Source organism: Coregonus lavaretus, assembly GCF_964263955.1.
Source record: "Coregonus lavaretus genome assembly, chromosome: 13".
Taxonomy (NCBI): domain Eukaryota; kingdom Metazoa; phylum Chordata; class Actinopteri; order Salmoniformes; family Salmonidae; genus Coregonus; species Coregonus lavaretus.
Genome location: NC_140000.1, coordinates 27,526,197 through 27,670,375, shown reverse-complemented (window position 1 = coordinate 27,670,375; position 144,179 = coordinate 27,526,197). Strand labels below are relative to the sequence as shown.

General features: G+C 44.7%; 3 protein-coding genes across 3 annotated transcripts in view; 2 read left to right on the top strand and 1 right to left on the bottom strand.

The window, feature by feature from the left end:
* Nucleotides 1-52,070, top strand: part of LOC311140007 (uncharacterized protein) — a gene marked incomplete at both ends in the record, with an annotated part of 63,525 nt that extends 11,455 nt beyond the window's left edge. Inside the window, 4 exons of the mRNA XM_084174981.1 lie at nucleotides 4,401-4,624; nucleotides 50,701-50,940; nucleotides 51,184-51,371; nucleotides 51,944-52,070. Of these exons, the coding sequence (XP_084031107.1) occupies nucleotides 4,401-4,624; nucleotides 50,701-50,940; nucleotides 51,184-51,371; nucleotides 51,944-52,070 (779 nt within the window). The remainder of the gene's footprint in view (nucleotides 1-4,400; nucleotides 4,625-50,700; nucleotides 50,941-51,183; nucleotides 51,372-51,943) is intronic.
* Nucleotides 52,071-81,124: 29,054 nt separating this feature from the next.
* Nucleotides 81,125-132,536, bottom strand: LOC311140754 (four and a half LIM domains protein 3-like). The gene is made up of 6 exons (XM_084175969.1): nucleotides 132,300-132,536; nucleotides 87,814-87,998; nucleotides 86,454-86,628; nucleotides 84,277-84,446; nucleotides 83,831-84,017; nucleotides 81,125-83,453 (listed from the first exon to the last, which is right to left on the bottom strand). Exons 1-6 carry the CDS (start codon nucleotides 132,376-132,378, stop codon nucleotides 83,296-83,298), a joined length of 954 nt encoding a protein of 317 aa, XP_084032095.1. The 5' UTR covers nucleotides 132,379-132,536; the 3' UTR covers nucleotides 81,125-83,295.
* A 7,414-nt stretch (nucleotides 132,537-139,950) lies between these two features.
* LOC311140753 (putative U3 small nucleolar RNA-associated protein 11) overlaps nucleotides 139,951-144,179 on the top strand; it is a 4,604-nt gene continuing 375 nt past the window's right edge. Inside the window, exons 1-8 of the mRNA XM_084175968.1 lie at nucleotides 139,951-140,130; nucleotides 140,371-140,432; nucleotides 140,570-140,672; nucleotides 141,082-141,204; nucleotides 141,540-141,633; nucleotides 142,170-142,300; nucleotides 142,593-142,703; nucleotides 143,104-144,179. The exon at nucleotides 143,104-144,179 is cut by the window's right edge and continues 375 nt beyond it. Coding sequence (XP_084032094.1) covers nucleotides 140,071-140,130; nucleotides 140,371-140,432; nucleotides 140,570-140,672; nucleotides 141,082-141,204; nucleotides 141,540-141,633; nucleotides 142,170-142,300; nucleotides 142,593-142,703; nucleotides 143,104-143,187 — 768 coding nt within the window. The 5' untranslated portion in view covers nucleotides 139,951-140,070 and the 3' untranslated portion in view covers nucleotides 143,188-144,179. The remainder of the gene's footprint in view (nucleotides 140,131-140,370; nucleotides 140,433-140,569; nucleotides 140,673-141,081; nucleotides 141,205-141,539; nucleotides 141,634-142,169; nucleotides 142,301-142,592; nucleotides 142,704-143,103) is intronic.

The following is a 144,179-nucleotide window of genomic DNA, read 5'->3' as shown; positions in this document are numbered from 1 at the left end:
TAAAGATTACAAAAGAACAGTTCAACACAACTGCAGAGTCAATAATATTGTGATTAGCACTCCCTGCTCTAAATAAGATTTTTTTTCTAGTCAATATTATAAATGTCCAAGGCAGTACACAACACTGCCTTGGACCTCAAAAGTGTTGGTTCAGTAAGGACACTGAGGCTCTGACTGGGAACCATGTAAACAAACAGTCCTAAAGAGCCAAACAGGCAAGGCAGATGGGAGGGTGCTATGCAGTGCACCGCGGTGTTGGACAACGATTAGAGCTGGAGTTGGACTGTTTGTTTTGAAGCCCAGCGAGGCGCGAGGTTTACACGGCTCTGACATATTTGCTCTAGCTCTTATCAGTCATCTGCCATCTTGTTTCAGAGCTGGCTAATGTTGCTAAGCTAGCAATCTGCCTGGTAACACTCAATTTGATAACAGCTTAATCATGCTCTCATTAGTAGTAGTTGGTATTGTAAGATGGAGTTTATTCAAGTAGTCGAGAAACCAAAAGGCCTCTCCTTTGGTCAGTAAGTTTTAATGAACTCTGCCTTATAAAATAAAATGGACCAGTCAAAACTTTATTGACCAGCATGGCTGGGATGCTTAGCTTTGTGATTGACCCAATAAAAAGGTAGAGAAAGGTTTGGAGTCGATTTGTTAATGTTGATTTGAAGTGAAAGGAGTTGTTTTGTATGGCTTGGATCGGCTGACAACGGTGGGCCTATTTGGCCGCTGTTTCTATTTCCTAGTTTTCCCACTGTAATTCCTGGTTTTAATCCACGTGAATATTTTATTTGGCAGCTAATTAATGTACATGTTGAATCAAAGTTGGAAGCGTCCATTTCTTTACAAGGACTTAGTGTGCAGTAAACAAGCACTATTCCCAAACTTTATGAGCGGGTGGTACGCTTATGGGATTTCAGGGCTGATACTATTTTGAGTAACAGCTTTCAACAAACGTCAGTTTACCCATTGTAAAGAATCAATGAAGAATCATGTCGGTTATGCAATATGTAACAGATGGAATGCCTAAAAATGCACACAGAAACAGCATTATACAACATTAGATGTAGAAATCCTTAGAGGGAGGATATATACGAGCTCTTGCTTGTAATTCTTCAGGGAGGAGTGGGCTTGCTTCACACTGGACAGGACCAGGACAGCACTGTTTGAGAAATAAGAGGCAAATTTACACTGCATGACGCCTGCATCCTGGAAAGAATTTCCACCATGGATTGAGAAGAGTGAAATATTATAAACTGCCCCATAAAAGTGTAGTGCCACATGCCAAATTTCTGAACTTAGCGAGCGCTGTTGTGAAAGGAGGGAAAATGAGGGCAAGGGATGCCGTGTTAGAACGACAGAGTGTGGTATGTCAGGACTCAGGAGTCACCCGTATCTTGAAGGAGATTGAGACGTATGATGTGACTCCAGTTGTGACTGACAGTTTGACATTGAGAGATGTTAGCCATTAGTGTCAACTTGTTTTCCTTATTCTGGTGTCAGAATACACTGTTGTGAAAATGAGTAAGGCTCTCCCGTCAAGGCGCATAACAAATTAATGTTCTTCTCATGTGAATTAACTCATAGGCGATGGGTATCATGACCTTGACTAAGCCCTTTTTCATGTACATAAAAAAACTTGCCATGTGCTAAATTAGCGTGGCCGCGAATCCATCTGCAAGACTTGGCCGACGGGGCCGCTGTAAAAAAACACAGGGGGCAGTGCTTGTATAACACCAGTGATTTACTGGTCTGCAGATCTCACGCTTTGTGTCGATTTGGCCACGCTCTCGCCTTTTCCTTCCTGTAGCTTTTTACAAATGGGCCCGCATGAAAACAGAATTTGCTAAATGCGTGATTGCCTTTGTCAGGCCACAGTTGTTTAGCTTGGATGGAGTGGAGCTGCAATCATGGCTGTCATAAATTGATGGAGTCCCCCTCCATTAGCGGGCTTGTCAGGGGTCTAATTAAGACCTTACACAGTGAGAGCATCAGCCCAGGTCCTGCTGTGCACACTCACACTATGTAGAACGGCCCTTACTGTAACGGCCCTTAGAACGGCCCTTACTCCAAAGGTTCACTGACTATAGCACATTACTCTAAACAGAAACGAATGTCTTCCAAATTCAAATTGTCTCCATTTTGTTTTCATTAGTGGTAGAAATGAATCTCCCAGCAATTGTTTATTTACTCAAGGCAGGCAACACACGCATACTTTACAAAGCTAGTAATCAAGTCTTGTCAACACTCCCCTAAGAAATGTGACACAGCCCCCAATGTCAGGAGCCAACTGGCCAATGGGGCCCTACAGTGACAGATGCTTTAATGACTTTGGCCCCTCGTGTCTCGAGAAAAGTAACAACTACTTCTAGTTAGTAGACTACTGTATTGGGTCTGCCTCTGCCTGTTTTCTACCGAACAAAGGGAAAGAAACTGCACACCTGTGCTCCTGCCAGGTCCTCATTAAATAAATGATAGGAATGCTTATAATAATAATAATAATAATAATAATAATAATAATAAAAATATGGCATTTAGCAGACGCTTTTATCCAAAGCGACTTACAGTCATGTGCGCATACATTTTTACGTATGGGTGGTCCCGGGGATCGAACCCACTACCCTGGCGTTACAAGCGCCATGCTCTACCAATTGAGCTACAGAGGACCACCTTATTGAAACTCATTAATTTTCAGGGGTCTCTTTATTCAAAATATGCGCCATTAAATACGTAAATGTTTTCAGGTCTACTACCAAATAGGGATTTTCATTGGTTTATACCGAGATACGTGTCTGGAGCAAATTTGAGTAATATCGAGGCTTTTTGTCTTTGCGTACTTTCAAATACACTCAAATAATAAACAAATGACTTAGAAAACAAGTTAACAAAGCACGTGGTGCAGAATGGAGGAAATAGGCGAAGGCCTATTACAACAATAGTTATATAATGTGTAATATAATTAAAGCAAACGAACAAGAATGCGCCATGAGCCTCCTGTTGTCAAACAGTTAGCTATAGCGAATGCTGTCCAGCCCCCTTAGTGAGTGTTTTGAGTCTCTGTTTCTAAGGAACATGGAGACTCAATACACAAGTTCATAGCAAACATCCCTCAGCCTAACTGGCCAGTTTCCTCTCATCGTGGGAGTACTCATCAGCCCAGTATAAACAACCACTGTCTGACACCTGACACAAACATCCATTCCCGTTTATGTGCGTGAAAGGTTGTTCACACCCACGCCTGCGCGAACACACGAGCAAGCCACATACACGCTATCATTAGAGCTGCAACATGTTAACCTCATTGTGGTGTAGTGGCGTAGCACAATTTACATCAACAATGTCAAGAGGATGTCAATGAGTGCTCGTATATTGAACAATCTATAGCTGTATGTACAGGACATGAAGGACTCTTGCACTCCACTTCAACAGTGTTGATTTACTTTAATTCCTCTGTTTTATCCTCTCCTGAACGTTTTTTTCCATCCCGAGTTCCTGGAAAGCTACTCTTAATGGATGTTTGTATTTAGGGAGCAATTATGCACTTAAAATGTGTGACAGGTGGGAGTCCAGACACAACAGCCTGCAGCGAGAGTGAGAGAAAGAGGAGGGGAAGACGAGGTAGAGTAGAGAGGCAAGGCAGACATTGAGAAACGTGCTCACCTCGACCGGTTCCCAACTGTTTACATGAACTATTATGTTCCATCAGCCATTGTCTCTGCGAGTGTTAAGACGTGTCCGGCTCGGAGTCGCGGCCGCACTCCTCACAAAGGATTATTGTTTTCCGGCCTGTCGTTATGGCGCTGCTGTGTGTTACCTGTCAGCCCGATGCAGCACTGTGTTGCGTCATGGTGGCATTTACGAATGGCTCTGGATCCTGAGCTGAGCCATGGGGCGGCGCACAATTGGCCCAGCGTCGTCCAGGGTAGGGGAGGGAATGGCCGGCAGGGATGTAGCTCAGTTGGTAGAACATGGCGTTTGCAACGCCAGGGTTGTGGGTTCGATTCCCACGGGGGGCCAGTATGAAAAATAAAAAATAATGTATGCACTCACTAACTGTAAGTCGCTCTGGATAAGAGCGTCTGCTAAATGACTAAAATGTAAAAAATGTAATGTCTGGGGCTTAGCGGTGATTAGCTAGTATTAAAAGGGCCTAATAGGAAGCCAGGAACTGGGGTATCCACACAATGCCCCTTGTCTTCCACTGTTGTGCCACTGAGCACCATGTTGTGAATATGGGCTAATGTCAAGGTCTACCAAGCTCATTCTGACTCTACTGTACTTAAAACACACACCAAAACCATCAAAGGCCTGTTTATAAAAGCTGAGACCAGCTATCCTGTTATTTTGGTGTCGTAGTCGTGTTATAATGCGTTTTAATCTGTTTTATTTCTCTCTCTATCCAGATGGGAATAAGAATAAGGGCGAGCGACGCGACCAGCAGAGGAGGCGAGACAAAGAAAACGTCCGAGGCCATGGCCACGAGGGCAAAGAGGGTGGCAAAGAGGGTGGCAAGAAGGGTGGCAAAGAGGGAGGAAAAGAAGGAGGCAGAGAGGGTGGCAAGGCAGGCGGCAGGAGGAAAAAGGGCCAAAACCAGGCCACCACCGCCCCTAGCCTTACCCCTAGCACTGTAATCTAGGCCTTACACACGTTGGGACTTGGTGGGGACAAGGAGGAACAAAAACTAGGCAACACCCACCTGCATTGGCCATTATTAAGAGACAGACAGTGGACAGAGGAGACCACAATATCAAACTGATGAAGAAAAGGATTAATGCTGCTATGCATTCTAGAATATGCTTTGAGAGAACTGGAGGATTGCTGCAATAAATGAGGAACAGGACTTGGACTTATCAAATTTGGAGGGAAGAGGGTGGTTGGAAGGTACTTTGAGAGACATGGAGGGTGCCATTGTAAGCCTTGCAGTAGGGTCAACATGTTTCATTTCACCACTCCCAAGTTTATCATGGACTTGGCAGATGGAGATCCCAGTGGCTGAACAGTGGAAGACACTGAATATGAATATGAGCATTTCAAGATGGAGGCTTCACAATGATCAAGGATCTCTTCAATCCATTAGAATCCCTGATGTGCTTTTTAAAATCTATTTTTCATTGTTGACTTGCCTCATGTTTTGTGAACGGTAGCAAGTAGATATTTCTAAGGAGATGTTGTTGTAAGTGATGTAGAGAAAATGAACAGTATTAAGACTCTTTATATTTTAATTATATTTTATGATGAAACTAAAGAAAGGCACTGGAACAAATTTGTGGTTTTGAAGGAAAATATATTTTAATGAATTTTTTTGGTTTGTAGAGAATCCGCTCCAAAACAAACCAGCAACAATATAGAGAAGGTTTATACGGCTTTAGTTCAAATCCTGATCTGATGTTAGACAACGGTTACCCATTTAATAGCTTAGTTCTTAATTTCAAATAGAATAATGTTTTGGTATCTTCAGCATAAAAAGTTTAGGATTGAAAACTGTGTGAGTTGTGTATGTGTGTTGTGAGTCTATGTGTGCGTGTGTCTGTATGTTTACAAAATTTAAACAAAATGTTTTTGTGAAGTAGTGATCACACAAGTGTATGTATATTTGTGTGGGTGTGGGTATATTGTATGTGTTTCTGCACGTAAGCTTAATGTGTGTGTGTGTGTGTGTGCGTGTACATATCAATCTGGTAGAATGGGAAATTTGATATAGATGATGAGAGAGACCATTGTAAAGGCACAGTTATATATCAACGCATCAATAATTCCATTATCATACGCCTCTGGTTACATGTAAACCATCTACAGCTGCTCAGTAATCATGTATGTTTGCAACAGGGTCCGACATATTGCACAGCCTCTGTGTTCCTTAATATAAACAGCTCTGTCAGTGGAAATAATCATTGCATTATACAACTACTGTCAGCCCGATATGACAGAGCAACTAAAGTTTTTGTACCGTTTGACACTCTTTGAGCAATCATTGTCAAGTTTTGTTTAGCTTTCCCTGGGTCTATTTGCTTTACACAAAAATATTAGCTTCATGAGAAGGTATACGTTAAATACGCGTTCATATTTTGGATAGTGGTACTGAAAATGTCAACATCAGTATATCATTGATCATAATGACAATTAGTATCATTATGATATCTTATTACTTCTGTGAAAGCTTGAATAAAATTCAGATGCAGTAAACATAGCAGACACACTAGCATGATCATTGTATATTTTACAGTAGTCGTTCTCCCCCTGTGCAATCAAATATTATATAATATAATATATGTTTTTCATTTCATTTTTGTTCTCCGTGGTCTCTCAATGGTTTTTCCTTGTCACACATACAGTAGTTGGCCTGTATATGCCATAGATATACAGTATGGTATCCTACAACTCTAACACAATGTTTTTTTTCTTCTGTCAAGAAGGAGACCCCCAACAAAATATCACTTAGGGCCCCCAAAAGGCTGGGGCCGGCTCTGACTGCATGTGTGGGTATGCAGCCCCTCATGATGAGTTCTGATTTTTTGTGGCCCTCATCCCCATCAAAGTTTCCCATCCCTGACATTGAGTATAATCATGCTGGGCCATGGAGGGCTGTGTTGGTGGTACATTCAGAGCTGGACTGTTAACATAGGCTGTATAAAATGGCTGTGAATGGCCATATGGAGACAATACTGTATTTCTTCCATTGAAGCATGGGAAAACTGCTTGAAATGTGGGGCAGGTTGGGGAATTTCAGTTAATCCAGGTGATGGCGGTTAGGGGCAACAGTGTGGGAAGCCAGCTTCCGCGCTGCATGCCGCTCGGAGCGACGGGAGGTGGCAAGGGAACTGCCCAGCTGGTGCAAGCAGGGCGGCATTCTCCGAGCGCTGGGCCAAATGCTGGCGCCTGGGCAGGGGCTGTAAAAGCAGGGACAGAAATAAAAACTAATGATGTGTCATAGCCAGGGGGATGGGTCTACTCCGGTCTACTCCACCAGGCCTTCGCCCTGTGCAACAAAAACAGCCGTTTCTCATTACAAGAGGGGAGGGCAGGGGAACGGTAGAGTTTGGACTGTAAATTACACTTTCATCCCTCTTCCTGACCATAAATTCTGAACACCGGCTCCATGGGACTGAGCTCTCCATCACATTCAAGCTCCCACTCTCTTTTTTCTCTCTCCCTCAGTCCTTTCCAGGGAGAGAAATTGATGGTAAGTCTCAAGAGTATATAGGTGCCCTCGCTTTGCCAGGATCATAAACACTTGATGATCTCATTACTTTTGCTTGGCTTTTAGGACACTATGTGTCTCTATGTGTGTGAAACACCTCATCGCCACATCTGTGCTTGCTCACTTTCCCTTGTTTGTACTGTACATGTCACCCCTATTAGGCCCTGCTAGCCAAGCCAACCCCCTGCAGATTATAGAGACGTGAATCCTTCATGTTGTCATTTTCATAATTCACTGAAAAATAGGCCCCGTGGCCCTGGTTAGTTCCCATAGACTGAAGCAAGAGACCGGGGGCCTTTCTGAGCCAATGCCGCCCCCCTCCCCCTATTGCGGCAACACATTCACCAGTGGGGGTGAATAAAGGGTTGGGGCCACATGAGGCCACTGCACTGCTAGAGTCACAGGCTCAGTCACAGCAGCAACACCAACAGCGGTGGATTACATTAGGGTTTACACTGTTATTACCAATTACCCATTGCTGACCTCCCTTCAAAGCCTCTCCCCAAATCCAGTGGAGCTAGCGGCTTCCATCCAGCTCTCCTAAGATGAACCCATTGAGACTTCCCCCCAGAGACTACACTGATCCATGGTTTCCATCTCTGGAGCACAGCAGTCTCTCTCTCATGGCTACAGATCTGAGAGGTAGACCAGTAGGGGCCAGAGGGAACGTTCAAAGGGAGGCCTCGATTACTCCAAGAGATATAGTGGGAAATGTGTCAAGCCAGAAAGAGACTGACAGGCCACACTTTTGATTTTGAGATAGCCATCCATCGATAGGGAATCCATGCCATTGGAGCTGAGGAACAGTATCACATAGAGAACATAATGTCTATGATCATTAAAGGACATCAATGCCAAAGCCCTACTCACAGCGAGTAGTCTCATTGATTGAAGAAACTGACTGACAACATTACATCGTACACATATGTATCTAATGTCAATTACAATTGAGACTACAAGGCCAGTTGGACTGTATCCTTGATGAGTCACTTATCCTAAGGGATGAAGACTGAAAACCCCAAAGTCTTGAATACATCCTCATTGCTTTATGTACTGTACTGCCCCCCTTTGGGGTAAACCAATATTGCATCAATATTGATACAGTAGACCATACTACAGGTAACTGCCAAAATAAAGGAAACACCAACATAAAGTGTCTTAATGGGGCGTTGGGCCACCATGAGCTGCCAGAACAGCTTCAATGCGCCTTGGCATAGAATCTACAAGTGTCTGGAACTCTATTGGAGGGATGCGACACCTTTCTTCCACGAGAAATTCCATAAATTGGTGTTTTGTTGATGGTCGTGGAAAACGCTGCTTTAGAATTGAAAGTGTTCAATTGGGTTGAGATCTGGTAACTGAGACACACACACACACACACACACACACTTTAAACCCTCTATGCCCCTTTGAGACCCCTCTTTCAAAGTCACTTTTGGTGGCCCCAAAAAATTGGAAACGTTTTATACATTAACCTATAGATGGTGGGCCGAAGCCTTAAAATCGATCCCCATTGAGGGAGTAGCTGATTTTCTGTATATAACAGTAAAACATTCTTATGATGACTATAAAATGTGTTGGCCCCTTCAGTTTTTGCAAATTTTCTCATAAAAAGTATATTTCAAAACCCAGCCGTTCAGGCAAACTTGCCAAACTACTACACTTGAAACCAATCAGAACTCCCGTACATACCCCTCGTGATGAAGGCAGCCAATGGCCTGCTTCTATCTTCGACATAAACACAGCCTCATAAAAACGCGAGCCGCTGTCTGATGAAGGGGAACAGATACAGCTAGCTAGCTCCCAGACTGAAATAAGATAAATATCTGTTTTCGAATTCACTTTAAATATGCATCATGCAAATACGAATTGTCTTGATCATATGAAGAGGTAACTCCATTGACCATTTACCCAATTTATTGAAAGCTAGCCAATGTTACAGACTAGCCTAGCCAGTTACTGTAAATCTCAGTTTGTGTTTCATTAGCCATCTCTGTCAGTGAATTCAATTGTTGAATCTTGTTTTGGCATGATTATGTGTCTCATTTAAAGTAACTAGCTGCAGGCTTAAAGAAACATTCAATCATATACAGTACCAGTCAAAAGTTTGGACACACCTACTCATACCAGTGTTTTTCTTTATTTGTATACTGTTTTCTACATTGTAGAATAATAGTGAAGACATCAAAACTATGAAATAACACATATGGAATCATGTAGTAACCAAAAAAGTGTTAAACAAATTGAGATTCTTCAAACAAATTGAGATTCTTCAAAGTAGCCATCCTTTGCTTTGATGACAGCGTTGCACACTCTTGGCATTCTCTCAACCAGCTTCATGAGGTACTTACCTGGAATGCATTTCAATTAACAGTTGTGCCTTGTTAAAAGTTTTTTAAAATGTTTTATCAGTGGCGCGTGTTTCATAATTTTCATTCAATTCGCAAGAAGCTGAATGTATCTCACAGGAGAAAGCATCCGAGCGAGCGAAACGGCGCCCCTCTGTCTCTCTATGTGTAGGCCATCTATCTGATGCTGTCTGGGCCAAATGAGTATGACATTGTTGCCGCCCGTAGCATTGAAGGCAAGGGAAGCCAGCGAGCATCTGGTCTCCCGTGACAAAAAAAGTATACAAAATTTGCCAATCAGCGTTGGCTAATCTAAGTGAGATCAACTGTGAATGGTCCTGGCGCACCAAAAAAAAAAGTGTCAAGGGAAGCCAGCATGGATTTGGCGTCACTCCTATCAAATCCCATTGAAAGCATACGTCATTGACAGAAAAACTTGAATTGTTGAATCTCACTGTGTTGTTGTCTTCCGGTGGCTAGCTAGCCAACTAGCGGAAATTGGCCCTTTCCTAAATTTGCCATGGATGGAGATAGCGATTTGGACTTGTGGTTTTTCTTAATTCTCCGTACTAGCCAATGATTATAACGGTGATTCTGATCCAACCATTAATTAATATATTGTTGTGCCCCTTGCCTGAGAGGATGGAAGTTCAATATGTACAGTGGCTTGCGAAAGGATTCACCCCCCTTGACATTTTTCCCATTTTGTTGCCTTACAACCTGGAATTAAAATTGATTTTAGGGGGGTTTGTATCATTTGATTTATACAACATGCCTACCACTTTGAAGATGCAAAATATTTTTTATTGTGAAACAAACAAGAAATAAGACAAAAAAACAGAAAACTTGAACGTGCATAACTATATGGAGGGAGGTGTTTAGTCCCAGGGTCCTTAGCTTAGTGATGAGCTTTGAGGGCACTATGGTGTTGAATGCTGAGCTGTAGTTCATGAATAGAATTATCACGTAGGTGTTCCTCTTGTCCAGGTGGGAAAGGGCAGTGTGGAGCGCAATAGAGATTGCATCATCTGTGGATCTGTTGGGGCGGTATGCAAGTTGAAGTGGGTCTAGGGTTTCTGGGATAATGGTGTTGATGTGAGCCATGACCAGCCTTTCAAAGCACTTCATGGCTACAGACGTGATTGCATCGGGTCGGTAGTCATTTAGGCAGGTTATCTTAGTGTTCTATTGTGGTCTGCTTGAAACATGTTGGTATTACAGACTCAGTCAGGGACATGTTGAAAATGTCAGTGAAGACACTTGCCAGTTGGTCAGCGCATGCTCAGAGTACACGTCCTGGTAATCCGTCTGGCCCTGCGGCCTTGTGAATGTTGACCTGCTTAAAAGTCTTACTCACATTGGCTACGGAGAGCGTGATCACATAGTCATCCGGAACAGTTGATGCTCTCATGCATGCTTCAGTGTTGCTTGCCTCGAAGCAAGCATAGAAGTGATTTAGGTCGTCTGGTATGCTTGTGTCACTGGGCAGCTCGCGGCTGTGCTTCCCTTTGTAGTCTGTAATAGTTTGCAAGCCCTGACACATCCGACGAGCGTCGGAGCCGGTGTAGTACGATTCAATCTTAGTCCTGTATTGACTCTTTTTTTCCCTTCTTTCTTTAGGGGGTAGATCAGCTTAATATTGCAGATAGATTGTAAATTCCATCAATGTAATTGTCTGCATCACTTCCAATCCCCCATGTTTATATATATATACATGTATATACATATACACATACACACACACACACATTCACGTACCTACATATACATACATACACTTTAAAAAAAAATATATTCCCCTTTATTACTTTCCAACCCCACCACCCTTTCCCTAATTGGAGTAAACTAGTGAACAACAATGCTTAGGCCTCTACTTCCAGCTTATACTTACTATATACATTTTATGGACACAGTCAATTTTACAATAATTATATTTTGTTTGTTTTTTCTCCTGAACTTCTTCTACTCTCACCCTCTCCGATCATTTTCATGATGTCCATCCGGTTTGCTTCTATATGCCATAGCTTTCTAGCTTTGGATAAAAGCGTCTGCTAAATGGCATATTATTATTATTATTATTTCACAAAAGCTCCCAACCTACAACCTATATACTTATTATGGACACAGTATGCTTACATGATTAGTTATCTTGTTATTAGTTGTTGTTATTAGTCCCATCCTTCAACTCCATTCAACACCACCCATCTATCTCTTAACACCATCCATATAGGATTTCTATTTGCCATATATTTTTCAACTGTACTGTGGTGTTTTACAAAAATTCTGAACCTTTCTATTCTCATTGTTTCTACAGATTGTAAATTGAAAATAAACATTTTTGCTAAAAGTATTATTATATTATTGATCGATTGACTATGACTTTTAAGATCACCCAGTAATGCTATCTGCAAGGTTAGCTCCAGGTAAATATTGCAATCCTTTAGCCATTCATGGACCTGTGTCCAAAAACAAGCTACAAATGGACAGTACCAAAACAAATGATCTAATGATTCTGTCTCTTCGCAGCAAAATCTGCAGAGCTGGGAAGATTGTATCCCCCATATAAATAACATTCTATTGGTAGCAAGAATTTAATATAATAATTTAAATTGAAAGATTCTACGTTTTGAATCCGGTGTCGTTTTGCGTATCAGTTCATAAACACTATGCCATGGGATCGGTACGTCAAAAATATTTTCCCAACTATTTTTCAATCTATATGGGACGGCTGTCAATCCTTTGGTCCATTGACTCTGTATTGACTCTTTGCCTGTTTGATGGTTCGTCGGAGGGCAGAGCGGGATTTCTTATAAGCGTCCGGGTTAGAGTCCTGCTCCTTGAAAGCGGCAGCTCTACCCTTTAGCTCAGTGCCGATGTTGGCTGTAATCCATGGCTTCTGGTTGGGGTACGTACGGTCACTGTGGGGACGACATCATCGATGCACTTATTGATGAAGCCAGTGACTGATGTGGTGTACTCCTCTATGCCATCGGAAGAATCCCGGAACATATTCCAGTCTGTGCTAGCAAAACAGTCATGTAGCTTAGCATCTGCTTCATCTGACCACTTCCTTATTAACCGAGTCACTGGTGCTTCCTGCTTTAGTTTTTGCTTATAAGCAGGAATCAGAAGGATAGAATTATGGTCTAGAGTTTTTTTTCCCTCTGGTTGCACATTTAACATGCTGGTAGAAATGAGGTAGAACGGATTTAAGTTTCCCTGCATTAATGTCCCCGGCCACTAGGAGCGCTGCCTCTGGATGAGCGTTTTCATTTGCTTATGGCCTTATACAGCTCATTGAGTGCAATCTTAGTGCCAGCATCGGTTTGTGGTGGTAAATAGACAGCTATGAAAAATATAAAAGAAAACTCTCTTGGTAAATAGTGTGGTCTACAGCTATAGTGTGGTGTACATCCTTAGTATTAGATTTTATGCACCAGCTGTTGTTTAGAAAAACACACAGACCGCCACCCCTTGTCTTACAGGAGTCAGCCATTATATCCTGCCGATGTAACATATATCCCGCCAGCTGTATGTTATCCATGTCGTCTTTCAGCCACGACTCGGTGAAACATAAGATATTACAGTTCTTAATGTCCCGTTGGTAGGATGTCCTTGATTTAGGTCGTCCATTTTGTTTTCAAATGATTATACGTTGGCTAATAGGATTGATGGAAGAGGCAGATTACTCGCTCGCTGTCGGATCCTTACAAGGCACCCCGACCTACGTCCACGATATCTCCGTCACTTTCTCATGCGAATGACAGGGATTTGGGCCTTGTCGGGTGTCTGTAGAATATCCTTTGCATCCGACTCGTTGAAGAAAAAATCTTCGTCCAATACGAGGTGAGTAATCGCTGTCCTGATATCCATAAGCTCTTTTTGGTCATAAGAGATGGTGGCAGAAACATTATGTACATAATAAATTACAAATAACGCGAAAAAACACACATAATAGCACAATTGGTTAGAGGGTCGTAAAACAGCAGCCACCCGGACTATTTGCACTGCCCCCACCCCATCTTTTTACGCTGCTGCTACTCTGTTAATTATTTATGCATAGTCACTTTAACTCTACCCACATGTACATATTACTTCAACAACCTCAACTAGCCGGTGCCCCCGCACATTGACTCTGCACCGGTACCCCCCTGTATATATAGCCTGCCTACTGTTATTTTATTTTACTTCTGCTCTTTTTTTCTCAACACTTTTTTTGTTTTATTCTACTTTTTTATTAAAAATAAATGCACTGTTGAGTAAGGGCTGTAAGTAAGCATTTCACTGTAATGTCTGCACCTGTTGTATTCGGCGCATGTGGCCAATAAAATTTTATTTGGATCTCCTCTGGAGATTTCACTGCCTATTCAAATGGTAAGGTCCCTTGCACCATAGGGACACTTGACCTCCACCACTGCTATGGTGCCACCAGACCATCCGGTGAGGCACCCAGGATCCCAGACCCCGTGACCCAAAGCCCTGACTCCTGCAGTTCCATGCCTGTAGCCATTTTGAATGCCTTGATGCCCTCCTCTTCGTTATCTGTGCCCCACTTTCCTGACAACACCCCATCCAACGACTGATCTGAGGATCCTTTTTGGCAGCGATGGAGTAACGCACTTGGCCCTAACCACTGCTCCATAATTACTGGCCGTCAACCTCCCTGTGTGCGCTGTCCAACTGTTGCCTGCCGTATAGCCTCCTGCTGCTCCACCGACAGCGCCACGCCAGCCAGGATGCCTGCATGCCCCAGGTGCCCTTGTCTTTTATCAACGTCCGGTAAAGTCAGGGATGGTAGCGGTTGTTCTGGCTCAATTTCAAGGAGACATGCCATTCCACTGAACCTGCCCCGTAGATGGTTCCTTAGCCACTGAAGATCCTCCTCTGTGGGCTCTCAGGACTGCAGATTGTAGTCTTTGGCCGGGTACAGGTCCTCCACTGACTGCACCTGGTTGGGCACGGCTGGTTTTCTCCACTCGCATTCCATATCCATATGGCCGATATTGTGAACCGCGAAAGTAGGCTGCATGGCTACAGTTATGAGCTCCATGGAGGCATTTACATGTGGTAGAGAGAATCCCCTTGTCACCTATAGAGACCTGCCAAGAGGAAGGATGTTAAGTGCCACATGCCTTTCAATGCATGACTTTGAACACCTTGAAATGCATTTATTGTAAGAAATGTGCTTTATAAAATGTGATTGATGACATTACATTTGTATAATATTTCATCAACTGTAATTTTCACAAGGACAAATTGCAGTTTTTCCATAAAAACTTTTAAATTGATAATTTGGGATTTCATCACTTGACATATCAATCATATAGTGGGAAGGATCCTATAAATCAAGACTGTGTGAATGCATGTACCACTCTGAATAAATAAATACTGTGCCTTTGAAGATTTGTCTCTGGTCATGCAACTACAGTACAGGATGGATGTCTAAACAAAGTCAATTTTGAATGTCAATAGATTTCTTGATTCATTCTCATACAAGGACAACATTCTAGAACTGAGTTATCACTCATCTAAATCTGGTATCTGTGGTAATCTGGTTATCTGATTATATAATTGATTAAGTGGCTCTTTCCTTGTAGAATGTTGACAGCGGTATAGAACACATTGTATTGCTAAGATGCTCAAACTTAACTTAATAGCTACAATCACAGACACAGGATAAACTGTATCCCTCATGCTGGCCCTGACCAAGCCAGTAAATTGCCCCTCACTATAGCTGCATGACCAGATTTCTAGTGGTCTTCTTCCCTTTTAATGTGCTTATGCTCATCCTTGAAAAATGCCATAAGGTCTGAAATAGGCACCAAAGTCGACATACTGTACAAACAATTATCTAGACTATTTTTTGATCTACAGCTCTGCTAACTAGCTAGCTAAAGTGTAGTCTGTGGCTAGCTAAAAACAGAAAGGGGACCGAATAAGTTCAACGCTATTCAATTAATTTCAATACAGTACATGGATTAATCATGGATTGGGCACAGGTCTCTGATCGCGCAGGTGAAACGTAGTTGACAGTGTCGGCTAGAGATGACGTGCAGGAGCGTCCTGCAGGAATTTGTAGTCTTACTGAGGACTTCTCTGTTGCTAATTAGCGTTTAGATTTTTTTTGAGTAAAATGAGGCAAATATATTGATAAAACTCACCTTGTCCGAGAGAGAATAACATGGTTATCGAAACGTCACGGTAAGGTAAGCCTTGCAATTGACATTGCCAACAAACGGAAATGTGTTCATAATAAATAAATATACACTATGTAAAAACCAGCTGCTCCATCGACAGGGATCGATTATTTAAAAATAAAAAATAAAGCCGATAGCTTGCGATGGCCCATCACCTACTAAGCATGAAGGGATGTTAATTGCTTAATTAACTCAGGAAGCACCGGCTTTCAACATACTTTGTATCCCTCATTTACTCAAGCATTTTCTTTATTTTGGCAGTTACCTGTATAAGAAGTAATGTTGGCCTCTCAAGTATGCATAGGAAACCCTATGATAGATACATAATCTGTCTACAGGCAAATATAGGCAAGCAAGTTATATTCAGAAAAACTAACAAGAAAACACACCCAATTGTATCACTTTGATGGCCTGGCATAAATTATTGAAATTACACAGGCCTATAGCACCCCCTGGGGAATAATCATTTACTTACATACAGAAGACTACATCACTGTGGCTTTGTTTATGTTTTGCTTTGTGCTTTACCGTGGCATTAGCCCTATACTTTCTCTGTAAATGTTTATGCATAGGCCTTGGCATAATTGCATTAATTATACAAAACGTCGGCATGCATTGCCTACTGTAGGCCTATTATCCGCGATATAGCCTTCCAGAGAGGAAGAGGCCCAATGCGTTTCTATAGGCTTATTTTGTACCTATGCTTGTCGAAGGTGTAACTGTGTTTTTTTTACTGTTTGAGCTATCAAATCGGTGAGCAGCTGCTCTTGATCATTGTCACGAAGCCACACCCGTCCCACTCTGTTAATAGTTCAGAACAAGAAAGTGTAGGCTATATTGAAATAATGACGCTTAAATTGAAATGTATTAAACAAAATAATAAAGATTTCTATCAGCCTAATTGAGGTGTTCCACATTCCAGTGTTCAAACTTGTAAACAAGGCTGCATGTGATTTCTCTGAAAGCCAGGCACAACAGGCTAAAATTTAATTTTTTCATGTATTTATCCATTTTGGTCTGTTAATTAGTAATTTCTAAAAATTAAAATACACATTTCAAAAAGTTGATGAACATTTTTATTTTAGTTAGTTTATCATACTGTAATGACCTGACTAGATCATAAAAGAACAACTGTCCAGACAGAGGATTGAGTTTACGAATGGACGGTTTATTAAACCAACTTTACACAGGCTACTGTTTGGCCGTAGCCCACGCCAAATAAATGAAAGATAACCCACAAGCCAATCGTGACCTTCTCTTGTGAAGCCCAGACGTAAAGAGAGAGAACAAAGGCTAAACCTGGTCTTAACTTCCAATGCTCCATCCCCCTGCCCAACCCCCCTCCACGCCACTCCGCCAACCGCCAGGATGCCCGGCATCAGAACATTCCAGGCATTCCCGTGATTGGCAGATAGCAGGTTGATTGACATGTCGGACCCCGCGAACACTGGGTACTGGTAGGTACAACACAACCATCTACTAGCCTAACACATAACACACAGCTGTCTGTGCGGGTCGCTACACAGCCCCCCCACCACAAAGTCCCTCGTCCCCGAGGGAACAAACAAAGTCTCTGAAGCGACCCGGAGGTCTCCTTTGCCTGCGTGGCTGTGATGGCCGCAGAGTGCCCCTCTGAGAACCAGGGGATGAAGGCAAGGACATGGGGGACAAGGAAGCGGGAACGGGTAATACAGTCCGTGGCTCTGGGGAACCACGCGGTGACACAGGGGGAGTGGGCTGTCTGGAGCCTTGTCTGCGGCACCTGGGGGTGGGTGCCTGGAGAATGTCATTGCCAGAGAGGGGAATTGTGGGGGTTCCTGGGGTTTGGGGAGAAGAGGCCCCTCTATATGGGGCTAACCTGTCCCGGTGCAGTGTCACCTTTCTCCCCCTGGGAGGAAGCTGCACCCGGTAAACAACCTCCCCTACCCTCTCCAGGACACTGCAGGGTCCCACCCAGTGACTGTCCAACTTGGGGCATCTGCCCTTTTTCCTTAGCGGGCTGTAGACCCAGACCAGCTCCCCAGCCACAAAGTGCCTTCCCCGGGTGTGCACGTCATAGTTCCTCTTCTGCCTCACACCTGCATTCAGCAGCTGCTCTCTGGCGAAGGTGTGGGCTGTCTCCAGGCGGTCCTGGAGTCTCCGGGCATACTCCGGCCCCGGGGAAACATGAGGGCTATCCAGGGGCCGACCAAACGCCATCTCCGCAGGGGTACGGATCTCTCTCCCCAGCATGAGGAGGGCAGGCGTGCAGGAGGTGGAGTCTTGGACAGCGGAGCGGCATGCCATGAGGACCATAGGCAGGTGCTTGTCCCAGTCACGCTGGTGTTTGGAAGAGACGATGGCCAGCTGCTGTCCAAGCGTTTTGTTGAAGCGCTCCACAAGGCCATCACTTTGAGGATGGAGAGGAGTAGTGTGGGTCTTGTGCATACCCAGCCTCTCACACATGGTGGCGAACACACGGGACTCAAAGTTTCTGCCTTGGTCGCTGTGGATGGACTCTGCAGCTCCAAACCTGCTGAACATCCCCGCTGTCAGGGCGTCGACGATGGTCTCTGCCTCCTGGTCAGGCAGAGCATAGGCCTCGGGCCATTTTGTGAAATAGTCCATGGCCGTGAGCACCCAGCGGTTTCCACTGTCTGTGGTGGGGAACGGCCCAACTACATCCACTCCCACCCTCTCCATGGGAGCCCCCACTGGGAACTGTTGGAGCTGAGCATGAGAGAGTCCTGGGGGGCCCTTTCTCGCTGTGCAGTTGTCACAGCGGCGGCAAAAGTCTTCCACATCCCTCTTGTGCTGCCCCCAGTAAAAGCCCTGACGGAGGCGGCGCAGTGTTTTTGTGACCCCAAAGTGTCCAGTCCCCACCCCCCCATGAGTACTCTGGAGCACAGCCTCCCGCAATGCTTTTGGGACCACCACCTGCCACCTCTCCTCCCCCGTAGCTGACTCCTTCCATGCCCGCTGTAACACGCCATCAGCCAGCCGCAGTCGCTCAAACAACCCTTTGGTCGCGAGTGAGAGCGCTGTCACCTCTTCCCATGGTGGCCTCACCTGCGCCTCTACCCACTGTAGCACTGGCTGTAGGTCTGTGTCCCGTCCCTGCTGCTGCCCCCATTCAGCCACGTCGACAGTCTGCAGCTCACAGCAGACAGGCCCGCTCGCCCGACACACTGTGGCACAGACCCCCTCCTCTGCACACAGCTCTCTCTCCCGTCCCTCTCTCCGTTCACAGTGGCGGCAGCCGTCTGCAGTACAGGGCCGACGGGACATGGTGTCAGCGTTGGAGTGGCGTGCCCCTGCCCTGTGCACCACCGTGAAGTCATACGGCTGAAGCTCCTCCAACCAGCGTGCCACCTGCCCCTCTGGCTCTCTGAAAGACATTAGCCACTGGAGAGCAGAGTGGTCAGTCCTTACAGTAAAGGGCAGACCACCCAGGTAGTACTTGAAGTGTTTGACGGAAGCCACAACAGCCAAGAGCTCCCGCCGGGTGACACAGTAGCGGCGCTCATGTTTGTCAAATGTTTTGCTGAAGTACGCCACGGCTCTCTCCCCCTCTGGCCCCACCTGGGCCAGCACCCCACCCATGCCCACATTGCTCGCGTCTGTGTCCAGGATAAAGGGCAATGTGAGGTCAGGGGGGCGAGCACGGGGGCCTCGATCAGTGTACGTTTGAGGGTGTTGAACGCCTCCTCACACTCCACTGTCCAAGTGAAAGCCTTGTCCTTCGGCAGCAGGCGGTTCAGTGGAGCAGCAACGCTTGAGAAGCCCCGTACAAACCTCCTGTAGTACGAGGCCAGGCCCAGGAAGCTCTTCAGCTGACGCTGGTCGGTGGGGGCGGGCCAGTCTCTGACAGCCGCTACCTTGTCCTCCATGGTGCTGATCCCCTCCTTCCCCACTCGGTGGCCCAAGAAGGACACCTCTCTCCTCATGAAGTGGCACTTCTCGGGGTGGAGCTTCAGACCTGCGGCAGCCACCCTCTCCAGCACACACCGTAGCGCCCCCAGGGCTGACTGGAAGGAGCTGCCATGGGCCAGGATGTCATCGAGGTATACCAGACACTGCTGTCGGGGGATGCCATCCAGCACCCTGTCCATCAAACGCTCAAAAGTAGCTGGAGCGTTGCACAGGCCAAAGCACAGGACCTTGAACTGCCAGTGTCCTCTATTAGTGGAGAACGCAGTTTTGGCTCTGGCCTCTGGGGAGAGGGGCACCTGCCAGTAGCCACTGCGGAGGTCTAGTGAGGAGAACCAGGAGGACCCCCTAACCAGGTCCAGCGACTCATCGATACGTGGTATGGGGTATGAGTCCTTCCTGGTTACCTCATTCAGCCGCCTGTAGTCCGCACAGAACCTCAGCTTGCCCCCCTTCTTCGGAACCATGACGACTGGCGCCGCCCAGGGGCTGTCTGAGGGCTCAATGAAGTCTGCCCGCTGCATCTCCAACACAGCCTTGTCTGCCGCCTCCTGGCGTGCCAGCGGGATACGGCGGGGACGCATCTTGATAGGTCGAGCATCACCTGTGTCGATCTCATGCTGCACCAGATGAGTCTGACCCACCTCTTCCTCACTCAGCGCAAAGCTGTCTCTGAATTCAAACAGCAACTGCCTCAACCGTTCCTGCTGCTCGGGGTCAAGACCAACACAGTTCCTCCCCCATATCTCCCTCACTGCAGACAGTGTCCTCTCCCCTCCCATCTGGGGTAGCTGGGCTGGGGGGGGCGCGGCCCGGGCTCACAGAGGGCTGTGTCGTGGAGGTAGCTGGGGGAATGTAACACAACGCCGTAGGTGACAGGGGAGCTGGGGAAAAGTCACACCCAGATGTGGGGGAGGGGGGGCAGCCATGAGTCTCTGCTGCGTTAACTGTTGGAGTAAAGGGTTTGTTGGGTTGAGTGAATGTGACATTAGGGGCCATGGTGACCTCCGGCCCTCCCTGGAAGCTCAGTGTGCCCCTATTTAGGTCTAACTGGCAGCCTGTGCTCCTAAGAAAGTCCAACCCCAGGATACAAGGGTCCTGCACAGCCGCCACCCACACAGGATGACGCACAGTCCTGCCCCCTACTGTCAGAGTCATTATTCCCTTCCCTTTCATGGGTGCCAGCTCACCTGTGACTGTGCGGAGCTGCACAGTTGTAGGCTCACACTGAGTCCAACCTGGCACAATATCTGGCCTCACCAGGGTTACTGTGGACCCAGTGTCCACCAGGGCGGAGCAGGGACAGGGACATGACAAAAGTCCCCAACACAGGTCCGGCCCACCACAACAACAGCCTCCGTCCGCTTGCCCTCGTCTGCTTCTGGGGGAAGTGGAGCCTTGCTTCCCCGTCTGTGCCGGTGGGCTCCTCCTGAAGAAGATGGTGGTTGGGATAGAAAGCCAGGGGTCCGCACTACCCGGTCTATGCGGACCCCGAGCCGTTTCCCTGAGCTCTGGGGGACATGGGGCAATCTCGGCGCAGATGGCCTGGCTGGCCACAACCCCAGCAGACCCTGGGACCAGGGCGTGTGTTTCGTGCCGCCTGTAGCGACACAGCACGAATGAGTTCTGTCATTTCAGCCACCCATGCAGGCTTTTCCGGCTCCGGGCTGCTCTGCCCCCCAGCTCGCACAGAGGGTCTGTCTCCCTGCACCCCCACCAAAGCCCCAGCTGAAGCCCCAGCCCACACCAGCTCCCTCTCCAAAGCCATCTCCAAGGCTACCTGCAATGACTCAGGATGAGCCAGCTGGGTCTGTATGCGCAGCTCCGTAGGAGAGAGCGCCTGTATGAACTGGTCCCGTGCTAGCTCGCTCTGCACGGAGGGGGGCATGTGAGCATATGCCCGCCGAGAGAGGCTCTCAATGTCATTAGCTAGCACCCGTAGAGGCTCTCCAGGCTGCCTGCGTCTATTACTCATTTCGGAGCGCAGTAGCCCGGGCTGTACACACTGTCCATAGCGCCTCCTCAGTGCTCCCACTAAAGCACCATAATCACGTCTGTCCTCAGGGCTAATCAATATCAAACAGGCCAGAGCTTCATCCGTGAGGCATAAAGCCAACTGCAGTGCCCTATCTTCATCCGACCACCCCCTAAAATGAGCTAACAGTTCAAACTGAGCATGAAAAGCTTCCCAATCCGCCTTACCGGAATACTTCGGGGTCTTAACGGATACGGACGCAGCCGGGAACTGGGCGCTGCCATGTTTGTTTACATCCTGAGCCCCAGATTCCTCATCCCGCCGCGTCGACGTCACCCCTTCGGTCCGCCCACCAGAATCCGCGCGAAACACAGTCGACGAAGCACTCATGCCCGCTTCAGCCGCCATCACTCTAACGTCCTCCCTCAAGCGGCCTCTGGGCTCCGATGCCCTGGCGATCTCCTCAGCCAGAACCCCCGACGTCCATGCACACGCACCTCCTTGGCCATAATCGTCCCCTACCTCCACCTTCACTTTCGGATTCCCTCTAAGCATCTTCAACCCCCGTTCTCACCTACGGTAGCTAGCCACAGAAGTCAGCTAGCTAGCTGGCTAACTTTTATCAACGTTTTTACTTCTGACACCAATGTAATGACCTGACTAGATCATAAAAGAACAACTGTCCAGACAGAGGATTGAGTTTACGAATGGACGGTTTATTAAACCAACTTTACACAGGCTACTGTTTGGCCGTAGCCCACGCCAAATAAATGAAAGATAACCCACAAGCCAATCGTGACCTTCTCTTGTGAAGCCCAGACGTAAAGAGAGAGAACAAAGGCTAAACCTGGTCTTAACTTCCAATGCTCCATCCCCCTGCCCAACCCCCCTCCACGCCACTCCGCCAACCGCCAGGATGCCCGGCATCAGAACATTCCAGGCATTCCCGTGATTGGCAGATAGCAGGTTGATTGACATGTCGGACTCCACGAACACTGGGTACTGGTAGGTACAACACAACCATCTACTAGCCTAACACATAACACACAGCTGTCTGTGCGGGTCGCTACAATACTATTGACATCAAAATATCATGAATTCTAACCACTTTTAAATGGACATACATAATTCAAAAGCCCATTTCATAGAGAATGTTACAAACTGGACTATTATGTAGTAAATTACTTTGAAGAGATCTAACTAAATAGGTGTTTGGCGTTTTGTGTCTAAATTCAGTGTACATTGGGGGGAAAAAGTTTTTAGTCAGCCACCAATTGTGCAAGTTCTCCCACTTAAAAAGAGGAGAGAGGCCTGTAATTTTCATCATAGGTACACGTCAACCATGACAGTCAAAATGAGAAAAAATATCTAGAAAATCAATGTAAGGTTACAAAATATAATGGATTTATTCTCCAGTCTAGTTGGTGGTGGTAATGCAACATATATTGGATGCCAACCGCCATTAAACCTCATTGAAGAAGAAGAATCTGCGCAACACGCTCAAAATAACGACGACCTTGAACGTGCCCACGTGTTGAACCTGACATCATGTGACACTCCACAAAGAACAGGGTAGAGAAGAAGGTTAGTGCGAAAGAAACAGTGTTGTAGACGAGACAAAAACATCAATACAGGAGAGAGAAAGTACGTTTTCCAAGCAATTTGTTTAGCTTTTTTGGATACATATTATGAGAACAGCGCCGGAAGAAGATGGCTGCCGTTTTACAGCCCTCTAACCAATTGTACTATTATGTGTGTTTTTCCGCGTTATTTGTAATTTATTTTGTACATAATGTTTCTGCCATCGTCTCTTATAACCAAAGAGAGCTTCTGGATATCAGGACAGCGATTACTCACCTCGCATTGGACGAAGACTTTTTCTTCAACGAGGCGTTCGCTAAGGATATTCTACAGACACCCAACAAGGCCCAGATCCCCGTCATTCGCGTGAGGAAGAGACAGAGATATCGTGGACGCAGATCCGGGTGCCTTGTAAGGATCCGACGGCGAGCGAGTAAACTGCCTCTCCCATCAATCCTATTAGCCAACGTTCAATCTTTTGAGAATAAAATTGACGATTTAAGATTACGGTTATCCTACCAACGGGACATTAAAAACTGTAATATCTTATGTTTCACGGAGTCGTGGCTGAACGACAACAATGACAACATTCAGCTAGCAGGCTATACGCTACATCGGCAGGACAGAACGTCTGACTCTGGTAAGACAAGGGGCGGCGGTCTGTGTATATTTGTAAACAACAGCTGGTGCACAAAATCAAATACTAAGGAAGTCTCGAGGTTTTGCTCGCCTGAGGTAGAGTATCTTATGATAAGCTGTAGACCACACTATTTACCAAGAGAGTTTTCATCTATATTTTTCATAGCTGTCTATTTACCACCACAATCCAATGCTGTCATTAAGATTGCACTGAATGAGTTGTACAAGGCCATTAATCAACAGGAAAACGCTCATCCAGATGCAGCGCTCCTAGTAGCCGGGGACTTTAATGCAGGGAAACTTAAATCCGTTCTACCTAATTTCTACCAGCATGTTAAATGTGCAACCAGAGGGGAAAAAACTCTAGACCACCTTTACTCCACACACAGAGACGCATACAAAGCTCTCCCTCGCCCTCCATTTGGCAAATCTGACCATAACTCTATCCTCCTGATTCCTGCTTATAAGCAAAAACTGAAGCAGGAAGCACCAGTGATTCGGTTAATAAAAAAGTGGTCAGATGACGCAGATGCTAAGCTACAGGACTGTTTTGCTAGCACAGACTGGAACATGTTCCGGGATTCTTCAGACAGCATTGAGGAGTACACCACATCAGTCACTGGCTTCATCAATAAGTGCATTGATGATGTCGTCCCCACAGTGACCGTACGTACATACCCCAACCAGAAGCCATGGATTACAGGAAACATCCGCACTGAGCTAAAGGGTAGAGCTGCCGCTTTCAAGGAACGGGACTCTAACCCGGACGCTTATAAGAAATCCCGCTATGACCTCCGACGAACCATCAAACAGGCAAAGAGTCAATATAGGTCTAAGATTGAATCATACTACACTGGCTCTGACGCTCGTCGGATGTGGCAACTATTACAGACTACAAAGGGAAGCACAGCCGCGAGCTGCCCAGTGACACAAGCCTACCAGACGAGCTAAACCACTTCTATGCTCGCTTCGAGGCAAGCAACACTGAAGCATGCATGAGAGCACCAGCTGCTCCGGACGACTATGTGATCACGCTCTCCGTAGCCGATGTGAGTAAGACTTTTAAGCAGGTCAACATTCACAAGGCCGCAGGGCCAGACGGATTACCAGGACGTGTACTCCGAGCATGTGCTGACCAACTGGCAAGTGTCTTCACTGACATTTTCAACATGTCCCTGACTGAGTCTGTAATACCAACATGTTTCAAGCAGACCACCATAGTCCCCGTGCCCAAGAACTCTAAGATAACCTGCCTAAATGACTACCGACCCGTAGCACTGACGTCTGTAGCCATGAAGTGCTTTGAAAGACTGGTCATGGCTCACATCAACAGCATAATCCCAGAAACCCTAGACCCACTCCAATTTGCATACCGCCCCAACAGATCCACAGATGATGCAATCTCTATCGCACTCCACACTGCCCTTTCCCACCTGGACAAGAGGAACACCTACGTGAGAATGCTATTCATTGACTACAGCTCAGCATTCAACACCATAGTGCCCTCTAAGCTCATCACTAAGCTAAGGATCCTGGGACTAAACACCTCCCTCTGCAACTGGATCCTGGACTTCCTGACGGGCCGCCCCCAGGTGGTAAGGGTAGGTAACAACACATCTGCCACACTGATCCTCAACACGGGGGCCCCTCAGGGGTGCGTGCTCAGTCCCCTCCTGTACTCTCTGTTCACCCATGACTGCATGGCCAGGCACGACTCCAACACCATCATTAAGTTTGCCGACGACACAACAGTGGTAGGCCTGATCACCGACAACGATGAGACAGCCTATAGGGAGGAGGTCAGAGATCTGGCCGTGTGGTGCCAGGACAACAACCTCTCCCTCAACGTGACCAAGACAAAGGAGATGATTGTGGACTACAGGAAAAAAAAGAGGACTGAGCACGCCCCCATTCTCATCGACGGGGCTGTAGTGGAACAGGTTGAGAGCTTCAAGTTCCTTGGTGTCCACATCACCAACGAACTATCATGGTCCAAACACACCAAGACAGTCGTGAAGAGGGCACGACAAAGCCTATTCCCCCTCAGGAGACTAAAAAGATTTGGCATGGGTCCTCAGATCCTCAAAAAATTCTACAGCTGCACCATCGAGAGCATCCTGACTGGTTGCATCACCGCCTGGTATGGCAACTGCTTGGCCTCTGACCGCAAGGCACTACAGAGGGTAGTGCGTACGGCCCAGTACATCACTGGGGCAAAGCTCCCTGCCATCCAGGACCTCTATACCAGGCGGTGTCAGAGGAAGGCCCTCAAAATTGTCAAAGACTCCAGCCACCCTAGTCATAGACTGTTCTCTCTGCTACCGCACGGCAAGCGGTACCGGAGTGCCAAGTCTAGGTCCAAAAGACTTCTCAACAGCTTCTACCCCCAAGCCATAAGACTCCTGAACAGCTAATCATGGCTACCCGGACTATTTGTACTGCCCCCCCACCCCATCCTTTTTACGCTGCTGCTACTCTGTTAAGTATTTATGCATAGTCACTTTAACTCTACCCACATGTACATATTACCTCAACTACCTCAACTAGCCGGTGCCCCCGCACATTGACTATGCAACGGTACCCCCCTGTATATATAGCCTCCCTACTGTCACTTTATTTTACTGTATATATAGCCTCCCTACTGTCACTTTATTTTACTTCTGCTCTTTTTTTCTCAACATAATAATAATAATAATAATAATTAGTCATTTAGCAGACGCTCTTATCCAGAGCGACTTACAGGAGCAATTAGGGTTAAGTGCCTTGCTCAAGGGCACATCGACAGATTTTTCACCTAGTCGTCTCGGGGATTAGAACCAGAGACCTTTCGGTTACTGGCACAACGCTCTTAACCACTAAGCTACCTGCCGCCTGACACTTTTTTGTTGTTGTTTTATTCTTACTTTTTTTGTTTAAAATAAATGCACTGTTGGTTAAGGGCTGTAAGTAAGCATTTCACTGTAATGTCTGCACCTGTTGTATTCGGCGCATGTGACCAATAAAATTTGATTTGATTTGATTTGAAATTCTGCTGGACGGGGGGATTGGAAGTGATGCAGACAATTACATTGATAGAAGTTACAATCTATCTGCAATATTAAAGCTGATCTACCGCCAAGAGAAAAAAATTAAATATATACAGTTGAAGTCGGAAGTTTACATACACCTTAGCCAAATACATTTAAACTCCGTTGTTCACAATTCCTGACATTTAATCCTAGTAAAAATGCCCTTTCTTAGGTCAGTTAGGATCACTACTTTATTTTAAGAATGTGAAATGTCAGAATAATAATAGAGAATGATTTATTTCAGTTTTTATTTCTTTCATCACATTCCCAGTGGGTTAGAAGTTTACATACGCTAAATTAGTATTTGGTAGCATTGCCTTTAAATTGTTTAAGTTGGGTCAAACGTTTCGGGTAGCCTTCCACAATCTTTTTGGGTGAATTTTGGCCCATTCCTCCTGACAGAGCTAATGTAACTGAGTCAGGTTTGTAGGCCTCCTTGCTCGCACACGCTTTTTCAGTTCTGCCCACAAATGTTCTATAGGTTTGAGGTCAGGGCTTTGTGATGGCCACTCCAATACCTTGACTTTATTGTCCTTAAGCCATTTTATCACAACTTTGGAAGTATGCTTGGGGTCATTGTCCATTTGGAAGACCCCCATTTGCGACCAAGCTTTAACTTCCTGACTGATGTCTTGAGATGTTGCTTCAATATATCCACATAATTTTCCATCCTCATGATGCCATCTATTTTGTGAAGTGCACCAGTCCCTCCTGCAGCAAAGCACCCCCACAGCATGATGCTGCCACCCCTGTTCTTCACGGTTGGGATGGTGTTCTTCGGCTTGCAAGCAACCCTATTTTTCCTCCAAACATAACGATGGTAATTATGGCCAAACAGTTCTATTTTTGTTTCATCAGACCAGAGGACATTTCTCCAAAAAGTACGATCTTAGTCCCCATGTGCAGTTGCAAACCGTAGTCTGGTTTTTTTATGGCGGTTTTGGAGCAGTGGCTTCTTCCTTGCTGAGCGGCCTTTCAGGTTATGTCGACATAGGACTCGTTTTACTGTGGATATACAGTGAGGGAAAAAAGTATTTGATCCCCTGCTGATTTTGTACGTTTGCACACTGACAAAGAAATGATCAGTCTATAATTTTAATGGTAGGTTTATTTGAACAGTGAGAGACAGAATAACAACCAAGAAATCCAGAAAAACGCATGTCAAAAATGTTATAAACTGATTTGCATTTTAATGAGGGAAATAAGTATTTGACCCCCTCTCAATCAGAAGGATTTCTGGCTCCCAGGTGTCTTTTATACAGGTAACGAGCTGAGATTAGGAGCACACTCTTAAAGGGAGTGCTCCTAATCTCAGTTTGTTACCTGTATAAAAGACACCTGTCCACAGAAGCAATCAATCAATCAGATTCCAAACTCTCCACCATGGCCAAGACCAAAGAGCTCTCCAAGGATGTCAGGGACAAGATTGTAGACCTACACAAGGCTGGAATGGGCTACAAGACCATCGCCAAGCAGCTTGGTGAGAAGGTGACAACAGTTGGTGAGATTATTCGCAAATGGGAGAAACACAAAATAACTGTCAATCTCCCTCGGCCTGGGGCTCCATGCAAGATCTCACTTCGTGGAGTTGCAATGATCATGAGAACAGTGAGGAATCAGCCCAGAATTACACGGGAGGATCTTGTCAATGATCTCAAGGCAGCTGGGACCATAGTCACCAAGAAAACAATTGGTAACACACTACGCCGTGAAGGACTGAAATCCTGCAGCGACCCGCAAGGTCCCCCTGCTCAAGAAAGCACATATACAGGCTCGTCTGAAGTTTGCCAATGAACATCTGAATGATTCAGAGGAGAACTGGGTGAAAGTGTTGTGGTCAGATGAGACCAAAATCGAGCTCTTTGGCATCAACTCAACTCGCCGTGTTTGGAGGAGGAGGAATGCTGCCTATGACCCCAAGAACACCATCCCCACCGTCAAACATGGAGGTGGAAACATTATGCTTTGGGGGTGTTTTTCTGCTAAAGGGACAGGACAACTTCACCGCATCAAAGGGACGATGGACGGGGCCATGTACCGTCAAATCTTGCGTGAGAACCTCCTTCCCTCAGCCAGGGCATTGAAAATGGGTCGTGGATGGGTATTCCAGCATGACAATGACCCAAAACACATGGCCAAGGCAACAAAGGAGTGGCTCAAGAAGAAGCACATTAAGGTCCTGGAGTGGCCTCCATAACTTGCTACATTTGCACAAACTGTATATATATTTTCTGTTGTATTTTTTGACTTTATGTTTTTTTACCCCATATGTAACTCTGTGTTGTTGTTTTTATCGCACTGCGTTGCTTTATCTTGGCCAGGTCGCAGTTGTAAATGAGAACTTGTTCTCAACTGGCTTACCTGGTTAAATAAAGGTGAAATAAAAAATAAATAAATAAAAAATCCCATAGAAAATGTGTGGAGGGAGCTGAAGTTTTGAGTTGTCAAACGTCAGCCTCGAAACCTTAATGAGTTGGAGAAGATCTGCAAAGAGTAGTGGGACAAAATCCCTCCTGAGATGTGTGCAAACCTGGTGGGCAACTACAAGAAACGTCTGACCTCTGTGATTGCCAACAAGGGTTTTGCCACCAAGTACTAAGTCATGTTTTGCAGAGGGGTCAAATACTTATTTCCCTCATTAAAATGCAAATCAATGTATAACATTTTTGACATGCATTTTCCTGGATTTTTTTGTTGTTATTCTGTCTCTCACTGTTCAAATAAACCTACCATTAAAATTATAGACTGATCATTTCTTTGTCAGTGGGCAAACGTACAAAATCAGCAGGGGATCAAATACTTTTTTCCCTCACTGTAGATACAGTGGGGAAAAAAAGTATTTAGTCAGCCAACAATTGTGCAAGTTCTCACACTTAAAAAGATGAGAGAGGCCTGTAATTTTCATCATAGGTACACGTCAACTATGACAGACAAATTGAGATTTTTTTTTCCAGAAAATCACATTGTAGGATTTTTAATGAATTTATTTGCAAATTATGGTGGAAATTACGTATTTGGTCACCTACAAACAAGCAAGATTTCTGGCTCTCACAGACCTGTAACTTCTTCTTTAAGAGGCTCCTCTGTCCTCCACTCGTTACCTGTATTAATGGCACCTGTTTGAACTTGTTATCAGTATAAAAGTCACCTGTCCACAACCTCAAACAGTCACACTCCAAACTCCACTATGGCCAAGACCAAAGAGCTGTCAAAGGACACCAGAAACAAAATTGTAGACCTGCACCAGGCTGGGAAGACTGAATCTGCAATAGGTAAGCAGCTTGGTTTGAAGAAATCAACTGTGGGAGCAATTATTAGGAAATGGAAGACATACAAGACCACTGATAATCTCCCTCGATCTGGGGCTCCACGCAAGATCTCACCCCGTGGGGTCAAAATGATCACAAGAACGGTGAGCAAATATCCCAGAACCACACGGGGGACCTAGTGAATGACCTGCAGAGAGCTGGGACCAAAGTAACAAAGCCTACCATCAGTAACACACTACGCCGCCAGGGACTCAAATCCTGCAGTGCCAGAAGTGTCCCCCTGCTTAAGCCAGTACATGTCCCATCTGAAGTTTGCTAGAGTGCATTTGGATGATCCAGAAGAGGATTGGGAGAATGTCATATGGTCAGATGAAACCAAAATAGAACTTTTTGGTAAAAACTCAACTCGTCGTGTTTGGAGGACAAAGAATGCTGAGTTGCATCCAAAGAACACCATACCTACTGTGAAGCATGGGGGTGGAAACATCATGCTTTGGGGCTGTTTTTCTGCAAAGGGACCAGGATGACTGATCCTTGTAAAGGAAAGAATGTATGGGGCCATGTATCGTGAGATTTTGAGTGAAAACCTCCTTCCATCAGCAAGGGCACTGAAGATTAAACGTGGCTGGGTCTTTCAGCATGACAATGATCCCAAACACACCGCCCGGGCAACGAAGGAGTGGCTTCGTAAGAAGCATTTCAAGGTCCTGGAGTGGCCTAGCCAGTCTCCAGATCTCAACCCCATAGAAAATCTTTGGAGGGAGTTGAAAGTCCGTGTTGCCCAGCTACAGCCCCAAAACATCACTGCTCTAGAGGAGATCTGCATGGAGGAATGGGCCAAAATACCAGCAACAGTGTGTGAAAACCTTGTGAAGACTTACAGAAAACGTTTGACCTGTGTCATTGCCAACAAAGGGTGTATAACAAAGTATTGAGAAACTTTTGTTATTGACCAAATGCTTATTTTCCACCATAATTTGCAAATAAATTCATAAAAAATCCTACAATGTGATTTTCTGGATTTTCTTTCTCATTTTGTCTGTCATAGTTGACGTGTACCTATGATGAAAATTACAGGCCTCTCTCATCTTTTTAAGTGGGAGAACTTGCACAATTGGTGGCTGACTAAATACTTTTTTTCCCCACTGTAAATGTATTATTATTATTACTTATTATTATTATTATTATTATTATTAAGTGAGACACAACCAGCATATTAATGTTAGTTACCTAGCTAGCTACTTGTGCCAACAAACACTATGAGTAACGTTAGTTCCTTTTCAATGTAGTTAGCTAAACATTAGATAACTAGTTAGTGTTAGCAAACACTATTATTGCTAGCTGGATAACACAACAGCTAGCTACTTTAGGTAGCTAGCTACACTTATCTATAGGTCTAAACTATAAAAATATTGATGATAACTAGCTAGTAAAGGGTAATGTAGAGTGTCTATGCTAAATTGTCATAGCTACATTCTTCTTCTGTACCACATATCCCCACATGGTCTCAGACTCCAGGATGGGGAAATGCTTACAAGAAAGAAACAGATGAAGAAAGAGACAGAGTTGTCAATGTTAAAGAGGGGAGAAAAAGACAACCCTGGTTTTCGAAATTAGCAGCTAGCTATCTAGGCTACTCAACATACTATAGTCTACAGATTTGAGTCACCACTTTGTTTAATCGAATCAAATGATTCATCTAACAATAAAAATGTGTATTATTTTGTGAGAAATTTAAAGTATTTTTACATGTTGCAATAAAGTTCACTAAAGTAGAAGCTTGTCTTTTGTTTGCAGGTATTTCCACTTGGTAGTAGTAAGTAATATAGAAATTGCTCATAGGTACAGTGCCTTCAGAAAGTATTCACACATCTTGATTTTTTCCACATTTTGTTGTGTTACAGCCTGAATTTAAAATTGATTAAATTGAGATTTTATGTCACCGGCATACACACAATACCCCATAATGTCAAAGTGGAATTATGTTTTTAGACATTTTTACAAATTAATGAAAAGCTGAAATATCTTGAGTCAATAAGTAATCAACCCTTTTGTTACGCAAGCCTAAATAAGTTCAGGAGTGAACATTTGCTTAACAAGTCACATAATAAGTTGAATGGACTCACTCTGTATGCAATAATAGGGTTTAACATGATTTTTGAATGATTACCTCATCTCTGTTCCCCACACATACAATTATCTGTAAGGTACCTCAGTCGAGCAGTGAATTTCAAGCACAGATTCAACCACAAAGTCCAAGGATGTTTTCCAATACCTCGCAAAGAAGGGCACCTATTGGTAGATCGGTTTTAAAAAAGCAGACATTGAATATCCCTTTGAGCATGGTGAAGTTATTAATTACACTTTGGATGGTGTATCAATACACCCAGTCACTACAAAGATACAGGTGTCCTTCCTAACTCAGTTGCCAGAGAGGAAGGAAACCGCTCAGGGATTTCACCATGAGGCCAATGGTGACTTTAAAACAGTTACAGAGGTTAATGGCTGTGGTAGGAGAAAACTGAGGATGGATCAACAACATCGTAGTTACTCCACAATACTAACCTAAATCACAGTGAAAAGAAGGAAGCCAGTACAGAATACAGATATTCCTAAACATTTATCCTGTTTGCAATAAGGCACTAAAGTAAAACTGCAAAAAAAATTGGCAAAGAAATGTACTTTATGTCCTGAATACAAAGTGTTATGTTTTGGGAAAATTCAGCACATCACTAAGTACCACTCTTCATATTTCCAAGCAAAGTGATGGCTGCATCATGTTATAGGTATGCTTGTCATCGGGAAGGACTAGGGAGTTGTTTTAGGAAAGCTAAGCACCGGCAAAATCCTACAGGAAAACCTGGTTTAGTCTGCTTTCCAACAGACACTGTGAGACAAATTCACCTTTCAGCAGGACAATAACCTAAAACACAAGGCCAAATATACACTGTTGCTTACCAAGACGACATTGAATGTTCCTGAGTGGCCTAGTTACAGTTTTGACTTAAATCAGCTTGAAAATCTATGGCAAGACTTGAAAATGGCTGTCTAGCAATGATCAACAACCAATTTGACAGAGCTTGAAGAATTTAAAAAAGAATAATGTGCAAATATTGTACAATCCAGGTGTGCAAAGCTCTTAGAGACTTACCCAGAAAGACCCACAGCTGTAATTGCTGCCAAAGGTGATTCTAACATGTATTGACTCAAGTGTGTGAATACTTATGTAAATGAGATATCTGTATTTCATTTTCAATTTGCAAACATTTCTAAAAACATGTTTTCAGTTTGGCATTACGGGGTATTGTGTGTAGATGGGTGAGAGAAAAAATATATTTAATCAATTTTGAATTCAGGCTGTAACACAACAAAATGTGGAATAAGTCAAGTGGTATGAATACTTTCTGAAGGCACTGTAACTATAAAATTGCACTTCACTATAAATAGCTCAATCCGGTGCAACACCTAGCGATAACCATGTACTTATGCAGATATTACAGATATGTACTCTGTGTTGTATTAGTATTTATTTTCTCACTTGGATGACACTTTCAGAAGCTGATGATTAGATTGTCAGGATAGGTAATGTACTATATAAGTACACATTAATTACAAGTAAGTACCCCTCAAGATACACTTCATTTTAATTTGCTAAATCCTGTGTAACACCTAGCAATTACATTGAATTTATGCAGACATTACATGTACTCTGTGCTGTACTTGTGGGTGTATCCTCTCACTTGGATGGCAAGGAGGTTCAGGTTGTCATAATGGGTAACATACACATTAATTATACATTTATTTGATTATAATCTGGGATTACACCCATAGTGTAGACCCCAGTCAGTGAGGTTGACCTATATCTGATCTGTTTTTGTCAACTCTACAAAGTTAACCCAGATGCTACACTTTTTGGCGGGAAGTGCTAGCAACATTGAGTGGAGATTAATATTAACTATTATTAAATATATAAGATTCAATGCATTGTAACTGCATTATACCTGCAGGCTTTACTTCAGTAATGCCCAGGGGGTAATCAAATTGTGAGAGGCTTACAATAACGATTAGTTACCGGAGTGTAACTCCAGTTCTATGAGTGGAGCGGAGCCCCATAGGGGAGCTCTGCCTGCTCCTAGTGGTTTACCCTCTGCCCTAAGGCAGCAACAGCCTGAGACAAAATTATGCACACACCTACAGCCAATAGGAGTACAGGTGTCCCTATAAGAGGGGATGCCTCCCCTCAATCAGCCTCCCGAGATATTTTTCTTCAGCGAGACTAGAGAGGGTCGGCAGGGCCTTAAGTCCTATGGGGCTCCGCTCCACTCATAGAACTGGAGTTACACTCCGGTAACTAATCGTTCTATATCGTGGAGCTCCGCCCCATAGGGGAGCTCTGCTCCTAGTGGTTTAAGGCGGAGCGTAGCGCTCCAAAATGTACTCCCTGCCGAGCCTAACACTTCCCATCGAAACGAGAAGGTCAGGCCTAGCAATGGCTGCAACCGAGTCCCGCAGTACTGCAACTAAAAACCCCTACGGGCGTCACAATATACCGCGTCATCGGTTAAAGACCCGCCCCACCTAGTCCAATGGCAATGCCAATGACTAGTGGGCAGATCACCAGAATAGAAGCCATACTAATCTGTACTATCAGATAGATGTGCCTCAATATCCTCCTGTGAAAACACTACCAACCACTAATGGAATGACACCAAGTGTCACTCTACATTGTAAACGTGGTAGACCGCCTCACTCACTCAATGGAATCCCAGAGATTAGTGGGCAGGAACAAAACATGAGTCATACTAAACTGAACAAGCAGATAGATGACCTCACATTCTGTCAATCAACGCATGCCTCTACTGTACTGAACCTGTCAGTCAGGATTCATGCCACAAAATATGTTTTCTTATCCAAAGCGGACCTGATGGAAACCTTGTCCATAGTCCTGCTTTTCCCTCTCTTCCTAGCTCAAGATCTCCCTTCAGCTATGCTGAGTACAGACCGAGCCAAAGAGTTAGAAAACATATCTATCAAAAACACGTCTTCCTAACCAAAGTGGACCTGATGGAAACCTGTGTCCACAGTCCTGCTTCTCCTCTCTATCTTGCTCAAGATCTCCCTTCAGCCACGCTGAGTACAGATCGAGCCAGAGTTAGAAGACATATCTAAGAGATAGAAACGGATAAATGGAGACGGCGTCGACCAGGATGCTGCTCTACAGATATCCTCTACCCCTGTTCCTCTGAAAAGGGCAGTCGAAGCCGCTACTCCACGAGTGGAGTGAGCTCTGATACCCTGAGGCAATTGCCGCCCTGCTGCCTCATAAGCTGTCTCAATGCCTTCACAAAGCCAGTGAGACAACCGCTGTTTTGAAAGTGGTCTACCTAGTGCAGCTGCACCGTGACACACAAACAACTGAGGCGATGACCTAATCGCCGCTGTGCGCTCGACGTAACACGCCAAAGCGCGTACCGGGCACAGGCGATGGAGCTTTTCCTCACTCCTCTCTCTATGAGGAGGAGGAGAAAAAGCCCACAGCTCCACGGTCTGTGACCTATCTGAACTCTTAATAACCTTCGGCACAAATGCCGGGTTAGGACGTAACACTGCTCTGCTCAGGTCACCATTGATGGCCAGGCAGTCAGGTCTCGTCGAAAGAGCACACAAATCACTAACCCGCTTAGCTGTAGTCAAAGCGAGCAACAGTGCTGTCTTAATAGACAGCATCTTTTTTTTTTTTATATACTTTGTTTATTGAATTTTCAGTACCAGCATTTAGTAAATAATTGCACTTGAAAGTTATTTGGTATGAATATGGAACAACAATTTGAAGACAACGATACAGCAAAACATAGAGAGACAGACATGGAAGAAAAAATAGACATTAAATACATAAATAAGATAAAACACAAAAAAAAAAAAAAAAAAGGAAAAATATCTGTTTTGATCCAGTTGTTATAGGTCAGCTAGCACAGTTATTACCGTCCTTAACATTCGAGATGTCGTATATGCACATACCAGGCTTCTTACATCACCAATATATAAATATACATCACTCTGGAACTGCAGGGAAATGTATTCTTTTAACATAAGAAAAGAAGGGAGCCCACTTTGCATAGAATTTGTCTACAGACCCATTGAGTGTCTGTTTTATTTTCTCCAACTTTATGCAATTCAAAATAGATTTAATCCAAAGAGCATGAGAAGGGGCTGCAGAGGATTTCCATCTAAGTAAAATTAATCGTCTCGCTAACAACGTGACAAAGGCAATTACATCCTTATTCATTTTGGTCAATTGTATTGTGGGTAAGGAAACTCCAAATAATGCAATGAGAGGGTCTGGCTCGATCTGTGTGCCGCTTAATTCTGAGAGTGTGTTAAAGATGTTTTTCCAGAAACCAACAAGAGATGGGCAGCACCAAAACATGTGCACATGATTAGCAGGGGACTGGTTACATCGAACACAATTAGGGTTCACATCCTTGTAAATTTTTGATAGTCTTGCTTTGGTCCAGTGGGCCCTATGAATGAGTTTGCATTGGATGAGGCCGTGTCGAGCGCAAATAGAAGAGCTATGTACCCTTTTGAGTGCCCCTTCCCATAGTTCATCAGATATTTCCTCACCCAGTTCCTCCTCCCAAGAGGATTTGATATTGTTTAATGAGATGGCTTGTAGTGAGCAAATTTGACTATAGATTATTGACAATGTGCCTTTCTGATTAGGAAGTGGGGTGAGAAATGTGTCGAACTGTGTTCTACCAGAAAGGTTGGGGAATCCTGGATCTATGCTGCGGACGTAACTCCGGACTTGTAAGAACCTAAAAAAATGATGTCTGGGGAGACCAAATTTAGCTGATAATTGTTGAAACGTACTAAATGTATTGTTAGTATACAGATCTCTGAATCTTTTAATACCGAGATTAGACCATGTTGAGAAAGCACCATCAATCATAGATGGGGGAAAAGCTGGGTTTGAGGCTACCGGAGCCAAGGAAGAGGTTGTTTGAAACCCAAAGTGGCGCCTAAATTGATTCCAGATCTTCAATGTTGTTTTGACACATGTATTATTGGTGAAGGAGGAGTAAGGGCCTGTAATAGAGGAGTGAGCGAGGGAAGACAGTGATGCCGGTGTAGACGAGGCAGCCTCCATCTCCAGCCAAGTTGGGGGTGGGAATATCACTCTGCTCTGCAACCAGTACTGAATGATCCTAAGGTTAGCGGCCCAATAATAGAATCTGAAATCTGGTAGAGCTAGACCGCCGTCTGGTTTGGGCCTCTGCAAGAGCTGTTTTCGCATCCTAGGAGGCTTTTTGTCCCATATAAAGGGTAGAATTAGGCCGTCGATCTTTTTGAAAAATGTATTGGGTAGAAATATTGGAAGGCACTGATAGAGGTATAAGAATTTAGGGAGAGTATTCATTTTAATAGAGTTAATTCTAGCAACTAAGGAGAGGTGTAGCAAAGACCACCGTTCCAAATCGTCCTTAGTACGGGTTAAGAGAGGAGCAAAGTTGGCTTGAAAAAGGTTTTCAAACCTAATTGTGACATGTACCCCGAGATAAATAAAACTACTGTGAGCTATTTTAAATGGCAAGTTATGTAAAGGGGATTTTTTTGCAGCCATGTTAAGTGGCATCAATTCACTTTTACTGAGATTTAGTTTATACCCTGATAAGTGACCGAAGGATGCGAAAGTGGCAAGGGCAGCAGGGACAGAGATAGAAAGATTGGATGTGTATATTAATAAATCATCTGCATATAAAGACAGTTTGTGTTCGTGCCCGTATCTGACTATGCCTTTGATGAGGGGGTTGGAGCGAAGTGCTATTGCAAGTGGCTCTATGGCGAGGGCAAACAGTAAGGGACTTAAAGGGCAACCCTGACGTGTCGATCTTTGCAAAGGGAAGCGATCTGATTGAGTGTTATTAGTCCTGACAGAGGCTTGGGGGGATGAGTACAGAAGTTTTATCCAGGTCATGAATTTGGAGCCAAAGCCAAATTTATTTAGAGTGTAAAAAAGGTATTTCCATTCCACCCGATCAAACGCTTTCTCCGCGTCCAGGGATATAATGGCTTCAGAGGTATTGTCGACAGAAGGATTGTATATAATATTAAATAATCTTCGGAGATTGAAGAATGAGTGTCTATTTTTTATAAATCCTGTTTGATCCGGAGAGATAATTGATGGGAGGACTGTTTCTAGCCGCGTTGCCAGAATTTTGGCTAGAATTTTATAGTCCACATTAAGCAGGCTAATTGGACGGTATGATGCACAGTCAAGAGGGTCTTTGTTTTTTTTAAGAATAACACAAATGGTTGCTTGAGTGAGAGTATGTGGGAGAGCACCATTTACAAATGCATCATTGTACATTTCAATTAGAATAGGGGCTATTTTGGTGATAAACTTTTTATAAAACTCTGTCGGGTAGCCATCAGGCCCTGGGCTTCTCCCAGATTGAAGGGATTTGACAGCGTTAGACAGTTCTTCAACAGTGATCGGCTGCTCTAATTTTTTAACCAAATCCCGGCCGACCGAGGGCACAGATAGTGAGTGGAAGAAATTATCCAATTCCAGTGTATCCGCTTTACTTTCAGAGGTATATAGAGACTGGTAAAATCTCTTGAACTCCTCATTGATCCCCCCAGGATCTAATGATATCCCAGATGATGTACGAATTTTTGTAATCTGAGATGATGATGATTGTTGACGTAACTTGTGAGCTAATAATTTACTGGCTTTATCTCCTTGTTCATAGTAAGTGCTCCTAGACTTGACAAGCATTTCAGTAACCTGGTCTGTTAATAGTGTGTCAAATTCTGCTTGTAGAGTTAAACGTTCCTTATAAATATCCGGGGATGGTGAAACGGCATAAATGTCATCTAATTGGGCAATACAGCGTGTTAGCATAGATAACCTATTCCTTTTCAATTTGTTCTCATGTGCGGTGTAGGAGATAATTTCACCTCTGATATAAGCTTTCAAAGTTTCCCAGAGAGTAGACGCAGAGATGTTTGGGGTTCTATTTGTAATCATGAAAAAGTCGATTTGACTCAAAAAAAATTGACAAAGTGTTCATTACTGAGCAGTTGAGTTTTTAGTCGCCAAGGCGGTCGCTGATTGTCAACATTTTGAAAAGCTACTTCCATAGTAACAGGGGCGTGGTCAGATACAACAATTGGGTTATATGAACATGAAGTTATGGAGTGGAGGAGCCGGTCATCAACAAGGAAGTAGTCTATGCGCGTAAAAGTGTGGTGAACCGATGAGAAAAAAGAGTATGCTTTCCCAGCTGGATTAACCATTCTCCAAGGATCTGAGACTGCGAATTCAGACATAAAGGTTCGAACAACTCTAGCTGAGGTTGATAAGGTGGTAGGTTTAGTGGAGGATCGATCGAATTGTGGGTCTAACCAACAGTTAAAGTCCCCTCCTAAAATCAACATATGGGTGGACATATCTGGGAGTGTAGAGAAAACCGATTTGAAAAAATCACCATTGTCCCAATTAGGAGCATAGATATTAACAAGAAGAACCTTTGTATTGAGCAGCCTACCACTGACAATTATATATCTACCATGGGGATCTGCGATCACCTTAGAACATGTAAAAGGTACCGATCTGTGAAGTAAAATAGCCACCCCTCTCGCCTTACTCTGAAATGAGGAATGGAACACCTGACCCACCCATCTGCACCTAAGACTTGAGTGTTGTGATACCTTCAGATGAGTTTCTTGGAGAAAGATGATGTGAGCTTTCAAATGATGAAGATGGTGTAGCACCTTACTACGTTTAACTGGGTTATTTATGCCCCTGCAGTTCCAAGTAAGAAAATTAAAGCCATTCCCTCCAGCAGTATGGGCTACACTAGGCTGAGTCATATCTTAAGAGAGAGAGAGGATGTGTAAAGGACAAGGTACAATGTAAACTGAAGATCTTAGTTGAACCTAAAAGCGCAAATGTAAAAAACAAAGACAAACGAAGAGGCACAAAAAACATATACAAACTATATACAAATAGAGAGTGAACAAACCCTTCCCTCACACCCGCCCTTGCCGAAGCATCTCCCCAAATGAGATGCAAGCAAAACCCTAAATACGAAGAAAGTTTAGAGCTAAGCGTGATAACTCTTACTCTGTGCTACCTAAGATTAGTGACCATTTAACTAGAGTAAGCCAAACATGGATAGAATGGTCCCCAATAGAGTCTAAGGAAAACTATCCTCGATTAAAAGAGGTTTAACCTCGACGCAGATGGTAAATGATCAAACTGAAACAGCCATGCAGACCCCCAGATATTGGCATTAGAGGCGGCAAACCTGGGCTGGAAATAAAGAGATAAAAAAGAGAATGACATTCATATGTCGGTGAACCCAGCAAAGATGGCTTCGTTAGTCACCCATTCGGCCTGCTAACTAGCCTGCTAGGAAGACCAGCTAGCCAACCATTTGTTACACACCATGCGGTACAACAGCCGCTTTCACGTTCTTGTTGATGAAATCTGCCGCTATAGCCGGGTCCTCGAATCTGTGCATGGAGCCGTCCGGTAAAGTCAGTCTCAAAACCGCAGGGTAGATGAGGCCGAACTTCACGCCCGGGCAGGTGTGTAGTTGGCGTTTCACAGCTCCAAAGCTAGCCCGCCTCTTAGCCACAGCTGTTGTGTAGTCCGCAAATATCGAGACTCTTTTACCCTTATGTAGAAGAGGGGATGCTTCTCCCGATCTTCTCAGTATGTCGTTGCGGACGTGAAAGAAATGCACCCTGATGACAAATGGTCGTGGGGGTTCTCCATCCCTGGGTTGGCTACGCAGAGTGCGGTGAGCCCGGTCTAGCAATGGCTTCTCCTCTAGCCCGAGCAGCTCCTGAAGTAGCTGGGCCATGTACTCCGTGGGCCTTGGGCCCTCCACTCCCTCCGGTATTCCCAGTAGACGAATGTTGTTCCTCCGCATTCTACTTTCCATATCTTCGCATCTATTATCGAGGAATGCCACCCTAGTTGTCAATGAGCCGACGTTAGCCTCTAGCTCGCTAATGCGAGTGCTGTGGTCTGTAGCACCTCGCTCCAAATCCGATAAAGTCACCCCATGTGCGTCGAGCTTATTCTGTATACTCTCGATAGATTTTTTAAGCTCGTCTTTGATCGTTGATATCTCTGACCTGAGATTGGTAGAGAGACAGTCAATTTCTCCGAAAATGTCGGCTTTGAGGGTGCCTATCACGGATTGCAGCATCTCCACAGTCAGTGTTTCCGTGGGGCCGGCATTGGCAGCGTTCGGTGGCGGGGGTGAGTCGGGAGAAGTTGCAGGCTTGTTGCGGCCTGCTCTTGCAGACTCTGTTTTTGGTCGGGTTGATGTCATTACGAATTTAAATTTATTAAACTTGAACTGAGTTGTTTATGGGTCTCTTCAGACGCCTGGGCAAACAGAAATGTATGCAGTTTTGCAAAGTTAAATATATAAATTTGGTCACTAACTCAGGAGCGATAGGGAGACGCGTGCTACATCCTTGGCTTCCAACAGCGCCCCAATAGACAGCATCTTGAGGGGTATTTGATTCAATGGCTCGAACGGCGACTTACATAGCGCTTCGAGTACCAAAGCCAAATCCCACTGAGGAAGCGTGAGTCTAGGTGTTGGCCTAAGTCGCCGCGTTCCTAATAGGAAGCGTTTCACTAGAGGGTGGCTAAAGACATTGTCTCTGCCAAACCCCTCATGACAAGCTGAAATCGCTGCTGCAAACACCCTAATAGTGGCAGGCGATTTTTGCTTATCAAACATGAGCTGTAGAAAAGAGAGAATACTCTCCACCTGACAGCTCATGGGGTCTACACCTTGTGTGACACACCATCGTGAAAACACGTTCCATCTACTGGCATACATCTTAGAAGTGGAACTGGCACGTGAACCCTGTATGGTCCTGATCACTGCATCAGATAACCCACGGCGCTCTAGCCTGTCCCTCTCAGCAGCCAGGCCTGCAGTGGTTGGCCGATTATGGGCAATTTCCCTATCGTGCCTCCCATCTGAGACAACGCGTCCCGTCGATGTGGAATTGGCCAAGGTGGCGCAATCAACATCTGACTCATCTCCGCAAACCACGGAGCCCCCGGGCGATCGGGCGCTATCAGTATCACTGACAGCCCCCCTGACCTCACCCTGGCTAGCAGTGGGAGAATGCAGGACAGCGGAGGGAATGCATACAGGAGAACTCTCGGCCACGGTTGGTGCGCAAAGGCGTCCCTTCCCAGTAGCGGTTCGTCCTGTTCCCTCAGAGAGAACCACAGAGGACATTGCGCGTTCACACGTGACGCGAATAGGTCCACTTGGGCTCTCCCGAATTGTTCCCAAATCTGGAGAACAATGTCTGGATGCAGACACCACTCGTCGTCTCGAGGACCCCCTCTTGACATGAGGTCTGCTCCTACGTTCAAGTAGCCCGGAATGTGTGCTGCTCTCAATGAGCGAAGGTGCTCGTGAGCCCACAGCCACAATTCCTCTGGCGCCCGATGGAAAGCAGGAGACCTGACTCCTCCCTGGCGATTTATGTGAGCTACTGTGGTCCGGTTGTCTGACCAGACCAGCACATTGCGACCCCGAAGGGTAGACGCGAAATGGGTCAGAACCAGTCGAACCGTTTCCAACTCCAAGAGGTTGATATGACGACCTGATTGAGGCCACACACCTCCTATCGCTTGAGTCTGACATGTCCCTCCCCATCCTGTCAGGGACGCATCGGTGAATACTGGGATGTGAGAGGACACCTTTCCTATCGGGACTCTGTGCGTGAGAACGCGCGGGTTTCTCCAATAGTTCAGATCTGCACTGAGCGAGAGTGGAACCACCACCAACCGATGACGTTGACGCAATGGGTCTAGTCTTAGTTGGGCGAACCATCGCTGCATCCTGCGCATATGCAGGAGTCCCAGCGGAACCACAGAGTGGGCTGACGACATGAGACCCAAAAGTGACATGATCGACAGCGCCGTCACCGTGTGATTCGGACGACACTTCCTCAGGGCTAGCAACAAGGCTACCCTTTGGGGGTCCGAAATTCGAGCCCTCATCCTCACAGTGTCTCGCTGTATCCCCAGGTAGACAATCTGATGAGTGGGCCAGGGCGCGCTCTTTTTCCAATTCACAGCAAACCCCAGACTTGTGAGATGCATCACTGTCTTTGTTGTGTGAGTGATCGCCAGCTCTGCTGACGGGGCGAGAACCAGTAGGTCGTCCAGGTAGGCTAGTAGCCATATTCCCTGACGACGCAACGGTTCCAATGCCGCCTCCACACACTTGGAAAATGTGCGAGGTGCCAGGGCGTACCCAAATGGCATCCTCGTGTATTCGTACGCCACCCCTTGAAAGGCGAACTGCAGAAACTTCCTGTGACGCGGCTGAACCGGCACATGAAAGTACGCGTCCTTTAGGTCTATGCTCGTACAAAAGTCCCCTCTCTGGACACATTCCAGCAGACGTTTTGTCGTTAGCATTCGGAAGGGCCGTTTGGTTATGCTCTCGTTGAGAATGCGTAAATCCAAAATCGGCCTCACTCCCCCTGTCTTTTTGGGCACTAGGAAATAAGGCGAATATAGCCCTTTGTTCCTTTGCTCCCGGGGAACTACTGTCACCGCCTCCTTCGCCAAAAGTTCCGTAATCTCTGTCATCAGAGCGGCCACTTTGTCTGGTGTTTTCATCACCGTCTCCACCACTCCCCTGAACGGGGGTGGGGTCCGGTGGAATTGGAGAGCATAACCCTTCTGCGACGTCTGTTCTAGCCAGCGTGAGAGGGTGCAGCTTCTTCGCCACTGCCAGCAATGCAGAGAAAGTGGCTGGGCGCGAAGCTGTGGTGCATCCAGTAGGAAGGACCTGTATTCCACTATGGCCCTTACCGCCACTGTTCCCCAACATTGAAGTGGTGGAACAGCCCAAGGTGGGCCTCCCGTGAAAGGGAGAGGAACTATCAATGCGTTCTGAGAAAGAAAGAGGAGCAGGGACGTCGGTTAAACCTGTAACCGTCGTATTCCTGCCCTCCTTGAACGCATCGCGGGTCTGAATTGCGCTGACCGAGGCCACAGCCTGCGGCAGGCCACCATCCCCAGCAAGCGATTGCGTCATCTTAGGTGACTGCAATTCGCTATCAGAGCCCTTCACTACAGTACTCCTAGAAGTCTGTAGTATGAGGTCTCTATGAGGTAAAACAAGACGGCGCCTTGATACCTTCTTAACTTTCACCTTCTGTGTGTGTTCAACTCTGCACCCCTGGTGGGTTGATTCACGCTCAGTGTGGTGAGTACTGGCTCATTCTGTCAGGGGAGCTGATACTTTGGTTATACCCATAACGCTAGTAATCCTGCCCTCCGTGAACGTAGCATGGGTCTGAATCGCATTAACCGAGACCTTGGTCTGTGATAATGTGCCGTCCCCAGATAGCTGCTGTGTTACAATGCCTGGGGGCGCCGATACTCTGGGCACCTTGGTGACCGCGGTAATCGGGCCCTCCGTGAACGCAGCTTGGGTCTGGCTCGTACTAGTGGAGACCTTAGTCTGTGCTAGTGCGCCATCCCCAAATAGCGGCTGCGTCCTCATGTCAGAATCTGACCGGGACTGCTGCCCTCTATGTAAAGCACTTCTTATACGTGAAGTGTGATGTGACGACCTGATTGAGGTCTTCTGGATACCTACTCTTAGTGCCTGTTCAGCAACGCACCCTCGGTAGGCTGAACGGCTCTTAGAGTGGTAAGGAAGAGAGGGTGAGATTTGAACGCTCTCGGACGTATTATGGAAAAGAGGCTCTTTTTTGACAAAGTCAGGTGGAGCCAACTCTTTATTAAACACATCAACAAAGGCATTTACATCAACACCCATCCCTTCAACCGAAGGGTGGGGGGGAACAGTGGGCACGTTCGACACCATCGATGCGTCCTCCATCCTCTCCCCCGCGTCCCGTCACGTACGCCTCCTCTTGCCTCCCTTGGAGGGCCAGGTCGGCGTCCTCGTCACCTCCCTCGCCGGCTGTAGTGGGGCTACCGTAGCTGCTGGGAGGGCCGGGCCCGTTCCCTTGCTGCTCGTGGCCGCCGGATGACGCCGATTACGCCGCCTCGTCGTAGACCCCGGTCTACTTAGAGGGGCGGAGGTAGATGGCCTTTGGGAAGGAGGGGGCCGAGTCGTCCTGCCAACGGCAGGTGCTTGGCCAACTGCTTCTTCTCCTCCTCTAACTTAGAAAAACGCTCCGTCGCCTCTTTGACTGCGACCCCAAAGAGGCCGTCGTCAGAGAGGGGGGCGTTCAAGAGAGATGTCCTGTCTGCCTCTTTCATGGATGTCAATGACAACCAGAGGTGTCGTTCCCCGACCACCGAAGTGGCCATGGACCTCCCCGCGCAGACTGCGGACGCCTGTGTCAGGTGGAGTATGGCGCCAGAAATTCTGGACGCCTCCTCCACCTCCTCCGGTGCCAACTCTGTCTTACCCGTGGTTAAACGGGACAGAGAGGCCGCCAAGAGGGCAATGTTGTTAGCTGCTGCTACAGCTTGGGCTCCCAACCCAAAAGACTTCTCTAACAGCGACGCTGTGAGTCGGTCCTTCTGGGATGGCAACGTGGCCTTCTTGGAAGAGGGCCAAGGGCTCGAACCTGGTACGAGATACGCCGCCATGGCGCTCTCTAACCTGGGGATTCCCTGACCCTGAAACCTTCCTTCCACTCTCGTGAATGGGAGATACGCTTTTACAGGCGAACGCGCCGCTAAAGGTGCCTCCCATGAGCCCTCAACGTACCTAGCCAAAGAAGGCATGGCAGGAGCCACTGGCTCTGCCGCCTTCCTTGGCCTGGAATAAGGACCGCCCTCCATCATATCAACCTCCGGTGCGGAGGGAAGAGGGGGCAGCCTTATTACCAGCCGTTGAGCAGCTCTCTCAATGAGACCCGGAAAATCAGATCTCAGAGAGGCTGCAGCGAAAGAGAGAGCTTCTGATCTCTCAGAGCTCGTATCCCCTCCAAAGGAAAGGGGGGCTTGAAAGTATGAGGGACGGGGTCCGACTGTTCCATTGGAATGCCAGACCCCTCCTCAAAGTCCCTATCTTCCCCCGAGTCTGCGCCGTCGGACGACGCCTCTGAAGCAGAGGCTAGTATCGACAACACATCCTCAAGGGGGATGTCCTCCCTGAAAAACGCCCAACGCTGCTTCCTCTCCTTTAAAGAAAGGAGGGCGCAGGAGGCGCAATTCGGGGGACTGCAGACGCCTTCCTTGGCATGCTGGGATCCCAAACACACGAAACATAGGTCGTGGTGGTCACCGGCCGCCATGGAAGTGCATCTGCACTGAGCTCTGAAAAGAGCTTTTGGGGGTGGAAAATCTCCCGGTGTGCTCATTTAGACGACGTTGATGACTGGAATATCAACGGCGTTTTTTCGTCCTGAGTCTTTGTGCTTCGTCTCTTCTTGGCTCTTCAGTCTAGTCATCCAGTCGCTGAAGAAAAAGGGAGGCTAATTGAGGGGAGGCATCCCCTCTTATAGGGACACCTGTACTCCTATTGGCTGTAGGTGTGTGCATAATTTTGTCTCAGGCTGTTGCTGCCTTAGGGCAGAGGGTAAACCACTAGGAGCAGAGCTCCCCTATGGGGCGGAGCTCCACGATATAGAACATAGCATTTATGACAAACAGGTAGAACGTGCTGAATACATTGAAACTTTAAAACTAAATCTCAATGCAGTTTGTAATAGATAAATAAAGGTCAGCTATAGGCCTATAGCTAAAAGGTGTTAGGGGATGAAAAACAATGCAAGAAGTGGACGTCTGTTTTTAACCAGGTCTTCCTTGACAGTCTTTGTTGGTATGGACCATAGAATTAGGAATTAGAATAATTAAGTAATTTAATAGGATTTCTATGGTATGGACATTGAGGACAATCATGGTACCAATAATTGCTTCTATTACACCAGATGTATGTCCTTGAACCGATTATTTAAACATTGCACACATAAGTTATAATGATAACTTATAGTAGTTGCTACCACCAACCTGCAGTACCCGGGTCAGCCTTCAACTTGAGATACTCAATGAGGGGGCCGCACTGAGCTTTCCTGCAATGTCACTTCCTAGAGTATCTCAAACTGCACATGCGATGTCAGAGATGGAAAAGGAAGCAAGAAATCCCACTCCCTAATTTTTTGTGGTTCAATGGAATTCAATAAACTAAGCAGATCAGACCCAGTTTCTATCGCAGACCGGAACTGACAATTTATTTCAACGGTAAACGACCTGGGTGAACTATCTTCATTTATCCACCATATTTGCTGATGTTTCCAAAAACTCCTCCATGAAGTAAGATAGCAACATGCTGAAACGACACTTCCTGATCTTCAAATACGCCATTGAGACTTCAGATAGGAAAGAATGGAGTGACGTCGTCGATGGTGCCTTCCAGTTTCTTTTTACAGTCTATGAGTACAATGCACCCATACATCAGTGCATGAGCGTCCTTTAATTGAGAGAAAAATACAGGCGACTTGGAACTACTGGTGGGCCTATAGATACAGTGGGGGAAAAAAGTATTTAGTCAGCCACCAATTGTGCAAGTTCTCCCACTTAAAAAGATGAGAGAGGCCTGTAATATTCATCATAGGTACACGTCAACTATGACAAACAAATTGAGAAACAAAATTCCAGAAAATCACATTGTAGGATTTTTTATGAATTTATTTGCAAATTATGGTGGAAAATAAGTATTTGGTCACCTACAAACAAGCAAGATTTCTGGCTCTCACAGACCTGTAACTTCTTCTTTAAGAGGCTCCTCTGTCCTCCACTTGTTACCTGTATTAATGGCAACTGTTTGAACTTGTTATCAGTATAAAAGACACCTGTCCACAACCTCAAACAGTCACACTCCAAACTCCACTATGGCCAAGACCAAAGAGCTGTCAAAGGACACCAGAAACAAAATTGTAGACCTGCACCAGGCTGGGAAGACTGAATCTGCAATAGGTAAGCAGCTTGGCTTGAAGAAATCAACTGTGGGAGCAATTATTAGGAAATGGAAGACATACAAGACCACTGATAATCTCCCTCGATCTGGGGCTCCACGCAAGATCTCACCCCGTGGGGTCAAAATGATCACAAGAACGGTGAGCAAAAATCCCAGAACCACACGGGGGACCTAGTGAATGACCTGCAGAGAGCTGGGACCAAAGTAACAAAGCCTACCATCAGTAACACACTGCGCCGCCAGGGACTCAAATCCTGCAGTGCTAGACGTGTCCCCCTGCTTAAGCCAGTACATGTCCAGGCCCGTCTGAAGTTTGCTAGAGTGCATTTGGATGATCCAGAAGAGGATTGGGAGAATGTCATATGGTCAGATGAAACCAAAATATAACTTTTTGGTAAAAACTCAACTCGTCGTGTTTGGAGGACAAAGAATGCTGAGTTGCATCCAAAGAACACAATACCTACTGTGAAGCATGGGGGTGGAAACATCATGCTTTGGGGCTGTTTTTCTGCAAAGGGACCAGGACGACTGATCTGTGTAAAGAAAATAATGAATGGGGCCATGTATCATGAGATTTTGAGTGAAAACCTCCTTCCATCAGCAAGGGCATTGAAGATGAAACGTGGCTGGGTCTTTCAGCATGACAATGATCCCAAACACACCGCCCGGGCAACGAAGGAGTGGCTTCGTAAGAAGCATTTCAAGGTCCTGGAGTGGCCTAGCCATTCTCCAGATCTCAACCCCATAGAAAATCTTTGGAGGGAGTTGAAAGTCAGTGTTGCCCAGCCACAGCCCCAAAACATCACTGCTCTAGAGGAGATCTGCATGGAGGAATGGGCCAAAATACCAGCAACAGTGTGTGAAAACCTTGTGAAGACTTACAGAAAACGTTTGACCTGTGTCATTGCCAACAAAGGGTATATAACAAAGTATTGAGAAACTTTTGTTATTGAACAAATACTTATTTTCCACCATATTTTTTTTTTCTGATTTTGTCTGTCATAGTTGACGTGTACCTATGATGAAAATTACAGGCCTCTCTCATCTTTTTAAGTGGGAGAACTTGCACAATTGGTGGCTGACTAAATACTTTTTTCCCCCACTGTATGTTTGGAATGTGTAAAAATACTTAAGCGATCAAATAATTCTCACAAAGCTACCATCTACAATTTTTTTTTGTGTAAAGCTGTCATTACGTTATCATATGGGTTAGGACTAAACACTACCGTACTTTTCTCATTTTACATGAGTGATCCATGACAACAACTGAAGCTTCAAGACACCAAGCTTGGTAACTGACAAATACATTAAACCTATACCACTTTGGATCCTTTTGTCATGTGATCACGGATCTTGATTGTTGTGAATCTTTCTCCTGTAGTCTCTGACTCTAACTGAAAAATACTTAACATCTCCCTCTTAGCAGCCACCTACAGAAATGGAGCTGTCATCTCAAACTGACAATGAAGTAACACCTCCCACTCAACAACCAGCTGAGGAGATTTTATTACAGCCCCATAGCTCTGTGACAGTGGACCCAATAGTAAAAATGGCCCCAACAGTGACAGTGGCCCTATTGGTGACTGTGACGTTTTAAAGGAAGTAACAGAACCGGAAGACAATTTTGGAGATTATCCTGATTTCCGGTCTAAGCCTGATAGAGAACAAAACTCCTGTAGTCTCTCTGACTGAAAATGATGGAAAAGCTCCTGCTAAGAGACCACGTACAAAAATGGAGATTCCAACCCAAACTGAAAATAGAAGGTACAGAGATGTTTATGTACAGAAAGGGCAATATAGCCTGGTCCCCACGTCAAGTACAACGGAATGTAGGTGGACTGACAACCCCCAAAATCTTGAGAGTGCATCCAGAGCCTACCCGATTAGGCCTCCGTGGCTGTGGCCATGGAATTTAGCCTATCCTATTCAAAATATCCTTATTGAAATGACCACTTTGGAGGGGAAGCATGTGTACCAGGACAAGTGGAAGACACTGGATAGGATACAGTTGTATGCAGTTCCTGCTCATGGAATCTCCCCATGTATCCGTGGTTTTGGGGTATTCATGGCTCCAGAAACACAATCCCCTGATCGACTGGGCTACTGGTTCCCAAGGGTTGGAGCCCGTTCTGCCATGTGTCTTAAGTCGGCACAGCCTGCCCCGGGACGTCTTCCTGCAGGCTTGGGAGAAGCCTCGTATCTCTCCGCCATTCCCGCGGACCTCCGGGAGGTCTTCAACAAGGTCCACGCTACGTCTCTCCCTCCGCATTGACCCTACGACTGCGCCATTGACCTTCTTCCGGGCACTACAACACCTCGGGGGCGGCTTTACTCCCTGTCGGGTCCGGAGACCAAGGCTATGGAGGAGTACATTGAGGACTCTCTCGCTGCAGGGAGTATTCGTCCATCTGGCACTCCCACCGGTGCAGGGTTCTTCCTTGTGGAGAAGGACAAAACCCTGCGCCCGTGTATCGACTACCGGGGCCTTAATGACATCACGGTTAAAAACCGTTACCCTCTACCAACGCTCCCGCTGTGTTCCAGGCCCTGGTCAACGATGTGCTCCTTGACATGTTGAACCGGTTTGTGTTTGTCTACCTCAACGACATCCTTGTCTTTTCCCGTTCAGCTCAAGAGCACGTCCTCCATGTCCGACAGGTCCTTCAGCGTCTCCTGGTGAACCAGCTTTTCGTTAAAGCAGAGAAGTGTGAATTCCATTGCTGCACCATCTGCTTCCTAGGATACGTCATCGCTGCAGGACATATACAGATGGATCCAGACAAAGTGAGAGCTGTGGTGGATTGGCCTCAACCCACATCCAGAGTGCAGCTGCAACATTTCCTGGGATTTGCTAACTTCTACCGCCGCTTCATCCGGGGTTACAGCACCCTGGCTTCCCCCCTCTCAGTACTCACCTCTCCCAAGGTTCCATTCACATGGTCTCCAGCAGCTGACCGGGCGTTCTCGAACCTCAAACATCGATTCACTACAGCCCCCATCTTAATCCATCCGGACCCGTCCCGTCAGTTTGTGGTGGAGGTCGACGCCTCGGATGTCATAGTGGGGGCCGTCCTGTCCCAGCATTCTGCCCAGGACGAAAAGCTGCACCCCTGCGCTTTCCTCTCCCATCGTCTTACCCCTGCTGAGAGGAACTATGATGTGGGAAATCGAGAACTCCTCGCCGTCAAGATGGCATTGGAGGAGTGGAGGCACTGGTTGGAGGGGGCGGAACACCCATTCTTAGTGTGGACTGACCATAAGAACCTGGAATATCACTGCCAAGCACCTCAACTCTAGGCATGCTCGTTGGGCCCTGTTATTCACCCGTTTCAATTTCACTCTCTCCTACCGCCCGGGGTCCGCTGCTACTCTGCTAACCCCACCACCTGGAGCCACCAACTCTTGTGGATGGAATACGCCCGTAACACCCTTCCCTGCGCATACCCTCTGCCCAGATGTTCGTCTGCCACTGTCGCCGTAAGTGGAAGAGAGCCCGGGCCGCTCTTCTGAAGACCACATCCAGGTATCGGCGACAGGCGGATCGCCAGCGGACCCTTGCGCGCCGCAATCGGCTCGGGCAGAGGGTATGGCTTTCCACTCGGGACCTGCCCCTCCGGGTGGAGTCCCGTAAACTTTCCCCCCATTTCATCGGCCCTTTCCCCATCTCTAAAATCCTTAGCCCCTCTGCTGTTCTTCTTCTGTTGCCCCGCACCCTCCACATACATCCCACTTTTCATGTGTTTAGGATGAAACCTCTGTCTCACAGCCCTTTGTCTCCTGTTTCCAGGCCCACCACTCTCCCCCGTCTCATCGATGGCCAACCAGCGTACACGGTGAGGCGCCTCCTGAAGGTTAGACCACGGGACAGGGGATTCCAGTACCTGGTTGACTGGGAGGGTTGTCGGTCCGCCTAGAGTTATTATACAGTCTGACAGCAGTGGGTAGAGTGGCGTTTCGCAGGCGGTTCATACGGGCAGTTATACAGGACAGTTCGTTGCTCTTTCTCAGGAGCTTGCTGGTGCAGTTAGCTCTTTTTGGAGGGAGCAGGTCATTCAGTGGATGGTCAAGAGTTTGCATGTCCTTCACCAGGTGCACTGCAGCCTGCTCTCGCCTGCTCTGCAGTGACGGGAGCTGTGGTTGGACTGCTCCACATCTGGAGATGATCCTCAAGGCCCTCCTCTGCACCATGTCTAGTTGGGCCTGCTGCTTTTTACTGCATCCAACTAACAGCACTCCACCATATTCCAGAAAAGGCCTGACTAGTGTAGTGTATACTGTGACCAGATCTTCAGTGGGTAGGCCATTTCTGTCAAGAACAGTCAAAAGGCGTTTTGAGGCCTTCCTCCCTGACTGCTCCACATGTGTGTCACCACTGAGGTTAGAGTCTAGTTGAAAACCAAGATAATTGGTTGTTGTTACCACTGGTACTTCCTGTCCTCCTAGGATTAGTGGGGCAGGTTGTGGATGGTCTCTAGAAAAATATATCAGCATTTCCACAGACTTTTTCCCATTCAGGAGCATGTTGTTGGTTGTGGCCCACTCTTACAGCTGCTTTGCCTCCAAGCCCATGGAAGTGTCCACTTGGATGCTGGTTAATGGTATGGCTCAGGACAGCCCTACATCGTCTGCATACCCAGTGTCCAGTGTCACTGAAGACAACTTTTCGGGTGGAGATGTGAAGGAGAAACAGATATGGTGAAACTACGCCCCCTTGTGGAACACCAGAGGTGACCTCTGACCAAGGGCTAAATGTGCCATTTGCCATCACCCTCTGCCTTCTTCCGATGGTGTAGCTGTGGAGCCAGGCTAGTAACCTTGGACAGTTCAATGTCAGACAGATGTTGCAGGAGCTTTGCGTGATATACTTGATCAAAGGCTTTGGACATATCAGCAAGTAACACTCACCATTGTTGGTTTTCTGGAGTCTGTAGCTGTCAGCCAGGAGTGTGTGGCTTTCACAAGGGCAGTAGTAGGACTGGACTTTGGGAGGTAGGCATACTGATTCGTGCACTCAGATAAAACTGTTGGCATGAGTTTTTTTATGATGAAGATCTCCTGGATTTTTTCCAAGGCATGAAGTTAGAGAGATGGGCCTCCAGTCACTCATTGTACATGGGTTTGACACTTTAGGTATGGGACACACATTGGCAATCTTCCAGTCAGCAGGAACAGTGCCCTGCCAGTAGGAAGTGTTAACAATGTGTGTGATTTCAGGGGCTAGATCTTCTGCATGCTCTTTTAGTAGCCAGGCTGGAATGCTATCAGACCCACATGCTTTACGTGGGCTGAGTCTGGTCAGAGCTTGCTTTATTTGGCCAATGCTGCACAGCTCAACCTGCCTTGTAGGCATGGGCAGGGGGAAGATGGCAAGAGGTGTGGTGCTTGTCCATGCCTCAGCAAAGAAGACATTGAAAACTTTTTATGTTTTCTTTCGTCCCAGTCCTTTGTTAATGAAGTCCCACCATTCCTTAGGGTTTTTCTTCTTTAGGTCCTGGATTTCAGTTTTGTAGTAGTTTGTCTTTGCTTCCTTGAAAAGCATTTGCACTGTGTTTCTGTTTTCTCTCCATTTCATTGTTTTCCCCCATATGTTGAAAGTCTTCTGACTTTTCCTGATGGCAGCATTTCTTTGTTCAGTCATCCAGGGCTTGTTCAGTGCTGTTGTTTTCTTATTTCTTATTTCTTATTGGCATGAATGCAGGAGTTGAACGTCTCCACCTTCGCATCGAGCTCTCCACCTCATATATGGCAGACCAGTCAGTACTGGCCATACATCGTGACAAGGCCTCCTTTCTGTTCTGGGTTACCAGACGTCCTTTTTCCCGCTGCACCTCACTTCTCCCTCCCTCCTGATGTTTGGGGAGAACAGCAGCATTTGTGATCACTGGATCCGTGAGGAGCAAGTACAGTGGGGGTGTTGTTGTTATTCTTCAGATTTGTAATGATCAGATCTAGGATGGAGTCCCCTCTGGTCTTGTCTTTGACCACTTGTTTCATGTCTAGATGGGAGTTTGTCAGCATCTTGATGGGCAGGTGATTAAAGTCTCCACACAGGATGAGACCCATTTGGGGAAAGGACATCCTGATCATATCGACAGTGTTTATGAGATAATCCAGTGTTCTGCTGAAGTGTTTTGTCATTTTCCAAGGGTGGATGGTAGAGTACTCCCACTACTTGGGAGTCGTTTAGGACATTTACATTGACATTTTTGTCATTTAGCAGACGCTCTTATCCAGAGCGACTTACAGGAGCAATTAGGGTTAAGTGCCTTGCTTAAGGGCACATCAACAGATTTTTTCACCTAGTTGGCTCGGGGATTAGAACTAGCGACCTTTCGGTTACTGGCACAACGCTCTTACCCACTAAGCTACCTGCCGAAGGACGAAGCTGAAGCCACATACACTCAAACTCCTCTTTCTCTAGGTCAGTTCTTCTCTTTGCCTGCATACTGTGATTCACATACATAGCCACGCCCCCTTCTCTCATCCCCTCTCTGTACCTGTCATTTCTGAACAGCTGATAGTCTTGTATGAAAAGAGATTCATCTGGGATATTTCCGTGGGCCCATGTTTCAGTGACACATCCAATGTCTGCATTTACTGATTGTAGAAGCAGTTCAAATTCATCCACTTTGTTTATCAATGATCTTGAATTACAAACAAGCACATTCGGAGTCTCACATTCGGGGCATTTTTTGATGTATTTGCGACATCACATAATTCAGTTAGAACTCTGCATTCACGTGAGCGATTGTGTTTTCGATGTATTTTAGGTCTGCTACCTTCTATTGTCAGTATTTTCCTCCTTCTGCCCTTACCAGCTGTAATCCCTCTCTCGGCTTCTTGCGTGCATTATCCCGAAGCACTGAAGTTTGTCTTGGATATGCAGTGCCAGAGGAGGTGCATGTTTTTTGTAAATCCATAGAAAATGTGATGAGTATTCCACAACGTTTGTACAATCCATTGTTATCAAAGCCATGCTTAGTCCGTTAAAAGAGCAGGAAAAGTATGCGGTGCGAAAAAGAAAAAAAAAACATATAAAAAAAAAACATTTCAAACATTGTAACACGTTACTCTGGAGCGGCTGCCTGGAAGCGCCACCATACACCATAATCATTGAACACAAGTCTAAGAAGCGGTAGATCTGTTCTATGTGTGCTATTTCTATGCTTCCCGTTCTTAAGTTTCATTTTTGCTTCTTTTACTTTCAGTTCTGTACACCAGCGTCAAACAGTTGAAAATACAATATATTTGGTTATTTAAAATATATTTCACAGCGGTTTAGACGGTACAATGATTCTCTACACTATGCTTGCTTGTTTTGTCACATAAACAAAAATTAGGCAAACTATTAGAATTTTAGCAATCAGGAAATGGCGGAGCGATTTCTGCATAGTGCACCTTTTAAAATTAACATTATTTAAGAACATTTTATTTGTGGTTTACAGGATATCCACCAAAAAGCATCTATATTCTCCATAAATACGGCAGTAAATACAAAACTTGTTTAGTTTACTTTCAGAGGTACAATTTAAATTCTTAGGTACAACTTAAATATGTGTCTATCTATGGCAGTGGATAAGAAGTATGCAAACGTATTTGTGCTAAACCACCACAAGGGGTGGCTGAATGAATTAAACTTTGTCTCAAAGTAAATCTGAGTTCACAATTACAGTAACATGTTGCTCGTAATGTCACCACTAGGTGTCAAAGGTCATGTAAACAAATACGTTATGGCAACCTATGACAAGCACAAGCTACCTGGTCATTATGACAGTGTTTTCTTACAAACCATATGTACATTACACTGCTATTCAATACAACATGTATTGGCTATAAATGTAAACTGCAAATGGCCTGCGCTGAAGACTAAAAATGTTTATGCAGGCAAATGCTTGCTGCACTAGTTTTAGTCACACTAGCTAATGACAGCTACTCATGGCCTGAATGATAAATATGCACCAACTGTCTTGCTTTTTGCAGATTGCATATCTCTGACAACTATCTAAATAAGCGCACTAGCTAACATAACTGGCCCAGACAGTAACAGTGTTATTTTTCTATCAAGAACAAGTGTTCGCTTTGGCGCCAGTCCAGTGTTAGTATCATAGCACAGATTACTAGCAAGCTAAGCTAACTACCTTGTGAATGTGATGAGGACAAGGTTGCTTGCTTGGTGGAGTGTACTTTTGATTATTTACTTATTCAAATACGCTGGCTGAGGCAAGCTACTCACCGTCAAACCAAAATGCCTACTATCTCTCACGTTGTGACCTAAGCTAGGGCTGAATGATGTTCAACTGAGCAGCTCGTAGACCGCCCTCTTTATCGGGATGGCTCTATTAGCAAGCAGTGATTTTGTCTAATTTGTCAAGTAATAAACCACCATATTCGAGATGCATGGCTTTTCTTCTAAAGAACCCGCTCCCTGTAACAGGGGATGTCAATGTTTTGTATGCGGATTAGAAATGTTCTTGTTTTTGTTGTTACACAATGGTCAGGTAAGAGATAACTTTTGTATTTAGTTAAAACCATGAATGTATGATTGTTTTGAGCAGGCTGCTGTATTTTGCATGGGTCAATTTGACCCGGAACAGGATATTGTACAATACTTCAAGTACATTCCAACATAACACTAGGATTACTAGACAAATGTTTGGCCTTGTAGGCGTATTACCTTTGTTAATCGGAACGTTTACATCAGACACTTATGCTTTCGTAAATCCCACAATTTAATAATTGAAAGAAAAAAAGGCAACAAAACTATGGGTTTTCAGGTAGATTTTTTTTTCACATCCTAAATTCTTTCAACAGAATTTGTAATCGATACACAATATCACCAAAGATTTTTATAACTAAACCAAGATATAACACAGCCTGTCATTTCCAATGGGAACAAATTATTCATAGTGGGCAGAACAAGCAAGGAGGTGGGCAGAGCCAAGCACGAGCTAGTGAGATCCTATTGTCATGTTCTAGCATGCATCTGCATATTTCAGTTTGGAAACCCCTACTCTGTGAAGTGCGCGTGTGTAGTAACTCAATTCGTCTTTGCACTCCTAAACAACACAATTTTTAAAAACGTTTGCAAAGGATAAAGTCTACAAAACTTTGCCCACTCTGTTCATAACAGATTCTAGTTTTGGGAACAGAAAACTGTATTGAGATAAAATATTTCATCAATGAGATAATTTGCAGATTGTCTGCCAAAATCCATCTCATTCCATCTTCTCCCACTCCCGGCAGTGGAAATGCCAAGCAGATGCTTCACATTTATACATCCAGTGAAATATCTGTCACATTGTTCTATCTGTGATATCACTGTATGGGGATGTAGCTCAGTTGGTAGAGCATGGTGTTTGCAACGCCAGGGTTGTGGGTTCGATTCCCACGGGGGGCCAGTATGAAAAAATTTAAAATAATAATGTATGCACTCACTAACTGTAAGTCGCTCTGGATAAGAGCGTCTGCTAAATGACTAAAAATGTAAAAATGTAAAATGTCAGGGAAGTCCTGCAGTCATGAGTGTAATGTTACAGTTAACCACTAGAGTGTCCCACACCACATGGAATCATTACAGTCACTATGAATTGTTGCTCAATAGTTGCTACAATGAATGCTGGTAAACTTGAATTACACAGTATAAAGACATATTTGTGAAGAATATATATGAAATACATTGTTCAGTATATAATTTCTACAAACAGATAACATGGTCACTAATGCAGCAATCACTTACCCTGGGTAGGCAGAATATAATATTTGGGGTGAACCGTTTCTTGTTCTGAGATTCATGACCATGCAACTGTATTGACAACCTGATTTTCCTTAACTAATGAGCTTTTTTAATGTCCATATCACCACCTGCTGTGCTTTTTGTAAGGTAATGTGGAAAAACTGTCTTTGCATGTATAGTGTATGTTCGGTAGTCTCCAGTCCATTCACCATTTATACCACTCACACAAGACGGTAAACGGAACGGCAGGGGAAGATTAAGTATCAGTAGGATGCATCTTATTCTTTCCATCTGTGGAAGATCTGGTGTTGGCCCCCTGTTTAGCAACTTGACAACACTGAGACTTGATCATACTTCAGGGTGACCTCTCTCCAGGTCACAATGTGATGGATTATTATCTGTGTGTGACGACACTATCGCCCCGTCACACTCACCCCTGTCATCATGAAGTGCTTCGAGAGGCTGGTCATGGCCCACATCAAGACCAGCGTGCCAGGCACACTGGACTCACTCCAATTTGCCTACCGCTCCAACAGATCCATGGAAGATGCCATTTCCATCGCTTTTCACACGGCCCTAACACATCTGGACATAAGGAACACCTATGTGAGAATGCTATTCATTAACTACAGTTCAGCATTCAACACTATTGTTCCCTCCAAGCTTGTCACCAAGCTCAGAGCCCTGGGTCTGGACAATACTCTGTGCAACTGGATCCTGGACTTCCTGACAGGCAGACCACAGGCTGTGAGGAATGGCAACAACACCTCCTCCACACTGACTCTTAACACAGGGGCCCCCCAGGGGTGTGTCCTCAGCCCTCTGCTGTACTTCCTGTTCACCCACGACTGCTTGGCTTTGCACGGCACCAACTCCATCATCAAGTTTGCGGAAGACACCACAGTTGTAGGCTGATAACCAACAACGATGAGCCAGCCTATAGGGAGAAGGTAAGTGAACTGGCATTGGGGTGCCAGGATGACAACCTCTCCCTCAACGTCAGCAAAACAAAGGAGTTGATTGTTGACTTCAGGAAGCAGACGAGGGAGCACACCCTGATCCACATCAACTGCAGTAGAGAGAGTCAGAAGTTTTAAGTTCCTCGGCATCCACATCACCCATGATTTGACATGGACCAACAACTCCACCACTCTTGTCAAGATTCGGCATGAAAGAATTCGGCATGCCACCCCAGGTCCTCTCCAAATACTATCGCTGCACCATCGACCAGTTATATCACAGCATGGTACGGGAATTGTGCCGTCCACCACCGCCTTCCAGCAGGTGGTGAAGATGGCCCAGTACATCACTGGGACTGTGTTCCCACCAATCCAGGCAGTGGTGGAAAAAGTACCAAATTGTCATACTTGAGTAAAAGTAAAGATACCTTTAATAGAAAATGACTCAAGTAAAAGTGAAAGTCACCCTGTAAAATACTACTTGATTAAAAGTCTAAAAGTATTTGGTTTTAAATATACTTAAGTATCAAAAGTTAATGCAATTTCTAAAATATACTTAAGTATCAAAAGTAAAAGTATGAATAATTTCAAATTCCTTATATTAAGCAAATCAGATGGCACATATATATATTTTTTAATTAACGGATAGCCAGGGGCACACTCAAATACTCAGACATCATTTATAAATGAAGCATGTGTGTTTAGCGAGTCCGCCAGATAAGAGGAAGTAGGGATGACCAGGGATGTAACAAGTACTTTTACTTTTATCCTATCCCAGGTATTCCTTAAAGAGGTGGGGTTTCAAGTGTCTCCGGAAGGTGGTGAGTGACTCCGCTGTCCTGGCGTCGTGAGGGAGCTTGGTCCACCATTGGGGTGCCAGAGCAGCAAACAGTTTTGACTGGGCTGAGCGGGAACTGTGCTTCCGCAGAGGTAGGGGGGCCAGCAGGCCAGAGGTGGATGAACGCAATGCCCTCGTTTGGATGTAGGGACTGATCAGAGCCTGAAGGTACGGAGGTGCCGTTCCCCTCACAGCTCCGTAGGCAAGCACCATGGTCTTGTAGCAGATGCGAGCTTCAACTGGAAGCCAGTGGAGTGTGCGGAAGAGCAGAGTGACGTGAGAGAACTTGGGAAGGTTGAACACCAGACGGGCTGCGGCATTCTGGATGAGTTGTAGGGGTTTAATGGCACAGGCAGGGAGCCCAGCCAACAGCGAGTTGCAGTAATCCAGACGGGAGATGACAAGTGCCTGGATTAGGACCTGTGCCGCTTCCTGTGTAAGGCAGGGTCGTACTCTCCGAATGTTGTAGAGCATGAACCTACAGGATCGGGTCACCGCCTTGATGTTAGCGGAGAACGACAGGGTATTGTCCAGGGTCACGCCAAGGCTCTTCGCACTCTGGGAGGAGGACACAACGGAGTTGTCAACCGTGATGGCGAGATCATGGAACGGGCAGTCCTTCCCCAGGAGGAAGAGCAGCTCCGTCTTGCCGAGGTTCAGCTTGAGGTGGTGATCCGTCATCCACACTGATATGTCTGCCAGACATGCAGAGATGCGATTCGCCACCTGGTTATCAGAAGGGGGAAAGGAAAATATTAATTGTGTGTCGTCTGCGTAGCAATGATAGGAGAGACCATGTGAGGATATGACAGAGCCAAGTGACTTGGTGTAGAGAGAGAATAGGAGAGGGCCTAGAACTGAGCCCTGGGGGACACCAGTGGTGAGAGCACGTGGTGCGGAGACAGATTCTCGCCACGCCACCTGGTAGAAGCGACCTGTGAGGTAGGACGCAATCCAAGAGTGAGCCGCGCCGGAGATGCTGATCTGATGGTTCACAGTATCAAAGGCAGCAGATAGGTCTAGAAGGATGAGAGCAGATGACACAGAGAAGAGCAGTCTCAGTTGAATGACCAGTTTTGAAACCTGACTGGTTTGGATCAAGAAGGTCATTCTGAGAGAGATAACAAGAGAGTTGGCTAAAGACAGCACGCTCAAGAGTTTTGGAGAGAAAAGAAAGAAGGGATACTGGTCTGTAGTTGTTGACATCGGAGGGATCGAGTGTAGGTTTTTTGAGAAGGGGTGCAACTCTCGCTCTCTTGAAGACGGAAGGGACATAGCCAGTGGTCAAGGATGAGTTGATGAGCGAGGTGAGGTAAGGGAGAAGGTCTCCGGAAATGGTCTGGAGAAGAGAGGAGGGGATAGGGTCAAGCAGGCAGGTTGTTGGGCGGCCGGCCGTCACAAGTCGCAAGATTTCATCTGGAGAGAGAGGGGAGAAAGAAGTCAAAGCATAGGGTAGGGCAGTGTGAGCAGGACCAGTGGTGTCATTTGACTTAATAAATGAGGATCGGATGTCGTCAACCTTCTTTTCAAAATGGTTGACGAAGTCATCCACAGAGAGGGAGGAGGGAGGGGGAGGAGGAGGAGGATTCAGCAGGGAGGAGAAGGTGGCAAAGAGCTTCATAGGGTTAGAGGCAGAGGCTTGAAATTTAGAGTGGTAGAAAGTGGCTTTAGCAGCGGAAACAGAGGAAGAAAATGTAGAGAGGAGGGAGTGAAAAGATGACAGGTCGGCAGGGAGTCTAGTTTTCCTCCATTTCCGCTCGGCTGCCCGGAGCCCTGTTCTGTGAGCTCGCAATGAGTCGTCAAGCCACAGAGCAGGAGTGGAGGACCGAGCCGGCCGGGAGGATAGGGGACATAGAGAGTCAAAAGATGCAGAAAGGGAGGAGAGGAGGGTTGAGGAGGCAGAATCAGGAGATTGGAGGGAGAAGTATTGAGCAGAGGGAAGAGATGATAGGATGGAAGAGGAGAGAGTAGCGGGAGAGAGAGAGCGAAGGTCGCGACGGCGTATTACCATCTGAGTAGGGGCAGAGTGAGTAGTGTTGGAGGAGAGCGAGAGAGAAAAGGATACAAAGTAGTGGTCGGAGACTTGGAGGGGAGTTGCAGTGAGATTAGTAGAAGAACAGCATCTAGTAAAGATGAGGTCAAGCGTATTGCCTGCCTTGTGAGTAGGGGGAGACGGTGAGAGGGTGTGGTCAAAAGAGGAGAGGAGTGGAAAGAAGGAGGCAGAGAGAAATGAGTCAAAGGTAGACGTAGGGAGGTTAAAGTCACCCTGAACTGTGAGGGGTGAGCCATCCTCAGGAAAGGAACTTATCAAGGCGTCAAGCTCATTGATGAACTCTCCAAGGGAACCTGGAGGGCGATAAATTATAAGGATGTTAAGCTTGAATGGGCTAGTGACTGTGACAGCATGGAATTCAAATAAGGAGATAGATGAGGACTTGGGAGAGATGAGGATTCCTGTGCCACCGCCCCGCTGACCAGATGCTCTCGGGGTATGCGAGAACACATGGTCAGACAAGGAGAGAGCAGTAGGAGTAGCAGTGGCAATCCATGTTTCCGTCAGCACCAAGAAGTCGAGGGACTGGAGGGTAGCATAGGCTGAGATGAACTCTGCCTTGTTGGCCGCAGAACGGCAGTTCCAGAGGCTGCCGGAGACCTGGAACTCCACGTGGGTCGTGCGTGCAGGGACCACCAGGTTAGAGAGGCAGCAGCCACGCGGTGTGAGGCGTTTGTATGGCCTGTGCGGAGAGGAGAGAACAGGGATAGACAGACACATAGTTGACAGGCTACAGAAAAGGCTACACTAATGCAAAGGAGATCGGAATGAAATTAACTAAACATCTGGAGAAACGAGGCCTCCCTCACTAACCTTTCACTGAAACACTGAAATACAACTCTTCCAACTTCCACTTTAGAAATTATAATTGCTGTAATCTACAGTAGTTCAATGTTTCCAGGAATAGACTAACTTAGTTTATTCAGCTAGCTAACTTGGTACAGTATTCTTCTGTGAAAACCACCCAGGGCACCGTATCCTATGACGCCATAGCTAACTAGCATGCTAGCATCCAATAACACACGGTTTAGCACCAATACTTGGTTACAACAAACTACCAAATGATCATTCATGTCCGTGTCTAGTTCCTTTCATAACTCAGAAGTAATTAAACATTGGCTAGCTAGCACAAAGTCAGTCATGCTAGCTACACAAGTGGACTACACATCTCGAATTGATGCTACATATACAGTGGGGAGAACAAGTATTTGATACACTGCCGATTTTTCAGGTATTCCTACTTACAAAGCATGTAGAGGTCTGTAATTTTTATCATAGGTACACTTCCAGAAAATAACATTGTATGATTTTTAAGTAATTCATTTGCATTTGAAGATGTGTGTAAACAGGGCCAGGTCGTGTGTAACTTACCCGCTGGGAGGTGCCTAGGTGCCTTACTCTGGGCGCACACCGAGGAGGAGTAGACATACACCCTCACGTCCTTAGCCAAAGGTAGGCCACCAGTACTTTCCGGTCAGGCAGCGCACTGTACGACCGATACCTGGGTGACCAGAGGAGGGGGACGTGTGTGCCCAATAGATCAGACGGTCACGGACAAGAGCAGGCACGTACTGCATCCCAGCTGGACACTGAGGTGGAGATGGCTCTGTGCGTAACGCCCGCTCTATGTTTGCTCTGCGTCCATCGCCCATACTACCGGCGCCACAATGCAGGAGGCCGGGAGAATGGGGGTGTTGTCTATGGGCCTCTCCTCTGTGTCGTACAGCCGTGACAGTGTCGTACAGCCGTGACCTCTAGATTTCTCCAGGTCTCGTAAAATTGATCCTAAAGATCTGCATGTATATCTATACCTTGAGAGGAAACCACATTGAGCTAGTCCCCCATTATAAGTATCTAGGTATTTGGATTGACGATAAGCTGTCCTTTAAAACACACATTGATAAGCTGACTAAAAGGTTGTGAGTAAAAATTGGTTTCCTGTATAGAAATAAATCCTGTCTCACTTTTGAAAATAGGAGGAAGATTGTTCAAGCAACACTCCTCCCAGTAATTGACTATGGTGACTCAATCTACATGCACGCAACAGCCTCTGTGTTAAAACCTCTAGATTCTACTACTCAGCGTTGCATTTTATCACTGGTGATAATTTCCATATCCATATAGTTATTTTGGCTGGGAGTCTCTGACTACCAGAAGGGCCCAAAATGGGCTATTATTCGTATATACAGTAAAAAACTTCTCCAGAAATTCACATACTACCTCACTTCACTTCTAAATTGGAAATCTAGCAACTATAAGACTTGCTCTCAAGACTGGTTAGTTCTAGAGGTTCCGCGGGTGCTCCTCAGTCCTACAGGTCACTCTAAAACTTGATTAATTGGTCACAAAAGGTGAATTTAGGGCTCTGATAAAAAAAAATGTGACCAATGACAACTGCACTTGTTTTGATTGATTGTATATATTTGTTTCTAATGCCCTTTTGAATGTAACGTGATTTATTTGAAATGTTGTAACTGTAATTTTGTAGTGATCATGCTAGAATTGTTGCTTACTGTCACGTGTCCTCCCGTTGCTCCCCTCCGGTGCTCTGATTCGCCGGTCTACTGAGCCACCGGTCTGAGTGCACCACCTCGGCAACACCGGAATGGAAACCCAATGCAACATAATCACCTCCAGCGCACCTGCACCTCATCATCTCATCACCACCCCTATATAGCCCTGGACTGTTCAGTGTTGTGTTGTGTGTGATTGTTAGTGTCTTGTCGTGTACTCACTCTTTGTTGTTTTCTTGCTCAGTATTAAGTAAACCTTTACATAGTTTATTCCTGCGTCTGGGTCCTGCCTCTTCGTATCCTCAGTACTCGTCACACTTACATTGCTTGAACTGTTGTTCTCAGGGCACCATTGGAAATGAGACCCTGGTCTCAAAGGGTTCCCCTGGTTAAATAAAGGTTATTAAAAATGTCTTAATTTGTGTCACACAGGCACTCAAAGAAACACTGTTACTCTTGGACCTAATGTTCTTTCATGCCTCAAATTAGATATAGGCTTATAGAGTCTTCAGAGAGTATTCAAACCCCTTGACTTATTCCACATTTTGTTGTGTTACAGCCTGAATTTCTCTCTAAATTGAAAACAAATTTGTTGAACATGAAATACAGAAATATTTATTTTAAATAACTATTCAAACCCCTGAGTCAATACATGTTAGAATCACCTTTGACAGCATTTACAGCTGTGAGTCTTTCTGGGAAGTCTCTAAGAGCTTTCCACACCTGGATTGTGCAACATTTGCCCATTATTCTTTTCAAAATACTTCAAGCTCTGTCAAATTGGTTGTTGATCATTGCCAGACAACAATTTTCACTCAGGAACATTTTAATGTCATCTTGGTAAGCAACTTTCCTCTGGGATTTTGCCTGTGCTTAGCTCAATTGCGTTTCTTTTTATCCTAAAAACTCCCTAGTTTTGCCGATGACAAGCATACCCATAACATGATGCAGCCACCACCATGATTGAAAACATGAAGAGTGGTACTCAGTGATGTGTTGTGTTAATGCTTTGTATTCATGACATGAAGTTAATTTCTTTGCCACATTTTTGGCAGTTTTACTTTAGTGTCTTATTGAAAACAGGTTGCATGTTTTGGAATATTTTTGGAATATTTTTTTATTCCTTACAGGCTTCCTTCTTTTTACTCTGTCATTTAGGTTAGTATTGTGAACTACAATGTTGTTGATACATCCTCAATGTTCTCCTATCACAGGCATTAAACTCTGTAACTGTTCTAAATTCACCATTGGCCCAATGGTGAAATCCCTGAGCGGTTTCCTTCCTCTCCAGCAACTGAGTTAGGAAGGACGCCTGTATCTTTGGCAATGGAAAACCTCCCTGGTCTTTGTGGTTGAATCGGTTTTTGAAATTCACTGTTCGACTGAGGGACCTTACAGATAATTGTATGTGTGGGGTACAGAGATGAGGTAGTCAAAAACAAAATGTAAACTCTATTATTGCACACAGTGAGTCCATGCAACTTATTATGTTACTTGTTAAGCACATTTTTACTCCTGAACTTATTTAGGCTTGCCATAACAAAGGGGTTGAATACTTATTGACTCAAGCCATTTCAGTTTTTCATTTTGAATTAATTTGTAAACATTTCTAAAAACATAACTGCACTTTTACATTATGGGGTATTGTGTGTAGGCCAGTGACACAAAATCTCAATTTAAGCCATTTTAAATTCAGGCTGTAACACAACAAAATGTGGAAAAAATGAATACTTTCTCTTTAAAGTAAAAATTATGTAGCCTATGTGTCACAGACCAATTAAACACCCTCCACAAAATTGTTTCAGGTTGATGATGCTTCAGGTTTTCTTGGAACACAAACAACATGTTCAAAGTCTCGCTGGCCTTAATTTGATGTACGCATTTTTCTGAGGAAACTCAATACTGAAGAGATCAAAGACATTGCAAAAGGGATTTGGCTGTAAAACAAGATAAGGAGGAAAGTTAGGTTTGTATGTCACAAACTGTGTTGCTAAAAATACTCAAACACACAAAAAAAGAAGGGTTCCTCAAGAGTTCTTTGGGAAGGGTGATGGTTCTATGTGGAACGATAATGACTCAAAGAACCCTTTGAGTCATTCACCCTTTGAGTTCACAAAAGGGTGTTTTGCTCTTTTGGTGATAATTAAAATGTAGGGGAGGCGGCACATTAGAATATTTGGGGGCGTGGTTTGCTCACAACTCTTTTTGTGCAACTGTGACTGAGTGTCATTCCAGTTTATCTACTGTGTTGTGTTATGCCATTGAAAATTATATATGACTATGGCCAGCAGTGACGGTGTCTTGTAAAAGACTTGCGTATGGCCTTGCCAATTGAAAACAGTTGACTAAATCAGTCAGTGGTTCTCAATTCTCTCCTCAGGAACCCCCAGCTGTTCAGAGGTAGTTCACTGTCAGTTAACACAATATTAACACCCCAATGGAATTTTAACAACATTATATGGCTGACCAGAATAAGAAACTCTGTATTGTTCTTCAAAAGGATCTACAAATAACCTTTCAGATTGAGAAAGGTTCTTTATAGAACCATTCTCTATAAAGGTTCTATTAAGAACCATAAAAAAGGAGTTGTAACCATAGCGGAACCATTTTGTCGTGCTATATATAACCTTTTTAATGGTTCTTTATAGAACCTTAGGAAAGGGTTCTTTACAGCACCATACAGGTTCCATTTAGAACCTTATGAGTAGGGTTCTTTATTGAACCTTCAAAAAAGGGTTCTATATAGCACCAAAAAGGGTTCCGCTATGGTTACAAGCCAAATAATCCCTATCTGGTACTAATTAGAAACATTTGTTTTTAGTGTGTAGAGCATTTAGTTGGAAAATCATGCATACATAGCCTAGTCCCAGATCTGTTTGTGCGGTCTTGTCAACTCGCGTGACAATCACCATAGACATTGCCAAGACAGTATAAACAGCTCTGGGACCAGGCTAATGCATACTTAGAAGTCTGCATAATGTATGAAATGCAGTGGGATGGGACGGTAACAAAGCAACACGTGTGAACAGTTACTCAAACTGTATTCAAATGTTTTGATGCCATTATCTAAAAGCTCCTACACCTGGTCTATGAGTAATTTAAACACATTGATTATGGAATCTGAGTATTTGTAATTGTTTCGCCTTCTTCTCATATGTTTCACATTTGCATTCTTCAAGGTTGATTTTACTTAATTATTTATTTTACGTTGTGCTTTTTCATTCGATTCTATAGTTCCCATATGCTTTCAGATCCTTTGAGGTTTACTGGACCTTTTGCAGTGACTCACTCTCATTAACATACAGTAGATGATTAGTATGATAGTATCAGGGTGAATAGATGCATCTGTCTGGAGGTTTGGCTGTCTGGACCTAAGGCTGCATCCATCCATCCATCCATCCCTGCCTCTGGAAAAACAAGGCATAGTCTTCCCCACAGAGAGAACTCATTATGGGACAGTCTGTCTGTCAATTAATATGACAGTGTTGTTGATAGGACAATGTTACCACTCTGAATATAGCCATTTACTGACACAACAAAGTGCCTCTGTCTGGAGGTTTGGCTGTCTGTACCCAAGGCTGCATCCATCCATCCATCCCTGCCTCTGGAAAAACAAGGCCTAGTCTTCCCCACAGAGAGAACTCATTATGGGACAGTATGGAATCTTCCCACTCCAAACCGAGGATCTGCAAGGAAGCCCAACTCCTTGACCTCAGACAGGAGTGAATGGAGAAGACGAGAGCTATCAACATCAGACACGGCCGAGAGTGCCATACAATTAAACATTGACTTACTGTAGCTCCATTTTAATGTCTCTGGTAGCTTTATTTTAATGTTTCTGGTAGCTCTATTTTAATGTCTCTGGTAGTGCTATTTTAATGTCTTTGGTGCTACAGTACTAGTACTTGTACAGTATATCAAATGTAGAGGTTTGTACATAATGAAACAGGTTTGTACATTATATTAGTACAGGAAGCATCATGTTACATAGCAGAATATTAGGGATGTTGCTACATTTGCTGCTCCATCCATGTATCAATGCTGGTACAGTACATAGACATGTTTGATGTAGTTACGAACTCTACACTGTACAACTAGGCCTATCTCTTGTTCCAGTGTACAGTAGCTTTGACTTGTCCTTCTATTGCTGTGGTACAATTATGATTTCATAGACGGTACATAGTCTGGCAGTACATAGACATGTTTGGTGTAGTTACTGACTCACTATAAAACTTGTCCTCATATCTTTGGTAACAAACATAATTTATTTGGTAACAAACATGCTGTTACTGGTCAGTGGTCAGTGAGGCATGGCTATACAGTTAATGTACAATTACCGGGAAGAAGACCTATCGTCTGACACATTGGGGTCAAGTCACGTCTGCTGAGGACACCCAGGCTAACCCAAAGCCCCAAGACAGGCCAGGGGAGAGCCTCTTTGGAATGATGAGTAAACCCTTGGAATGCGTTCCCTGTTTTTAGACCGTAACTGTCCCACTCCATTACAGAGCATGTCTGGTGCCACGTTTCACTGAGGCAACTCTCAAAAGTTAGCCTGATCCTAGATCTGTTTGTGCTGTCTTGCCAACTTCTATGTTGCTCCCGAGTGGCGCAGTGGTCTAAGGCACTGCATCGCAGGCTCTGTCGTAGCCGGCCGCGACCGGGAGACCCATGGGGCGGCACACAATTGGCCCAGCGTCGTCCAGGGTAGGGGAGGGAATGGCCGGCAGGGATGTTGGTAGAGCATGGCGTTTGCAACGCCAGGGTTGTGGGTTCGATTCCCACGGGGGGCCAGTATGAAAAAAATATATATATAATGTATGCACTCATTAACTGTAAGTCGCTCTGGATAAGAGCGTCTGCTAAATGACGTAAAATGTATGTCATTGGCATGACATTGACCATAGGAGTCGGCAAAGCACAAACAGAGCTAGTACCAGGCTCCTCAAAGGAAATCATTTTATGCTGTTTTGACTTTATTTCATCTAAACTCTGCAGACAATACACCGTGTCTCCCAGTCTCCTTTTGTCTCCCAGTAAGCATACAGTACAATTAAGTCACCATTGTGTAGAGGGAGTATATAATCTTGCCTTTCCGCCAGATTGTACGAGCCAATTTCTAAATTGATAGTTATTGTCTGACTTTCACTCATTGAGTACAACACCAGTTCCAGTTCCTCTGTTTTGCACAGATCGTTGTTTTGTCACTGCCACTCAACCTTGCGTTTAATATTTGTTGTTGCCTTTCATTTTCAGACCTTTCAACCTTGCATTCGTGATATAGTACAGTAGGAATGTTGTTCTAACACAAATTCTTAAAATCAAGCCCCCGTCCCGTCCCGCCCCACCTTACCCCAAATCTCTCTCTCTCTCCTCCCTCCGGGTGACCACTGTTGACTGCAGCTAGGGACAGGAGCCAGAGAGCAGACCAGACAAGCGGTTGTGCCAACCCCAAATGCAGGGATTCCCACAATCCAACTTACTTTACCGTCTCCCCACGAGTCCTGATGGATTCTTTATTGTCCTCAGTGGAACAGTGGCTTGGCTACACACACGGCACACAGTACAACTCAGCGGTGAGCAGCTCTGTGCCATCGCTCACTGTGATCTATGAACATCTGTGGAAGACGTCGTCCACTGTGGAAAGGAAAGAACGTGCTTTCTGATTCGCCACGTATCACCCACACCCACTGATAGTGGATTGTCAGTGCTGATAACTGGGGCCGTCTGGGCTGCACACTCTTGCATTTCCAGTCACGCTTACATCAGTTTTGAATTGTGTTCGATTGGAGACAAGGATTATGTTAGACTGGGGTTGATTGTACAAAAAAATGATGACAAACAAACCCTGATTTATTATTCGTTTTGGAAAAGGTAGTAAGAAGACAGCTTTGAGGTTTCTTCGAGTCATCTTTTTGCGATCCAAGTTTCTCTCTTGCATGCTCAGCTTTTCTCAGTAATATTCCTAATCTCAGCTGAACCAATACAGGTTATAATGCTATTATTGCTAAATTATTATTGCATTGGTATTAACACGAAAAACATAATAAAAAGTTGATAACACTAATATTATCTTGTTTACTGGTATGTAAACAAGTAGTTGATGACATCATGGCATTGCAATGTCTATAGGCATTTATTACAAACTTGTGTGAGCATTCGCTGACTCAAATGCTTGGGTGAAATGGCCCATCCCATTTGTTCTCATAGCTCTGTCTGTGTCTGGGTCAGGAATGGCAGGTGGCCTCAGTGCTGCCAAGGGACACAAGTGTGTCAGATCAGATGGTGATGGTGTCATCTCACCACATTCCATGGCCCTTCCCCTTGGCCCAGCATCAGGAGCCGCCATGACATGGCATAATTTATGGCTTCCATTTTCATGGTTTGTTTCAGGGCACATTACAGACACATTTAGTAACACAATCTCAGTGACTAATCTTTAGGTGTGCTTGTCTAGACATTGCACAGACTTCACACGGGGCAAAGCGAGGAGTTACTATGCAGCAAAAGGCTGGACAGATTGAGGTTCTCAGATTACGTCATCGTCAGTCATCAAGCATCACAGGAGAAAGAGGGGTCCCATCAATTGACACTAGTACGGTGTCCATATTAGGACAGCCATATGGATACTGTAGGCGTCACCAGACTTCACTATTGACCAACTGGTCCATGAGGAATGAGAAGACTGTAGTTTATGATTGTCCTCCATTTTGGATCTTAGGAACTTGTTCAATGAACTTAGTAGGCTATACTTTTTAATGGCAATGATCTTATACTTTTCCCCACATAGCGTCTTGTTAACAGTGTCGAGGTGTAGGCCTTAAAGGTTCATTCGTTGTCACAGCTAATAATACAGTGGCAGCACAAGCCAAACACTTAACCACTGTCCTTTGATCATTAGTACTGCCTGAAACAGACCATGACTCACAGGGTTCTGTCTGGTAAATATAACAAAGTTTTGGCTAAGCAGTTCTATAGCTAACCAGGCTAATGGCTAAAGCCTAATGGCATTACAGCAATCAGGCTTATGTCTGCTTGTGGAAAGAAATATTGGTGGTAGTTATCTTTAAGAGCTAAAAAAGAAAAGCACTGTCTGTATGTGTGAATTCTCAGAACAGACAAAATGAACAAAATGTCTCAACAAGACTGGTTTATCCGTCTTTGATCATGTCTGACTTGTGACTGTCTACCAGTAGACTAATTCTCCAATTCCAGTACTAATTGCAAATGGTGTGATTTTCATCTCTGAAAATGTCTCCTTTCAAATGAGCCAAATTCATATGCAAAGAATGGCTGCTGTGTAGATGGTGATCTGTGTAATTCATGTGTGACTTTAATTATGTTCCCTCCCCTCCTCTTGAGCACAACACACTTTGGTTTCTACTTTCTACTTTATCAGTCGTCCATGAAACCACCTGTTTCATCAATGCAGCAGCTTTGCAAGATAAAGGTGTTTTATTCCATTTTCTGTTGGACAACTGCTTTCAGAATCTCAAGTGTGTCCATTTAGTGGATGAAAGGCCTGATTCATCATGAGAGTGAGATAACGGGTCTAGGAGTCAGAACTGTTATTCCTGGACAGGTTTCTGGGTAGGGTAATGTTTTCGGCTTATCAAATCAACCTAACTGAATAATGAAAATTGTGTTACCCAGGTGTTACACTTACAACAAATCCAAATTGAGGGGGGTATCTCACTTCATCATTCAATTTCAGTGGTTGAAACAGTACAAGTCTAGTATGAGGCTTCACTATGCATTTGTATTTACATATGCATATATATAAACTATTATTAAACAATGATTATTACACTATTCAACCAGTCATTTGGTTTTGCTGTCTCTGTCAACTGGTCTGGTAACCTTTATCCTCTAGGTCTAGGATAATGACAATGGGAATGGCCATGTGGGAACAATATGGAGCCTGTTATCATCACCGTATACTGCTGGCTTTATGGACCTGTAAGGCCTGAGGATCACTGGAACTAGTGTGAAATCAGGCCTCCCTCCTACTTTTATGGACTTTATAATAAGCAGTTATACCCTTTATTGTCAGGGAAATTATTTTGTGCCACATGCTGGAAGTGCGATGAGCACAATTATTAGTGGGATGAAAGTCACATGTACACCAGAGGTGCCCTAGCTAGAGATGTGGAGCAATAGGCTGGCTTTGTGTAAACCCCCTAGAGTGAATTTCAATTAACAGGTGTGCCTTGTTAAAAGTTAATTTGTGGGATTTCTTTCCTTCTTAATGCGTTTGAGCCAATCAGTTGTGTTGGGACAAGGTAGGGGGGTATACAGAAGATAGCCCTATTTGGTAAAAGACCAAGTCCATATTATGACAAGAACAGCTTAAATAAGCAAAGAGAAACGACAGTCCATCATTACTTTAAGACATGAAGGTCAGTCAATACAGAACATTTCAAGAACTTTGAAAGTTTCTTCAACTGTTGCAAAAACATCAAGCGCTATGATGAAACTGGCTCTCATGAATGGAAGACCCAGAGTTACCTCTGCTGCAGAGGATAAGTTCATTAGAGTTACCAGCCTCAGAACTTTCAGCCCAAATAAATGCTTCACAGAGTTCAAGTAACAGACACATCTCAACATCAACTGTTCAGAGGCGACTGTGTGAATCAGGCCTTCATGGTCGAATTGCTACAAAGAAACCACTACTAAAGGACACCAATAATAAGAAGAGACCTGCTTGGACCAAGAGACACGAGCAATGGACATTAATGGAAATTTGCCCTTTGGTCTGGAGTCCAAATTGGAGATTTTTGGTTCAAACCGCTGTGTCTTTGTGAGACACGGTGTGAGTGAACGGATGAACTCCGCATCTGTAGTTCCCACCGTAAAGCATGGAGGAGGTGTTATGGTGTGGGGGTGCTTTGCTGGTGAAACTGTCTGTGATTTATTTAGAATTCAAGGAACACTTAACCAGCATGGCTACCACAGCATTCTGCAGCGATACGCCATCCCATCTGGTTTGGGTTAGTGGGACTATCATTTGTTCTTGAACAGGACAATGACCCAACACACCTCCAGGCTGTGTAAGGGCTATTTTACCAAGAAGGAGAGTGATGGAGTGCTGCAACAGATGACCTGGCCTCCACAATCCCCCGACCTCAACCCAATTGAGATGGTTTGGGATGAGTCGGACAGCAGAGTGAAGGAAAAGCAGCCAACAAGTGCTCCGCATATGTGGGAACTCCTTCAAGACTGTTGGAAAAGCATTCCAGGTGAAGCTGGTTGAGAGAATGCCAAGAGTGTGCAAAGCTGTCATCAAGGCAAAGGGTGGCTATTTGAAGAATCTCAAATATAAAATATATTTTGATTTGTTTAACAATTTTTTGGTTACTACATGATTCCATATGTGTTATTTCATAGTTTTGATGTCTTCACTATTATTCTACAATGTAAAAAATAGTACAAAGAAATAAAAACCTTTGAATGAGTAGGTGTGTCCAAACGTTTGACTGGTACTGTACATACACACACATATACATACACATATACACTACCGTTCAAAAGTTTGGGGTCACTTAAAAATGTCCTTGTTTTCGATAGAAAAGCAATTTTTTGTCCATTAAAATAACATCAAATTGATCAGAAATACAGTGTAGACATTGTTAATGTTGTAAATGGCTATTGTAGCTGGAAACGGCAGATTTTTTATGGAATATCTACATAGGCGTACAGAGGCCCATTATCAGCAACCGTCAGTCCTGTGTTCCAATGGCACGTTGTGTTTGCTAATACAAGTTTATCATTTTAAAAGGCTAATTGATCATTAGAAAACCCTTTTGCAATTATGTTAGCACAGCTCAAAACTGTTGTGCTGTTTAAAGAAGCAATAAAACCTTCTTGAGACTAGTTGAGTATCTGGAGCATCAGGAATTGTGGGTTCGATTACAGACTCAAAATGGCCAGAAACAAATAACTTTCTTCTGAAACCCGTCGGTCTATTCTTGTTCTGAGAAATGGAGGCTATTCCATGCGAGAAATTGCCAAGAAACTGAAGATCTCGTACAACGCTGTGTACTACTCCCTTCACAGAACAGCCCATCTTAATCTTTTATTTTTATTGGGCAGTCTGAGAAATGGCATTTTCTTTGCAACTCTGTCTAGAAGGTCAGCATCCCGGAGTCGCCTCTTCACTGTTGACGTTGAGACTGGTGTTTTGCGGGTACTATTTAATGAAGCTGCCAGTTGAGGACCTGTGAGGTGTCTGTTTCTCAAACTAGACACTCTATTGCATTTGTCCTCTTGCTCAGTTGTGCACCGGGGCCTCCCACTGCAGTGTGCAGTGCGATGGCGAGCGGGAGATTATGTTTTTGTGCTCTTCCCAATTCCTGTTTGTGGTAGAAACCTTGACAGAGTACGTGATGTTCTCTCATTTGCCAGTTGTGGCTAGATACCAGACATTCCTTGTGATTCAATTCCAGAATTCTATTTCCAAGAAAACCTTCTTAATTGAACATCATCTAATGTTGGTAGCGGTGGCGCAGTGCTAGCTGTGCCACTAGAGATCCTGGTTTGAATCCAGGCTCTGTCGTAGCCGGCCGCGACCGGGAGACCCATGGGGCTGCGCACAATTGGCCCAGCGTCGTCCAGGGTAGGGGAGGGAATGACCGGCAGGGATGTAGCTCAGTTGGTAGAGCATGGTGTTTGCAATGCCAGGGTTGTGGGTTCGATTCCCACGGGGGGCCAGTATGAAAAATACAAAAATAATGAATGCACTCACTAACTGTAAGTTGCTATGGATAAGAGTGTCTGCTAAATGACTAAAATGTAAATGTAATAGGTGCGGTAATGAAAGATGGCGAATGTTTGCCAGAGGATTGCATTTTCTAATGGGGAGCTTGGCCTTTACAGTATACAGATGCCAAACCTGAATTGTTTCATTGTGTCCTACTGTGAACAATCTAAAAACATCTGTAGACAATATTAGGAAGGCCAAGGTTTTTTGCAAGCATCTGGATGGTTGCTAAATGGCAATAGTCTATTTTACTGTCTGTTTTGGATGTATTTTTATCTTATTTGCCCTGAAATTTCAATTGCGCACAACTATCTCAAGTTAGGATCTGGACACTGACCTAAATTCAGCCCTACTTCAACTTGAGGCCAGTGAGAGATAAGTTTGATTGTTTCTCTTATAGCACTTATAGGAATTTTGAGACTGTATATTCTTTGCTTGAGAGACACTGCACGAGACTCAACAGACAGTGTGTAGTCTTGGGCCACTAAGGGCTCTATTCAATCTGTACTGCTGAGGCATTACAGATTTCGCGATAGAAATGTAAAAGTAATTTCCAAATAAGCAGACATATCAAATCAAAGTGCATTGGTCACATACACATATTTAGCAGATGTTATTTCGGGTTTAGCGAAATGCTTTTGTTCCTAGCTCCAACAGTGCAGTAGTATCTAACAATTCACAACAATACACAGAAATTTAAAATAAAATAATGGAATTAGTAAATATATAAATATTAGGACAAGCAATGTCGGAGTGGCATTGACTAAAATACAGTAGAATACAGTATATACATATGAAATGAGTAAAACAGTGTGTAAACATTATTAAGGTGACTGGTGTTCCATTATTAAAGTGACCAGTGATTCCATGTCTATGTACATAGGGCAGCAGCCTCTAAGGTGCAGGGTTGAGTAACCGGGTGGTAGCCGGCTAGTGATGGCTATTTATCAGTCTGATAGCTGTTTTTCAGTCTCTCGGTCCCAGCTTTGATGCATCTGTACTGACCTCGCCTTCTGGATGATAGCGGGGTGAACAGGCCGTGGCTCGGGTGGTTGATGTCCTTGATGATCTTTTTGGCCTTCTTGTGACACCAGGTGCTGTAATGTCCTGGAGGGCAGGCAGTGTGCCCCCGGTGATGCGTTGGCCAGACCGCACCACCCTCTGCAAAGCCCTGCGGTTGTGGGCGGTGCAGTTGCCGTACCAGGCGGTGATACAGCCTGACAGGATGCTCTCAATTGTGCATCTGTAAAAGTTTGTGAGGGTCTTAGGGGCCAAGCTGAATTTCTTCAACCACACTGTCTTAATTTCTTCAACCACACTGTCTGTGTGGGTGGACCATTTAAGATTGTCAGTGATGTGTACGTCGAGGAACTTCTCCACTGCGGTCCCGTCGATGTGGATAGGGGCATGCTCCCTCTGCTGTCTCCTGAAGTCCACGATTGAGATCCTTCGTTTTGTTGACGTTGAGGGAGAGGTTATTTTCCTGACACCACTCCACCAGGGCCCTCACCTCCTCCCTGTAGGCTGTCTCGTCATTGTTGGTAATCAGGCCTACTACTGTTGTGTCGTCTGCAAACTTGATGATTGAGTTGGAGGCATGCGTGGCCACACAGTCATGGGTGAACAGGGAGTACAGGAGGGGGCTGAGCACGCACCCTTGTGGGGTCCGTGTTGAGGATCAGCGTAGTGAAGGTGTTGTTTCCTACCTTCACCACCTGGTGGTGGCCCGTCAGGAAGTCCAGGACCCAGTTGCACAGGGCGGGGTTCAGACACAGGGCCCCGAGCTTAATGATGAGCTTGGAGGGTACTATGGTGTTGAAGGCTGAGCTATAGTCAATGAACAGCATTCTTACATAGGTATTCCTCTTGTCCAGATGGGATAGGGCAGTGTGCAGTGCGATAGCGATTGCATCGTCTGTGGATTTATTGGGGCGGTATGCAAATTGAAGTCGGTCTAGGGTGTCAGGTAAGGTGGAGGTGATATGATCCTTAACTAGCCTCTCAAAGCACTTCATGATGACAGGAGTGAGTGCTACGGGGCGATAGTCATTTAGTTCAGTTACCTAAATGCAGCGTTTACCGTGAATGCTGTCTCTGCTAACGCGGGAACATTGCCTTTAACATTGCCTGTAACCCTGAACTTCTGTGGATTGAATAGAGCCCTAAGTCAACCAAATATAAACATACCATATGAGGAGCCAATATACTGTAATAGCTATACTGTATAGAAAAATAACAAACAAATTCCAATGTACATTGCTATAAGCCCTCCCTCTCAGCGCTATTTGTCTACTTGAGGACCACTTTTCAGTCACCGCTGTTGGCTGACCAATCACTATAGAACAAGGTATACAATATACTATTACCACAATACTCTGAATCTTTCTTTATTCCCTGCTAGATCTTTTTTTTATTTTTTATTCCATCCCCACCACTTTGTCGCTACAAATATGGTCAAACTTCTTAGAGCCCCAGAGTCTTGTGTAGCCTATACCATGTTTAAGGTCAGCTTCCATATAAACAACTCCATCTCATATCTGTTTGTGAGATGGCTCAGTCATATGGGCTTGCTCTGTCCCCTCCGATCAGCCCTCACCTCACTACCCGAGTCATCTTCACATAAATCTGAGGGGCCATGTGTGTGCAACTGGCCCCAAGTGAAAGTTACCATGGAGCAGCTCCAGATGTGCTCATCCTCCCTCTTTCTCTCACTCCCTCCTCCCCACTTCCATGAGCGAGGTTTTCCATTTCCTTTTTTGGTGATAAAATCTGAAAGGCGGGAGGAGGGAGAAAGACATTGAACCAATGCCGGCAGGAGACAGAGTATCTGACGGTCTGTTTGTTATTGGCATGTGTACTTTATCAAGGCGATGATACGGCCTACTCAGCATAAACCCACATACACAGCACGTACGCATACACACATAGTTGCATACATACACACACACACACACACACACACACACACACACACACACACACACACACACACACACACAGTTATAGCAAAGACTTGTAGTTCCTACACCCTTTTGTTATACACTGAATCAGGCTTAAAGGCTTACAGTAGTTGGGTTACACTGAACCTTGGCCAACAAAGTAGTAGGAATCTGGACATATACAGTGGGGGAAAAAAGTATTTAGTCAGCCACCAATTGTGCAAGTTCTCCCACTTAAAAAGATGAGAGAGGCCTGTAATTTTCATCACAGGTACACGTCAACTATGACAGACAAATTGAGATTTTTTTCTCCAGAAAATCACATTGTAGGATTTTTTATGAATTTATTTGCAAATTATGGTGGAAAATAAGTATTTGGTCACCTACAAACAAGCAAGATTTCTGGCTCTCACAGACCTGTAACTTCTTCTTTAAGAGGCTCCTCTGTCTTCCACTCGTTAGCTGTATTAATGGCACCTGTTTGAACTTGTTATCAGTATAAAAGACACCTGTCCACAACCTCAAACAGTCACACTCCAAACTCCACTATGGCCAAGACCAAAGAGCGGTCAAAGGACACCAGAAACAAAATTGTAGACCTGCACCAGGCTGGGAAGACTGAATCTGCAATAGGTAAGCAGCTTGGTTTGAAGAAATCAACTGTGGGAGCAATTATTAGGAAATGGAAGACATACAAGACCACTGATAATCTCCCTCGATCTGGGGCTCCACGCAAGATCTCACCCCGTGGGGTCAAAATGATCACAAGAACGGTGAGCAAAAATCCCAGAACCACACGGGGGGACCTAGTGAATGACCTGCAGAGAGCTGGGACCAAAGTAACAAAGCCTACCATCAGTAACACACTACGCCGCCAGGGACTCAAATCCTGCAGTGCCAGACGTGTCCCCCTGCTTAAGCTAGTACATGTCCAGGCCCGTCTGAAGTTTGCTAGAGTGCATTTGGATGATCCAGAAGAGGATTGGGAGAATGTCATATGGTCAGATGAAACCAAAATAGAACTTTTTGGTAAAAACTCAACTCGTCGTGTTTGGAGGACAAAGAATGCTGAGTTGCATCCAAAGAACACCATACCTACTGTGAAGCATGGGGGTGGAAACATCATGCTTTGGGGCTGTTTTTCTGCAAAGGCACCAGGACGACTGATTCGTGTAAAGGAAAGAATGAATGGGGCCATGTATCGTGAGATTTTGAGTGAAAACCTCCTTCCATCAGCAAGGGCATTGAAGATGAAACGTGGCTGGGTCTTTCAGCATGACAATGATCCCAAACACACCGCCCGGGCAACGAAGGAGTGGCTTCGTAAGAAGCATTTCAAGGTCCTGGAGTGGCCTAGCCAGTCTCCAGATCTCAACCCCATAAAAAAATCTTTGGAGGGAGTTGAAAGTCTGTGTTGCCCAGCGACAGCCCCAAAACATCACTGCTCTAGAGTAGATCTGCATGGAGGAATGGGCCAAAATACCAGCAACAGTGTGTGAAAACCTTATGAAGACTTACAGAAAACGTTTGACCTGTGTCATTGCCAACAAAGGGTATATAACAAAGTATTGAGAAACTTTTGTTATTGACCAAATACTTATTTTCCACCATAATTTGCAAATAAATTCATTAAAAATCCTACAATGTGATTTTTTCCTCATTTTGTCTGTCATAGTTGACGTGTACCTATGATGAAAATTACAGGCCTCTCTCATCTTTTTAAGTGGGAGAACTTGCACAATTGGTGGCTGACTAAATACTTTTTTCCCCCACTGTACTATACTGCCAGTAAAATATCATTTGAATTACATACATTGACTGTCTAAAGCTAGTTACACAAACAAGTGCAGAACTGGATGACTTACTGTAAACAGTATAAGATCACTAGCACAACATCAACCCACACATTAGGGTAACTCTCAACCCCAATTTCAGCCTTTGCCCAACCCCTTCAAAAAAAAATAAAAATAAATGTATTCAGGTGAGAAGTTGTGGGTTGGGGGAATTGCTCATAAATATTCCTTTTGGGGGTGGGTAAATGCAGTTGTACCTAATCCCAACACTTTTTCACTAAAGTATACTTAACAGAAGTCCATTGGCACGCTCTGATAGTAAAATAATGTGCATCGCAAGTACATATGGCTTTGGACAGTTAGCTGACATGGTAAGGTGCCGAGTACTTTTTTATTGCCACTTGCGGTGTATTGCCATTTGGGCACATGAAAAATCTTTGAAATGTGGATTCACATTTATTGCTGTATTGTGTTGCGAAGAAAAGTGCAATCAGCACCTTGAAAATGAAGACTAGGGGCTCAATTCAATCCAACCTACATTGCAGTATTTACGCAGTACCTCTTTTTCCAATGGTCAAATTACCTCACAGATTGGTCTTGGGTACTGTATAAAAACCTACAACTACTACTACCACCAAGGTGACCCATCTCACAGGTATGCTTTCACGTTTCAGAATTAGAATTGTGTGGGCACGGGATGAATATTGTAAATACAGGCCCATGTGGAATTAGAACTCACAATCATTGAACTATGTTTTATCGGACTGTTCGGGTTAGGGGAAGGTTTGGCCGGCTGGGATGTCCTTGTCCCATTGCGCTCTAGCTACTCCTGTGGCGGGCCGGGCGCATGCACGCTGACACGGTCAACAGTTGTACGATGTTTCCTCCGACACATTGGTGCGGCTGGCTTCCGGGTTAAGCGAGCAGTGTGTAAACAAGCAGTGCGGCTTGGCAAGGTCGTGTTTCGGAGGATGCATGGCTCTCGACCTTCGCCTCTCCCGAGTCCGTACGGGTGTTGCAACGATGGGACAAGACTAACTACCAATTGGATATCACGAAAAAGGGGTAAAAAATTAATAAATAAGGAAGCATCATGCCAAATATAAATTGGCACACTCCACTTACCAAGACCATTGCCAAATAAGGTGCGCTGTCACCTGCTTTTATAGTAAGCCTTGAGGTGGTACCACCAGCACATCTAGAAGGGAGTGTATTTCATACCGAACCCCTCCCTTGAGATGACTTAGAGTGCCTCTACGTCACAATTTCAATGGTAGAGTTGAACCGCTAGGAGCAAAAAGAGCTAGATTTACTACTAAAAGACCAAAATATATCACTTTTGCAACAAACTGTCAAAATTAAGACCAGAATTGAGGTGTTTCACTATAACTAAGTCTAAAACATCTGGTTTTCGATGTTTTATTTTATTTTTAAGATTCAATTAAGATTTGTTTTATAACATTTTATAAACAGGTCATACAAATTAACAATTTAACAGAATACATTTTTAACTGATTTGAATGAACTCTTCCATCACACCGATGGCGTGTTTCTCCATCTTTTTTAGAATCATAAAAAGCACATTTGCCAACTCTGACTTGCCAGCATCAAAGCTCAAAATAATGAAATAAAGATATTTTTTAGATTTGTTTCTATACATGACAATCTAAATAATATAAAAACAACATCAACAGCAACAATCAATATAATTTTTAGGCAAATAAGTAATGACCAGATTTGGGTTTAATTACTATTTGAAATCTTTCAAATACTTTTAGCCTTTGCCTTAGACTGCCGAAAGTGCCAATGGGTGGGGTTTGCAGTTTTGCGACTATTCTATTGTTTCCATTGTGCCAGGCAAGCTCAATCAAGCCTACTAAAGTATTTGAAATTATTTAAAATAGTATTTGAACCCATGTCTGGTAATGACAAAGACATGCATACCACTTAGTTGATGAAATGCAGCTTAGCTTCTTTGGGACTAGCCCATTCATTATCAAACAAGAGCGATAGTAACAGAAAGATTAAATACAAAGGCGAAAAAAGGAAATACGCTTGATGAAAAACAACATAGATAAGTGTCAACATGGAAAAAAATCAACAATAGTTGTTAAAGGGCAAAGAGTGGTTTAGGGGTTGCACCATATCTAAACGCTCGAGTTGCGTTTGTATGTGCACAGATTATGGGAGCAAGGGGAATATTTTAGCCATAGTGCAAATACATGACAACATTTTGCTTACGTCTTAACTGGCTTCATTGGTTTTCTCCAGCACACCAAGCTATCTTTCTTTTCACGTTCTCTTAATTTCTATATTTTTCTCCATCTCTTGGACCTATTCTTTGGTATACAATAAAGACAATAACTGTCTGGAGCAGTGTTTGACAGCTGCATTAACGAACCACTGCAACATATTTTTCTCTCATATTATTATCTTCAAATAATCATAATACGGTTACAGGGTAAGTAACAACTAAAGTATGACAGCAAATACTGCTTTGAAACATAATTGACACAGGAGAACAGTCATATGCACAAAACTGCAGTTATCAGCATTGAAACACTCAATCAAGCATACTTTACTTGCATAACATATATACAATGTAGTAAATATCAGTGTCCTGTGGCTGCTTTACAAAGTGTCGCTTTCATAGATTAGTGGTGATGCGTTCATACAAAATCTAGCAAGTAGTTTGCATAGCTGTTAGCATATTTCTTTCGTTTGATAATACATACTATATAATGTATGGCATTTTTTAAAGGCACATAACAGTTTTTCCACAGTCAAGATTTTGTGTGGAGAAAGAAAGCCTTGGAGTGGATCTCCCTCTCAATAGCAACTACATCAAAATAGTATGATTTCGAACAATGTTCGATGGACAAATTGCATGTTGGTCAATGTTATCCTCACATATTAAAATGCTATAGCCTCAAATACAGCACATAGGAGTAGTGATACTGGAATTCAATTATTCAGTGAATTCAAACCCATGGTTTTCACCCATACCAGTTAATTATTTGATGGCAGATATTACTTCTTTGGTAAATCATTATTTTGGTTGGTAGATCATTGGCAATCCATCAAATGACACCACTAATCAGTTAATCGTTCAGCTATCGTTCATAACGGTCCAATTCTGTCCAAAGATAATACTTTTCCCTCTGTTAAACCAAGCATAATCTGACCTAAAAGTCACCCATCAATACAGGTGAAGGAAAAGTAGGTCTATTTGGTAATGCAAACAATGAGAACGTGCTTCTGCCAAGTTAGACCAACCTTAGTCTGGCTGATTTCTGTCTGTGTTTGTGCTTCAGTAGCCTGATGCTTAGCTCTGGTATTTGACAGCAAGCAGCAGAAAGCACTGGGGGAGGATGAGGGATCGAGCTGTGGTCTAGTGAGCAAGGTGTGTGTGTGTGTGTGTGGGCATGACCTGAGAGGCAGTCTGTGGGTCTGTGTTAACAGCCTTGGCAGTGGTGGGGGGGCCCTGGGGTTGACCTAGGCAGGAGTGTGTGAGGAGAGGGGCGAAGCGGTGTTTGTGTGTGTTAGGGGGGTTTATAGATTGCTATTGGTGTTGCAGTCGCGACACAGGATCTGGTCTCCATTGGGGAAGAAGCCCGCCCCCACCAGAGAGACAGAGCACTCTGTGCAGGTGAAGCAGGGCTGGTGCCACTGGCGCTCCTCAAACGAGATGTACTTCCCTCCACCAAAACCTGGACAAGACAGGAAGGTGTTATTTTAAACATTTAAATAGTTATTTAACAAACAGCAAGTAGCCACTGAGGTCTCCTCCCATACATAAACATGTGTAATCAATGGCCACATTCCACAAGTAAAAATAACTAATGATTGAATGCCATGTTATCTGCAGTCGGGCATCAGATTGCAATATTGATGCTGTTACTGACATGTTAAACACTTATCCATCCTTTGTGAGATTTGGTGCTCGACTGCTATGTAGGAAGTCTGGAACATGGCCAACAATTACTCAGTAAACCTGCATCCTCAGAAAAAAAGGTGTCTATAACAGCCTTTCTCAACTGTCCCCTGCTACTGGATCATAATAGCTGTCTATGACATTTGACCCTACCTGTGATAGGCTTGCTGCAGGCCTCACACTTCTTGGAGTATAGGCTGCCGAAGCACTTGAGGCAGTAGGGGCTGTCTTCACGCGAGGTGAAGTGCTGCCCTGCCAGCTGCACCTTGCAGCCCGTACACACAAAGCACTCCTTGTGCCACGGCTCATCCCGATATGTCACGCCCCCTTTAGCCAGGGCCTGGAGGGAAGAGAGGATCAAAGGTCATCATAGTTAGTCAAAGACCACAAGTCAAAATGATAGAATGGAATATACTCAATAGATTTGTGATTAAAACAAATAATAATACAGAATGGATACCCTCTGTAAAGGCTTTTGCCACACAACTCCATAACCCCTTTGGTTCCCAGAATCAGGAAATAAGGAATAAGCTGGGATAGAATTCTCCCGATTAAAAAGAGGGAATTTGGGGAAAATTCCCACACTGCTCCACACTGACCTTTTTGCAGCGGGTGCAGCGCGGGGTGAACTTGTCCTCGTAGCAGGGCACGCAGTAGTGTTCATCCTTGTCTGGGATGAAGGACTTGGAGCCGATGGGCTGCTCACAGCTGTGGCAGATAAAACAGCCCTCGTGCCATGTGGAGCCACCATACTCCAACTTCCTTGTGCCTGGGAGTGGAGGGAGAGGGGGCGAAAGAGAGGGAGCGAAAGAGAGAGAGTGAGAGAGAGAGGGGGGGGGGGCAGAGAGGGGGAAGGGGGGCAGAGATAGATAGGAGAGAAAAATGAAGTGAGAAAGAAGGAGATATTTATTTGGTAGAGGACAATATTGAAAAGCATAAAAAACAAAAAAGAAGGTCCAAGTCAGAAGATGAATTTCAGTTGACAGCGATAATAGCAATAGCATGTCCCACTGTTGAGGAAATATTTTGATGAAGGGAAAATTGAGTGAGAACAAAAAGAAAAAGCCCTGTCAAGAGTGTACAACACTTCACCGCCTGGCTGAATATCCCTGGCAACCGACAGTATTGTAGCTCAATCCAGACCGGAGTTCAAAAACGATTTGAAACAATCTCAAATACTTCAAGCTGTGCTTGACTGAACTTGCCTGTTGCAATGGAACCAATAGAGAAGTCAGAAATGTGCAAACCCCGCCCACCTGGTACTCCAGGCAGGCTAAAGCAAATGCTCAAAATAATGAACCCAGGTCTTGTTCTATCAGATCCATCTAGGTGACCGAGTGCTTCTGAGGATTCCAGGATTCCATTCAAATGACTTGGGGGTATTCTTGAGGGGAGTTAAGCTTGGTATGGAGTTCTAAGGAAAATGACACCTGAGCTTTACCAAGTGAAGCTTGACAGTGCAAAACCACCATAGACAATAAGCCACTAGTGACAGCAAAACATCAGAATAATTAAAACACTTTAATCGGATAGTCCCAACTCCCAATACAGTACATGGTTTTTAGATGTTCAGTAGATGTTCAATAACTGTCAACAACATTTCAACTAACTATCCACTAACCCTAACATTTACCCTAACTCTTATTCTAAACCTAACCCATTTACCCCCCCATAACAAGAAAAACAAAAGGTGGTTGTCCCACTGGCTATCATAAGTTGAATGCACCAGTTTGTAAGTCGCTCTGGATAAGAGCGTCTGCTAAATGATGTAAATGTAAATGTAATACTAAAGATACTTTGTCGATGGTATAACCATCTGTAGATCATCTATATGGGACTATCCAAATAAAGTGTGACTGAATAATATTACACTATACGCAATCTGGTTGGCACTTAACATGTCATTATTTTCCATGATATATTTATCTTTAAAGTTAGCTATCTGCCATCTTTACTGAATGAGGGTTCTCGGCTATCCAACACCATCAACGCATACCGAATAGATTAAAGGGTATTTCTGCCGAAACTAAAAGAGAAGTAACCACAGAAAAAAAGGTACACCACCTCCACCACACTCTTCCTGGAATCATTTGCTGTTTTACAACTTTTCATTTGGGCTGATACAGTGGTGCTGAAATAGTTTACGGGCTTATCTCATTATCATCTGATACTTGGCCGCTCTCCAAGGCACGGGGATTTGGCTCAGAGACAGCAAGTCAGCCAAACTGGCAATTACTGTCACATTCTGCCCCGGCCGCGCTGACTCGCTAACTCTTTCTCCCCCTCTCTTCTTCTTAGTCTCTCGTACTCCCCCTCTTTCTCTGTATCGCTTTTTCTCTGGCTAGGTGCAAATGTTTTGTTGTCACAATGATTTTTCTCTACATCTCAAGCTTTACTACAAAGCCTCTGTGCTTTTCATGTTCAGTAGCCTATATCTTCAGACCATCTTAAACACTCAGTACACAAATGGTGAACAGTGCCAGGGTGACGCAATGACAAACAATTTCCAAGGGCGTGGGGGAGATCATGATTACAGTCTGGTGTCGCGTAGTGTACAGTATGTGTAGCCTATGTTCCATATATATGCTAGGAGTGAGTGTGTTCATGTCAGTGGAGGCTGGTGTCACTTTAAAATCAGAGGATGGGCTCATTGTAATGGCTGGAAAGGAATGAATGGAAAAGTTCCATTCATTTCATTACACTCACAATGAGCAATTTCTCCCTCCACCAGCCTCCAGTGTTGCATGCATAGTGTTTCCATGCCTCCCACCAGTACCTGGCATGACCGTCTTGTCGCAGGCCACACACTTGGATGAGAACTCGTTGCAGTAGCAGTCGTTGCACAGCAGCGCCTCATCCTGGCTGGTGAAGGGCTCGTCCGCCAGCGAGCGGTCACAGCGGAAACAACGGAAACAGTGCTCGTGGTAGTGCCGGTCCTCGTAGAACAGCTCCTGGAGATACAACAAGGGCAACAGTAGAGATCAGAATCATAGCTACCATCCACTACCGTTGTGCCACTGAGCAAGCCACTTAACTCCTAAACTGCTGCAGGAGTGATGCACTGTTGCTGACCCTGTGCTTTTTTGGCGTGTTTGGAGTAGGTCAAAATACTGGTTACCTTCGCAATTTGACAATAAAGTACTATTCTATTCTTCCATCCAAAACTATTTATAGACACAATTTCCTAGGACTTCCTGGAAAGGAGTGTAATGTAGACAACACAATGTAATGGAAGGTGTAATGTAGAAGTTATAGGCTACGCCTGGACATTGGATACAATTGCATTGGTGACCTGTTTCAAATGACCAGTAAACCACTGTGACCTCAATGGTCAAGTATTGTAAATTATCCATCTAATTTAAAGTGTTCCGGATCTGTCATGAAAACAACTCTGGTGACTCCCAGGTCATCCTGACACTGCAAGTACCTGGACAACACAAGCTAACACTGGGGTTTCTGGTTATGAACAGAGGGAATAGGGGAGAGGTGATAGGTAAGAGAAGAGACGGGAAAGAGGAGAGAGAAGAGAGAGAGAGAGAATGTGTGAGTGTATACAATCGTGTGTGTGTATGTGTGTGTGAGAGTTCCCGAGCAACAGTTTGTGTAGTCCAAGAAAAACACAGGCTTTATTTACTGTCCGCTTGCTGCCTTTGAGGGTGTCGATGATAAATCATTGGCCTCCTGTGTGTGTGTGCGTTTGTGTGTCAGTGTGTATGCTAGCCAAGCGTGCAGCCTCATCGCTTATCCCACCCCATCCACTCCCTCTTCTTCCTGTAGCAGCTTAGGCCTGTCTCAAATTATCAACTTCATGTTTGTGTTTTCCATTAAAGAAAGATTAAAACTGCATTCATTGTGGGGAATAAGGAGACATTTTCCTCATGGTCTGCTGGCTAGTTGAGCTTGGTTGGAAACCATCTGTAATGGCATGTTAAATTAGCCTAAACCTTGCACTGCCACATACAGACCATGAAAGACAACTGCCTCATTTAGCATACAGAATACATCATTAACGAGATACGACCCCTAACTACCAGTCATGACCATGTAACAACAGTTTGCAGTGTTGAAATGACTCAACTAGAATTGCATGCCCTAATGAACATGACCCACTAGTGGATCCAAAATCAAAGTCTTACCCTGGCGTCATGGCCGATTAGCTCCTTGCACTCGTCGCAGGTGTTGGCGAACAGGCTGTCGTAACAGGGGATGCAGTAGGGGTTGTCCCCCTCTCCCCCGTCCGCCTGGATGTACTTGCGTCCGTACAGGGACTCCTTGCAGTTGTCGCAGTCGAACCGGTCGCTCAATGTGACTTGTTCCATCCCTGTAACAGAAAAACAGTGTCCGCATGGACATGAGCCTTTAATGAACCCTTAGGGCAAGGGAAGGCGAGAGGCAGGGAGAGAGAGACATGAGGGGTGGAGAGAGGAAGATGAGATGAACTCTGGAAAGGAACGACATCAGTAGCAAAAAATAATTTGGCATAGTGAACTTAACGTTGCCACCTGTAGTGTTTTTGTTTGTTAAATGTGTCATTTGCATTTCTCTGGCTGTTTGTCATTCTTTTCACTTTCTACTGTTCACCTTTAACTGAACTGAAGTTGAACTAAAACTTAACACTCAAGGGAGCGAGAGAGGCAGGGAGAGTGGAAGAGGATAAAGAGAGGGAACAGGAGATGGAGAGAGACATGGATTCATGAGAGGTAGTTCAAAACGGCTATTCACTTTTATTGCTATGTGATGAAAGCTAGATGCACACACAGACAGGCAGACAGACAGACAGACACAGAGAGCTGGAGTTGCACAGAGCTGTCACTTTGGGCTTTGCTTGCACTCCTCCGTAACACTATCAACCCCTCCAAATCTACCGTCTCTGAGATGAAAGGAATGAAGCGGTAAATGCAAATATTTATGAGGTAAATATTTATGTTGGGAAGAGATGGGGATCTGTGTGGACCACCAACCGAGACAGCGGTGAAGACTGATTCAGAGAAGCAGAGAACAGGGAGAGATGTGGCACAGAGTAACCACCCTCATATGTCAAACTCATGACAGTTGACTCTTGTGAAAACACAAATCCAGCATAGGCCTACATACACTATATATACACAAAAGTATGTGGACACCCCTTCAAATTAGTGGATACGGCAATTTCAGCCACACCCATTGCTAACAGGTGTATACAATCGAGCACACAGCCATGCAATCTCCATAGACAAACATTGGCAATAGAATGGCCTTACTGCGCCTCCTGAGTGGCACAGCGGTCTAAGGCACTGCATCGCATTGCTTGCGGCGTCACTACAGACCCGGGTTCGGTCCCAGGCTGTGTCACAACCGGCCGTGACCGGGAGTACCATAGGGCGGCGCACAATTGGCCCAGTGTTGTCCAGGCTGACTTTGGTCGTCAGTTGAACGGTGTTTCCTCCAACACATTGGTGCGACTGGCTTCCAGGTTAAGCAGGCGGGTGTTAAGAAGCGTGGTTTGGCGGGTCATGTTTCGGAGGATGCATGACTCGACCTTCGCCTCTCCCGAGCCCGTTGGGGAGTTGCAGCGATGAGACAAGATCGTATTTGGATATCACGAAATTGGGGAGAAAAAGGGGGTAAAAAACAAAACAAAAATATAAACGGCTTTACTGAAGAGCTCAGTGTCTTTCAACGTGGCACCGTCATAGGATGCCACCTTTCCAACAAGTCAGTTCGTAAAATTCCTGCCCTGCTAGAGATGTCCCGGTCAACTGTAAGTGCTGTTATTGTGAAGTAGAAATATCTAGGAGCAGCAACGGCTCAGCCGCGAAGTAGTAGGCCACACAAGCTCACAGAACGGGACCGCCAAGTGCTGAAGCGCATAAAAGTAATCTAACCTCGGTTGCAACACTCACTACAGAGTTCCAAACTGCCTCTGGAAGCAACGTCAGCACAAGAACTGTTCGTTTGGAGCTTCATGAAATGGGTTTCCATGGCCGAGCAGCCGCACACAAGCCTAAGATCACCATGCGCAATGCCAAGCGTCAGCTGGAGTGGTGTAAAGCTTGCCGCCATTGGACTTCTGGGTTTGGCGGATACCAGGAGAACGCTACCTACCCCATGCATAGTGCCAACTGTAAAAAATAATTGTATGGGGTTATTTTTCATGGTTCAGGCCCCTTAGTTCCAGTGAAGGGAAATCTTAATGCTACAGCATACAATGACATTCTAGACGATTCTGTGCTTCCAACTTTGTGGCACCCGTTTGGGGAAGGCCCTTTCCTGTTTCAGCATGACAATGCCTCCGTGCACAAAGCGAGGTCCATACAGAAATGGTTTGTCGAGATCGGTGTGGAAGAACTTGACTGGCCTGCGCAGAGCCCTGACCTTAACCCCATCGAACACCTTTGGGATGAATTGGAACGCCGACTGCGAGCCAGGCCTAATCGCCCAACATCAGTGCCCGACCTCACTAATGTTCTTGTGGCTGAATGTAAGCAAGTCCCCGCAGCAATGTTCCAACATCTAGTGGAAAGCCTTCCCTGAAGAGTGGAGGCTGTAATAGCAGGAAAGGGGGGACCAACTCCATATTAATGCCCATGATATTGGAATGAGATGTTCTTATATGTTTGTTATATTTATACATACAGTTTTTACAGGAACAGCAGTTTGATGGCATACTACATCTTAGCTGAAGGACACAAAGTGCACAATAATATTGTTTGTGCATTATGGCAATGGTATCAGGTTGCCAAAACATTACAGCGTCGCTGAAGGAAAGCCCTGTGATAAGTGATACAGCTCTCTGGCAAAGCAAGCAGCCGGGTATCGATCTACAACCACCCAGAAATAATAATAATGTCTGATAAAATAATGAATCAAGATTTTGGAGGTCTAGTGCGGCCTGTGTTAATACGCACACACACACACGAATAGTGCAATCACCACAACATATGATACTGGAACAAAGACAACACCAGACCTAAACTATCATGTTTCAGCTCTCGGTGAGGGGCAATTCCACCGTTTTTCCACAAAAACACATTTACTGCTCTGTTCAAGTAAATGTGTTTTTGTAAAATTTTAAGTAGAAATTATTAAAAGTAGTCCTTGTAAGGTTGTAAGGTTTGTTTAGCTTTGCAATCATTGGTTTTTGTTTGACATACATTTTAAATTAAGAAATCTGAGTCTCAGTGTCACTTTGTTAATGTGGAATTGCCCTGAGACAAAGGCTTTAAATGAATCGGGTGATGGAGTCAAGATAAAAATATCCTCACCTGCTCCTAATGTTCATAAATAACCCACTGATGTGTTTTCTCTGAAATGACACCCCTTTACCCATTTTGGAGAGGCACTTTCAACCCCCTCTCCTCCCCCTTCAATAAGCAGAGCCAGAAATTAGGGAGCGTTACTGTTAGGGAGTCCTGCTGCCTCTGGTTCACATCACTAGCCTACCACATCTCTTCAACTGAGGCAACTGATACCTACAGTGAGGGAAAAAAGTATTTGATCCCCTGTTGATTTTGTACTTTTGCCCACTGACAAAGACATGATCAGTCTATAGTTTTAATGGTAGGTTTATTTGAACAGAGAGAGACAGAAGAACAACAACAAAAATCCAGAAAAACGCATGTCAAAAATGTTATAAATTGATTTGCATTTTAATGAGGGAAATAAGTATTTGACCCCTCTGCAAAACATGACTTAGTACTTGGTGGCAAAACCCTTGCTGGCAATCACAGAGGTCAGACGTTTCTTGTAGTTGGCCACCAGGTTTGCACACATCTCAGGAGGGATTTTGTTCCACTCCTCTTTGCAGATCTTCTCCAAGTCATTAAGGTTTCGAGGCTGACGTTTGGCAACTCGAACCTTCAGCTCCCTCCACAGATTTTCTATGGGATTAAGGTCTGGAGACTGGCTAGGCCACTCCAGGACCTTAATGTGCTTCTTCTTGAGCCACTCCTTTGTTGCCTTGGCCGTGTGTTTTGGGTCATTGTCATGCTGGAATACCCATCCACGACCCATTTTCAATGCCTTGGCTGAGGGAAGGAGGTTCTCACCAAAGATTTGACTGTACATGGCCCTGTCCATCGTCCCTTTGATGCGGTGAAGTTGTCCTGTCCCCTTAGCAGAAAAACACCCCCAAAGCATAATGTTTCCACCTCCATGTTTGACGGTGGGGATGGTGTTCTTGGGGTCATAGGCAGCATTCCTCCTCCTCCAAACACGCAAGTTGAGTTGATGCCAAAGAGCTCCATTTTGGTCTCATCTGACCACAACACATTCACCCAGTTCTCCTCTGAATCCTTCAGATGTTCATTGGCAAACTTCAGACGGCCCTGTATATGTGCTTTCTTGAGCAGGGGGACCTTGCGGGCGCTGCAGGATTTCAGTCCTTCGCGGCGTAGTGTGTTACCAATTGTTTTCTTGGTGACTATGGTCCCAGCTGCCTTGAGATCATTGACAAGATCCTCCCGTGTAGTTCTGGGCTGATTCCTCACCGTTCTCATGATCATTGCAACTCCACGAGGTGAGATCTTGCATGGAGCCCCAGGCAGAGGGAGATTGACAGTTATTTTGTGTTTCTTCCATTTGCAAATAATCGCACCAACTGTTGTCACCTTCTCACCAAGCTGCTTGGCGATGGTCTTGTAGCCTATTCCAGCCTTGTGTAGGTCTACAATCTTGTCCCTGACATCCTTGGAGAGCTCTTTGGTCTTGACCATGGTGGAGAGTTTGGAATCTGATTGATTGATTGCTTCTGTGGACAGGTGTCTTTTATACAGGTAACAAGCTGAGATTATGAGCACTCCCTTTAAGAGTGTGCTCCTAATCTCAGTTTGTTACCTGTATAAAAGACACCTGTCCACAGAAGCAATCAATCAATCAGATTCCAAACTCTCCACCATGGTCAAGACCAAAGAGCTCTCCAAGGATGTCAGGGACAAGATTGTAGACCTACACAAGGCTGGAATAGGCTACAAGACCATCGCCAAGCAGCTTGGTGAGAAGGTGGGAGCCAGAAATCCTTCTGATTGAGTGGGGATCAAATACTTTTTTCCCTCACTGTATCCCCTGAGGACCTGAGAGACTCAAATTATTCACTTCAGTCATTAAACTTGGGGCTCGCGTCACTGACAACCACCTTGGTTAAACCGAACATGGTTGATTGGATGGAATTTGAGCTTGCAACCCCACGGTTCAATACTTATTACTTTCTTTAGCGTGCCAAAGTAAATGTTAGCTAGCTTCATGCCGATGACTTGTCTATACATATGACACAAGGCTAAGATGTAGGCTGCACCATCAAACCAAAACATATCTGCCGAACCAGGTATGTGCTAGCCTTGCTTTCCAAACAGGCGAACGAGACCAGGCATGTGCATACTCATGCGGTACTGAAAGCAAAGGTTAGCCTGTATTTTGACATCATCCTTCATCTAAAATAAATGGAGGATCTGTTTATTGCCCTTTCCCAGTTCATTTGTATCAGTAGCTTGCAAACAAGTTGTTCAGAGTATGGCCAGAAAGCACTTACGTTTGATGTAAGCACTAGTTCTGTGAAGGTTGGACCAATATTGCATCGGAGACGTCTAAACAACCAAGGGTACAAGCTTTCGGTACCTGGAATGGATCATCCAGGGCATACTGGAGCCCACTTATTTCCCCCTTGCATGGCCCATCCAGGCAGCTTTGGCCCAACATCCAAACTACAAGTGTATTTATGGCCCCTGGGGAGACGAGGGCTTGAGCAACAACAACCTGCCTGCCAGCAATCAGTTAAGATTAGGTAGCAGCCAGTGGCTCGAAAGGACTCCAAACTACGGATGGGAACTTTCCACTCGTCCATATTCCAATGCCGATACATAAATACATATTATGGTAGGACAGAACGGGTTGTTTTGACTTTACGTCTTGTAGTATTGAAATGCAAGAGTAACAATCCGTGAGGGGCGAGTGGACAGCGCTGACGGGTAAATGAACTCCGGATGCCACAGGACCCGGGCTCTCACAGCGAGAGCATGACGTCAGTGTACGACCCTGGGGCTCCACAAGTGATTGAACCCAGAAACCAGGAATACAAAGCAAGACAACCCCCCTTTCAATCACCACCACCCACCTAAAAAGATGGTGAGGTGGCTGCTGTTTGCGCAGAATTGGGGGGGGGGGGGGGGGGGGAAGAGAGAGAGAGAAGGAGAGAGAGGAGAGAGGAGAGAGAGAGAGAGAGAGAGAGGAGAGAGAGAGAGAGAGAGAGAGAAGAGAGAGAGAGAGAGAGAGAGAGAGAGAGAGAGGGAGAGAGAGAGAGAGAGAGAGAGAGAGAGACAGAGAGAGACAGAGAGAGAGACAGAGAGAGAGACAGAGAGAGAGACAGAGAGAGAGAGAGAGACAGAGAGAGAGAGAGAGACAGAGAGAGAGAGAGACAGAGAGAGAGAGAGACAGAGAGAGACAGAGAGAGAGACAGACAGAGAGAGAGAGAGAGAGAGAGAGAGACAGAGAAAGGTTGTAGGGGGTGGAAGTGGTACTCAGTGAACTACGATCTAGACTATTTCTCACAGTGCTTTGCTCCCAGTGCATCCCGGATTCCCGGAAGAAGTCCATATTCTCCGTGCTTGGGGCACAGTGACTAATAAAAAACACTTTCTGCTCATAACATTCCCAAACACCAGAGTAGTGAGTGACAGTCCCCTGAGAGAGACTTCTAGGAAAGCACTACCTCCCCCACCAAGGACGACCAACAATTCTGTTTATGATATCTTACTGTAGGGAAGGTTACTTATACTCCAGTAGTAATACACCCTTAACTCTTTCAAGGCCATTGTTTGGAGTTTAAGTCTCTCATTCTCAGCCAGAACATCCGGTGAGATAGCTAGAGAATGTCAAGGTCGGTCTAGTCTAGTCATCACAAACCCCCCGATTGACAAGTTGGTGGGCTTATTGGAGACCCAACAGAGACAGATACAGGTCTATGCGTAGAGATAGAACCCTAGCGATGAAATGCGATTCGCTCTATGCATAGAGATAAAACAATAGAGGCTGATTGCTTTCGCTCTATGGCTCCATGCTAGTTGTTTACTCATTGCTGCCACCTCAGTCAGCACTATATGCCGTTTGATCAGGCTCAGACTCAGGATGTGTGATTTGAGATGAGTTAGTTAGGGCTCCCTCACACCAACCCCAGTCCTCGGTCCGGTTCCACTGACGGCCCGCTAATCCCCTGCCCAAACTCTGCTCACGCTTCGGTTCACTCCAAACGAGCCGGCCGTCGCACTCCGCGCTGGGAACAGTCTCTAGCACTCTTCCCCTGTCCCAACGCCCAATGAGAGTATCCGCTTCCCGCTTGTAAAACGTCTGTTTGGCTACGGTCAGATTCGCCAGACAAAGCAGTAGACAGTATGCTACATCAACAGATGAGAGAGAGACGGTCCCCGGCTGTCGAGGAGACTGTAGCGATTTCCACAAAGTATGCTACACAAGTAAATTATGATATAACCGTTTAAGTTTTCACAATTACAGACACTGGCATACCATTGATGAGAGGCAAGCAGAGAAAGTTATTCTAAAAGGATTTCCAAGTGTGGGTGGATATAAGGGTGATATTTATTAGACAACCAAATATACCAAGCAACCTCCTGTAGCTCAGTTGGTAGAGCATGGCGCTTGCAACGCAAGGGTTGTGGGTTCGTTTCCCACGTGGGGCCAGTATGAAAATGTATGCACTCACTAATTGTAAGTCGCTCTGGATAAGAGCGTCTGCTAAATGACTAAAATGTCAATTGGATCACAAAAAAAATAAAAAGTACATTATAGGACTATCTATAGCCAGAGTGCACACTACTAATATTTGTGTAAATCTTATGGGAACACACATGCATGTCTTAAGGGCTGAAAAATTTGATGTTATAGCTACTGTACTTATGCCATTTCTGTGTTCATGTGTTGAGGATTAGTCTGTTGGAGTGGATCAGAGTGTTGGTGAGTAAGCGTTTGGCTGCTGGAGCTGAGCCGATGTAAACATGGCAAGGAGAGCCCTTGACGTACTAGACAGCGACGTCGCCCTGTGTACTTTACCCAACAGGTGTTCTGTGTTGAGCTCAAGCTCTTGCTTGTCTGTGTGTACTCTATGATTAAGCACATATATATGCACACACACATACAAACACACACGCACAGGCACACACCCACGAGACAGTCCTCACACACGGACGCCAACCACAATCAATGCTGCTGTATCTTCGAGTCTCCTTTCCAAAGTGTGGAAAGGAGATTCAATCAAGGTCAACGCTAAGGCAACAAAACCTTGTTATTATTACCTCCTACGACTGTTTTAACTTCGACAAGAATGTGTGCTCCCGGTTTCAAAACGCCTCTTCTATTTTACTGACTGGGAATGCTTTTTGATTTTTTTCAAGGACGTATATGCAGAAAAGGACATGAATGGCCTTAAATGGACATCTTAAAGTGTGAGAAAAGAAAGGATAGACTACCAGAATTTGGGGAGTGGTTGGGTGTTAGACATGAGCTAACCAATGGCCTCCTTAGGGACATTACTTATCTAACCACTCAGCGCTCTGCAGTAGGTCAGACAAGTCTGGTGCGCAAAGAGTACTCCGATACAGTCTATGGCCATTCCTCAGGAAGGTGGCATGATAAGCTAGTCCCTTTGAGTCTATGGGGGTGTCTGCTCTGAGATGTCCAATAGTTCTCCTACATCACAACATCTCAAAAGACATGAAGGAGTAGAGGGGAAACAAAGATGGCTTCCTATTGCAGCCCAAAGGAATATAGTTTACACACATTGAACTAACCATTGGTGTATATCAAAACATCAATGCATATACATTACATGACCAAAGGTATGTGGACACCTGCTCGTCGAACATCTCTTTCCAAAATCATGGACATTAATATGGAGTTGGTCCCCCCTTTGCTGCTATAACAGCCTTCACTCTTCTGGGAAGGCTTTCCACTAGATGTTGGAACATTGCTGCGGGGAATTGCTTACATTCAGCCACAAGCGCATTAGTTAGGTCGGGCACTGAAGTTGAGTGATTAGGCCTGGCTCGCAGTCGGCGTTCAATTAATCTCAAACGTGTTCGATGGGGTTGAGGTCAGGGCTCTGTGCAGGCCAGACAAGTGCTTCCACACCGATCGACAATCCATTTCTGTATGGACCTCGCTTTGTGCACGGGGGCATTGTCATGCTGAAACAGGACTGTTCCCCAAACTGTTGCCACAAAGTTGGAAGCACAGAATCGTCTAGAATGTCATTGTATTCTGTAGCGTTAAAATTTCCCTTCACTGGAACTAAGGGGCCTAGCCAGAACCATGAAAAACAGCCCCAGACCATTATTCCTCCTCCACCAAACTTCACAGTTGGCACTATGCATTCGGGCAGGTAGCGTTCTCCTGGTATCCGCCAAACCCAGATTTGTCCGTCTGACTGCCAGATGGTGAAGCGCGATTCATCACTCCAGAGAACACGTTTCCACTGCTCCAGAGTCCAATGGCGGCAAGCTTTACACCACTCCAGCCAATGCTTGGCATTGCGCATGGTGATCTTAGGCTTGTGTGTGGCTACTCGGCCATGGAAACCCATTTCATTAAGCTCCCGAAGAACAGTTATTGTGCTTACGTTGCTTCCAGAGGCTTCCAGTTGACCGGGGCAGCTCTAGCAGGGCAAAAATTTGACGAACTGACTTGTTGGAAAGGTGGCATCCTATGACGGTCCCATGTTGAAAGTCACTGAGCTCTTCAGTACGGGCCATTCTACTGCCACTGTTTGTCTATGGAGATTGCATGGCTGTGTGCTCGAGTTTATACACCTTTCAGCAATGGGTGTGGCCGAAATAGCAGAATCCATTCATTTCAAGGGGTGTCTGCATAATTTTGGTCATGTAGTGTATCAGTTAATATTATTCTGTTAACCTGCTTTTGGAATTAAATATGACAATTGCTGCATTAGCTAAACTGGCTAGAATTGGGAATATGAGAGGGACTGAGAAAGGCAGAGACAGAGTGAGGAGAAATTAATTAGAAATCAAATGGAATAGATAGAAAGAGCAAAGAAGAGGGTGACATTTAGAGGGAAATCCAATCTTGGCATTGGCTCTGAAACCTATGACACGTCATAAATCAGAGCAGAGGAAAAGTGAAATGTTGGGTTTGGATGAACACATACCACAACATTGTGCTACTCAGTTCTGCTGTCTGGATGTCTTCCAGACAGAGTAAAGCTCCTTGGCTGGCTTTGAGACGGGTAGAAAAGACAGCGATGGACACTTGAGTATATCATTTTTAGGCATTTAAGGCCCGGTTGAGCATATCGAAAATAAAGCACAATGTTAAAAATGCACTTGAGAAAAGTTAATTTGTGTTACAGTCCAATGGCAATGTCATTTCAAAACTTCGCCAAACGGGGAACCTCTCCCGGTCTTTTTTACTCAACGCATCATGCCGTGTTTGCTAGATAAGACTTTCCATTTGGTTAATGGCATGAATTACACAACAATATTTTAATGGTCCAGTACATGTTTGTGTTAGACTGTCATAAGGATTACAAACCTTTTACTCTTAAACAGGAATGCAAGGCAAGGTCAGTGTCCTTTGGGATTTAAACATTCTTGATGATTCTCAAGGACTATACTCTCCACAGAGAAAACCACGAGGCCAAGATGACTGGACATTTGCCTGGCCACTTCCCTTAACGTCAGGACATCAGCGGGCTGTCAGGTTCAACTGCCTTTTTAGGGTTTGGGGGACACAATGATCTAGCTACTGCAAGTCATTGAAGTCTTATGCTAGATAACTACAGTGCCTTCAGAAAGTACTCACACGCCTTGACTTTTCCCACATTTTGTTGTGTTACAGATTAAAAAATTGATAACATTTAGATTTTTTCTGTCACTGGCCTACACACAATACCCCATAATTACAAAGTGGAATTATGTTTTTCAAAATGTTTACAAATTGATAAAAAATGAAAAGCTGGAATGTCTTGAGTCAATAAGACATTGTACCCCTTTGTTATGGCAAGCCTAAATAAGTTCAGGGGTAAAAATGAGCTTAACAAGTCACATAATAAGATGCATGGACTCACTCTGTGTGCAATAATAGTGTTTAACATGATTTTTGAATGACGACCTCATCTCTGTATCCCACACATACAATTATCTGTAAGGTCCCTCAGTCGAGCAGTGAATTTCAAACACACATTCAACCACAAAAACCAGGGAGGTTTTCCAATGCCTCGCAAAGATTGGTAGACGGTTAAAATAAAAAAAGCAGACAATGAATAGCCCTTTGAGCATGGTGACGTTATTAATTACACTTTGGATGGTGTATCAATATGCCCAGTCACAACAAAGTTAAAGGCGTCCTTCCTAACTCAGTTGCTGGAGAGGAAGGAAACAGCTCAGGGATTTCACCATGAGGCCAATGGTGATTTTAAAACAGTTACAGATTAATGGCTGTGACAGGAGAAAACAGAGGATGGATCAACAACATTGTAATTACTCCACAATACTAACCTAATTGACAGTGAAAAGAAGAAAGCCTGTACAGAATAATAAGATATTCCAAAACATGCATCCTGTTTGCAACTAGGCACTAAAGTAATACTGCAAAAAATGTGTTATGGGTATTCTTGTAACCGTTAAGGACTGGGGAGTTTTTCAGGATAAAAAAGAAATGGAATGGAGCTAGGCACAGGCAAAATTATTAAAATCCTAGAGGAAAACCTGGTTCAGTCTGCTTTCCACCAGACACTGGGAGATTAATTAACCTTGCAGATTAATGCACATTTAAATTAAAACACAAGGCCAAATCTACACTGGAGTTGCTTACCAAGACAGTGAATGTTCTTGAGTGGCCAAGTTACAGTTTTGACTTAAATTTACTTGGAAATCTATGGCAAGACCTGAAAATGGTTGTCTAGCAATGATCAACAACCAATTTGACAGAGCATGAAGAATTTTTAAAATAATGGGAAAATGTTGCACAATCTAGGTGTGGAAAGCTCTTAGAGACTTGCCCAGAAATACTCACAGTTGTCATCGCTGCCAAAGGTGCTTCTACAAAGTACTAATTCAGTGGTGTGAATACTTATGTAAATTAGATATTTCTGTATTTCATTTTCAATACATTTGCAAAGAAATTCTAAACATGTTTTCACTTTGTCATTATGGCGTATTGTGTGTAAATAGGTGAGAAAAAAAACACGATTTAATCCATTTTGAATTCAGGCTGTAACACAACAACATGCGGAATAAGTCTAGGGGTATGAATACTTTCTGAAGCCACTGTAACTCGGCCTATGCAAGTCGGGTGACAAGAGAGGCTAGAGGCACAATGAAGCAACAAAGTCAAACTAGGGGATACATTTCATGTGCAACATCTGTTTTTAGTTCTGAGCTGCTCTAGTTGTGAGCTGCTCTTGCTGGCTTTCGCTGTATCAGATAAAGACACAACAGTAACTATGAGGAAGGGGTGAGCCAATGAAGTCTTAGAGGAAGCAGAGGAAATTGCTCATGAAAACGAGATAACACCACACTACGCTTATATACACACATAGTCACTAGAACAACCCAATGAACACAGACACTCAGAACACAAAGACGCTTTCTACTTCTAACTGACGAATGACGATCCACATGGGGATAATATGACACAGAACCTAGCTAGCTGCTTTCCAATAGTACCCAACAAGGCACTCACTCTTCATGATTAAAATGCCTTTATTAAGGTGGCATTTCAATGGAACAATATCTTAAACCCTGATGTGTTTCGGTAGGTCAAACCTTCGTCAAACCAACATTTCCTGTTAAGCAATACATCATTTCCTTAAGTGCGGTTGGAACAGGCCAACTCCGCCCCAGCACTCCATAGCTTCCACGGGTTGGGATGCTTGCGTAGCCATTGTGCAATCTGTGGCCTCCGCTGTTTACGCTTCCAGCCTCGGCGTGGAGACACAGATCGGACACCGTTGGTAAACAAACAGAGGCTCCAGCCGAAGAGTTGCCACTTCTACGTTATTTTCTCCCCCACTTTCAGACGAGAACAACCTGGCCCACCCACCAACATCCTCATTCCTCACCCATTTCATGAGGCTACAATCAGTAGCCCCTTACAGACCCATTAAAACACTACTGCTGTGGCCATCGCTATTCTCTGTGATCCCTACAATAACAGCACCAAGATGCTTTGTCGCTACTGACCTTTTTCATACTATCATGCATACTCAAGCCATACTGTGCTGGCTCAGATATTCTCTTCTCATATCGTCCTTTCCACATGGTTCCAGCAACTATGCTGGAAGCGTAAACAGGCCGGCCCAGTACAGCTCAGCTTAGTTTAGCTCAGTAGTGAGAAAGGGGTACACTGTTCCTATGTGGAGGGTTTGACTTGACCAAAGAGGGCTGGGCAGAGGACCAGACACAGGAGGCCTAACCTGTCATTGTCCCTGAGCATTTAAACACAGCCTGGTGTGGTGGTGGGAGGACACTGAGGGCTCCAATGAGGGCGAGTGTCGTAAACATAAAGGAGGCCAAATGAGTACCTGTGGCAGGGAATGTCACCGTGGCCTTTGTAATTGGTCTCTTCTCTTAGCTTTTAATGAGCAAGCAGGTGTAGAGGAAAGATGTGATTTGTAGATTTGAAGAGAGGCAGAGGAAACCCAGGAAAAGACAAGTCTACGTGGGACACAAACCTCCGCTAGAATGTTAACAGCGTTTACTTTGTGCAGTGAGGAGGAGGATATATGCTAACTGGCCCTGAAGGGAAAAATGGGGCTTAACATTGAACAGGAGTTTCATGGTGATTTAGACCATCTTATGAGAATGTCAGTAAACCACAGAAAAGGAGGTAACACAGCTCTCATCAGTAATTTATGTAGGCCTATTACTGACTTCTGTAAATGCCCAAAAGTACATTTTGTGATAAAACCATATTCTTACTTGCCAAGAGAGGACATGCTCATTGTGAGGAAAAAATGAATAGCTACTCTCAGAAGTAAAGCACAGTCCGAAATGCAATTGTCATATATCCCCCCTCCCCGAACTGTCTCTATCCAAGCTAACCATAACGCTCCCCCAACAACAAACAATAACATAAAAATTATCCTAAATCATAGTGCTTTTTCAACCAACCATGAAGGACAGCTTTAGATTTTGGAAAATGAATCTGTATTCATTTTCTTATCACTGTGTAGATGGTCAAAATACTACATTTTTGGCCCACATTTGTCTTCCTTTGAAGAGAAAGAAAAAAACTTTGCCATACATTACAATTTCACATCTGGTTTGGATTCGGGGAAGTATGCAGTCAACTCCAGCATGCCAAAGGAGGTTTTGGACAGTCAGTGCCTGGAGAATGCAGGAAGGGCTTTCTTTACTTTCTCTGCAGCACTGGTATTTGCCGGTAAAAGTTAAGAGGGCAGAGGGGAAAAACGGAGAGAGAGAGAAAGAGAAAGCAAGAGGTACAGTAAGTGACAAAGACAGGGAGCAAGCGAGAAAAGATATCGGCCTAGATCTGAGTGGGAAACATTAGTTGATGGAAAGATAATGGCAAGACTGTCAGCATTGCAAGGGGAATACAGGAAGTGAAAGAATGCAGAGACAAAAGAGCTGAGAGAAAAGGCTATATAGAGATCATTTTCAACAAAAGGATAAAAAGCTATTCATAGTAATAAAAGATAGCTTATGAAGTTATAAACAAGAGAATAGATAAATGCTAAGGCGAGAGAAAGAAATGTCTGAAAAAAAGCAGCAAGCATGTAGTTGACAGTCATTACAGCAAATGTTCTCAGTTAGGGCCCTAGTGGCAATTGATGGGGGTAGGGAGTGTATTATATGGAATGGGGGGGTGAGAGCTGTTTAGAAGCCACTGTTTGACTGTGTATGAGAAGGTGGAGTATATTATTCCTCCTTGAACAAACAAACAAACATGGCCCTGATTCCCAGGAGTCCCCTTGCTCCCCCATTTCCCACTGACCAGCAGCACCGTGCAGATTTATGACCAAACATGGCCATCCCATCGTTCTCGTCACTGTCCTGTCCTCCCCCCTGGCTGAGCTGCCTGTCATCATTTGCCCTCTGATCCAGGGGATAGGCCAGGGCATCTCTTTCATCTCTTTGAAAACAGAACCCTACTGAATACTACAGACACTGGCAGAGTGAGGGGAGGGTTTGGCTCAATATCATCCTCTGAGGCTTCATTGGAGCAAAGTGCAAATGCAGACGTGACGAGATGATGGGAAGTCGATTGTTTGAATATGAATATCTGTTGAAGGCTGTAGTTATTTTGTGGCAAATATAATTAACGCTTGCAACAGAACTAAAACACGTCGCCCTAGCTTGATCCTTGAAAAAGTATTGCATTTCTCCCACCTAAAGGAGAATTGCCCTACTAGAGCAGTATGAGCTGAATATTCAGTTACAGTAGGTCAGTACACTCTGGCTACCAATACAGAGTGATTCAGCAGCAGGTCAGCCTAGCTGGTCTCTGGAGAGGATGGTGTTTACACTAATCTGCAGAAGGGGAAACGGAGGGAGTCCTTCTATGCAATATCTTCACTGCCAGTGTTTTACATCTCGCCTCCCTCCCTGCTCCCCTCATTTGTACCTACAGCCAGACACAACAACCTCCCCAGTCACAAGGCTGTTATGTCTGGACCCAGAAACAAAACACAAAATCTGTCAGATATTTTTGAACTGTGGAGCCTTATTGACACTTGGATATTGGTATGGAATTTGTGATTTTCTACTTTGGAGGTCATAGAAATGGATTCAGTCACACATTTTATGCTGTAGTACAGGGGTCTTCAACAGGTCGATCGCTGGTAGCTCGCAGCCCACCTATCAGTAGCTCGCCAAACAATTCTGAAAGTACATGTATTTTTCACGTGTTCCAGCGCAAACTGTCATAAACAAATCTCACAAGTATCAGACACCTCAAGCTCTAACCAATCAAATCCACATTGACATTATCCCACTCCTAGTTAGCCAGAATTGGCTTAAAAAGCCAAACGTAACACAATATCTGCCAATTAAGTTCCATCAATATTGCCCCTGTATGTCTGTGTGCTGTGCATGTTTGGCTCCCATTCACGTCATGTAACACCAGTTAGTGATAATGAGAACTGTCTTCTGGGTAGACAAAGACTATCCCCAAAACCTTCTAAATTAAATGTTAACTGCAAAGTAGGCTTACCTGGCAGAATTATATCATGATTATTTGAATAAATCGGGTGGGCTTTTGATTGACAAATTCTGTCATGATATATGCAGTGGTGTAAAGTACTTAAGTAAAAATACAGTACTACTTAAGTAGTTTTTTGGGGTATCTGTACTTTACTATTTAAATTTTGGACTACTTGTACTACATTTTCCCTGACACCCAAAAGTATTCGTTACATTTTGAATGCTTAACAGGACAGAAAATTGGTCAAATTCACACACCTATCAAGAGAACATCCCTGGTCATCTCAACTGCCTCTGATCTGGCGGACTCACTAAACACAAATGCTTTGTTTGTAAATTATGTCTGAGTATTGGAGTGTGCCCCTGGCTATCCGTCATTGTTTGGGGTTTTTTACACGACATTTGTGCCGTCTGGTATGCTTAATATAAAGAATTTGAAATGATTTATACTTTTACTTTTGATACTTAAGTATATTTAAAACCAAATACTTTTAGACTTTTTCTCAAGTAGTATTTTACTGGGTGACTTTTACTTGAGTCATTTTCTATTAAGGTATCTTTACTTTTACTCAAGTATGACAATTGGGTACTTTTTCCACCACTGGATATATGCAGCAGTAAAAACATCACTAGACCATCACATTCCTCTCTCGCAAAATGCACAATTAAAGGGGTATTACACACCAAAAACGTTTTTTTTGCCTTCAAATTCTTCTGATGCGAATTAAGCATTGACATGGACTTAGAACATCCAATGTCATTGTTTTCTCTATGAATAATTGTAATTTTGAGAGTGAAAAACTGAAAAAATCCCAAACCAGGAAAAAGAATACGGAGAAAACTGAATTCTTGAAAATACAAAATAGTGCTCGCGACATGTTCCATAATTTAAAAGTAGCTAGAAAGGTTGGAGACCCCTGCTGTAGTAGGACTGGTCTCAAGGCTGAGATAGGACAACAGGAACTTGATATACAGTACAAAGGCATTCCTCAGAGCTCGGTCCGTCATGCAGAGACAGTGGTGAAAGATCTATGCTGCCTCTTATCCTTCCTTTCCAGAGCCATGGATTTCCTTTCGTCTGTAATGGACAATGCAAATTCCATCCTTCCTGGTTTCTAGGGATCTGACCTGAATGGCGCTTCACATTCTGTATTTTCTTACCAAATGGTCTTACCTGTGTAGTTCCCTTAACCTTTGACGACACAAAGTTGGCTAGCCAAATGCTACACAGACCATTTAACATAATACAGAGTAAGCACAATGTTCATGAATACATCAGCAAGTTGATTTGACATCATCCCCTCATGCCCTACCTCCCCACCGCCTTTTATAGGTCCATGGCTATTTCCAACCCACAGGAACCAAAAACCAAGGCTAGACCATGCGCCAATGAGCCAAAATGGCTCCTGTAAACTGGCCATTCCCAGGTGGTCGCCTGATTCTGCCGACTCAGCACAGTTAGCGAGGGCATCAAGGAGCTGTTGTAGGGTTTCACAGCCCGCACAGTCAGCAATTTGAGAACCCTTTGATGGCTACACGCAATTGCTGCTCACCACAACTGCAAGCAATTATTCCTCTCACACACACGGCCACTCGTGACTGCTATGGTGGCACCTGACCCTTGGGTTAAGACGCCAGATTCTTGGTCAATGTGGCAATGCTCTCTTTCCCCATTGCTCGCTCTCTCTATTTCAAACCTGTATAGGGACTATCTGGAGGCTTTGCGGCTTGCAGGTATAGGCATCTGAGACATGTCCTATTAGAAGTGTTGCATAACGTTGCTAGTAAGTACACTCGTAATGAGTACCAAAGCTGACCTCATCTACCCTAGCTATGTTCTCTGCAACTCACAAGACTAAATTGCTGTCACCAAAAACTAACCATCCCTCTCTCGCTCCACGACCTTGAAAATATGGGTTTATTTGAGGGGAAAAAAACATTACGTATGTCCAGAAAATGCTGAGGGAACCTGCCAAATGGGAAACGACTGGGATGAATCACCGTTAAAGTAATTTCCAGTAATATGCAGAGGTCTTTTTTTTTTTTTTCACAGAGTAAGGTCTCCTTGGAAACATGTAAACAGTGCCCTCATTCCCCGGCACCATAAAACATTTGGCAGTGACGTCTTCCCTCGCTTCTAGTCCTCCCGGAGTTCACAGAGGGCAGCACACAGCGTTCTGGAGGTGATGCTGTGGCAATGCTAAATATGTTGACTATTTCACTCACTTAATGTACTGTATGATCAATAATGCACAAAGTGAGTACGCACATGCTCGTAGATTAACTATTTCACTTTCAGGGGATACTGTATATGACTCGTGGGCTGACTTCATTACTTTTACCCCGATAAAACCACATTATGTCGTTAGCGTAGGAGCTGGCAGCTGGATCTAAGGTGCCCAAAATAAAACGAATATACAAAACTCATGCAACTCCTGAGTGCAACCTGAGGATCAGGTCAATCCATGTCTGTACAGTAAGGGACAGTGTAACAGAAGCATATTAATAGCAGCGAACTAAAGATCCACTGTACAAAAATAGAATAATAGGCCTAATAACTAGGTGTGATAATGGTGGTGGAGCGACAGGCAGGCAGACAGACATTTCTATGTCGAGAGTCCCATTCCCCCAGTTGGCCCGTCTGATACATCTCAAATAAGAATTTTCCACTCATTAAAACGTAATGACCATTTCTTTCATTCTGGTATTTGTAGGGGAGGCCAGAAGTGGGTTGCTTTCCTGCTCGACGGCGACCCTATATGACGTGGGGTCAACGACAATGCAGGGGCCAGTTACTCCTTCCTGTCCCCCCCCCCCCCCCCAAACAAAGATAGCTCTGGGATATCTCACAGATCCCATCACAGACACAGTACACACACGAGTACTGTATGTGCACACGAACACACCGACATGCACACACGGTCACAAAGAAAAACAGACACGTACTGTATAAACATGCCTGACACAGAGACAAGCAAGTACACAAAGAAACACAGACAGGCCACTGCTCCACATATACAAACATACAGTACATGCAAAAGTTTGCATACACACACGTACATGTACACACCATTTCTTTACGCTGCAAAGCTAAATGGGAAGATACAGGGCTCAAAGACAAAAATTAAAATCGGGGGACAATGGGTGACTTCTGCAGGAAGACCAGATGCTGCGACCAGCTGCAAACACACACCAGCAGTTTGTTTAAAGCTGAGTCCCAAATGGCAACCTATTCCCTATAGTGCACTATTTTTGACAAGGGCACATACGGCTCTGGTCAAACGTAGGGCACTATATAGGGAATAGGGTGCCATTTGGGATGAAAACAAAGTCTCTTTGTGGGGACATCCCATTGAGTGTAATTACTGCTCATATTCACAATTCCGACTGTTCCACTCATAAATGAACCTGATAAGATCAAACAATTTGATATATTTAGTAAATGTGCTCTCAAAACAAAGTGGGCAGATCCTGGTCATAGTCATCAGAGCACACTGAGTGGATAATCAGTCCAGACAGAAAGCGGACCAGACTGGGATAAGAAGCACTTGGGTTTAATAGGCATAATCCTGCCAAATTACCCTCCTCACTGGTATAAGAGACCAATGAAAGCTGTGCTCATTCAAACAGTGATTTCACTGAAGCTGACAGATAACCGGGAAAAGTGACAACTTTTATACACACCGGCCATGAAAATCAGCATCAGGCCACTAGGGAATAATGACACAAAACTTACACAACCACACAGTTACTAAACATCCTTCCAGAGTCCAGCATGAGGGAAGAAAGAGGAAAGACTGCTGGCTTGTGCTGAAACACGCCTCTCCTGACCCAATTTTACGATCCCCAGCGGACCCATCAAAAAGGACCACCTCCTTTCTCCTTCTCTCCCACCTCCTTCCCGTTCTCTCGTTTTCTTGACCTTCACATATGATACGAGAGAAGAGAATGTCACGTGTCTGTTGGAGAAGCCTGCGTTACTTGTTTTAGCGTCGGAGGCCAAATGCATGCTGATGAATTGCCACAAAATCAGGAAGTGCATATGTGAGTGGTGCAGCCAGTGGGGGTCAGCAACCCGCGGGTTGTTTTTTTCCCTCTCCGTACCGCTGAGAGAGCGCCCCGACTCTGAAATTCAGAACGCAGGCCGTGCATGTGGCCGGAATGAGCTAACTTCAAAAGGTGTCCATAAATCAAACTGCCATGCCAAGGACCCCACCCCGTTCCCCTCTGCTACCCTCCCCCTCATCCCTCCATCCTCCCTCTCTCGGTCTGTCCTTCTACAACCTGAGAACCTGGGCCACGTTCATAATTGTGTATGAAAGATGGTAGCTCATGGGCCCAGAGACCAAACTCCTTATTCTATGTCTATAGTGTGCAATATTTGCTGGACTTTGCAATGCAGGCACAGTCTCTGTGCTCATTCACTCTGATCCCTCCCTTCTTCTGTCTCCACTGCTGAGGACAAATGAGTCAGAACTAGTAGTAGCCAGGTCAAGGGCAGGTCATTACTTCCTTGTCAAATAATATATTTGGGGAGTGGCAGGTTGTTATAAATTGATGCTCAGTAGACAAAATGTTATAATCATTATCAAAAATAGCAGATATTCCTTGGTTTGAATGGACAGGGAATTCCCCTTGGACTTGACTGTTGTAGTGTTCAATAGTGCTTGAAGGAGAGCCCAATCTAAGAAATCCAGTTTCGAGTTTACCAGAGGAGAGGCACAATCCGTCACGCTCTTATCTCGCTGTGTCACATGGGATTTCTTTATCATTCAGCCATGCAAAACACAATTTGTCTTCTCCGCCTAATTCACTGCAATGTGATAAAATGCAAAGTCCACCCGGCGCTTTGGTTAAATAAAGAGACAACGTAAGCAAGCACAGGTGTTTCGGTAAACACAGATAGTGGAGTTGAATTATGTTGCGTCCCAATCAGACATGTCTTATCTCTCTCAATCTATCAACCACAAACTCCCTGCTCTTTCTCAACTTCCTCTTTTACTCTGCTCCTATACATGTCTCCTCTTTAGGAGACGGTAGGTTATTGGAAACAGTATAGGAGAAACCTCAAGAGGTGTATTGGGTTTATAATGTGAAATTGTTAGATATTACTGCACTGTCGGAGCTAGAAGCACAAGCATTTCGCTACACCCGCAATAACATCTGCTAAACACGTGTATGTGACAAATAAAATTTGATGTAGAACTTAAGAACAGATTAACAGAGTAGGAAGTATTGTCGTCACGATACCAGAATTTTGACTTCGATACCAGGTTTAGTATCACGATACTCAATACAATATTTGATACCAAAACGATAACACGGCAAAAAAGACGTATTAGCCAAAGTCACAGAATTGCACTTGATCGAGACAGATCTTTTGAGTTCAATGTCATTACAGTTAAAGAAATGTTTGAATTTTGAATGTATGCATTAAATGAATCTAACTACATAACATAATGGTATTTGTTTATTTGAATGGTAAATCTCTACTGATAAACTGGGTAAATCAAGATGTAGCCTAGGCCTAGTCACAATACAGGTGAATGCATATTCAATAGAAGTGTGTGCATGCATTGCGTTATTGAGCTTGTTTTGACTGATTTCATGGGGCTACAGATGAACACCAGTTTCCTTTCCATTTGGGACTTATTTTATTATACTGATCAACAACATTTGCATAGAAGAAGCAATCTCTTCTTTTATAAAAGTGCGCTCTCTCTTTAAGACCCATGACCGTATTCACACACACACAGTCAGTTCAAGGCTAGAGCAAAGATGATCTTGACTGGGAGAGGTGAGGCCGGGGAGACGAAGAGAATGAATAAAGTTTTTGGTGACAATCAGCTTTGGATTTCAACAATATTTTGCGTTATGGTTTCGAGGTACTAGGGTAGTGAATTGATGTTAGCTTCAGTTGTAAGCTAGCAAGGAAAGTTAGCCTACAAAGCTGGAAGCTACCGGTATCTTGCATTATAAAGTGTTCAAGCCTGTAATGGACATTGTTTTGCGAACAGTAATTAACAGTTTAACATTTCTAAATGCCGTGTTACATTATTCAAGTGTGTTAACTTCTGTGCAGCATGAGTGGTGATGCAGCCCAGACTCCCAGTGAGTGCAGTGGTTCCTCAGGACAGGCTAGAGCTAGCAATGAGTAAGTGAAGCAGGCATGATGCTCTTGCGCTATAAGGGGACATCAGCTGCGCTGATAGACAGACTCATTTCACAGAAATACCGAAAGTAACAAGTTCTAGTACCGAACCGCTTTTCATGTTCTAGTATCGAAAAAGTACTGACTTTCGGAATACCGTGCAACAGTAGTAGGAACAGGAAAATGACTTTAGCAGTGAGACAGAAAAAGACAGAAGCCTGGCAGACAGACTGACAGAGTGTGTAGTCAGAGGTGCCAGGTTTAGTCACTGCTCTGAGAACGTCTCCATCAATGAACTGAAAGTACATGTTTGTCACACAAGGTGTAAATTAACGAGATCTACTGCACAGCCCTGATTAGTGGGGTGCTAGCTTGCACAGCATCACAGTCAACCACAGATGGTGACATAAAAGGCATCCCACGGCACTCTACAGTAAACAGCATTCAATCTGGCTACACTGTAAAGGTTAAAAAGCTGGCACACACATACACAGATGCGCAGGCACACAAATACAAAACCCCAAGAATGTGCAGGTGCACACACATATACCACACACAAACACACACTTAACGTGATCTCTGTGTCCAACAGAGAACAAGTATGACGTGGTCTGACCAATGATCCTTATCATCTATATGCCAATTTAAGAAGACCGAAAGCCCCCTAACATTATAGTCCCTCTGGGCACAGACGTCAGTTCAATGTCTAGCTTTGATTTACATTTGGTTGAGTTGTCAACTTTAGTGAATTCAACCTCAAAATGTCACCATGTCATTGGATTTAGATTAAAAGTTGGGCGAAGAAAAATATGAAATGCCCTTACGTTAATTACTTTTTGTAAATCCAATCATTTTTCCATGTTGATTCAACATCATCACATAGATTTGTTTGGTTGAAATGTGGAAACAACGTTGATTCAAGCGGTTTTTGACTAGTGTTTTCTTAGGTCTGTTTTCATCGATCAAAAAATATTATACAGTTTCCATCTACCAGCTTCTTTGAGGAAGCGGGCAAGGGGATGAGGGATGGGGCAGCCGAGGGGGGTGAAATATTTTCGGTGTGAAGTCATGGTGTTGGTGTCATTGGCCCTATGCTGTATGGCTTTCCAAGCAGTCTGGCGCTCCCCCGTTCTACTCATTGATTTAATTTCCATTGCACTTGCATTGGATGTGGTTCTGTTTGATGCTAGATGCCTAGGTCTCCTACTCCCCTTAAAGCGCAACTGAATTGCTAAAGTATGGCAAAAAGTAGAGAACAAACAACTAATAATGTTTGCCAGACTTGCATGGATGGTTCACCAGCCCTCTGAGTCGAACAGGCCTGGGAACCTCAAAGAAATGTGCACAACAGCAGACGCATCAACATCAACAGAACCTCTATGGCATTTAAGGTCTGGGTCCCATCTGTGCTGGTAAACATGTTAGATGTTCTGGTCTCTGCTCTGGAATGAGTTACACTGAAAAAATAAATATTTGTAGTTGTTTCAACTACACTGAACAAAAATAAACGCAACATGTAAAGTGTTGGTCCCATGTTTTATGATTAGAAATAAAAGATCCCCGAAATGTTCCATTCGCACAAAAAGCTTCTTTCTCTCAAATTTTGTGCACAAATTTGTTTACATCCCAGTTATTGAGCATGTTATCCTTTGTCAAGATAATCCATCTATCTGACAGGTGTGGCATATCAAGAAGCTGATTAAACAGCATGATCATTACACAGGTGCACCAAGTGCTTGGGACAATAAAAAGGCCACTCTAAAATGTGCCGTTTTTTCACACAATACAATGCCACAGAGGTCTCAAGTTGAGGGAGCGTGCAATTGGCATGCTGACTGCAGGAATGTCGTCCAGAGCTGTTGCCAGAAAATTGAATGTTCATTTCTCTACTATAAGCCACATCCAACGTTGTTTTAGAGAATTTGGCAGTATGTCCAACCCGGCTTCACAAACTCAGACCACGTGTAACCACACCAGCACAGGACCTCCACATCCGGCTTCTTCACCTGCGGGGGGGACGGGGATATTTCTGTCTGTAATAAAGTCATTTTGTGGGGAAAAACTCATTCTGATTGGCTGGGCTGGCTCCCCAGTGGTTCGGTCTGGCTCCCAAGTGGGTGGACCTATGCCCTCCCAGGCCCACCCATGGAGGCATCCCTGTCCAGTCATGTAAAATCCATAGATTAGGGCCTAATTTATATATTTCAATTGACTGATTTCCTGAAACGCATTAAAAATCTTTGAAATTGTTGCATGTTGCGTTTATATTTTTGTTAAGTATAATTATTATTAAGTAACTGGTTCCACAGTCTTTTGTAGTCTACTACATTTTTTGCTCAAAGTGTTACCTGAACTTAACATTTTTAGCTGGCCCAAGCTCCAACTTGAGAAAACCTAGGCATAAATTCAGTCAACTTAAATGTCTCATATGTTCATTCAACTGGAAAAGTATTATTTGGGCATCTTCACTAAAAAAGGCTGTGGAACTACTTACACACAGACGGTTCTTTTGACACAATGTTTTCAACTTATATATACAGTTGAAGTCGGAAGTTTACATACACCTTAGCCAAATGCATTTAAACTCAGATTGAGGTCAGGGTTTTGTAATGGCCACTCCAATACCTTGACTTTGTTGTCCTTAAGCCATTTTGCCACAACTTTGGAAGTATGCTTGACCCATTTGCGACCAAGCTTTAACTTCCTGACTGAAGTCTTGAGATGTTGCTTCAATATAGCCACATGATTTTCCTTCCTCATGATGCCATCTATTTTGTGAAGTGCACCAGTCCCTCCTGCAGCAAAGCACACCCACCGCATGATGCTGCCACCCCCGTGCTTCACGGTTGGGATGGTGTTCTTCGGCTTGCAAGCATCCCCCTTTTTCCTCCAAACATAACGATGGTCATTATGGGCAAACAGTTCTATTTTTTTTAATCAGACCAGAGGACATTTCTCCAAAAAGTAAGATCTTTGTCCCCATGTGCAGTTGCAAACCGTAGTCTGGCTTTTTTATGGCGGTTTTGGAGCAGTGGCTTCTTCCTTGCTGAGCAGCCTTTCAGGTTATGTCGATATAGGACTCGTTTTACTGTGGATATACCTACTTTTTTACCTGTTTCCTCCTTCACAAGGTCCTTTGCTGTTGTTCTGGGATTGATTTGTACTTTTTGCACCAAAGTACGTTCATCACTAGGAGACAGAACGCGTCTCCTTCCTGAGCGGTATGACAGCTGTGTGGTCCCATGGTGTTTACACTTACGTACTATTGTTTGTACAGATGAACGTGGTACCTTCAGGCATTTGGAAATTGCTCCCAAGGATGAACCAGACTTGTGGAGGTCTATCATTTTTTTCTGAGGTCTTGGCTGATTTCTTTTGATTTTCCCATGATGTCAAGCAAAGAGGCACTGAGTTTGAAGGTAGGCCTTGAAATACATCCACAAGTACACCTCCAATTGACTCAAATGATGTCAATTAGCCTATCAGAAGCTTCTAATGCCATGACATAATTTTCTGGAATTTTCCAAGCTGTTTAAAGGCACCGTCAACTTAGTGTATGTAAACTTCTGACCCACTGGAATTGTGATAGAGTGAATTATACGTGAAATAATCTCTCTGTAAACAATTTTTGGAAATATTAATTGAACAAAGTAGATGTCCTAACCGACTTGCCAAAACTATAGTTTGTTAACAAGACATTTGTGTTGTGGTTGAAAAACGAGTTTTATTGACTCCAACCTAAGTGTATGTAAACTTCCGACTTCAACTGTATTTGACACAAGTTGACATACATGATTACACCTGAATGTTCATTTATAGAGTAATTATTATTCAACATGAACTCACAATCTCTTGGTTCACGGCATACAGATCTTCTTGCTACACCACCATGTCTGTGTCAATGACTGATTTCACCTGTATTGCTACACTTTGCACTTCAAAGTAAATATCAGCTCTATTAAAAGGTACACTCAAGTAAAACTATTGTATTTATCATAATGATTAAGTAGTAACATTCAAAGAGTAATATGCGTCACCAAAATCATACAACTATACAGAAAACCCTAGAATTGCTGTAATAAGAGAGACTAGTCAGATTAACTGATAATTGATACAAACATGGTGGCATAGCAGGAAGACCGGCATGCCGTGAACCAAAAGGTTGCGAGTTCAAATCCCAGGTGAGGACATGTTGAATAATAATTACTGTGTAACTGAACATGCAATGTAATCATCTATATCAACCTGTGCCAAATATCCTAGTTGAAAACATTGTATGTTAAAAGCACTGTTTTGTGTGTGTGTGTGTGTGTGTGTGTGTGTGTGTGTGTATAACCAGTTGCACAGCCTTTTTTAGTTAAGATGCCCAAATAATAGTTGAATGAACACGAGACAAGTTGAGGAAACACATCATTTTATGTTGACAGAATTTTTGCCTGACTTCTCAAGTTGAAGCTAAGTTTGGGCCAACTAAAAATGTTAAATTCAGGTAACACTTTAACCGAAAAGTTGAGTAAACTAAAAAAGGCACTTGTTGGAACCAGTTACTTAATCATATATATTTTTTTTACAGTGTATATAATATAATATATATATAATAATATAATATGCCATTTAGCAGACGCTTTTATCCAAAGTGACTTACAGTCATGCGTGCATACATTTTTGTGTATGGGTGGTCCCGGGGATCGAACCCACTGCCCTGGCGTTACAAGCGCCGTGCTCTACCAGCTGAGCTACAGAGGACCGTATATTAAATTACCACAAACATCCTGGGCTTAATCCGCCCTAGGATTCTGCAAGCCATATCGAACAAAGAGATTACGCTCTTTGGAGTACATTAGTCTAATGATCTCATTAAGCCGATTGTTTGACAAAAGACCTCAAAAGTAAATGTAAACAGTCTAATCTAGTCTAATTACAATGTTCTCTTCCGCTCTTTGTTGAATTAAAGGTAGACTCAGCTAAATGACGTTGCCATGAGCAGCACCGCAGATATTGAGATGAGCGAGATGCAAGACTTCGCTCTCACAGTCACACACAGTATCTGCGCATGTGCACGGATTCGCGTCACGCTGTTCACATCGTGTTAGCCAGGGCACCAAAACAGCTGAGAAGTTGAGCCTCGCGCTTCAACGCTCTTAGTTGTTGCGGAAATGTACCCACTATGCGGTTTATCTTCTGCATCTACGTCATTACTGAGTCTACCTTTAATGAACAGAAAAAAAGGGAGTGGAATTTCTCCAGCCTAGTGCCTAACACAAACCATTACAAGTGAGAGGCAATAGCATTGGTATGCACTGAACACCAACTAAACAGTAGGGACTTGCAGTAATCTCAGAGTAAGCCATGCTGTGACATTCCACTGACAGATGTTCCTACGAGCATTAATGGTGTTCTTCTTGGGCCACTCCTCTTTCCATCTCCTCTCTGCATCCCTTCATTCAAGATCCCTGGCAGTGGCTCTCCATTGCTCGTCCTGTCGTAAATCTCCTCTGTCTTCTTCTCCTCATGAACCAGGAGCTGTTCTTTTATAGCCAAGCCAAGGACACTTTCTCCCATTTATGGCTCCTGCAAGTACAAGGCACTGTGATGGGAACAGCCCCCCCCCACCCCTCTACTCTGCCTTTGACTCTTGCACATTAGTGCCAACCTGTGCCCATGCTGCTGCCAAGTAAACACTCCCCTCTGTTTATGTTGGACTTGGGCAACTTGTCATATACACTTCGATTTATGGTCCACCGAGCGACATACGCTCACACCTTTAGCTGAATGTGGCAGGTCGGTCTGGCCTGTCTCAGCCTGCCTCCTCTGAGGAGAGAACTCGACTGTCTATTCAACTAGAGGGATGGAAAGAGAAAAAGGGAGGGAGAGAGGGAGATAGATAGAGATAGAGAGATGAGAGAAAAGGAGAGAGGCGGCTATTGAAGATACCCGATAAGGAGTCACATTCTTGATGGCCCACCAATTTCATCATGCAGAGCAGGGATTTGCCTGTGTTTACTTAAAGAGGGGAACACGCTCATTCACAGCTGTGCTCCAAATAAACAGCCATATGAATTGAACAGAGAGGAGAAAATGCATATCTAAATCTGTACCAGTAACAGCTTTTAACGCATTCATGCAAGACGAGTTGTCCAGGGTCGGATAGGGTGAGCCAATCCATAACTTGGGTTGAGGAGTTTACGCATGATGAGCTGTGAGTAACAACTTGTTATGGTACTGTCACGGAATCTGCCGAGGCTGCTCCTCCTCCTTGCTCGGGCAGGTTTCGGCGGTCGTCGTCCCCGGAGTACTAGCTGCCACCGTTGTATGTTTCTAGGTTCGTTTGCTTTTGTCTGATTGTTGTACACCTGTGGTTAGTTAGCGTTGATTATGTGTCCTATAAGTTCTCGTTTTGTTAGTCATGTGTTGTGTGTTATTGAGCGTCCTGTCTACGTGTCGGCATTGGTTTTCCTCCTTGTATTTTAGGAGAGGGTTTCGCACTTTCTGTGCGCTTATGTATTTGTCCTGTTTGTTTACGCCTGTGTGCGTATCGCTCGTCTCCGGGCACTTTTGCTCGTATTTCACCACTAAAGACTGTTGTACGAAGCTTCTGTGTCCTGCGCCTGATTCCCGCACCATCCACATACAGCACACCTTGACAGAATAACACACCAAGATGGAATCAGCAGGAACAGCACTAGCATCCGAGTACCTGGAGGAGCGCATCCGCGAGCAGAACGAACAGATCAACCGCATCGGGACCGCCCTTCAGGACGTAATAAACACTCTCCACCGCTGGGAGAACAGAGGGGCACCCACATCTCCCCCTACCTTGCCATCACCATCGGCCAGTCCGCCCATCCAAGCTCCGGAACCCAGTGGGATTCGGCTCTCGCTCCCGAGGGCGTATGATGGTACCGCTGCCGGGTGTCAGGGGTTCCTCCTGCAGGTGGAACTATACCTGGCCACCGTACACCCGGTGCCCTCGGGACACGAGAGCGTTTCCGCCCTCATCTCCTGTCTCACCGGCAAGGCGTTGGAGTGGGCCAACGCCGAATGGAGGAGGATAGACGCCGCCACGATTACATACGCGGAGTTCTCCCGCCGCTTCAGGGCTGTGTTCGACCATCCACCTGAGGGGAAAGCGGCGGGGGAGCGTCTATTCTACCTCCGGCAGGGGAGGAGGAGCGCCCAGGAATTTGCACTGGAGTTCCGGACTCTAGCGGCTGACGCAGGGTGGAATGAGCGGGCCCTCATCGATCATTATCGTTGTAGTCTTCGGGAGGACGTCCGTCGAGAGCTGGCCTGCAGGGATATTAGTCTCACGTTCGACCAGTTGGTGGACATGTCCATCCGGCTGGACACCCTGCTGGCCACCCGCGGACGTTCCGAGTGGGGTTCGTCCATTCCACCCTCCAGCACCTCCGAGCCGAGCCCTATGGAGCTCGGGGGTGCTGGCGCTAGAGAGAAGAGGGGAAGGAGCACGAGGGGGGCCATCCCCTGCACCAACAGTGGCCGTGGAGGACACACCGCGGCCAGGTGTTGGGGAGGGTCTCCTAGGGGAGAGGACGGCAGGCCCTGCACTGGGGAGTCCTTCCAGGTGAGTAGGCGTCCCACTTACCCAGAGCTCTCTGTTGTGCACTTCTGTATACCTGTGCGATTTCCACAGGTTGCACCTCATTCCCAGCATAAGGCGCTAGTAGATTCAGGCGCAGCTGGGAATTTTGTTGATCGTACATTTTGTTTAGAGTTAGGGATTCCCCTACTCCCTGTTGACATCACATTTCCTGTTCATGCCCTAGATAGCCGTCCGTTGGGATCCGGGTTGATCAGGGAAGTCACAGCGCCACTTAGGATGTGTACGCAGGGGGGTCATGAGGAGACTATCCAGCTATATCTTATCGACTCTCCTGCGTATCCGGTGGTGCTGGGTATTCCCTGGTTGAGTACCCATGATCCCTCTATTTCGTGGCAAGAGAGGGCTCTTAAGGAGTGGTCTGCCCAGTGTGAGAGGAGATGTTTGGGTGTTTCCGTGGGGGCGACCTCGGTGGAGAGTCCAAACCAGGTGTCCTCACTGCGCATTCCCACTGAATATGAGGATTTGGCACTTGTGTTTAGTAAATCGAGGGCGACGCGTTTGCCTCCTCATAGACAGGGGGATTGTGCGATAGACCTCCAGGCAGGAGCAGCGCTTCCGCGGAGCCATGTGTATCCTCTGTCCCAAGAGGAGAAGCGGGCTATGGAGACTTACATAGCCGAATCTCTAAGACAAGGATACATACGGCCCTCCACTTCTCCTGCGTCCTCAAGCTTCTTTTTTGTGAAGAAAAAGGATGGAGGGTTGCGCCCGTGCATAGATTACCGTAGTCTCAATCAGATCACTGTGAAGTACAGTTATCCACTCCCTCTGATTGCGACCATGACGGAGTCATTGCACGGAGCCCGTTTCTTCACGAAACTGGATCTCAGGAGCGCGTATAACTTGGTGCGCATTAGGGAGGGCGATGAATGGAAAACGGCATTTAGTACCACCTCGGGTCATTACGAGTATCTCGTCATGCCATACGGGTTGATGAATGCTCCTTCAGTCTTCCAATCCTTCGTGGATGACATTTTCAGGGACATGCAGGGGCAGGGTGTGGTCGTGTACATAGATGACATCCTGGATTACTCGCCTACTCGAGAAGAGCATGTAGCCCTGGTGCGTCGTGTGTTGGGTAGGCTGTTGGAGCACGACCTGTATGTCAAGGCAGAGAAATGTCTGTTTTTCCAGGAGTCGGTCTCCTTTCTGGGTTATCAGTTGTCCGCATCAGGGGTGAAGATGGAGGTTGACCGGGTATCAGCCGTGCGTAATTGGCAAACCCCAACCACCGTGAAAGAGGTGCAGCGGTTCTTGGGTTTTGCGAATTACTACCGGAGGTTTATCCGGGGTTTTGGACAGGTAGCAGCTCCCATAACGTCTCTTCTGAAGGGGGGTCCGGTGCGATTGCAGTGGTCAGCGGAGGCGGACAGGGCATTTGGGAGACTGAAGGTCCTGTTTACCTCGGCTCCAGTGCTTGCGCATCCGGATCCCGCCTTACCATTCCAGGTAGAGGTAGACGCGTCGGAGGCCGGTATAGGGGCTGTGCTATCACAACGGTCCGGTACGCCACCTAAACTCCGCCCCTGTGCCTTCTACTCTAAGAAGCTCAGCCCGGCAGAGCGGAATTATGAGGTAGGAGACAGGGAGCTGTTAGCCGTGGTTCAAGCCCTAAAGGTGTGGAGACATTGGCTTGAGGGGGCTCAACACCCTTTTCTCATTTTGACTGACCACCGTAACCTGGAGTACATTCGGGCAGCTAGGAGACTGAACCCTCGCCAGGCTCGGTGGAACATGTTTCTAACCCGGTTTGTATTTAAAATCACGTACATCCCTGGGTCCCAGAACGGTAAGGCAGACGCCCTGTCCCGGCGGTATGACACGGAGGAGAGGTCCGTTGAGCCCACTTCCATACTGCCGGAGTCTTGTCTAGTGGCACCGGTAGTGTGGGAGGTCGATGCTGAAATCGAGCGGGCGTTGCGTACCGACCCTAGCCCTCCACAGTGTCCGGTGGGTCGGACGTACGTTCCGCTCGAGGTTCGGGATCGACTTATTTATTGGGCTCACACGTCACCCTCCTCTGGACATCCAGGTATTGGCCGGACAGTGCACTGCCTTAGCGCTAAGTACTGGTGGCCAACGTTAGCCAGGGATGTGAGGGTTTATGTCTCCTCCTGTTCGGTGTGCGCCCAGTGTAAGGCGCCCAGACATCTGCCCCTTTCCAATGTGTGTTAGGTTACCAGCCGGTTCTGGCACCGTGGCATCAGAGCCAGATCGAGGCCCCTGCGGTGGATGAGTGGGTAAGGCGCTCGGAGGAGACGTGGAACGCTGCACACGTCCATCTGCAGCGGGCCATCCGTCGTCAAAAAGCGAGCGCCGATCTCCACCGCAGTGAGGGGCCGGTGTACGCACCTGGAGATCGAGTCTGGCTCTCGACCAGAAACCTGCCCGTCCGCCTGCCCTGCCGGAAGCTGGGTCGGCGGTTTGTAGGGCCCTTTATAGTCCTGAGGAGATTGAACGAGGTGTGTTACAGGTTACTACTACCTATTGAGTATAAGAATATTAACCCCTCGTTCCATGTGTCTCTTCTCAGGCCGGTGGTAGCTGGTCCACTCCAGGAGGGTGAGATAGCAGAGACTCCTCCGCCCCCATTGGACATCGAGGGGGCTCCGGCGTACACAGTTCGGTCCATTTTGGATTCGAGACGTCGGATGGGGGGTCTCCAATATCTCGTGGAGTGGGAGGGGTACAGCCCGGAGGAGCGGTGCTGGGTGCCGAGGAGGGACATCCTAGACCCGTCTCTCCTGACTGAGTTCCACCGTAGTCACCCTACGCGCCCTGTACCGCGTCCTCCTGGTCGTCCCCGAGGCCGGGGTCGGCGCACGGCTGGAGCCGCGCGTCAAGGGGGGGATACTGTCACGGAATCTGCCGAGGCTGCTCCTCCTCCTTGCTCGGGCAGGTTTCGGCGGTCGTCGTCCCCGGAGTACTAGCTGCCACCGTTGTATGTTTCTAGGTTCGTTCGCTTTTGTCTGATAGTTGTACACCTGTGGTTAGTTAGCGTTGATTATGTGTCCTATAAGTTCTCGTTTTGTTAGTCATGTGTTGTGTGTTATTGAGCGTCCTGTCTACGTGTCGGCATTGGTTTTCCTCCTCGTATTTTAGGAGAGGGTTTCGCACTTTCTGTGCGCTTACAGTGAGGGAAAAAAGTATTTGATCCCCTGCTAATTTTGTACGTTTGCCCACTGACAAAGAAATGATCAGTCTATAATTTTAATGGTAGGTTTATTTGAACAGTGAGAGACAGAATAACAACAAAAAAATCCAGAAAAACGCATGTCAAAAATGTTATAAATTGATTTGCATTTTAATGAGGGAAATAAGTATTTGACCCCCTCTCAATCAGAAAGATTTCTGGCTCCCAGGTGTCTTTTATACAGGTAACGAGCTGAGATTAGGAGCACACTCTTAAAGGGAGTGATCCTAATCTCAGCTCTTTACCTGTATAAAAGACACCTGTCCACAGAAGCAATCAATCAATCAAATTCCAAACTCTCCACCATTGCCAAGACCAAAGAGCTCTCCAAGGATGTCAGGGACAAGACCTACACAAGGCTGGAATGGGCTACAAGACCATCGCCAAGCATCTTGGTGAGAAGGTGACAACAGTTGGTGCGATTATTCGTAAATGGAAGAAACATAAAATAACTGTCAATCTCCCTCGGCCTGGGGCTTCATGCAAGATCTCACCTCGTGGAGTTGAGAAAGGTGAGGAATCAGCCCAGAACTACACGGGAGGATCTTGTCAATGATCTCAAGGCAGCTGGGACCATAGTCACCAAGAAAACACACTACGCCGTGAAGGACTGAAATCCTGCAGCGCCCGCAAGGTCCCCCTGCTCAAGAAAGCACATATACAGGCCCGTCTGAAGTTTGCCAATGAACATCTGAATGATTCAGAGGAGTACTGGGTGAAAGTGTTGTGGTCAGATGAGACCAAAATCGAGCTCTTTGGCATCCACTCAACTCACCGTGTTTGGAGGAGGAGGAATGCTGCCTATGACCCCAAGAACACCATCCCCACCGTCAAACATGGAGGTGGAAACATTATGCTTTGGGGGTGTTTTTCTGCTAAGTGGACAGGACAACTTCACCGCATTAAAGGGACGATGGACGGGGCCATGTACCGTCAAATCTTGGGTGAGAACCCCTCAGCCAGGGCATTGAAAATGGGTCGTGGATGGGTATTCCAGCATGACAATGACCCAAAACACACGGCCAAGGCAACAAAGGAATGGCTCAAGAAGAAGCACATTAAGGTCCTGGAGTGGCCTAGCCAGTCTCCAGACCTTAATCCCATAGAAAATCTGTGGAGGGAGCTGAAGGTTTGAGTTGCCAAACGTCAGCCTCGAAACCTTAATGACTTGGAGAAGATCTGCAAAGAGGAGTGGAACAAAATCCTTCCTGAGATGTGTGCAAACCTGGTGGCCAACTACAAGAAACGTCTGACCTCTGTGATTGCCAACAAGGGTTTTGCCACCAAGTACTAAGTCATGTTTTGCAGAGGGGTCAAATACTTATTTCCCTCATTAAAATGCAAATCTATTTATAACATTTTTTACATGCGTTTTTCTTTTTTTCTTTTGTTGTTATTCTGTCTCTCACTGTTCAAATAAACCTACCATTAAAATTATAGACTGATCATGTCTTTGTCAGTGGGCAAACATACAAAATCAGCAGGGGATCAAATACTTTTTCCCTCACTGTATGTATTTGTCCTGTTTGTTTACGCTTGTGTGCGTATCGCTCGTCTCCGGGCACTTTTGCTCGTATTTCACCACTAAAGACTGTTGTACGAAGCTTCTGTGTCCTGCGCCTGATTCCCGCACCATCCACATACAGCACACCTTGACAGGTACAGTATAGACAAAAAGCAAAGTGGGTTCAATATCTACACAAAAGGGGTCCAAATGCATCCAAACACCCACAAATTCAAGGAAATGCGCACACACACACACACACACACACTCTCCTCCGATTATGCCACATCTGTGATGATGTCAAAGTCATTTGGTTTCATTTCTTGAAGATGTTGTGGGAGGCTAGGCTCATTAAGTGTTGGGAAGCAATCAAGCCTAATACACCGGCCTTGGTACTTAGCTCAGTGTGTGTGCGAGTGAGGGCTGGGGCGAGGTGGGTAGCCGAGCCTTATAAAGACAAAGCCACTGCAGTGGTGTTGATGGTCTTGATGGCATGTCGGAACAAACAAGGATTGCGGGCAAATTGCTATGCCTGGACATCACTGTTATGAGAAAGCCTTGTGAGCATGCTGTTGTGGAAAGATGTCAGGCCCTTTAATGCTCTCTGGTTGTATCGTTAGCATTAGCAATAGTGCTTGGCCTTGTTTAGGGCTGTTGAGGATCACTCTGTGGTGGGGATCATAGCAAGCCACAATGCCTCAAAGTGATGGCCAATTAGGCCATATGCTTGGTGTGTGAGTGCAACCCAAAAAAGGAGAAGACTCCAGATGAACAATGACTTCTATCATATACATTGCATACATTATGGGAGGTGTAAATCTAGGCGAGAATAGGATTACTGAAAGATGATAAGAGATACTACATGCTTATCACGGGTGGGTGATCATTCAGGACAGTCTGTCCCACAGATGTGGTTTTTGGCAGCCGCCTTTAAGTTCACAGAGTAAAACCCATGTATTATTATCATTAGAAGAAAGCAAACAGAAAAGGTTTGGGCTTATGTGGTTGATTGATAAATGGATTCCTCACTCATTGTTATCAGACAGTAGGTTTCAGGTAGGTCACTGTCCTCAAAAGAAATGCTTTGGGAGTTGCCAAAGTAATACAGGGGGCAGCTACGGAAGGGATGTTTAAGTTACTGTATGGCGAATATATCTGTATAACATATACACTCCCACTTCAATGGAGGACATAGGGCTGCTGAGTGAACAGTAGCAAAGAGGCCTCTACACAGTATGTCGTTCTCAGGTTTGCCACAAGGTGTAATTACACACCCTACCACGCTGTATAAATTATTATTGGCCGACATTCTTTTTTCCCCAAGTGCCTCTGTTAACCATATAGGCCTATCCTATGATTTAATCATTAGCCACATCCCAACGTAACCATTACTGTTTGTATGAAATTCATAATACACATCACATTACTAGTTATCTCAAAACCGCTGCAATTTGTGCCTTGTGCACTTTTACACAGCTTGATGTGACTTGCTTGTTGGTTTTGGAGGCATATTTGCTGGAAAGAAATATACCCGGCTGTCAACTTTATTTATGGCCTCCATTTATTTGAAAATGGGAAATAATTGTGCTGTTTATAACTGACAAGGCACTGTGGTGTGGCTGCCAGTGTTCTAGGGCACATTCTCTAACAGTATTGCAAGTTTAGGCGAGGGGATAGTCATGCAGCCAAAAGCTGAAATGAACCATTAGCCTGCCTAAACCAGACTGAACACTGTCCTCACCATTGTTTCACAATGGTTCAATTTAGATGGTAGATTACCTCACTATAGATGTGCCATTAAAATTATTAACCTTTTCTAACAGGATAACATTAGTCACGAGGGAGGTGTTGATACTGACTAGACAGTCCGTCTTGCATCATGACTAGGGCCATGTGTATTGCGCAATCATGTGACATGCCTGGATTTGAACCTTTTTTTTAAATCAAACTGTCCTCTTTTCTTTTTATGTCAGATGGTCCAGCATCATCCTCAGACAATTGATTTCATTTTTGGTCTAATTCTTATTTCTGGATAAGGCTTAAAATACAGGATAAAATCTTACTATGTCACGATTGCATAAAACAGAGGGGCCTAATCATGATTACATGCCTTCAACATCTCAATAGCTGTACTTCTCATAGTCTTGCAGTAGACAGCATCCTCCTCTTCCCCCTGCTCAGTACTGTAGGCCTGGGCGCAGCCAGGGAACCAGTCATGGCTAACTCACAGAGACGGATACATGACTGGGGGTGATGACTCGACAGGAATCATGCACCTAAACATCTGCTTCATCACAAGAACTATGGAGATGTAGCTGATATCATGCAGTTCCTATGCAGCTAGGAGAGTGGACAGGGCTTTCTCACAAAATGTTATTGGCATAGCCAAATCCTTACACAACATGCATTGACAAGATAGGGTAGAGAGGATGGATTATTTGAAGTCATAGGAGGGACAAAATAAACATTTATGATAGAAAGAGTGAAAGGGGTGAGGGGAGAAGTGAACAACAACATAAGGAAGTGAACAACACATGCCCTAAATAACCTTTATACCAAAGAGAGAGAGAGGAAAGGAGACAGCAGAGCAGGGAGCACCTACGCTGCCTCCCGCAGGGGGTCAAGCTCTCAGGATTGGATTTCAGCCATTTACCAACAAAGCAGCCGCTGGAGGAAGCCGTGCCCCCTCACAATAACACTGCAACACCTGGCCACCCACCCCACTCACACAGGAAACATGAGGTCACTTCCCCCCATTCACAGACAGGCCAGACACACTCCAGCTGCCTGCCACGGACCCCCACACTCAATTGAAGGGTGCCTGGTTAGTGGCTGGTCTGGCTACCAGAGGAAGGAAGGCGGAAGGGGGAAATGGGAGTTGGGGTTGGAGGATATAGGATACAGAAAGAAAAGCCTGCTTTGGAGGTAATGCTTGACAGGTCCCTGAAATGGACCACTTGTGTGCTCAATACCTTTATAAAATGTTTATATTGCCTGGGTAGCTTTTACATCGGTCTTAAAGTAACTGGCCATCGTAACCAATATTTCACATACCCCAATACTGATTCCCCTTAGAGTGTTTGAGAGTCAGCAAATAGACAGCAAGCAGACCGCAAAAAGTAACAGGTTCCAGTAGCTTCCTCAACAACAGAGTTGGAGAAAGAGGGAAAGAAAGGTGTGCAGTGTCAAAACTGTCACTACAATTCAACATTCCAGTCTCTAACAACCTGCAAACACTTGACTGTGGATTGTCCGTCATCGTTGTCCTATGGGCTAGAAACTGACAGGCCCCAAACCCACCCACTACAAGTCAATATGGTCCCACTGAAGTTTAAACATGGCACCACTCCAAAACAGAGCACTGCTAACCTTCAGCAAAACACAGACACCTCCAAAGAATGCGACCGTGGTCGCTTAAACGCCATAGAGAGAAAAGAGGAAAGAGAGAGAGAGACAAACAAATACATTATATATTATATACTCCATAAGCTGTGTCAAGGCAGGAATGCCAGACACTACATATTACATAAAGGATGTCGGCTTTTGGCTTTTATTGACCTCTGTGAAAAAACTGTAAAACCAACAGACTGGCCTTGTTGGCACAGCAGGACACTACAGACACACAGCTCTTCATAGGAGGAAGTTGAGTTGTGGTGTACAAGTGAGAGGAAGAGCTATTTGTGTTATTTCAAAGTTGACGGAAATACATGGCTTTGAGCTGAACTCCCACTGTCCATGTAGGGTCAGAAATTATTGATACCCTTGATAAAGATGAGCAATAATGACTGTATAAAATAAAGCATTCAAATAATGAGCTATATTGTACGCAAATTTTTTTGGGGAAACTATATTATTTTACACTAATACAATGACTCAGAGAAAAATATTTTGTTTAACAAGTAATATATTTTTTTCTCAAAAAAGGTAGGGATCAAAATTATTGACACTGACTGATTATTGATGTGCAGTTCGCAAACAATTCATTATTTTTGAATGACTCTTTGTACTGACTCGAGAGTCATGACTTGTTTTTCTGAGTTTTAGTAGTTTGTTTGACCCGCTGGCTGGCCGCAATTAATTCTACAGCAGGATTAATACGCACTCCTTCGGCTCAGCGGCTCCGGAGCGTCTCCGACCAACAACTGTCTGTCATATATGTGCGCAGGAAAACAGATCATGCTGCAGGCAGCATAAAGAAGAAAGATACATGTTTAGAACTGATAATTGATCGCATGGTCCTACTAAGCTCAATAAATGTTTTAATATTGTTGAATTCCGTTTCAATGTCTGGATTCTGTGATTCCGTCCGCGTTCTACGCAACACTGATTTTATAGGGCCCTAGAGAAGGTCAAAGATCATACCCCCAAGACATGCTAACCTCCCGTTATTGGTAATGGTGAGAGGTTAGCATGTCTTGGGTGTATGATCTTTGACCCTCTGTGACTTTCATAAGTGACAATGTAATGCTACGGAAAAATGAAGAGCATTGATGTCGAAAGTAATCTAATTCCCATCTAATCTAATTTTATAAATCAGATGTAATTTAATATAGATCAAAATACTATTATTATTACTATTATTTATATCTGTGTTTATGAAACAAGCTTTGTATTTGATCTAAACTAAGGTTTTAGCAGTGGGAAGACACTTATTTCCATCCTTTTTTATTAATAAATAGCTTATTTTCTTATTTAAAATAATTGATGACATCTTTTATAAGACATACATTACATGACCAAAAGTATGTTGACACATGCTCGTCGAACATCTCATTCCAAAATCATGGCCATTAATATGGAGTTGGTCCCCCTTTTGCTGCTATAAACAGCCTCCACTCTCCTGGTAAGGCTTTCCACTAGATGTTGGACATTGCTGCGTGGACTTGCTTCCATTCAGCCACGAGCATTAGTGAGGTCGGGCACTGATGTTGGGCGATTAGACCTGGCTCGCAGTCAGCGTTCCAATTCATCCCAAAGGTGTTCGATGGGGTTGAGGTCAGGGCTCTGTGCAGGCCAGTCAAGTTCTTCCACACCGATCTTGACAAACAATTTCTGTATGGACCTCGCTTTGTGCACGGAGGCATTGTCATGCTGAAACAGGAAAGGGCCTTCCCCAAACTGTTGCCACAAAGTTGGAGGCACAGAATTGTCTAGAATGTCATTGTATGCTGTAGCGTTAAAATTCCCTTAATTGGAACTAAGGGGCCAAGCCCGAACCATGAAAAGCAGCCCCAGACCATTTTTCCTCCTCCACCAAACTCTACAGTTGGCACTATGCATGGGGCAGGTAGCGTTCTCCTGGCATCCACCAAACCCAGATTTGTCCGTCGGACTGCCAGATGGTGAAGCGTGATTCATCACTCCAGAGAACACGTTTCCACTGCTCCAAAAGTCCAATGGCGGCGAGCTTTACACCAGTCCAGCTGACGCTTGGCATTGCGCATGGTGATCTTAGGCTTGTGTGCGGCTGCTCGGCCATGGAAACCCATTTCATGAAGCTCCCGACGAACAGTTATTGTGCAGTTATTTTAAACACCCGTCAGCAACCGGTGTGGCTGAAATAGCTGAATCCACTAATTTGAAGGGGTTTCCACATACTTTTGTATATATAGTGTAATTGGAATGGCGCTGATTTATAAATTAGATTAAGCATCTGTTCTATTGTACCAACACTGACACACCCAGAAGAGGAGCTCCTTTAAAGAACACTGTAGTTTGTCAGACCTCTGACACCTTAGTGAGAGAGGTTAAGGGAGCGTTCCTCAGCGAAGGCGAGGTGACGCAACAACCAATGGGGGAACTCTGCCGGTTCACGCTCGGTTCATAGCCAAAAAAAGTATCCCTAGCGGCCAACATAAATGATGCCGCCGACAGAAGTAGAGTAACCGCCTGCGTCGGCAAAAGGGCAGTGAATTGCGCAGCGCTGTAGTTGGTCTCCACCGTCTAGCTCACGTAGTAATGCTGCTCAATGAACAATGTTTGGCGGGAAAAAGGGGCCGGGCACTGAGAGAGTTATACTAACTTTCGCCATCTACATGGGAGATGTGAATTGCAGGCTATTACCACTGCCATTTCTGCGCTCAGGTAGAATCCACATTAGCCTAGCCATTAGCCCAAACAAAGAAAACCATATTTCAAAGTTGATACATGTGCATCCAGGTATACTTACAGTACCAGTCAAAAGTTTGGACACACCTACTCATTCAAGGGTTTTTCTTTATTTTTACTGTTTTCTACATTGTAGAATAATAGTGAAGACATCAAAACTATGAAATAACCCAAAATATATTTTACATTTGAGATTCTTCAAATAGTCACCCTTTGCCTTGATGACAGCTGTGGACACTCTTGGCATTCTCTCAACCAGCTTCACCTGGAATGCTTTTCCAACAGTCTTGAAGGAGTTCCCACATATGCTGAGCACTTGTTGGCTGCTTTTCCTTCACTCTGCCGTCCGACTCATCCCAAACCATCTCAATTGGGTTGAGGTCGGGGGACTGAGGAGGCCAGGTCATCTGATGCAGCACTCCATCACTCTCCTTCTTGGTAAAATAGTCCTTACACAGCCTGGAGGTGTGTTGGGTCATTGTCCTGTTGAAAAACAAATGATAGTCCCACTAAGCCCAAACCAGATGGGATGGTGTATCGCTGCAGAATACTGTGGTAGCCATGCTGGTTGAGTGTGCCTTGAATTCTAAATAACCAGCAAAGCTCCCCCACACCATAACACCTCCTCTTCCATGCTTTACGGTGGGAACTACACATGCGGAGGTCATCCGTTCACCCACACCGCGTCTCACAAAGACACGGCGGTTGGAACCAAAAATCTCAAATTTGGACTCCAGACCAAAGGACAAATTTCCACTGGTCTAATGTCCATTGCTCATGTTTCTTGGCCCAAGCAAGTCTCTTCTTCTTATTGATGTCCTTTAGTAGTGGTTTCTTTGCAGCAATTTGACAATGAAGGCCTGATTCACACAGTCTCCTTTGAACAGTTGATGTTGAGATGTGTCTGTTACTTTAACTCTGTGAAGCATTTATTTGGGCTGCAATTTCTGAGGCTGGTAACTCCAATGAACTTATCCTCTGCAGCAGAGGTAACTCTGGGTCTTCCATTCCTGTGGTGGTCCTCATGAGAGCCAGTTTCATCATAGCGCTTGATGGTTTTTGTGACTGCACTTGAAGAGACTTTCGGATTTACTGACCTTCATTTCTTAAAGTAATGATGGACTGTCATTTCTCTTTGCTTATTTGAGCTGTTCTTGCCATAATATGGACTTGGTCTTTTACCAAATAGGTCTATCTTCTGTATACCACCCCTACCTTGTCAGAACACAGCTGATTGGCTCAAACGCATTAAGAAGGAAAGAAATTCCACAAATTAACAAGGCACACCTGTTAATTGAAATGCATTCCAGGTGACTAACTCATGAAGCTGGTTGAGAGAATGCCAAGAGTGTGCAAAGCTGTCATCAAGGCAAAGGGTGGCTATTTGAAGAATCTTAAATATAAAATATATTATGATTTGTTTAACACTTTTTTGGTAATTACATTATTCTACAATGTAAAAAATAGTAAAAATAAAGAAAAACCCTTGAATGAGTAGGTGTGGCCAAACTTTTGACTGGTAGTGTATGTGGGTTAGTAAACCTATTTTAATGACATTATTTCGTATGATTTAATACGTGTTATTAACAAAGTGTGCTCCACTTGAAGTAGAAATTGAAATGTATTACATGAAACAAACTACAGGAAATGGGTTAACTGCTATGTTAAACAACTGCAGTAATGGTTGCTTTGGTTGTCAACAGCCTTGTGGCTATTGTAGTCTTTTGACTGTAGAAAAACAGGGAACTCTAAAGTTGTCCCAGGTGAGGCAGGAGGCAGGCAGCATGCGAAGGAGAGCCAACTGCGCAGGCGCCTTACCTAGTCAGTCTGGAATTCACCGTTAGCCTGGTAACACAGCTATTTTAAAGGTATGATTTACCTTCCAGTGACCACATCTTCCCTTTCTTGCCCAATGTAACATGAGAAACGGCAACAGATGAGACAGCAACATGACTAGGGTTGCAAAATTCCCAGGTTATCCTGCTTATTCCATCCTGATTCCAGGAGTTTTCTAACCAGGATTTCAGGAAAACCAAGGAATTTTGGGAAAGTTCAACCCTAAATATGGCTAGCATTTACAGTACTATGCAACTATGAAAATACACACAAACACAGCGACATACCCATCCCAAACACATTGCCACATCCCATTTCCTCTTGCCACTGAGAACTGCTCAGCCTTGGGGACTTTGACCACCGAGTCATTGAGGAGGGAACTGCTCAGCTAGCTACCTGCATCAGTGCCAGGATGCCCCAGGCATGCCAGTCCTGATGACAGCCTTAGGGTTCGACATGTAGCACGAAAGCCAGAGAAAACAGAGGGAATAGTGGTGGTAAGTATTCCATGGCTCTGTCTCAAATGGCACCCTATTCCCTCCATAGTGGACTACTTTTGACCAGAGCCATATGGGCCCTAAGTATTGAATTTTTTTAGGGAATCAGAGGAGGTTGGTGGCATGTTAATTGGGAAGGATGGGCTCGTGGTAATGGCTGGAGCGGAATGGTATCAAACATGGTTTCCATGTGTTTGATGCCATTCCATTTGCTCCGTTCTGGCCATCATTATGAGCTGTCCTCCCCTCAGCAGCCTCCACTGTAGGGAATAGGGCGCCATTTGGGATGCAGCCCATCTGTGGGCACTGGGCAGGCCAGCACTCCCTGTGACAAGAATAGTCCCTCTTTCCCTGCAAACGTTTCTTCTCTTCTCCACTCATGGCTCCCTCTGTCTTCAGTCCCAGTTATCACTGTGTGTAATTACTGAAGGTGCTAAGTGGCAAGAATTTTCATATTCCCTCAGCTCAACTGGAGCATGTTCAGGGACACTACAAAGTCTAGAGAACCTCCAATTATCTTAGCACTTCTATACCCTTGTATTTACAATATTGGCTGACGTGGTTAAATACTGAGTTAGTAGACATATGAAATATCTCTCCAACCAACTGAGACTTGGAGAAACCCATGAATGAAGCAATTTAGCCTACTAGGTCACCTTTCCTACTATTTTTATTTATTTTCTTTTACCTTTATTTAACTAGGCAAGTCAGTTAAGAACAAATTCTTATTTACAATGACGGCCTACACCGGCCAAACCCGGAGGACGCTGGGCCAATGGGAGTCCCATAGGGCGGCGCACAAATCACGGCCAGTTGTGATACAGCCTGGAATCGAACCAGGAGGTCTGTAGTGACGCCTCAAGCACTGAGATGCGCAACTCGGGAGCCCATATACTATAGTATACTATACTTATAAGGAGATAATTGGAGTGGTTTGGGTGGGAGCTATTGACCTTTTGTTGCTTCAGAAATGTGAAAAGTATACACTTAATATGGGATCATTAGTTAAAAGATCCCATTCTATGAGTGTACATGCTGTTATGGCACTACTTTATAACTCCCTTTGTTGCATTGCCCTACAGAAAGGTAAAGTTTATAAATATAGTCTAGTCTCAATTGTTCTCAGGTTACTTAGTGTCATTAGTATAATATGGACAGAACTGCTACAAAGTAGGCTATTTCTAAATTGTCTGATCCTTTCTTCCTGTCCTGACATTGATTATATGCATTGCTGTATCTATCCTTCATTCATCCAGTATCCGGGAGCACTGCTGAACTTCTTTTCATCAGCCTCACTTTGCAAATGAAAAGTTAAACCCAAGTATTTACTTCAATAAATGCACATTAGGCCTACATTACCGACTTCAGTCTAAAATGAGCAATGAATGGGAATGATTAAAAAGAAAGAGAGAATAGATTTCATCAATAAATCCGTGTGCAAAGAATAAGAAACGTGTGTGTAGGCCTACCTAAGAAAAGTGGAGATATGATGGCGAAAAGTTTGCAATTCACTCATTCTTGTAGGTAGAAAAGTTGATTGCGCTTACCCGACGTTATATCTGCTGTTGAATGCACCTTTGCGACTTGACAATCGAAGCCCACCTCTCGCGCTGTGTCACCAGACATTCAAACGATGAGGATTGCAGCCGGTCTGCCGGTCGCTACTCCAGTGACAGATTATTATACTGTAAAATTTTCCCCGTTGCTTTTCACTGCAGTCTACTCAGACCTCTAATTGTACAATGCTGAAGAGTGACACAGCTCACCGGCGCTCTACTGTCTATGAGGAAGTTGGTGGTGAGTCACAAGACCCCGCCCTGATTTTGGAGAAAAATCTCCTCCCTCTTACTTCGAACCTTCGGACTGTGCTGTGCTTTGTTCATGTAGGCCAGGGATGGGAAACTGGTGGCCTGCCTTTACTAGACCCGCGATCAATTCCCCACACAAAATAAACAGTCTGGATCTCAATGTACTGTTGAGAGTAAGAATAGTAGAATACACAAGGTGCAATTTCTAAATTCGGTTGTGTCTCAGCAGTTGTTCTCTTGTTATGTCAGTCACTGACTGTCACTCAATTATCCCATGTCAGCATATAAAAAAAAGATTGGTAATTAGTCTAGCCAGCTATCCAAACTTGTATTAATCATGGCCGAATTATGGACCGGGGCCCCCATTGATTTTCTTAGTCACTCTCACTCAGATATATTTTTTTTGGGCCCCCACCCCCATCAAAGTTGCCCATCCCTGATGTAGGCCTTATTATAGTAGGCCTTCCTCAATGGGGCCTACTCCCCCAGCATAGGCCTAGTTTACATCAAATGTGAATTCCAGACTGTTCACTCCCATGTCACCTGACACTACATGAATAGACATTTAGTGTTGATGTATTTGCCTACATTTGCATACAGATATATTTTAGGGAACTATTGAGTGAAGAATTTGTAAGTCGCTCGGGATAAGAGTGTCTGCTAAATGATGTAAATGCAAATGCTAGAAGTTGATTGACAGTGATGAAGTTGTTTTTGCTGAAAACAAAGTATATTCACACCTTACACAAAAATAACTTTATGGAAATGGTGATTTGCTTGCAATATAGGCTACAGCTGACATCATTTGCTAGACACATAACAGTTAGGTGGGGATAACAGATAACAGGTAGGCCTAGGCGATACACAACACTGACAAACAAACTTGCACAAGAATATGGACAGTAAGCCTACTACCGTATAGTTTTGTGTTATGGACTTGAATTGCCATAGCCTAGAGTTCATCCAATGTTGTCAACAAGTGCATAGTAGGCCCTCTGGGATTGGGATTGCTTTCATTTCCTTTGGTCATTCTTTCGTTACGTTTTTTGTTGTTGTAAGTTTATTGATAGCTTCTACACGTGTTAAACTGAAACCTATATGTGTGTGTGACCAGTATCAGTACTTTATCTTATTTTCTCAAAACTGCACAGCTGTTCTTTCTCTTGACCCAGGCATGATCTATACGGCGCACTTTGCCCCAATATGGGTCATGATCTCACTTCCTGTTTTGTACGATTCGTCTTCTGTTGCCCTCTTTTTTTCATTTGTCTCATCTTGACTATATGAGTCAACAAGAGGGAGCGTTCTCGATGTAAACGTCAACAGCTGCATGTCCTTGGGGTAGAAATTAAATACTTAATCACCTGAGATCTGGGTCGATATTCAAAACGTGTCTGTAGGATCAGTTTGTCCTTTTAGAATAAGATTATAAGGACATGAGGGTACCTGATCCTAGATCAGCACTCCTAGAAACTTTTTTAATACACTCCCAGGAATAGAGGAGAGGTTAAAGAGTGTTTCATCAGCAAGCTGTGCTGAGCCTGTAGAACATAATGTTGACAAAAGCATCACCCTACACCATGGTATTGTTCAGGTCTGGACTGGTGTGTTTTGATCGTCACATTTTATTTAGACTACACAGAGACAAGTGCCTAGGCTAGCTCTAGCAGATCACCATTTCACATGGTTCTGCACTCAGCCCAAACTCCTTTTACATAACTAGGCATGAGTGCCGACTGGGTGCCGACAGTACCAGTTCACTGAGGACTTAGTCAAGAAAAAGATGGATGTCATCAAATAAATCTATGGTTTTCAAATAATAATAATAAAAGGAACAAGGAAGTCATTTTGGAGCACTGCTTTGATTATTCTTAAAAGTAGCTTTTAAAAGAAACCGTTTTGAGTGCTGCCTTGGAATCATCAGAGTACATAGATGGAAAACAAGATAGTGTAGTTGGGAAAAGTAACTGGGTGGATATGGTCTTGACATTGAAGCAGGGTCTTTACCAAGAGTGTGTATGTTACTGTTGGATTCAGTATACTGTATTTAATGTGATAAAGAAGACATGCATGTGAAGGTCACCCCTTTCTACTACTGTAAACCATATTAGAAACCCTATTCATATTTTACAACCTGCATCATGGGTTGCAAAACCTTATGGAAAACAATATTGTGTCACGTCTTAAAAGGATGAGGGTTGATAAACAAGGATTCTTCACATTTCCTACGACATGTGAGACTCCTCAGTCCTCACGGTTCAAAGGCAAGACAATTGGAAGAGTGTGGTCTCTGATACTGTCAGGACCTCTCAACGCCTCACTCCCCTAATTATAAATTCACATTTTACACACCGAAGCGGAAGCTTGTCAGTCCTGCACAGCAAATTAGAGAATAGAAGCCACTCTATTCACACAGGTAAAAAGTGATCTTCTTCCCAGAGATGTTGAGAAATGTTGAGATCCATACTATACCCCAACACAGAACAGCTCTCTCTCTCAATTTTGGAAAACAAGCACAGATTAATTGAAGCCCTATGACTCTAGAGATATATGAGTATGATACATTTCCTGATGGTACCATCTATTGTATGATACCACCTATTGTACAGCCATATCCCCCAAACTGCTCCAGGGGTGCTGCTTTGTGGCTGACTCTGTTCTGCACCCAGCCTGTTGTGTTTGTGTGTGTGTGGTGTCGGGTTGGGAATCGTGACAGCAAAAATAATAATAGTCCAGTACTGTCAGGAAACATTTTGACCTTTGATTTAGATTTAGAGTTATAGATTGAATTTAGAATCAGATTTGGCTGCGGTTCGGAATGCAACCTGGTATGACCTGTTATGAGTTCAGCCAGGTGACTGTCATGTAATGTGTCAAATAAAACGTCACAAAAAATCAAATGTTCATTTCTGAAGGGTGTTGTGGCATCTGCCAAGAGAGTTAGCCATAATGGGTCACCATAGGCTAGAGTAGCTATCCATAGACCACGTCTAAGACCACGTATTTTTGACCACGTCTAAGAAGTGGTGGTTGCTTGTCCAAACGCAATATCCAACTGGTTGCTTGTCCAGCTGCTTGAGCTGAAGCATGAGATGAACTCTCTTTACCTCAGGATTGCAGACATATTTTGGAGACTTACAACATTCACCACCCACTCTACCTCACTCTGAGGCTCCATAATAAAACAGTTAATCCAGTAATATACACCACAACCTCAAGCAGAGAAATTAAGCAGCAGACTTAACAGTTAATTGTAAACTATTTACGTTTTATAGGAATTTGCGGTCGGAGAGTGATGGTGGGAATCACGTCCAGGGGTGCACTCATTGTTGCTGGCTCTCGAGGAACAGAGGGGGTGACTGGGAGAAAAGACAGGAAGAATGCTATCTCTCGCACTATATGTCTTAGAGGCTGGGTCTCCTCATAGAAACTTCATGAAATCGTACTGGAAAAATACTGTGGTCTTGGTTGGGGGACTAATGTTAAACTCCTAACCTGGTCCCAGATCTGTGTGGGCTGTTTGCCAACTTCTATGGCCATTGTCATGCCAATGACCATAGGAGTTAGCAAGACAGCACAAACAGATCTGGAACCACACTGAGGAGCTCCTTTCGAGGACCTTTCTGACGAGGTCGACCTGCTTTAAAAAAGGCCCCGCAATGGTCAGGGCCAGGGGAGACAGGACCAGAGTCCTGAACTCAGCCACTGTCCAGCAGGTTTATGTCACTGCTGTTATTTTTACAGGGTCATATTAAAAACCAAACAGGCCATAGATCTGCCACAACAAGGGCATTCCGAAATCCCTGACCCTTGGCGAATCCTCTTATCCTCCTCTTGTCCTCCCACTCTAGCATCTACTTGTTATGACTCACAATCTTCATTCTACTATTTACCCCTTACAATAATTCACCAGGCATTTGGGCTTGTAGTGATAAATACTAGCGGGAATTACACTAGGTGCTGATTAGTCAGAATCTACGCAGACATTATTTAACCCGTAAATCCTGAAGTGCTGTCTGTGTTTTAGTAATTAGACTCATGTTAGTGGGCTAGTATATCACAGTGGCCCCGAGGCGGACCCCTAACAGTAGGGTCATTAGAGATGAAAATGACAAACAAGTGGGTGACATAATGTGGAAACACTGAACCCATTCAGAGGTTTCATCATCACCCGCAGAACATTCTGCTCGCTGGGCAAATCTCACACATATTAACCACATTCTTTGTGGTCATGGGGGATAGAGAACAGACAGTGCAACGCAGAAAAAAATATGGTTTGTGGAATATCCCTTTTCCTTCTTGATCTTTTTCCACAGTATTTCCAAAGCGGGAGTCTGCGTGAGATTAGGGATTAGGGACATGGTGCCACTGTGGCTTTACCTGGTCTCTCCTTTAATTATTGTATCAGGAAGTGGAGGGAGAGAGAGCGGTGTACCCCAAGGAGGTGTTGTGACCCCCTTATCCTCTCCACGGAACACTGTGGCCAAGAGGAGAAGAGCATGCTTTCAATTCGCGTGACAGTACATTGAATGTATGAACAATAACTATTTTTGTGCGAGAGAGATGGGGAGTGTGTAATTTCCGACTTGGTTCTGATTCATGCACTGTGGCCCCACACGTTTTTACGTATATTACCTATAAACGGAAACATGGCCAGGGGAACATGAGAGTAAAGATGGGAGGACAGAGATCCACTCAGGTGTCCATCAACAGAGGCATTTGTCACTGATGTTTGTCATTGAGGTTATTTGAAACCATTGATTTGGATATGAATCATAATGGGGGTCTGGACCCCAGCAGGAAACATAAAGAACTGATGTTCGTAAAACACAAACATATGATCTGTTAGTGTTAAACAACTTATTTGGCAAAGGCAGGCCTACATTACAGTGACCAAAGTAATTTGGAGCATCAAAACTGCGGCCAAGACATATAAACTGACTAGTACAGTGACCTGGGTTTGTTATGGAGCTCTTCTTGGTTGCAAGCCTGGCATTGTGCAGCATGCGACTCGACAGACCAGACAGGACGATCCCAGTGATGGATGCCGATTATTAAAAAGTCCATATAAAGCTAATGTGGTGTGGTGTGTACTCAGTGTCTCTGTAGCAGGATGTTGGCATCTGCCTTGGTCTGCTTGAAGAAAGATTGCCAAAGTTGATATATTAAAGCCACAGTAAAACTTTTAATGTAAAACTTTCAACACAATACAACTTTAAGGATTTACTTACATTTACATTTACGTCATTTAGCAGACGCTCTTATCCAGAGCGACTTACAAATAGGTGCATTCACCCTATAGCCAGTGGGATAACCACTTTACAATATCTATTTTTTTTTTTTTTTTTTTTTTTTTTTTTTTTTAGGGGGGGGGGGGGTAGAAGGATTACTTTATCCTATCCCAGGTATTCCTTAAAGAGGTGGGGTTTCAAATGTCTCCGGAAGGTGGTGAGTGACTCCGCTGTCCTGGCGTCGTGAGGGAGCTTGTTCCACCATTGGGGTGCCAGAGCAGCGAACAGTTTTGACTGGGCTGAGCGGGAACTATGCTTCCGCAGAGGAAGGGGAGCCAGCAGGCCAGAGGTGGATGAACGCAATGCCCTCGTTTGGATGTAGGGACTGATCAGAGCCTGAAGGTACAGAGGTGCCGATCCCCTCACAGCTCCATAGGCAAGCACCATGGTCTTGTAACAGATGCGAGCTTCAACTGGAAGCCAGTGGAGTGTGCGGAGGAGCGGGGTGACGTGAAAGAACTTGGGAAGGTTGAACACCAGACGTGCTGCGGCATTCTGGATGAGTTGTAGGGGTTTAATGGCACAGGCAGGGAGCCCAGCCAACAGCGATTTGCAGTAATCCAGACGGGAGATGACAAGTGCCTGGATTAGGACCTGTGCCGCTTCCTGTGTAAGGCAGGGTCGTACTCTCCGAATGTTGTAGAGCATGAACCTGCAGGATCGGGTCACCGCCTTGATGTTAGCGGAGAACGACAGGGTGTTGTCCAGGGTCACGCCAAGGCTCTTCGCACTCTGGGAGGAGGACACAATGGAGTTGTCAACCGTGATGGCGAGATCATGGAACGGGCAGTCCTTCCCCGGGAGGAAGAGCAGCTCCGTCTTGCCAAGGTTCAGCTTGAGGTGGTGATCCGTCATCCATACTGATATGTCTGCCAGACATGCAGAGATGCGATTCGCCACCTGGTTATCAGAAGGGGGAAAGGAGAAGATTAATTGTGTATCGTCAGCGTAGCAATGATAGGAGAGGCCATGTGAGGATATGACAGAGCCAAGTGACTTGGTGTATAGGGAGAATAGGAGAGGGCCTAGAACTGAGCCCTGGGGGACACCAGTGGTGAGAGCACGTGGTGCGGAGACAGCTTCTCGCCACGCCACTTGGTAGGAGCGACCGGTCAGGTAGGACGCGATCCAGGAGTGAGCCGCGCCGGAGATGCCCAGCTCGGAGAGGGTGGAGAGGAGGATCTGGTGGTTCACAGTATCAAAGGCAGCAGACAGGTCTAGAAGGACAAGAGCAGAGGAGAGAGAGTTAGCTTTAGCAGTGCGGAGAGCCTCCGTGACACAGAGAAGAGCAGTCTCAGTTGAATGACCAGTCCTGAAACCTGACTGGTTTGGATCAAGAAGGTCATTCTGAGAGAGATAGCAAGAGAGTTGGCTAAAGACGGCACGCTCAATAGTTTTGGAAAGAAAAGAAAGAAGGGATACTGGTCTGTAGTTGTTGACATCAGTGGGATCGAGTGTTGTTTTTTTGAGAAAAACCAACTTGGCTGAATGGCTTATTTGGTTGTCTTAGCACTGATTTTTATTTGATTCCCCTCACATAAATTAAAGTTAAAGCTACTTTTTAAACTCACCCTGAAAAATGACATTAATAACAATATACACACATAATAGCATTATAATATACATTTTAAGCCCCTCCGTTTAGTGTGCATATCCTTAGGACCAAGGGTTTAGTTATATAATCTTTGTTAGGACATTCAGCATCAGGAACTTACAGGAGCCTGACTCATCATCATACCCAAATACCTATCACATAGTACCTTCAACATCAGGGCAGGAGTGCCTGGGTACTTGTCAAAATGTGTGCAACCTTGCCACCTGCTGTTTAATTGCGAATGTTGCAACAAGCTCATCTGATAATGTCAACAAAAGTTTGATGTTGTGTATTTTGTTGATATGAATAATGAGACTAACGGAAATTCTAAACTTATATTAATATTTGGTCATCACTCATTTCACCCACCATAATATCAAGAGAGCTCACCATAATACTCACCATAATATCATTGGTTTGATTTGTACTACATATGGTAGCCTACCGAGAGAGAAGAAATAGCGAATCTTCTGAAATGAAAAGTGAGGTAGCTTCCTGTATACCCACGTGTTTTACTAAAAATAATTTTGAGGCGTTTGCATCTTGGCTTTGTAGTTAGCCAGACGGTTTCTTGTTTTAGGAAGAACTGTCTACATTATAGATTTTTACTTTGAAAGTTGTCACTATGTCATCGTTTAGAAAGGCATTGAAGTCCCAACAAAAAAATCACAAAGAAAGATCCCAGGTAAGGATGAGATAGTTGTTGCGTTAGCTAGCTACTACTGCTAGCTTCGTAACGTTAGTTTTCCAGGTAGCAATGTTATTGTTGTTTGTTCAGCTACAAATGTGTAAAGTATTGACTTGTGTGATTGGTAGTTGTTGACATGTAGCATTATGTTGCTAACTAGCTAACGACAATGTGCATTTGGTACTGCAATAACTAACGTTATAGCTAACTAATAATCTGTTTCATTTTGTGTCACAGCCTGGTTTCAGAAAACATCTGGGACATCTTGAAAAGAAAAAGGACTACAAACTTCGTGCAGAGTAAGTCCATCTAATTCATGGATATTCAAATAACACGTATTCACCTTTGCTGAACTGTCACATGAGCTACACAATCTGGTCCACATACAGGTTTGATTTGGTTGCCGATTTTATGCGCTTTGTTCTGACATTTTCAGTGACTATCACAAGAAACAGAACACCCTTGCTGCTTTGCGTAAAAAAGCCTTGGACAAGAACCCTGATGAGTTCTATTTCAAGATGGTTAGCTCTCAGCTGAAGGTGAGTCACCACTTTTGGCATGTTACTTAGCCTGGTCCCAATCTGTGCTGTCTTGTCAACTCCTCTGGTCATTGTCAAGCCAAACACAATGGAGCAAGACCGCACAGATCTGGGACCAGATTATACAAGAGTAGCCTGGTCCCAGATCTGTTTTTGCGCTTGTCAACTTCATTGCTCATTGTCAAGTGTGATAATCAGTTTGTATAATGGCACAAACAGACGGGCACTGAGGCTAATACAAGAACTAGCCTATATATGGTCATTTCACGTTTGACTGTTTTACCATGTCTATATTTTATCCTTACTGGTATGAGAATGAAAGTAAAATATGATAGACTAATGGTTGTGCCATTTCTGCAGTCTGATAATAAAATTCCTTCTCATCTCTGGACCTATTGTGTTCTGAAAGGATGGAGTGCATGTGGCGAATAAGGCTAAAGGAACAGAGGAGGAGAATACAGAGGAACAGAGGAAGGTGATGAGGACACAGGACATCAGATATGTAGAGATGAAGCGAGTGGCTGAGGGCAAGGTAAGAGCTCAGTGTGGTGCCTTGTAAACTGGAATAAACTGTTCCTTATGTTCTTGAATGGCCTTATTTCCTTTTTAGCTGTATGAATAGATAAATGAATGGGCTGTGAATATGTACAGTGTGAAATTGTGAGGGAATCTATGCCAGTCAGCACAAATAAGAGCCTATGAAAAGCAATTTAACAACATCAACTGTTTGTTTTCATTTATCCTGTGGAGTGCAACATGCAGACTCAGTTGTTTTCTTGTACTCACTCAGTTCAATCACTGAAGTTGTCAATGGTGGTATACAGTGGTGGTGAAAGTGCAGGCTTAAGTGTTTTGAATTTCCTTCAGAAAATTGAGAGGTTGAAATCGGAACTCCATCTCTTGGACGCTGACGGCAAACAGAAAAACGGGCACACCTTCTACGTGGACTCAAAGCAAGAAGGTAGAGGAATACATTAATACAAACACCAAGCAAAGTATATACACACTGGGCGGTGTTATTTTGTAGTATTGCTTTGGATATTTCATACAGAAGGCCATTAACTCCCACTTTCATCATACATACAGACATTCTTATACACCTAGGAATCGGGGCCATATTCATAAAGCGTCTAAGAGTAGGAGTGGCAATCTAGGATCAGGTCCCACTGTTCATATAATGTAATTCATTACGACGTAAAATTGATCCTAGATCAGCACTCTCAATCTGAGACGCTTTATGAATATAGGCCCAATTATTTTGAAGTTAAAGGAAAAATGTCTGATCTAGCGGCTGTTTCTGCCTGCTTGGACGGCAAATAGCTCAGATACACATGAAAACATGAAATGACCAATAGAATCGATAGAACATCGCTCAGAGATGCACAAATACGATATAACATTCAAAATGGGTGAATATTTCCTTTATCTGACGACTGTTTTTAAAGACCATCTGTAACTGACAGCCCTGATATCTCCTTGTTTTGTGTTCCACTACAGTAGCAGACTTTGACCTGGCCAGACACCTGGATACAGCTCCTGAGCTGGTGGACAGAGTGTACAACCGGCCCACCCTCCATACGCTGGAGAGCAAAACCATCCAGGGCACCGTGGAGCCTCTCAGTATAAAGGTCAGTCAGGACAGACCCTGTCCCTGTGTAGCCTAATAGCCACACTGTTCCTCAACACTGGGTACATTCGTTTTAGCTCGCCCAGGGTACCGGGTGGGTGGAGTTTGCACATTTTAGACCATTCCAGTCTCTCATTTAAGGCCTTTGTTAGCATGAATTCATAAGATTTTCACTTATGATAATGCTATACTTGCCCTAGACATAGCTAGTGATGGTGTGTGGTTATTCAACTCTCTACACAGTATTTCTCTGTGACATGTATTGATGGTTGTGTATGTTTTCTTCTCTGCAGAAGTTGGCCAAACAAAGGAAGCACCAGTATAAGATTCTGTCCCAGCGGATTGACAGGGAGAAGAAGATGTTTGTCATTGGCCAGAAGATCCAGACACGCAAAGACCTACACGTGAGTAGGAGCCTAGGAGATGACTACAAGCTACATAAGCTTAATGATTCGCAATGCTTAAGACGGTGGTTGGGAAAGACACGGATTTTCCCATGATAATTGTATTGATGGGGTATTTCTAGGTGCTTCACATGTTAGCGAAGCCAAAGGTAAATTTCCCCCTTCTGGTGGACAAGTTGTGCGTAATTCTTTTAAATTGTGTTCTGTTCTATTCCATCCGATTCTATCCACTGTCCAAAAGGGGAATCTACATCTAGAAAGAACAGCCTGCTTGTTAACTATATAGGAGGTTTCTTTGATCCTCATTGTGGTTGTGTGTCTCCCACAGAATAAGATGACACATTAAATAATAGAATGTTAAACAGTATTACCATCTCTATGGTGTCTTCACTCTGTCCAGGATAAGAACAAGAAGGTGAAGGTGAGCAAAGAGACGGTCAATGCCGCTGCCGTCTACAAGTTTGAAGCTAAGAGGAAGCGCTGAGAAAGGTAAACCCCTTTGAACAGGAAACGCATCATCAACCAGACATTTCTGTGGCCTGTTATACAATCACCAGTCGGTCTCCATCGGACAGTAATGTGGACATTGGTTTGCCTAGCGCAATTCATGTGGATATGGACAAGTGAAATGGTCAAGGAATACCCTCTCAATTGTTGTTGGAGGCATAGATTGATCTCTATGGTTGCAGCAATGCAGAGCTTTTGTACATATTTATCAAAGGATATAAGTTTGATTATTGTATGAATAAATAGTTTTGAGACAAATTTCTAAAGCCTCAATCTTGTATGTGTGTGTATATATATATATGTCAAATGTCATTTTATAGGTTCATATGAGTGTTTATCAATCTCATGCTGTGCAGTTATACTACCAGTAGATGGCACTAGTGTACTTCATCAATGTACATGTAGCTGCCAAAATAACGGAAACACGTGAGTCAAAATTATAAGGGATACAAAGTATATTGAAAGCTGGTGCTTCCACACAGTTGTGGTTCCTGATTTTATTAAGCAATTAACATCACATCATGTTTAAGGGCATGTATAAAAATTCTGGGCAGGCCATTATTCTGGGCATTATTTTGGCTACCATGGCTATGCCCCCATAGGATGACAATTCCCCCATCCACAGTGCACAAGTGGTCACTAAATGGTTTGATGAACATGAAAACTATGTAACCCATATGCCATGGCCGGCTCAGTCACCAGTTCTCAACCCAATTGAACACTTATGGGAGATTCTGGAGTGGCGCCTGAGGCAGAGTTTTCCACCACCATCAACAAAACACAAAATTATAGAAATTATTGTTGAAGAATGGTGTTGCATCCCTCCAATAGAGTTCCAGACACTTGTAGAATCTATGGCAAGGTGCGTTGAAGCTGTTTTGGCTCGTGGTGGCCCAACGCCCCATTAAGACACTTTTATTTTAGGGTTACCTTTATTTTGGCAGTTACGTGTACATTGTTTAAGTGGGG

Bases quoted from the DNA above. Each gene is read 5' to 3' on its own strand.
- LOC311140754 (XM_084175969.1), bottom strand. From the start codon at position 132,378: ATGTCTGGTGACACAGCGCGAGAGGTGGGCTTCGATTGTCAAGTCGCA. The intron at 84,018-84,276 runs GTCAGTGTGGAG...TCTTCCCTCCAG, and splicing joins GCTGCACCCGCTGCAAAAAG to GCCCTGGCTAAAGGGGGCGT. The intron at 83,454-83,830 runs GTAGGGTCAAAT...TGTCTTGTCCAG, and splicing joins CTGCAGCAAGCCTATCACAG to GTTTTGGTGGAGGGAAGTAC.